Raw genomic sequence first — 108,923 nt, 5'->3', positions numbered from 1 at the left:
GGACCCTCTGAGAGGCTGCAGCCACCCCCAGACCTGTAAGCTGCTGCTGCTGTTGCTGAGGACTGAGCTCGTGTCCTCTGCCAACAGTTCCCGAGATCTTTCCCTATTACCTAGCATGGACCTGCGTGTGAGGGGTCTGGGGACCCCGTCTGCACAATGGGTTTGAAGGGTCTGAGCCCTAGCTCTGACAATATAAATGGAAGCTTAGTATAACTAAAATAATGAAACATCTTGGCTTTAGTTATGATTTGCCTTACTTGATAACTGGCGTAGTCGTGTAGCTTTACAAGTACTATTCACAATAGCCAAGATATGGAATCAACATAAGTGTCCAGATGAGTGGATAAAGAAAGTATGGTATATACACACAATAAAATACTATTCGGCCTTAAAAATGAAGGAAACCCTTCATTTGCAACAACATAAGTGAACCTGGGGACATTATGTTAAGTGAAATAACCCAGGCACAGAAAGACAAATATTACATGATCTCACTCAAATGTGCAAGCCAAAATAATTGATCTCATAAAAATAGAAAGTAAAATTGTGGTTACGAGAAGCTGGAGTGGTTAGGAGGGACTGGTCAAAAGATACGTATTTTCAGTTAGATAGGAGAAATAAATTCAAGAGCTCTGTTGCACACCATGGTGACTATAGTTGATGATTTATTGTATTCTTGGAAAATGTAAGAGTGGATGTTAAGTGCTGTCACCACAAAAATGATAACTATGTGTGATATTGCATTTCTTAATTAGCTAGACTTAACCATTGCACAGTATATCTATACTTCTTGTACAATTATATTGTACAAGATAAATACATACAATGTTATCTATCTAGTTAAAAAAGTAAAGGGGGCTGGCTGGTTAGCTCAGCTGGTTAGAGCACAGCCTTGTAACACTGAGGTCAAGGGTTCAGATCCCCATACTGGCCAGCTACTAAAAACAGAGACAACAGACCAAAAAAAGAGGAAAAATTAACAACCCCCCCCCGACCCCCCACCTAAACTAGAGGAATGAGGCCCAGCCTAGGAGCAGCTGATCACATAGGGACTTGTCTTTTAAGTAGACATGTGCAAGGCTCAGAGTAATTCTTTTTTTATTTTTATTTTTATTTTTATTTTTTAATTTAATTTTTGGCCATAAAACAAGTCTTAATACATTTAAAAAAAACCCTTAAGTTCATAGAAAATGTTCTTTGACCACAATAACAGCAGGAAATTTAGAAAATTCACAAAAGCATGGAAATTAAGCAACACTCTCTTAAACAATGTATAAAAAGAAAAATCGCAGGGAAATTAGAGAGTACTTTGAGATGAAGATAGACCTCCTCTTCTTTTTCTGGTCTCCATTGGTGGCTCTCCTTGCATCAATGCAGTTGAGTGTCTGACGGGCCATCTGCACAGAGGCAGTGGCTACTGCTGTGGCGTCGAGCTGCTTTTGCAGCAGCCGTGGCTATGGTGGTGGCTGTTGTGGGCCACCCACTCAGAAGTGGTGTTTTCGGTGGGCTCTTTGCCTGGTTGCTGATGGAGGGGGTGGCCCTCAGACCCCTGGCATGCCCTGTGCTTCTGGCTCAGAGTAATTTTAACCACAAACCCTCACAACCAACATCCGCTTCCTTTCCAAAACTGAGAAACCTCAAGTACCACAGACACTGACTCACAAATCATTACAATCCTCACCTACTTTTTTTGAAGGCTTTGAGGTGGCTCACAAACCTAGCTATAACCTGAAGAGAGATGAAGGATGATAAAATCTGTCTGAAAAAACCACAGAAACCCAGAGAGGAGACTGTGGCCAAGCAATAAGCAGCCTGAGCAACCAAACATGAAAAGATGCTTCAGGTGGTGAGCTCATCACAAAAAGGAACTGAAGTCAATGTCAAACACCTCATACTGCTGCTTGGAGCTTGGGAATTCTGTCCTCATGCCTTGCTTGGGCTGCCAGTGGCAGGAAATGCTCAAAGTGTGTCAGCTGGGCTGATATTTGTACTGGCATAGCTTCACCAGTTGTAAAAATATTAGACTGTTAAACCCTGAGCCCCCCAAGTGTCCTCCTTACCTGGGTCCTCCCCCAGGTCTCCCTGGACCCCTCCATGATCCAGCAACTAAAGGGTTAATGCCTGGCATATCAGCGACCCTCTGGTAAGATGGTCTAGTCCTTTGACCATCATCTCTTCTGACTGGTCAGGGTCCATCTCCTATGGATTGTTAAATATTGAATATCATCCCAGGCTTAAGCAAGAAGGAACATTAATACATCCAGAGATAAGGCAGTCATTGGGTTCTGTGACATCTTCAAGATTCTTTCTGTCTGTCTGATCATTACGAGGGTCCACTTCATCCCAAGCTTGGGTCTCTATAGTGGGTTAAATGGTGGCCCCCTGTATGTTCAAGTCCTAGTATCTGTGGATGTGACCAAATTTGGATAGGGGTTCTTTACAGATGTGATTAAGTTAAAGACCTTGAGATGAGCTCATCCTGGATTATATGGGCAGCCCCATGACAAGTGTCCTTAAGTATAGTTAGAAGAGGAGAAGACACAGAAAGAGCAGAGGAGAAGGCCACGTGAAGACAGAGGCAGAGATTGGAGTGACGCAGCCCCAAGCCAAGGAACTCCTGGATCCCCGAGATGCTGCAAAAGGCAAGAAGCATATTTTCCCCTAGAAATTCTGGAGGGAATGTGATTTTTATGACACTTTGATTTCAGACTTCTGGCCTCCAGAATTGAGAGAGAATAAATTTGTTGGTTTAAGCCACCAAGTTGTTGGTAATTTGTTATGGCAGCCAATGGAAACAAATACAATCTTTTTGGGGTCACAAAGATGGCTGCCAGGGCCAATTTGGGTCACTTGCTTTCTTGTTTTCATCCAGTGGGAGAGAGAGGAGCACTTGTCTTCCATTTCAGTCTGCTTGGGTCATCTCAGGTCATGTGCTCGTCCTAAATCTCATAAGAGTTCCCTAGGGATTGCCAAGAGGTAGTGACTTAAAGCAGGGTTGCCCAACACCAGCATTACTGACTTTCAAGGCCAGGCAATTCTCCGCTGTGGGGCTGTCCTGTGCAGCGTGTGATTTTGGCGGCATCTTTGACATACCTGGTCTCTATATTCTAGATACCGGGAGCAACTCCCCTCCCAAGTGTGACAACCAGAATTGTCTCCAGACATTGCCAATTGTCCCCTGGGAGGTAAAATCACCTTCAGTTGAGAACCACTGACATAGACAGATCTGGGTTTGTTTCTGGGGGTGTAAACATTAGGGTCTGTGATGCTGATGGTTGATGAGGTGAACACAGTGGCGTCACAATTACTGAAGTTTTCACTTGTGGTTAATTGGGATGGAGTGCAGGTGGAAAGCAAGATGTTGGGAGATTAAGTGGCTTTAGCTTTAGACACATCGTTATGGAAACACTGCTAAAGATAAGGATGACAGAGTAGGCTGTTTGCTTCTGATGGCAACATGAATCTTACAAAAGAGAGTGACTGGCTCAGAGAGGCCAATTTCCAATTAATGATATGGTGCAAAATCCAGAGTTCCTCCATAGCAGATACAAAAGAGACCGTTATCTCCTGCAGTTGCAGGGCAGACGCTGCCGAAAAGAGAAAAAAATAAGGACACACAATCTCTTCCCCTATTCCTCCTCCCCCAACAAGCAGCCATCTAGTAAAAAACTGTACTTCCATACCTTGACAGAAGAGGGCACTCTTGAACTAGAAATCTTTACAATAGTAACCAAGAGCATGAGATATGTAGGAATCAACAAGAAATGTGCCAATCACCCAAAACCACCAGCCCAGTTTAGTGGAAATACAGAGGTGAAACAAAACAAAACAAAACACAGAGGTGCAAACAGTCTTTACCTATCAAAGACTGCCACAAAAATAACACAGAAAATGAGAATCCAAAAATTTAGTTGATAACATACTTAAGAGTGGAATTGCAAGGTCATGTGGTAATAGGGAGAGGTTAGTTAATGAATACAAACCTACAGCTAGAGAGGAAGAATAAGTTCTAGTAATCTATAGTGCTCGGAAACTATAATCCATAATATATTTTATATTTTGAAATGGTTAGAAGAGAGGAGTGTGAATGTTCTCAATAGAAAGAAATGCTAAATGTTTGCAGTGACCCCATAAATATGTACAATTATTGTGGGTCAGTTAAAAAATAATCAAAACCATTTTAAGGGACTGGCAGACTGTTTTCCAAAGCAATTACACCATGTACATTCCCACCAGCAATGCATGAGGTCTTTAATTCCTCCATGTCCTTGTCAGTATTTGTTATTTTCCAATTTTTTAAAATTATGGCCATCGCAGTGGGTGTGAAGTGGTATCTCATTGTGGTTTGGATTTACATTTCTCTGATGACTAATGACACTGAGAATCTTTTCGTGTGCTTGTGTGCCATTTGTGTATATTTTTTGGCGAAATGTCTGCTAAGCGTTTTCCATTCATTGTCTCCCTGACTCTTCACAATGGCCCTATTAGCAAGGTACTATTATTAACCCCATTTCAGAGATAGGGGAACTGAGACCCAGAAGTAACAAGAAAAATTTTTTGGTTATAGTATACATTAGATTGGTGGTGGAGCTGGGATTCAAACCCATTGAGAATTTCTCTAAAGTCCATGCTTCCACCTCACTCCTTACCGTCTTTTTCTGAGTCTTGCCATGGTTGTGACTCTGTCTGTGTAGGTCTCACTTACCATCTCCCCATCATTATCCATTGGTCAGTTTCAAGATCTCTCCCGGCATCTCTCTTGCTAGGACCCGATCTCCCCTGTTCCACGAAAAACAGCAATCCAGAAAGAAAGTGTTCGATGTCCTCCCACGAGGACGATGTTCTGTGTTACTGTGATGACACATACAGACTACTCTGCTATTGCCTCATCATTTTTTGAGTCCTTTCTCCAGTCGTGACCAGTTTCCTGCAAGATAATTCCTTCTAGAATCTCTCTATGAGATACAATATCTAAGAAAGTAATTTCCTCCTGAATCAACCTGCCCAACCCATTACCCAAGGCACGCTGGAGTCACTGTTGGTTGATCAACACAAGTATAGCTACAGCGAATACTCTTGGCATGAATGCAGTTCAGATACATTTGGGTGCTCCCCGTAGTACTACATGACCCAACAATTGTGAACTGGGTGTGTTTTACTGTGAACGTCGCTCCTTCTTGCCTTTTCACAAGCAGCCCTTCCAGACTTCCAGAGAGTCATCAACGTCAGTTGCCCATTATATCACCCTCTGTCTATCTCTTGGGAGCTTTTTGGACTTTGCTTCTATACATCGTCAAAGTGTTCTGTCCTCATTCACACTGAGTTAAGTCAAAGGAGAAATTCTAGAAGATGGCAGAGTCTTCCTACCTCTAAACCCAGGTAACTGTTGAAGCAGAGAGTCACCTTGATTTCCAGCTATACAGTACACAGTTTCACCCTGTCTGGCCTGATTCAAAGGCAACATATTTCCTAAGCTCTCAATTGTGTTCTTTTATTTCATTGAATGAATCTTTTTATTTCATTGAATGAATCAGTTCCAGGAGTTCTGCAACATTCTTTTTTAAGGTATTAATCTCTGTAAATTTCCTTCTTTGTATCCTGTATAGTTTTTCTCATTTCATTGTGTCATGAGTCTTCTTATATCTTATTGAGTTTTCTTAAGATTGCTTCTCAGAATTCTTTTTTAGTCATTTCAAAGATTTCCTGATATATGGGGTCTGGTACTTGAGGATTACTGTATTCCTTTGGTGGTGTCATGTCTTATCATTGTTTGTTTGTTTGTTTTTTCATATTTCTAGTATCTCTGTGTTGATGTCTGGTCATCTGGTAGAGCAGTTGCTTCTATTACTGTGGAGTGGACTTTGAGAAGACTTCCTCTTATAGATGTGTTTTATATCGACTGTTCAGTAGGGTGTTTTAGTATTGGTTCTGGGAGAAGTGCCCGGGTGTCATGTCGCTCTTTGGCTGGGGTGGGTGACCCTAGGTGGGCTTGTTGGCACCCTGGCTAGTGTCCCATGACCCTGATGGATGCTCTGGAGTGACGTGAAGCTCTCCAACTTGAATGGATGATCCTGGGGCTTGAGATTAGGACCTTAGGTTCTGAGGGAGAGAGGAGGGGATCTCAGCAGCCCCTAAGCTAGAGTGTGTGACTCAGTGGTGTGCTTGGGGCTCTGGGCGTGCCCTGTACTTTCAGGGGAGGCATTGAGGTACTCTGTAGCTTCACTGTTGAATTGGACAATGCTCAGTGGGGTCACTGAACTTGTGTGTGGGGCCTGTATTCTCAAGAAGGACACCAGGATGGTCTGCAGCATCACGGTTGAAGTGGGGCGCTCTGCGAGGTGTTGGCAGTTTGGGATGGGATCATTCACCCCCAAGAGGGATGGTGGGGCCCCCTAATAGCTATTCAGCTGGAGTGGCCACTCTGGGCAAGACTGCTGTGGTTGTGGGCAGGCTCCTGTGATCCTAAGAGCATTACTAGGACAATCTGGATCTCCTCCGTTGGGATGGGCTGTTCCGTACAGAGTTGCTGGGGCTGTGGGTGGTTTGCTGTGCCCCCAAGAGAGATGCTGGATCCTTCTGAAGCCCCTGTGTTTGGGTGGGCAGCCTGGGCAGGCTCACTGCTGCTGCAGGCATGTCTGTGCCTGAGAGAGGTGCACGAGTCCTCCACTACCTCTTTGTGGCTGCACAAAATGCAAGGATGCCTCACCAGCAAAGATGGGGTTGCCAGTAGTGGCTAGACACTTCAGTTCGTTTTCTGACTCTAGAAAGTGTGCGCACCATCCCGATGGTGGCACCCTCGCTGCACTGGACCACCTGTTCCCAGGGCACAGGAGCTGCATGTCCTTGGGTGTGGTCAACCCAGTGCAATGATGTGGCCACAGAGGAGTGACACCTCTGTGGGGGATAGATTGATAGGGTCTTGAGTGTTAGGGATGATCTCAAATCTGTGACTGCTGCAAAAGTCTGGGGCCTACGGGGTAAGGGCAGTTTAACATGTGGCCCTCCCTGGGTTAGTTCAGATGCATGTGCTGCCAGGAGTTCCCTGCACCAGGTGTCTGGCCACAGAGGCCACACCGAGGTAAGCGTGTTAGTTCTCCTCCCCTTGTCGTGGTTGTAAGTATTATATGTGTGTCCCGCCAGTGTAGGCAGGGTCATTGGATGTGGCACCAGGCCTGAATAAGGTGCCTTCTGGGTCAGCAGGGAGCATGCACTGACTTTCTTTGTCCTGATGGTGGCACCCTTGCTGCACTGAACCATCTTATGAGACCAAAACCAAGGGCAAATCCAGGTCCCAAGCTCGTGCTGCAGCAGTCTGAGACCCGGGGAGTGGAGACGTGTGTCTCTCCCCAAGCCAATGCAGCCAGTCATGGCCACAGTAGTTCCTGACACTGAGTGCACGGACACAGGGGCACAGCAGACTTCCCCTGGGATGAGTCGCAGGTCCGCTCACCTTCTCGTGGTCAGAAACTCCCCGTGGGTCCCCACCACTCCAGCGGGGGGATGGGGCGGTGTTGGCTGAGGAGAGTTTTTTTAGTTCTCTTTGTGACTAGTTCACTTTGAGTCTGTGCACTCATCAAAGTCTCTGCTGGGGTACCCCAATGTATTTCTTCTTCCTTCTTTTATTTTTCTCGTCCGAGTGTAGCTGCACGTTCGATGTATTCTCCATCTGAGTGGGAGAGACAAATAATGTCTCTTCATAGTTGCCCATCTTGCCTCTTCCCTAGACATAAACATTATATAAATAAACATGCTCATTTCCTATCTTCCCCTTTTCTCATTCTTCCATCTTCAGCATTGATATACATTTTAAAAAACTAGGTTCTAATATATGCATTCAGGTTTTCTTTTTGTACTCTAAGGAAATATGTACCTTCTTATTTTTTGCTATTCCTTACGTAACTCAGCAGATATTTTGTTCCTGGATTTACGTCTAGCAGTTTGCATTAAACATTCTATCTAGAGAGACTCACTCCATGTCTCTAAATAGAGATCTTCCTCATTTTTTTTCCCCTGCTGATTACCAAACCTTTATATTAGTTATAGCAGTAGGGGCTATTGCTTTCCTTCCAGTCTTCCTATGGTAAATCACTTTTAAAGTATACATTCAGCCATCACCTTGCAGAGACAAAAACAGGGTGGGTCAGTCTGGGTTTGGTCAGGAACTACTACAAAGAATTTAAGAATTAGGGATCAAAAAAAAAAAAAATTAGCGATCACTGTCAAAAAAAAAAGACATTGGAGTGAAGTTCTTAAATGTACCATCTTAGCATGGGAGTAGCAGTCATTAATATCTTCAGCCTGAACTCTGGAGTGAGTGGAGAGCTTATGAAAAAGCCCAGGAAGCTTCTGGTTTAGCCACAAATTGGTACCATAATCAGGGAGCTCATGGTGAGATTGTGGGGGCAAATACTCATACAAATTAAAAATAGGAGGGTTAATTCTCCTCGAAAATAAGGGAAGAGATTCTCCTACTTCCTTCTCTTAGAGTATTTACTTTAGAAGACCTGAAATTGAAAGCTCTTTCTCTGTCTCTTTGAAAAGTGTATAAAAAAAAAAAAAGAAAAGTGTATAAATATTTCTAGAAGTGAAATAAACCTCTTGCCAGCCTTATAATCCAGAAATGTCTTTCTCAGGGACTTGGGAGCCATCTCTTTGAGATGTAATCATCAGAGAGGTAGCACCCCTATTTCCACGTTTCGGGGGGAGGGGAGGACCCTAACCGTGGTGGGAAAAATCACCACAGTTGCAAAACTGCCTCCTGTCATAAAGATATGAGAAGTTTGTTTTTCCTTTGAATAAAGCCAATTAGCAAACACAGATGACCAATTACCAGATAAATTTAAGGTGAGCTATGTAGGACAGATGATGTTTTCAAGTCCTCTTACTTGAAGACTAGTTGTTGTCTGTCTTGACAGCATGTATGTAATGGGTTTTATCTATCTGGCCATATACAAGGGTAACAGTTTTTTCTGTCTTTGCAATCTCTTTAGTGGATGTGATGCACTTCACATTCTGCCTTAATGCTTACTCAATAGTAAAACTGTCTTCTTTTTATTCTAGCTTTGTGGAGAGGTTTACTGGGTTGGGAGGAAATTTTGTTTTCAATTATATGTCATCAACATATAGAGTCAGCACTTGACTGAGTTCCCCAGAGGGGACATAAGGGTTCCATTTCCCATGTATTACATAACAGGCTCAGGAAATTTCAATCCTTTCTCTCTCTCTGTATCTGTCTCTCTCTCACATGCATCCTCCACTCTTTGCACCTTTAATGCTGGAGACACGTCCACGTTGACCTCCACACTGCAGCCCACAATGTGGGGTGAAGCTGGAGACCTGTGACCAGACTCAGGGGCAATGATATCCACTGATTACTCCCCTTGCACACACCATCAGGGACCTCCTCAGGGAAGAATTTCCCAATTGTCTATTCTGTTTGAAAATGCAGACTCTTTTGTCCCAGAAATTTCTCTCTGAATGTAGCCTATGAATATATATGTTCATGTGCAACATAATTTGTGAAAGAATGTTGATTGCATTTATTTTTAATACAGAAAAAGTAGAAACACTTTAAAAGTCAGTGATATGGGTCATAAGCTAATGATGACATACCCCCCAAAAGAAACTTTTCCAGCTGTTAGTAAGCATAAATGTCGTTTTGCTGTTATTACATTTAAACACATTGTCTGGGGGAGATTGTCAATAAAGACATGTATATATAAAATTATATGCACACAATTATATACAAATTTTACATGTTATGTATTCAATTATATATACAATTACATATGCAATGATGTATATGCAACTACATACTATATACATGCATATAAATAAACACAAATACAGTCAATTCTTGCTTTTTTAATTTTTAGAAATTTATTTTTGATTATACATATTTATGGGTTTCAGAGTTGACTATCAGTATTTGTGTACAGTATGTGGTGATAAATCAATATTATTAGCATGTTCATCATTACAAATTATAATTATTCTTTGTGTCCCTTAATAATTTGCTCCCTAACCTCCCATCCCCTCCTTTCTCACCTCTAGTAATTATAGGTGTGTTCTCTTTTGAAAGTTCGATGTTTTATTGTGGTCTTTCCTTTTTTCTCATTTTCTTTCTTAGCTCCTGCTTATGAATGAGGACATGTAATATTTCTCTTTCTTTGTCTGGCTAATTTCACTCAACATAATTTTCTCCAAGCTCATCCATGTTGATGCAAATGGCAGAATTTCATGCTTTTTTTATGACTGAATAGTATATCATGGTGTAAATATACCACATATTTCTTCTCCAGTCATCTGTTGAAGACATTTAGGTTGGTTCCATATCTTGGCTATTGTAAGTAGAGCTGCGATGAACATGGGAGTGCAGGGATCCCTTCGACATGATGATTTCCATTCCTTTGAGTATATACCCAGAAGTGGGATTACTGGATCATATGGTAGTTCTATTTGTAGTTGTTTGAAAAAACTCCACACTGTTTTCCATAATGGCTATATTAACTTACAGTCCCATCAACAGTGTAGAAAAGTTATGCTTTCTCCACATTCTTGCCAGCATTTGTTATTCCCAGTCTTTTTGATAATAGCCAGTCTAAGTGGGATGAGGTGATATCTCAAAGCGGTCTTGATTTGTACTTCCCTGATACTGAGTGATGTTGAGCATTTTTTCATGTACCTGTTGGCCATTTGTATGTCTTCCTTTGAAAAGTGTCTATTCACCTCCTTTGACCATTTTTTAATTGGATTTTTTTTTTTACTGTGAAGCTGAGGTCCTTGTATGTTCTGGATATTAATCCTTTGTCAGATGTATGGTTTGCAAATATTTTCTCCATTCAGTAGGTTCTTTTTTCATTCTGTTGATTGTTTCCTTTGCCATGCAGAAGCTTTTTAGTTTGATATAAACCCATTTGTTTATTTTTTTCTTTTGTTGTTGTGCTTTTGGGGTCTTAATCATAAAGTCTGTGCCCAGTCCTACTTCCTGAAGCGTTTCCCCTATGTTTTCTTGTGGAAGTTTTATAGTTTCATGTCTTATACTTAAGTCTTTAATCTATTTTGAGTTGATTTTGGTATATAGTGAGAGGTAGGTCTAGTTTCATTCTTCTATACATGGATATACAGTTTTCCCAGCACCATTTACTGAAGAGGTTGTCCTTTCCCCTATGTATGCTCTTGGTACCTTTGTCAAAGATCAGTTGGCTGTAAGTACCTGGGTTGACTTCTGTGTTCTCTATTCTGTTCCATTGGTCCATGTGTCTGTTTTTATCCCAGTGCCATGTTGTTTTGGTTAGTATAGCTTTGTAGTATAATTTGAAGTCAGGCAGTGTAATACTTCTGGTTTCATTTATTTATTTATTTTCTCAGGATTGCTTTGGCTATTTGGGGTTTCTTGTTGTTCCATATGAATGTTAGGATTGTGTTTTCTGTTTCTGTGAAGAATGCCATTGGTATTTTGATGGGGATTGCATTGAATGTGTAGATTGCTTTGGGTAGTATGGACGTTTTCCCGTTAATTCTTCCAATCTATGATCATGGAATGTCTTTCCATCTTCTGGTGCCCTCTTTAATTTCTTTAAGCAGAATTTTGTAGTTCTCATTGTAGAGGTCTTCCACCTCTTTGGTTAAATTTATTCCTAGGTATTTTATTCTTTTGGTAGCTATTATAAATGGGCTTGCTTTCTTCTTGGTCATTGTTGGTATATAAGAACACCACTGACTTTTGTGTACTGATTTTGTATCCTGCAACTTTACTGAATTTATTTATGAGCTCTAGGAGCTTTTTGGTAGAGGTTATGGGTTTTTCTATAGATAGGATCATGTCATCTGCAAACAGTGACAATTTGACTTCCTCTTTTCTGATTTCGATGCCCTTTATTTCTTTCTCTTGCCTGGTTGCTCTGGCTAGTACTTCCAATATGATGTTGAATAGGAGTGGTGAGAGTGGGCATCTTTGTCTTGTTCTGAAATGAAAAGCTTTCAGTTTTTCCCCATTCGGGATGATGTTGGCAGTGGGTTTGTCATATATGGCTTTTATTGTGTTGAGATACTTTCCTTCTATACCTAATTTGTTGAGGGTCTTTATTATGAAGGGAGGCTGAATTTTGTCGAATGCTTTTTCTGCATGTATTGAGGTTATCATAGGGTGTTTGTCTTTGCTATTGTTGATGTGATGTATCACATTTATTGATTTGTGAATGCTGAACCTTCCTTGCATCCCTGGGATGAATGGCATCGATCGTGGTGTATACTCTTTTTGATGTGCTGTTGTATTGTTTGCTAATATCTTGTTGAGGATTTTCAAGTCTATGTTCATCAAGGACGTTGGCCTGTAGCTTTCTTTTTCTGTGTCTTTGTCCGATTTTGGTATCAGGGCGATATATTATTGCATATATGTAATTATATGTTATATATATATACACACATATATAAACATATAAATAAATATAAATACAGTCAATTCTTGTTATTCATAGTAGTTCTGTTCTATAAAGTTATTGCAAACACCAAATTAGGAATAATGAACCATTTCTCCTAGGAGAAATATAGGGTTAGATTCCTGTAAAGCTCTAGTCACAATATTTCCATCAACTGATCAATACATTTCAGTATGTTTCTGTTTAAAGATACTTTATTTAATGTATATTGTTAATTCATTCACATTGAGCTCATAGCCAACAGCATTATAACTCACACCTGAATGAAGCTTATCTAACACATGTATTTTCCTCTGTAAGACATATCACAACCTTCTTGCACTCAGAAATACTAGACAGCACTTCAGAACTATACTTGGGGGACATTTTCAACCACAAAATCACCAAGAAAAAGCACAAAAATGCAAAAAACAAGGCACTAAATAGACCTTGAGAAGGACACTTGTTTTCAGTATGAGAATTGAGACAAGAAAGCAGAGTGTTGTCTCATTCACCTGGGAACATGCATATTGGGCAATTCAAATTTTTCGCCCCTCTGCGTGTATCAGTGAATTACTATAAAAGCATTGCAAGTATTATTTTCAGAGTTACAAATAAATTGTATTAAGTAGGCAAATATGCAAATACAAGATCTGCAAATAACGAGGATCAACTGTGGTGTGTGTGTGTGTGTGTGTGTGATTTTAAACCAGGGGCAATTCTGCCCCCATGTGACATTTCATTGGAAGTGTCTGGAGACATTTGTGGTTGTCATGACTGGGGCAGGGTTAGTACTGTCATCTAGTTGGTAGAGGCAAGGGATTTAACTTAATCCTGAGTATTGTGTTCTTGCATTCTGAGTTTCCCAAGGGGGTGCGATGGATTAGAAGATAATATGCTAGTTAATATCAAGGTATCAGGATCAGGATTTTGTTGATTGAAAATGAGGATAAGGGTGTGTATTAAATGAAAGATAATCATCCATCCATTCTGTGCACTTTAAGTTCTCAATGAATAACAGAATGTACTCCTGGATTAGTTGTGGGTCATAAAAAGAGAGCAGTTTTGAAGGTGAATACTGCGTTTGTGACTTGATCAGTTGGCTGATGCAGGTATCACCTACTGAGATGGGAAATACTAGGGGAGGAGGAGATTGGTGAGTTAATTTTGGTCAAGTTAAATTTGAGACACCTAGATGTTCATATGAATAAATCAAGTAGGCAGAAACAAATATAATTGTGATAGAAATGTGAATAAAACAGCCCATCAGAAGGATATGAAATTCTGGTCTGGAGATAAAAAATAGCAGCTAAGAGTACACATGGAAAGCTTAAATAAGTTTTCTTTTATATTCCTTTTTATATTCACAGGCAATTTAAGTCACCTATACTTCTTCATTTCGCCATCTCTTTTTTCCTGCTCAAGTTCTACTATCTTTTGCATCAGTCCTCCTCTGTGGCAAGCAGCTTCTGCAATGGCTTCCAAGGATCCCCACCTCTAATATTCACGCTCTATGTAATGCCTTCCTCTTGCATATGGCTTGGACCTAGTGACCTGCTCTTAATAAACAGAATAGGACAAAAGTGATGGATGTCCCTCCAAGATTAGGTTTTTATAAAAGACTGATTTCTATCTTGTTTGCATTCTCTCTATGACTCTTCTTACTTGCTCAACCTGATGAAGCCAGCTGTTGTGCTGTGAGCTGTCCTAGGGAAGATCCTATGTGGCAAGGAATTGAGGGTGGCCTCTGGCCACAGCCCACAAGGAACTGAACTCTACCAACAACCATGTGAGTGAGCTTGGAAGGAGATCCTTCGCCAGTCAGTCTTTCAGATGAGACCTCAGCCCTGGCTGACATGTTGACTGTAGCTTCATGAGAATCTCTAAAGCAGAGGGATCCTGACCCACAGAAACTGTGAGATAATAAATGTGTGTTGTTCTAAGCTGCAAAGATTTGGGGTAATTTCTTGTGCAGCAATAGGTAACTAATACACACTCTGGCTCCAATAACATTCTCAGGATCCACATCATTGCCTCACTCCTCTGTAATTTCTTGTGTGTTGTTCCTTTAACTTGCAACACCATCCCAGGCCTTGTACATCTAACAAGTTTCTGCTTATTCTTCACAAAAAACTGCTCAGCTAGAAAGCATTTCGTGACTCTCTTTTCACACCCCCCACCATACTCTAAAAATGGTCTCTCTCTTCTACATTCCCCCATATGATTTTTTTGTCTGTAATTTTTTATTCAGATAAAATTCCCATAACATAAAACTAACCATTTAATTTAATTTATTATTTTTATTTATACATATTTATGGGGTCCAGAGTTGACTATCAGTATTTGTGTATAGCATGTGATGGTCAAATCAACATTATCAGCATGTTCATCATTACAAATCGTAATTACATTTTGTGTCCCTTACCCAGTTACTCGCTCTGCCCCTCCCTCCTTCCCACCTCTAGTAACTATAGGTTTGTTCTCTCCCTCTGAAAGCTCAATGTTTGGTTGTGGTCTTTCTTTCTTTGTTTCTTAAGTCCCACTTATGAGTGAGGACAGGTGGTATTTCTCTTTCTGTGCCCTCTTGGTTTTTAACTTCCTCTCATGCCTGTGCTTCAAGGGGCAATATGAGGTTTAAAAGGAGAAAGGAATCATTTTTATTTTGACACTGTGACAGTTTCGGTAAATAGTATCACAAAGAGAGGAATGTTTGCCTCTTTTACTTATTTCCATTATGTGAGGATTTAGCTAGGTCATTAAGATGATTGTTACACAGCTTCAATTGCAATATGCCAAGTATTAATGGTTTCATTACAGAAGTCTACAGTCCAGATGTTTTTAGTAATAAAAGAATTTTCGAACCTCTAAGGACAATCAGCTTGATTGGCATAATCTACAATTTGAAAAATAAAATCCTATCTTGCTGCACTAAAAAAAAAAAAAGTTTATTAAAAAGGTTTATTTCACTTAACATATTTTTCTCCAAGCTCATCCATGTTGCTGCAAATGGCAGAATTTCATTCTTTTGAATGGTGAGTAGTATTTCATTGTGTATATACCACATTTTCCTTATTCAGTCATCCACTGATGAACATTTAGTTGGCTCCATATCTTGGCTATTGTAAATAGTGCTGTGATGAACATGAGAGTGCAGGTAACCCTTCGACATGATGATTTCCATTCCTTTGGGTGTATACCCAGAAGTGGGATTGATGGATCATATGGTAGTTCTATCTGTAGTTGTTTGAGAAACTTCCACACTGTTTTCCATAATGGCTGTACTGACTTCAAATTACACTATAAAGCTATAGTAACTCAAACAGCATGTTACTGGCATAAAACAGACACATGGACCAATGGAACAGAATAGAGAACACAGAAGTCAACCCAGGTACTTATAGCCAACTGATCTTTGACAACGGTGCCAAGAACATACATTGGGGAAAAGACTGCCTCTTCAGTGAATAGTGCTGGGAAAACTGTATATCCACGTGCAGGAGAATGAAACTAGACCCATACCTCTCACCATTTACCAAAATCAACTCAAAATAGATTAAAGACTTAAGTATAAGACCTGAGACTATAACACTCCTGGAGGAAAACAGGGGAAACACTTCAGGAAGTAGGACTGGGCACAGTCTTAGTGAATAAAACCCCAGAAGCACAAGCGACAAAATAAAAAATAAACAATAGGTTTATATCAAACTAAAAAGCTTCTGCACAGCAAAGGAAACAATCAACAGAATGAAAAGACAACCTACTCAACGGAGAAAATATTTGCAAACCATACATCTGACAAATGATTAATATCCAGAACATACAAGGAACTCAACTTCACGGTAAAAAGCAAGTAATAATCCAATTAAAAAATGGTCAAAGGAGGTGAATAGACACTTTTCAAAGGAAGACATACAAATGGCCAACAGGTATGTCAAAAAATGCTCAACATCACTCAGTATCAGGGAAATGCAAATCAAAACCACATCGAGATATCATCTCACCCCACTTAGACTGGCTGTTATCAAAGAGACTGAGAATAACAAACGCTGGCAAGGATGTGGAGAAAAGGGAATTCTTCTACATTGTTGGTGGGACTGTAAACTAACCATTTTAAAATATACAATTCAGTGGCATTTAGTATATACACAATGCTGTGCAACCAACAACTTCATCTAGTTCCAAAACATTTTTTTCACCCCTAAAGGAAACCCTGTACCCATTAAGCAATTACTCTCCATTCCCTTTTCCAGATTCTGGCAATGAGTAATCTGCTTTCTTTCTCTGTAGACTTGCCTCTCCTCGATATTCCATAAATGGAATCACATAATGTGTTGCGTTTTGTGTCTGGATTCTTTTAATTAGCATAACGTTTCAGGGTTTATTCATGTGTTTGAATGTATCAGTACTTCATGCCTTTTCATGACTGAATAATATTCCACTGCATGAATATACCAAATTTTGTTTATCCATTCATTCATTAGTGGATACTGGGTTATTTCCACCTTTTGGCTATTGTGAATTGTGTGTTACGAAGAGTTGTGTAGAAGTTTTTTTTGAATACCTATTTTCAATTCTCCTGGATATACCTAGGAGTGAAATTGCTATGTCCTATAGGTAATTCTATGTTTAGCATTTTGTCCCTATATAATTTTTAAGAATGACTCTTATTTTTATGTAAAATTTTATGTTTTTAAAGTTGTAGGATTATTAAGTATCTTCGTTTCAAAACAATCTACATGTGATTGCTGTATTGCTGTAGATTGGATGCCCTCCCAACCTCATTGAAGCTTAAATCCCCACTGTAACTACTGAGGGTGGGAAATCCTATTATGGTAATTGAAAGGTGGGGCCTTGAAGAGGTGATTAGATTGTAGGGCCATGCTGTAGTGGGTGGATTAAAAATGGTGGTAATGGATGTGATTCTGAGGGCTTCAAAAGAAGGGCACATGAGAGATTAGTCTCTCTGCTCCACCATTTCAAAATGTGATACCCTGAATTGCTGTAGTCACCACCAAAACAGAGTCCTCACCAGATATGTTCCCTGAACTCTGGACTTCTCAGACTCCCAAACTGTAAGCGATAAATTTTGTTTTCTTATAAATCACAGTTCTGTGTATTTTGTTATAAGAAACAGAGATGGACGAATACAAGAAAACAGGTACCAGAAATGTGGGGTGTTGCTTATAACAAATACTTGAAAATGTGGAAGTGGCTTTGGAACTGGGTGTTGAGGAGAGGCTAAAAGAATTTGGAGGAACAGTCTAGAAAAAGCCTAGATGCTGGTGAAATTTAGGAAACAAGAAAACCAGGGAAAGTTTGGAATGTTTTAAGAGACTGTTTAAATGGTGGTGATCAGAATACTTACGGAAACATGGACTGTAAAGACCATTCTATGGAGGTCTTAGATAAAAATAAGAAGGAGTTTATTGGAAAGTGGGACAAAGATCACCCTTGCTGTGAACTGGCGAGGAACTTGGCTGCATTCTGTTCATGCCCCAAAACCTTATGGAATATGGAACTTCTAGGTCCTGACCCAGGGTATTTGGCAAAAGAAATTTCTAAGCAGCAAAGCATTAAGGAAGCTGCATGGCTACTTGTAACAGCCTGTACTGAATTATGGCAGCAAAGGCATGACATAAAGCCAGAATTTAAAAGGGAAGCAGAAAGTAAATTTCTATTCTTCTGCACGCCCCTCTCACATCATCAACTGGGCATTCCTTGAGCGAGGGGCTGAGAATGTCAGTTTAGGGACCCAGGGAGTTCATGAGGTTGGAGAGTGGGTCTGAGCTATGGATTCCTTACCTGCAATTATGAGCCTCAATGGCATGTTAGAGTCTGTCCACTTGTAGGGGAGGATCCTGTATGAGACATACCATCCGTAGATACCACCATGGGCTGCTGTCACAGAGGAGACAAGGAATTTCTTAATAGCTCTGCCAGATATAGCCTGTGAAGAAGCTTTGTTTTGTTGTTTGGACAGAATAAAAATGTCATACACATATTCTAAATTACAGGATCACATTTTCTCCTAAAGTCACTGTGGGGTCTGGCTGGGGGAAGAGTGATATCACACCTTTGTAAACATTTGAAAATGAAGAGAAACTGTCATTTACCACAAGCTGTTAACATCTATTAAACTGTCAAGACACAATAATTCTGTTTCCTGAGATCAGTTCCTAAAGCACACTGCCACAAATGCCAGGGCACTTCAAAAAGTTCATAGAAAGATGCGTATTATCTTTCAATTCTATTTTTCCACAAACTTTTTGTTCCACAAACGCTCTCTAGCTCACTAAGCAACTTATTTCAGCATTATATGTGATAACAATAATATGCCCCTAGTATAACTTCCCGAAAAATGAAAATTACGTGTTTTATGGAAGATGATAACCTGGTCATGAATGCTAAAACTTTCATATACCGTGTCCAAGAATCAATAAAATTACCTGCTATGCTAGGTGTAAGAAAAGATGTTCTCCAAAACAGAGGAAAAAAAAATACAATGAACCTTTTGGATATTATGAATAATGTTACTACAAACATTGGTGTACAAATAACTGTTTGAGTCACTGCTTTTAATTCTTTTGTGTGTATACTCAGATGTGAAATTGCTGGATCACATGGTAATTCCATGTTTAATTTTTTGACGAACTGCCATACTGTTTTCCACAGCGGCTACACCTTTGTACATTACCACCAGCAGTGCACAAGGGTTTTTAACTCTCCAGATCCTTGCCAACACTTTTTTTTTAAATATATATTTTTAAACAGTAGCCATCCTAATGGTTGTGAATGCTTGGACTTTCCTTTTTGTGTGTGTGGCTATCTGGTACGGGGACACTTGACCATGGTGTTATAACACCATGCTTGCTTGAACTTTTAAAACACCCAATCATTCTCCTTGATATTCTCTCAAAGATACTATCTTTAGTACCCCTTGTGGGTGTGGCTCTGCATTTCCACCTGTGGACACTGGAGGGCAGTAAAGACCATTGGTCAGCTCTCATTAACGGTGAAAGCAGCAGGCTCACTGCACAGCCACAGGAATGCCCTCATGTTGCCCCTGCTGCCAACATTGTTGTTGCTTCCGTGACACTTGCACGCTACTCAGATTCCTGGTGTGGTCGCAGACTCTCATAAATGGGGCTCTGGAGATTCCCTTAAAGTTTTCCCGCTGTAGCCCTCAGATCCTGCTAGACTGCCAGTGACGTAAACACAGCTGCTTTGGATATCAGGCCATTAGGTAACCTACAATGGCTCAGCCACCAGCTATGTGGAAGACTATTTTACAAACAACTTGATGGAGTTGTAATTTACATACCATAAAATTCAATCTTTTTTTTTTTTTTTAAAGATGACCGGTAAGGGGATCTTAACCCTTGACTTGGTGTTGTCAGCACCACACTCTCCCAGTGAGCTAACTGGCCATTCCTATATGGGATCTGAACCCGTGGCCTTGGTGTTATCAGCACCGCACTGTCCCGAGTGAGCCACGGGCCGGCCCCAAATTCATTCATTTTAAGTGTACAATTCCACAACTTCTAGCACATTGACAGAGTTGCACAACTGTAACTACAATCCAATTTTAGAACATTTTCATCACCTTGAAAAGAACCCTCCTGCCCATTTGCTCTGTGATCACCACCATATAAATAACACCACACTCGCTTGTTGGATGATGATGGACCCATGAGCCAGCCAAGATTTCTTCCTTGGGCTCCAGCTTTGTATAAACAATTACTACCTGATATCTCCAATAGGATAATATTTCCAATAGTTTCCCCAAACTTCACTTGTCTAAAGAAAGTGCCTGATATGGCCTGAAAAAATTCCTTCACCTGGATTCTTTTCCATCTTCATTAACAGCCACTTCCTAGTTCAGTTACTCAAGTGAAAAACATACTTGGGTTTTTTTAAGTTCTCATTTTTTTCTGTTACAACGGAAACCTAACCTCTTAGGAAATTCTGCCATATCTATTTCTACGTCTAAATATATCCGGAATTCAATCTCTTACAACCCCCTTCACTGCTGCAACACTGGTGCAAACAGCCATCGTGTCACCACAGCATTATCGCAGATGCATCTAACTCAACTTCTCTGCTCTTGAATCCTGCTTTTCTCAGCCCTGGAATGTAACAAGTACAGGGGTGGGGGTGGGGCAATGTGAGTGGTTCACCCAGTGGACAAGGGATTCATTTTTTTTTTTTTTTTTTTTTTTTGGCAGCTGACTGATACAGGGGTCAAACCCTGGACCTTGATGTTATCAGCACCACCGTCTAACCAACCGAGGTAATTGCCCAGCCCCGACAGGGATTCTTATCTTTGACATTGTTTAGAATTGCTGGAGCAGAGTGCTATTAGAAAGCACACTGTTTTTTTTTTTTTTTTTTTTTTTTAAAGATGACAGGTAAGGGGATCTCAAACCTTGGCTTGGTGTTGTCAGCACCACGCTCAGCCAGTGAGCCAACCGGCCATCCCTATATAGGGATCCGAACCTGTGGCCTTGGTGTTATCAGCACCGCACTCTCCTGAGCCACGGGCTGGCCCTTGTTTTTGTTTTTTAATTTATCAATATCAATGTAGTTGATTTTCTTGTCCCTTTACCAATTCCTCCTATTCCTCTCCTATTCCCCACCCCAATCATATCTGTTCACTTGTCTTAACAAGTTCAAAGAATTGTTGTGATTGTTGGAAAGCACACTGTTTTTGATCTTTAAAGTATTGTTTTAAAGTTTCAACACACAATGCATCGCCCAGTTGCCTGCCCTTTACATCAGGGCCTCAGGCTGTCTCAGTGTGACAGGCTGAGTGATCCTATTACTCCATAAATCACACTGTTTTCTTCTGTATAAATCCTTCCACTGGCTTCCATCCAGTCTGTGGTAGGCAGCTTTCTCAGATGACCCCACGATTCCTAGACCTGGTGTACAGATCCTGTATAATCCTGCCCTCAAGGGGAGGGTATGATAGATTTCACTTTTCTGATTTATCACCTTATGGGAGAAAAGGGAATTTGCTGTTGCAATCAAGAGCCCAGATCAGTTGACTATGAGTTCATCAAAAGGGAGATTATCCAGGTGGGCCTGACGTAGGCAGGTGGGAGCCCTTAAAAAGGGAAGAGATTCAAAGGGTGAGAGCAATTCTGCTGCTGGCCTTGCAGACACAAACTACCATATTTTGGAGTGGGTCACATGGCAGAGAATGTTGGGCCGCCTCTAGGAGCTGAGAGCAACCCCTGGCCAACAGACAGCAGGGAAACAGGGACCTTAGTCTACAATCTCAAGGAACTGCTTTTCGAAGAGGACCCCGAATTCCAGATAAGAACCTTGACTGCACCCTTGTGAGACCCTGAGCAGAGAACCTGTACCATCCCTGCACTTATGACCTACAGAACTGTGAGCTCATAAATGTAGGAGGTTTTAAACCACCAAATTTGGGATAGTTTGTTATGTAGCAATAGAAAACTGATACACAGTCTCATCAAAAGGAAATGTAAAGCCAAAGGTATTATAATGGCCTCCAAGTTCCAACAAACGTCACTCCCCTCCCCTCACCAATCCTTTAGTGATATCATCTCCTCATTCCGGTCCAGTGATTCTCAATTCTCAACCTGCATTGTTCTGTCATTCACACTCTTCACTTTATTTTTAATATTATTTTAATCTTCACCATTGTACTGGTCATTGGGGGGAAATCTTGGTGCCCAATGCTGAAAGAAAACACCTCTGAATTGACATTGGAAGTGCAGACACAGAGGACTGGAGACATTTGCACAGGACTCGTGTCCCCCCGTGCATATGGAACAACCACTTTTTGTGTGTGTTGTCTGTCCTTTTTCTTTTGCTGTCACCTTGGCTGCTTCCAGCTGTCTTATCTTTGGGGAAGCCACACTTGCTCAGGAGACAAATTAAAAAAAAATCTAGGCCTCAACATTTGCTTTTTTGGTGACTTTCTGCAGGATGTCTCTTTCACAGTTGAACCCCAAGTTCCTCCTTTCTACACTGATATAATGACAGGGTCTTACATCAGTTAAGGTACAATGCAGGTAAAGTTCAGAAAACAGCACTTTGCTCATGCAGATATCAGCATAATAAGTTTACAATTGCTTGATAATAATTAGTGTGACTTTCACTTTTTCTGGCACTATTCTTGGCTCATTATACATCTAATAATCATTTTTTTTTTCTTATAGCTCCTCAAAGAGGGTAGTTTCTTCCTTCTTTATTTCTAAATATCGAGCCCTTGTTTGATCCTAACATTGGTCTGTGTGCTGGGGATAGGACTTTGAATGCCCAGAAATGTGCTTGCCTCTAGTTGAAGAGAATAATGACAAGGTGGATAATTAAAATTTGTTCTGTGTTGAAGGTGGTTAATGATAAAGAGAAATATAAAGGTTGACAGGGCATGGAGCTGTGTATTCGGGGAGATTTGCAGCTTTAACAGTTGTAGTAGAGGAAGGTGTTACAGTCATGTTGACATGAGAGGAAAGTCCTGAAAGGGGAGGGATGCTGGAGCCATCAGGAGGAATACCATCTTGTAGGGAAACAAACACGAGTTGTGGTGAAATGGAATTACTCCTGGTCATCTTGACAGAGGCCAGTGTGTTGGGAGGAATGTTAATGAGTGAATAAACAGCATGGCACGAGGTGAGAGGGGTAACAGTCAGGTCAAAAAGAGCCTTGTGGACCACGGACAGTGCTAACACTTTACTCTGCATGAGAGCAGGGCCATTGAAGGCTGACGGGACTTAAATCTGATCACAGGTCAGTGTGGAAAGGGGGTATGGGGAAGTGGCTGGAGACTTGTGCAAAGCAGACAAAGTAAGATCACAGTGCAACGACCCAAGGAGACATAACGGCCGCTTGGCACAGGGCCATAGTGTCAGGACAGGTGACAAGAGAGTAGACCCATAGGATTCCTTTCCAGGTGGACAAGAGAGGTGGAGAGAAAACCAGTCAGTATAATAACAAGAAATAATAGTTACTCTTTAATTGGCAGGGAAAACTAAAGTTGGGTTAGGTCTTTTTTAATATATTGGGAGCTCAATTTTATTTATTTATTTATTTATTATTAATGTTATTATTTTTTTACATTTGATGATGTTGTTGCAGTGCAATTGGGAGGGAGGGGGAGAGGGGAAAGGGAAAGGAAATGGGATGGAAGAAGGAGAAAGGAGGAGTGGGATTGAGGCCTGTGGCCCCTTCTCATTCCCACAGGGGAGACCGGGGGCTTCCAGTGGTGGCTTGGTCATTGCCGGGCTGGGTGCAGATGTCAGGGGGTGTGGCAAAAACCCTTGCCCCCCACCACCCCAGCTCAGGAAGCCGGGGCCCTTCCTGCTGCAGCTCAGTGGTCATTGATGGGCTGGTTGCAGGAATGGGGGGGCATGGCTGAGGCCCTCAGCCCTCACCCTTTGGACTGGTTGCGGGTGTCAGGGGGGCAGGTCTGAGGTGCCTGGCCCTCTCCCCTTTCTGGCTTGGTGGTCTAGGGAACGTCCAGTATTTCTAGGTGTTATAGGTGTTCTTTGGTGAAATGAGACCTTTACTAGTTAATATCAAACTTTGTCTCTGGTTGTGGGTACTTTGTTTTTTTCTTTCAGCTCTGTGTTGGATTATTTGCTGTTCCCACCACTTAAACTCTGCACTGGAACTAATTTGTTGTCCTTTGCTTACTTCTAAAATGGGGGAACTTCCTGTGGGGACCAGCACTTGAGCTCTGTGGTTGAGCTAAACTGCTGCTTTGCTGCGGTTCCCTAGGGAAGGCTTTTTGTGCAGCTCAGGTTTTAATGGTTGATTTTATAGGTACTTCTGGGTCTTGTGAGATCCAGTACACCTGGGTTGTGTAGAAACTCTGGTTTGGGCCTGAGTCTTTTTATCAAACTGCACCCCATGCGATTGTGCATTCCTGGCCAGTCTCCTCTGAGTGCACCTACACTGATTGGAGGGCAGATCAGCTGTTCTTTCTGTGTCCCAGTGATCCCCCAGTCAACCCATCTCCCCCACCACCCGTGCTCCAAACACTACCCATGGGACGGGCCGTGCTCTGGTCCCTTGCAATGACTCACTGGCCTCTTGAGTGGCTCCTTTTCTTCAGTTGTTGTGGCTCCTTGCTCATATGTGGGTCCACAGGAACCCTGTTAGTGGTCTTGCTGGCCTGGGGGCTGCCAAGGCCCTCTTCTCCCCTGCTGCCTCCGAGCAACTCTGTCTGAAGGGCACAGCTGCGGCTTCTGCCGGCTCCTGCTCTGTGCGCTCAGCAGCTCCAGCTTGGAAGTGGCTGGGATTCAAAACAGTCAGAGAGGTTTTTTCTTTCTCTCATTGTGGCTTCTCCTGCCTTCATGCTCTCCGTAGGTCTCTCCTCCTCTTCCCCTGAGCTCTAGTGGCCCCAGCTTGGCTGTCGTTGCTTTTTTATAGTTATAAATTAGTTGATTTGTGGGAGAGTGACGTGGGGGACCATCTATTCCCCCATCTTGAGGAGCTCAATTTTAGATATAATTAGTTGGAACTTTACATTGGAGGTGAGTAGTTCTCGGTTGGTAAACTAGTCTAGATTTCAGGTGAGGGGTTTTAGTGTGTGTGTATGAGTGTATACGTATGAATATATGCACACGGAGACGGATAGATACAAGATGATAGATATAGATAGATGATAGGTAGATGGATGATTGAAACGTAAATAGATTGATAGAAAGATGGTAGATAGGTGGCTGGTGGTATGGGATAGCCCAGCGGTGTGTATATACAGAGGAGGGAAATAGATTGAAGGACCAAGGCCAGGGGCACTCCAGTTTTAGTGGTTTAGAAATGATGGAAACCACAACAGAACCTGAGTCAGCATGTCCAGGAATAGAATTGAGAGTGTGGACTTTTAAGAGCCAAAGAGAGGTGATTATTTCCCAGCCCGAGTGATGTCACATACTGATGATATAGTAAGGTCTGATACATGAACCCGCCTTACATGTGAAGGAACTAAGTTCCCTCTATTGTCTAGGTCACAAGTTGAGAGGGCGTGGCCCAGATTCACACCCAAGGGTCACAGCTCAGGTCCTGGGCTCTAGTGCATCTCTCCATGGTGTGTTATTCTAGAGCCTCATGGGAATAAGGACAAGGGGTTTCCTGCCATCGGGATGATTTGAGTTCTTGTTCTGTTTCTCTCCCAGGGAAGTCACCTCAACTGTCCATCTGGGCAGTGCCAGGAGCTGTGGTCCCCCAAGGCAGTTCCGTGAGCATCTTCTGCAGGAACTCTTCAGGAGTGACTGATTTATGTCTGCAGAGGGCAGAACCTGGAGAGATGTGGTGTGACAAAAACCCACATGGAGCCCAGGAGGTGGCTGAGCTCTCCATCTGGAATGTGGCACTCATCAACGCAGGGACTTACTGCTGTGAATACTGGAAGCACAGATACTGGTCAGGATGCAGTGACCCACTGGAGCTGGTGGTGACAGGTGAGGGTCACCCCAAGGACACTGTCAGCCTTGCTCTCTGCTGCCCACCTCACTAGACCAGATGGCCTATCTATTGCAGACACTAGCCCTCTGTTGCTGCTCCCCCTCCCCAACCCGCCCAGGGTTCCCTCCTCCTTCTGTGCTGACTATGGTCCCACCTCCTCTCAGAGAGGTGGTTGAAGTCCCCAAGGAATTGCGTCTCATGGGGGCAGAAACCTTTTCCTACATCTGTTTGGCCACTCACTGGTCCTGGGTCGTGGAAGATGAGGGAAGAGGGCTTTTGTCTTCATCATCGCTTTGAATTTGCAGGGGGTAGATTTTCCTTTGACTTTGTCCGTCCTTCTCTCACGTCAGACTATGAGAAAGGTGGGGTTATTTTAATAACAGTTTTAATAACAGGCTCTACTCTCTCCCAGGCGTGTACAAGGAAAAACCCTCCTTGACCATTCATCCAGGTCCCTGGGTGACCTCAGGATGGAATGTAACCCTCATCTGTCACACACCTTATTCATGTGACATCTTCATTCTGTGCAAAGAAGGAAAAACTGCCTCCCCCCCAGGACTGTTTATGTCAGAGCCGTAACACATTCCTCATCTCCCATGTGACCTCAGTCCATGGGGGGACGTACAGATGCTATTGGTCTTCTAGACACAACCCTCCCCTGTGGTCACTTCCCAGTGACCCCCTTGAGCTTTTGGTAACAGGTAAGTAAATGTCTGATACGGGTGCCTTTATTTTATGCTCAAGAAAATTTCAAGTTGTTTTGGGTGGGGAATCTCAATTTCACTCTGTTTTGTTGCTGTACACTGTGTCATTCGTCCTGTCTAAAGTTACTCATTTGATTTATACACGCTGAAGGTTCACCTATGTATTATGACAATTTGGGGCAGACATGAGTAAATTGTTTTAGGGAAGAGATGTCTTTCCCCATCCATACAAAGGTGCTTTGTGACCTTCTGATAGCCCTCCCTGGGGGGAGGTGGGTGTGCTGCTTAGTTGCTAGATGTTTTATCCTTTACGCTCCTCCCGCAGGACTTTCCCCAGGCAGTACCTCTTACATGTGTGGGTGACAGCAAGTGCATTACTAGCTGGTGGTGACAGGAAAGTAAAAAGGGTGCCATGCTAGTTTCTTCATTCAAGTTGACTTTCTTGAGCCTCATGTCACTTATAGCCTTTTGTGGGTGACGCTGAGTCTACCATCATGCCTCTGATTGGCCACCAGAACAATGGGGAAAGCAGAAATAAATTTACAGAAGAACTTCCCAGATGGATTTGCTGTCAAGATCCTACAGGGTTATGCAGGGAGGGGACAACTCCGGCCTTCTTGGTGCATGGGGGCTGAGTTCTGTAAGACATGGCTTTCCAGGTTAGCTGGGACTTCTCAGGGTTTCAAGGAAGGGAATCCTGTTCCAGGCATGGGGAACCAAGTGTACAGAGGTGTGGGACAAGCCTTCCTGGTGCCTTCTGAGAACTATAGTGGTTGTGGGAGAGTGCATGGGTCAGGGGTGGAAAGATGAACAGAAGAAGGCAGGGACCTGAGGAGGAAAGGACAGGTACAGTGTAGAGAAGGGGACGGTGCATGACTGAAGTTTGTGTGTGACCAGCCCGCGGGCAGCAGTGCTGGGTGGTCTAAGGATGACCTGCTTTAGTTGTCCAGTATCTGCTGATGGCTCTTAACCTTATCACTCCAGTAAAAAATGTTCCTGTAAGTTTCAGAGTTAATGACAGTACTTCAAAAAGTTCGTGGAAAAATAGAATTAAAAGATAACGCAGATCTTTCTATGAATTTTCAAAAGATCCCTAGTGTATCCAACAGAGTATTTGACATATATTTAGACATCCCATAAGCATCTCAACAGAGCTCGGAATTGACAAACATGCAGCCTTCCTCCTCATCTGGGCTCTGCATCCCAGTAGTGCCATCTGTCCTCTCCAGTGATCAAGTCACATCCCGAGAGGGGTCTTTGATGATCCTCTTTGCACTCAGTGCTCACATATGCCATCACCGAATCTCAAGTCTCATCGTTTCTATCCTTAAAAAAATGCCCCTCAAATCTATTCCCTTCTTTGTTCTATCATTACCGCATTGTCGTACCGTGATCGCCTGTCACTCAGCTACATGCAGCATGTTTCTGAATTGTCTCTTCACGTCCCACCTGGACCCTTAAATCCATTTACCACACAGAAAAATTCACTGATTTAAAAAAAAACCAAACAAACACACAGCTCATTACTTGTCAATCTTTTAATGGGTCATTATTGCATTTAGACTTACACTCAGACTCTTCTCAATAGCTTCCAATGCTCTTCAGTTTTTGACCTTTGCTGACCTCTCCCGACCTCCCCATCTTTATCAGGACTCCCTCCCTCCCTCATATGCCATTTGACATTTCTCTATGTGGGTCACACAAGGCTCCTTCTTACCTCTGAGCTTTGTGTATGTTGTTCCCGCTGCTTGGAAGGCAGTTCTCCCTGCACTTCAGAGATCTGGGCGTTTTTTATCCTTCAGGATTCATCTCCCCAAAGAAACCTCTGGTAGCGCACATAAATAGTTTTGTCATAGAATTTACCTTGATGTGTCATAGCACCACCGTTTATTGCCTTGACTCTATTGTTGGGCAGGTTCACTAGAATTTCCCATACATCTGATAACTTGCCTCATATATGGTAGGCACTTAATAAATGTTTTATTGCGTGGATGAATTGATCCCACGGGAGTTCAATAACAGAGCTGTCCTGCTTTCTAATTCCTAGATCCACCTGGTCCCATTGGGATTGGCATCTCAGCCACCGTTGTCTTCCTTCTCTTCCTCTTCCTCCTTCTCCTTTGCCAGCGTCGGCATCAAGCTAAATGCAGTATGTCCCGGAGGTGGAAGGATTAGCCTGGGAGGAGGGAGTGCAGAGAGGGGGCTCAGTGGATCCCCCCCAGGACTTTGATCATTGACTCTCTGTAGGAGCCATAGATGATGAGACCAAGAGCCAAGTGAAGTGTAAGAGGTAGGAAAATTTGGGCTCCTCCAATAAAATTATATAAAAAAAAAAATCCTGTTTTCCTATCATTTCTCAGACCTACCTTAACGCTCCTGTTTCCTTTCCCTCAGCTCCAGCCCAGCCGTGGACTTCCAGGAAGAAAATCAACGTAAGGGGGATGAGGAGGAGGGCAGCCTGGATGGGTGGATGGGACGCTCAGGCGGGAGATAGAAGGCATCGAGGAGGGAGCAGAAAAGGTGGGGGTGCCACCCTGCTGTGTGATGTCGCTGCCCTTCCCTGGGCTTTGGTCAGCCATCCCCCAAATATTGAAGGCAAAACTGGATAAGTTGAAGGCTCTCTCCAACGAGGCCCACCCTCAGCTATCCTTGCAGGTGATGACTCGGAGGATATCCAGCGTGAGAAGGGAAGACGGATGGACATGCCGGTGAGCCTTTCGTCACCCACGTCCTCTCCTTCCCCAGTCTCCTCCCCAGGTACTCTCTCCTCACTTTGCATCTCCCTGCTGGCGGGTCCCTGCACTGGAAGACCCACAAGAGGTGGCCTATGCCCAAGTATACCGGGAAGCCCCTCGGGGGAGTGTGGATCCACTTCCTTCCTGCACCCTCAAGTATTCCTCTACACAGCCCTGTGTGTATGCCACCCTTGCCTTGTCCTGAGAGCAGAGTTGGAGCTGGCTGTGTGGACGCCAGCGTGCAGGTGCTCCTTCAGCAGGGTGCGGCTCCATGAACTGTCCTCTCACGTCCGTCAACATCAGCCGTCAGCTTGGAGCTCCTCAAAGACTCAAGTGGAGAGAAGCCTTGTAATCTGTCAAGTAATTCTGGGAACCCGTCGAATTTCACTCAGCAGATTCCTGGTTCCTTGTATATTACCTCACTCTACAGCTTATCCGTCAGGTGTTTACAGAAGTTGACTCTTTCCTTGGATCTGTGCTGGGGCTATGCAGAGTAGTAAGACATGATTTCTAGTCTCAATGAACTCACGGCCTACTGGAAGAGGCAAGTCACATGATCTGGCGCTTAGAAAGCAAAGAAGTAGTGACCTGCAAGAGCAGGTATAAGGAGGCTTTTGGGTCACTGAGCAGGCACAGCCATCTAGTCATATTTAAGGAGTGCCCACTGGCATCAGACACAAGGCAAAGTCAAGAAGGCATGAGAGTTGTGCCCACAGCTTGGCTATTGTGAATATGAATAATGCTGCAATGCACGTGGAGTGTAGATATATTTATGAGGTGGTGACTTCATCTTCTTTGGGTATATATGTACCATATGGCTGGTCATATGGTAGTCCTATTTTAATTTTGGGGGGAGCCTCCATATTGTTTTCCATAATAGCTGGATCAATTTACAGTCCCACCAACAGTGTACAAGGGACTTCCGTTTTCTCCATGTCCTCACCACCACTTGTTATCTCTGGTCTTTTTTATCATAGCCACCCAACAGGTGCAAAGTGATAGCTCATAGAGGTTTTAATTTGCATTTCCCCGATGATTAGTGATGTTGAACACCTTTTCATATACCTGTTGGCCTTTTTATGTCTTCTTTGGAGAAATGTCTGTTCAGGTCCTTTCCCTATTTTTAAAACCAGGTTATTTGTTTTTCTGCTATTAAGTTGTGTGAGTTCTTTTGGATATTAATCCCTTATCCGATTGATGAATGGATAAAGAAACTGTAGTGTACACAAACATGAGGGTACTTTGAAAAGTTTGTGGAAAGATTCGCATTATCTTTTAATTCTATTTTTCCATGAATATTTTTAAGTACCTTTGCATACACAATGGGGTATTATTCAGCCTTTAGAAAGAAGGAAATTCTGCCATTTGTCATAACATGGATAAACGTAGAGAACATTATGATAAGTGAATAGCCAGACACAGAAAGAAAAATTTTGTGTGATTTCACTTACATACAGAGACAGAGAATAAAACAGTGGTTATCAGAGGTGGGGGCAGAGAAGAAATGGGGAGACATAAGCCAAAGGATACAAAGTCGCAGATATGAGGGTACTTCTAAAAGTTCATGGAAGGACTCATATTATCTTTTAATTCTATTTTTCCACAAACATTTTGAAATACTCTCATACATAGGATAAACAAATCTAGAGATCTAATGTGCAACATGAGGACCACAGTTAATGTTGTATTATATTTGGGGTTCTTGCTAAATGAGTAGATTTTTACCTGCTCTTGTCATACACACAAAAATGGGTAACTTTGTGAGATGATGGACATAATTTACTTCACTATAGTAACCATTTTACTGTCTATATGTATTTCATGACATCATGTTTCAAGCCAATTTGACCACAGGAGGAGTTACTCTTGGACAGAGGGGTGGTGCAGAGGGTGTTTGATAGGGAATTCATGGTTCTCCCCCTGTTTTGACAATTTTGTCTGTTCAATTTTACAATTCAAATAAATAGAACATCATAAAAAAGGACATAAGAGTGAGAAGAAAGGAATTGGTATTAAAAATGACATTTTTTTTCCTTTAAAAAAACACTCGCAATCGGTTTTGATAAAAGGAAGTAGAGAAGAAAACTCATGGTAGGTACAGTGAGATACAGTGAAGTGGTTTTGAGTGGGCAGTAGAAGAAATAGAAGGGAATTGAGCATGTGTGTTGCTTGATGGAAATAAACCAGAGGAGAAAATAATGTGGTTGATATTATGGAGGGAGAGATGATTGACACTTGGGATAGTTCAGATTCTGGAAGAAATGGGCTAACCTGAGTTCAAATTCTGCTTCTGCACCTGCCAGCTGCATGATTGTGTACACGTTATTTTCTAAGACAGGACACTGGTAGTTTACAGTGGGGAAAATTGACAATGTCACCACCAGAGGGGACTCATGAGACATGGCAGACACACTACTGTGGCTGTGGCTCTGGGTCTTGTCCTAAGTGTGCAAGATTCAAGAAATGGGCACCAAGGCTGTCTAGATAATTCCCTCTATCTGTGAAGGAGGCTTCAGGGGACTTGTATCTCTACATCATATCATATGGTATTTTCATTTGCTTATTTTATTACCGTGGTGGACAGATCCTACGGTGGCCCCCCTGATCCTACCACCTGATCAGCTCTTGTATAATTCCCTCCCCATGAGTGTGGGTAGGAGCTGGGCCTTGCTTCTCACTAATAGAATATGGCAAAAGTGAAGGGATTTTTAAAAGATGTAATTAAAATTCCCTAATCAGTTGCTTTTGAGTTATTCAAAAAGGAGATTACTTTGAGTAAGCTGACTTAACCAGGTGCAAGCTCATAAAAAAGGAACTGGGCCATTCTTGAGGTAAGAGACCCTCCGGTCTGGATGAATTGAGTGGCCCTGTTTGAGAAGCTGGTGTGGCAAAGAACTGCAGGCAGCCTCAGAAAATGAAGTCAGCCTCTAGGAGCTGAGGGTGGGCTCCAGCTAACAGTCTGCAAAAGCCTGAGACCCTCAGTCCTACAACCGCAAGGAAACAAATTCCTCCAACAACCTCAGTGAGCTCAGAAGCAGATTCTTCCCCATTTGGGCCCTACATGAGAATGCAGCCAAGCTAACACCTTGATGGAAGTTGATGCGACCCTGAGTAGAGAGGACTCGCAGGAACTGTAAGCTGGACTCACAGAAACTGTGAGATAACAAAAGTGTATTTTGTTCAATTGCTAAATTTATGGCAATTTGTTACATGGCCACAGAAAGCTAATACACTTTTTATCTTGCCCTCTATAATGTGAGCTGTATAGGTGGGAATTTTTTCTGTTTTTATGGCTGTATGCTTAGTGCCTAGAACAATATCTTACACATGATAGATGCTCAATAAATAGCTGCTGAATGTTAGATGAATAAAATTCTGAGAGTACACGAGTGGCTCAGTTGTCAAAAGGTCATCCTTGTGCAACCTCACCTGCCCCCCCCAAATCCTTTGCAGATGCTTTCACATGAGGGGTGATGGATATGGATCCCACGTAGATGCTGCACTGGCCTATGCTGGTTGACGCGGAGCCTCCAGACATTGATGAGACTGAGTCCTGGACTGTGAAGGAACACAGTCTTGCTGTCCATTCATCTAACATGTACTTAGTGTGTGCTCACTGTGTGCAGACATTGTCTAAAGGGCTGGAAACATATTATGGAGCAAACCCTAGCACAGTCTCGGCTCCAGTGGGGTTCACAATCTTGTGGGGGACACACAGACATGTGTCATACCATCACAACACTAAACATAAAACTTCAACTGTGGTATATCCTATGAAGGAGAGGTTTTGTGTTTCTGAGAGACCATGATGCAGGTCCTGACTTAAGGAGTCTGGAGACTGAGAAGCTAATGATGATGAAGAAATTCTAAGTGCCACAGCCCTCACCCCCTTTATGGTCTGTACTGTGTTGTATCAAACAGTCCAAGCTCAGCTTCCCCACTGAGGACCACACAAACCAGCAGCTCTTGCTTATTCAAGCCTTTTGTTTATCACCCTCCTCTCACAAATCCAGAGAGAAGAATCAGTGTAGCTACTATTCATTCCCATCATGACACCTCAAAGAGAAGTCCTTCATAAGGACACCGTTTGACATTAATGCTTTACACAATTAATTTTTCTCCTTTAAAAAACTTTATTTTTTAATTGATACATAATAATTTTACATATTTATAGGGTACGCATGATAATTTGACACATGTATACAAACGTGTAATGATCAAATATTTGACCATCACCTTACACATTGATCATTTCTTTGTGTTGAGAACATTCCAAATCTTTCCTCCTAGCTATTCTGAAATATGCAATAAATTATTGTTAAGTACAGTGATCCGATTGTGCTATTGAGCTCCAGGATTTATTATTCCTATCTGTTTTGCTCACTGTTAATCATCTCTTCAGGATCCTGCCCTTCCCCTTCTTTTTTGCCAATGGAATGTGCACCAGCTCAGGGCAAGCAGTGTGCTGTGTTCATCCTGAGCCAGTCAACAATCCCAGAATTCCTTGCAGCTGAGTTTGGCCACGAGGACTGGCTTTGCCAATGAGTTCTAAGCAGTCACCTATTGGGCAGATCCTAGGAAAGAGTTTGTTTTTATAATGAAAGGGACGGATGTGGCTGGTACGAGCCTTTGCCCCCTTCTTTCTGCCTTGCACATGGACACAGTGCTTGAGTGTGACACGTCCATCTTTTGACATGAAAGAGAAAGCCAAGACAGAGAATCCAGTTCTGCCACCATCGGGCCACTTCACCCATGCTTTTGTTGCAAAGACTTTACGTTGTAAGAAAAATAAACTATTTGTCAAGCCATTGTTAATTATGCCTTATGAATTCTACACAGCTGAAAACATTTGTAATTGATAAAACTGCTGGTGCTGAGTGGCTCTTCCATAATATTTGAAAGGAAGCAGGCGTTCAAACATGTCTGTTAAATTAATCAGTGACTTAGGGAAGGTGATGTCAGCGAGTTTCTTTTTTTAAAAGAATTCTGCTAAAAGACACATAACATGATATTTACGATTTTAACCATTTGTAAGTGCACATACAATTCGGTGGCATCAAACACATTTACAATGTTGCGTAACCATCACCATCATCTATACCCCAAGCTGCTTCATCATCCCCACACAAACTCTGTACTCATTAAACATTAACTCCCCTACCCTTCTGCCCCCAGCCCCTGGCATTCTACTTTCTGTTTCTAGAATTTAACTATTCTAGGTCCCTTATATAAATGGAATCATACAATACCTGTCCTTCTGTGTCTGTATAATTTCATTTATCATAATGTCCTTAAGGTTCATCCACGTTGTAGCATGTATTAAAATTCCATTTTTTAAGACTGAATAATATTCCATTGCACATATATATCACATTTTGTTTATCTGTTCTTCTGTTGGTGGACACTTGGGTTGCTTCCACGTTTTGACCATTGTGAATAAAGCTGCTATGCACCTTGGTGTACAAGCATCTGTTTGACACCCTGCTTTCAACTATTTTAGGTACGTAACCAGAAGTGAACTTGCAGTATTATATGGTAATCCCATGCTTAACTTTTTAAAGAACCACCAAACTGTCACTGCACCATGTTACCTTCCCACCAGCAATACATGAAGGTTCTAATTTCTCCACATCCTCACAACATTTGTTATTTTCCATTTTTTAAAATTATAGCCGTCCTGTCCTAGTAGGTGTGAAGAGATATCTCACTGTTGTTTTGATTGACATTTCCCTAGTGACTGTTGGGGCTTTATGGGAGCGTGGGAACACAGACCATGCCCCAGTAGGCAGACAGATAGTCCCTCACCAGGCTGGCCAAGGCAGATAAGTGAGACTCCTTGGAGCTTGTGTGCAAGTCATTCTCCTGAGGAGACAGCACCAGCTCGATGAGTCTCAATTAGGAAAAGCTGGGGCTGATGGAGGAAGGGAGGAGAGTGTTCTTCATCCTCATCACATCCTGTGTCTGTGCTCCAGGCTCCCACGACTTCCCTCCTTGGCCACAGAGCTCAGGACAAGGCTGAGGAACCATGTCTCCATCCTTATCTGCCCTCTTCTGTCTTGGTGAGTCCTGAGGGTTGATCTGGGAAATGCTGAAAGACAGACACTGTTCTGCCAAAGAATATGCTTTTAAAAATTGTATCAGTAGGTCAAGGGTTTGGATCTCCTTACCAACCAGCCATTAAAAAAAAAAAAAAAAAAATTGCATCAGCAATGAATTTCAGGCAAGAGGGGACCTACAAGAGCCCCTTCATTTGTTCTGTGGGAAAACTGGGGCCCAGGGAGATGGTATGTTTTGTCTGAGTTATTCCAGTTTAGTCATGCCTGGGCCAGGAAATAAACACAGGTCTGCTAGTGTTGGTCCCAACTTTTTCCTTCTTTGCCATAGTTGCTTTTTTTTTTTTTTTTTTAAATGTGGACTTGATGATATCAGGACTAGGTTATAGATTTAATTTGTGAATATACCCTACAGTAGTGGAGCAAATGAGATTTTTCCCTCAAAGGATAGGTGGTGGGATTTGTCTTGCCTGATCTTCATCAGTTTTGTGCGAGGCACGTCATATGCATTATTTCCTTGTTTCTTCAGAAGAACTTCACCACTAAAGGGACAGAGGCTCCAAGAGACTAAGCAGGAAGGAACCTGTTGTGTTATTGGTGCTAAGAAGGCAGACTGTGAATAGAAGCAAACTCTCACTCATTTTTTCATTCATTCTTTAACACACTCTTAGGTAGCACATACTATGGGCTAGATATATTTTTTTCCTTTTTATCAGACATTAACTCACTTAATCCTGAACAGCCTGATGAGGTAGGACCTATAATTATCCTTATTTTATAGATGAGAAAACAGACCCAGAGGGGTTAAGTAACATGTTCAGGGTCATACAGCCTGGGCTTGAATACAAACTAAGGAATTTTGGCAACAAGTCCATGTTCCTTTTTTTAAAAATTTTATCTTTTTTCTTTTTGGGAAGAGGGAACTGGCTGTTTCTACTTATTTTTTTAATTGACAAAATTATACATATTCCTAGTGTACAGCATGATGTATTGATATATGTGTATATTGTGGAATGGCTAAATCAAGCTAATTAACCTATCCATTACCTCACTTATCTTTTTCTTTTTGCACTGAGAACATCTGTTTTGTTTTGTTTTTATTCATTCCTTTCTTTTCTTATTTTTATTGTGGTAAAATGTATATAACATAAGAATTATTTTATTTATTTTAAAAATTTATTTATTAATATTATTTTTTTGCATTCTAAGATGTGTTGCAGAGCAGTTGGGGGATGGGGAGAAGGGAAAAGTGAGGGAAATAGGGTTGGAGGAGGAAGGAGGGGAGCGTTGTTGAGGCCCGTGGCACCCCCTCATTCCGGCAGGGGACACCAGGAGGCTTCCAGAGGGGGCTCAGTCGTTGCTGGGCTAGATGCAGATGTTAGGGGGCACGGCTGAAGCCCTCGGCCCCCCCACCGCCCCAGCTTGGGAACCCTGGGGTGTTTCTGGTGGCAGCTCAGTGGTCGTCACTGGGCTGGTTGCAGATGTCAGGGGTTGTGGCTGAGGTCCTCGGCCCTCTCCCACCCTGACTCAGGAGCTCTGGACACTTCTGGTGGCAGCTCAGTGATTGTTGCTGGGATGGTTGCAGATGTCGGGGGGGGGGGTGGTTTGAAGAATTACCACTTCAAAACATACAATTGCACAGAATTAATTACATTCTCGATGCTGTATGACCACCACCTCTATTTCCAAAACTTTTTCATCATCCTAAACATGCTCTATACCCATTAAGCCATGACTTCTCATTATTCCTTTCCCCCAGATGCTTGTGGTGAGACATTTAAAACCCTCTCTTCTAATTTTGATAATTTCAAGTATACAATACATTGTTATTAACTGTAGTCGCCATGCTATACAATAGATCTCCAGAACTAATTCCTCCTGTCTCTGAAATTTTGTATTCTTTGACCAACATCCCTCCAATTCTACTCCCCTCCCCAGCCTTCAGCCCCTGATAACCACCATTCTACTCTCTGCTTCTATGAGTTTGAAAGTCCATGGTCTTTACCACTGAACTATGCTGCTAGTGTTTGAATCTACCACCTACCTGCTGTAGGACTGCAGAGCAAATACTGCCTCAACAGCCCGATGTATAAAATGGAACGAATAATGGTACTTAATCAGTAGAATTATGGCAACTCAAAGTCCATACACAGACAGCGCTTAGCATGACTGTAATATTTCCAGCCATGTTAGAGGGTCCCATGGAAACCTATGAAGGAACTGAGGTGGGGCTGTGTTGGCCATGGTGGGCAGAGATGTGGGTGGTGCTTGGGTACAGGGTGCAAAGGGAGCCTGGGGTGGACAAGGGGTGGGACTCAGAGTGGGCTGGTGACAAGTGTGTCACTCTCTAAGTTCTGGAGTCGGAGACGATCTGGGCTCAGCCACTTGCTAGCTGTGTGAGTGAAAGGAAATTGCTTAGCCTCTCTGTTCAGTTTCCTTGCTTATAAAGGGAACAATAGTAGTCTCTTTTTCTATTGTGTGTGTGTGTGTTTGTGTGTGTATGTGTTAAGGATAAGGGTTACCAGATAAAACATAGTGTGTCCAGTTAAATTTGAATTTTAGATAAACAAACAAAAAGAAGTCCTTTTATTAAGCATAAGTATATCCTATATATCTCATGAGATATACTTATACTAAAAAAAATGATTTGTTGCTTACCTGAAATTCAGACTTAGCTGTGAGTCTTGTATTTTTATTTGCTAAGTATGGCAACTCCAGTAAGATTAGAACAGATAATTTTACCAACTTAAGAGAAAAACAAAAAAGTCTTAGTTTGAGAGAAAAAGAGCAATTAATTAGTCCAGTTGGAAGGAAAAAGGGGAGGGGAGAACCTCCAAGGGAAAAAGCAAAATTTACAGATTATGCAGTTTCATAGATGTTGTGTAAAATTACATGGAGAAGCTATTAAAAATTGTGGAAAGATTAGTAATAGGTTCCAATAAAACCCTGAAGATGGAAATTAATCAGGCATTTATTACCACTTTGGAAAACAACCAGAAAACACAGATAGGTACAACATGATAATCTTCAGGTGTGAATAGAATTTGCAGTCATATTAATGAAATCACTGAATATTGATTTCACCAAAAAGTGTAAAATAGTGGAAAACCTGTGAGTAACACACCCTGAGACATCTTAACTTATAATGCAACAGACCCCGCCTTGCACACAGCCCCTTCTCAGAGGGTCATTCGCTTTCCAGTTGTGCAGTAGGGTTGGAGTTGAGATGGCTTCTTGTGGTCACTGGGGTTTTTCTCATTTATAGTCAGTTGAGTCGAGAGTAGCTTTCACTGCCTTTATTACTGTGCTTTTTGTGATCATATAGACAACTGGATAGTATTAACTTTCTGATGACCCAATCATATATTTTATTTGATAATTTTTGGGGGCCTAATGTATCCCGTTAGGGTAGGGTTTTATTGTCTATATAGTAGTCCCCCCTTATCCTCAGAAGATAAGTTCCAAGACCCCCAGGGGATGCCAGAAACCTCGGATAGTACCACATCCTGTATATATACACACTTACTTCAAAAAGTTGGTGGAAAAATAGAATTAAAAGATAATATGAATCTTTCCATGAACTTTCTGAAGTACGCTTGTACTATGTTTTTTTCCTGTATATACATACCTGTGATAAAGTTTGATTTGTAAATTAGGCACAGTAAGAGATGACCAACGATAACTAATAATAAGAATTATAACAATATGCTGTAATAGAAGTTATGTGAATCACTCTCTCTTTCAAAATGTCTTATCGAACTGTACTCACCATTCTGGTTGTGATGATGTGAGATGATAAAATCCTGTCGAGGTTCACCGCATGTAACTGAAATGGTGGATAAGGAAGGACTACGGTATTGCATATAGGATAAAATGCAATAATATATGACATGCAACAGTATATACAACACTTGCCAATACGATAATGGTATGTTATTGCTTGTACCCTTGGATATTATTGTATATTGAGAGATTGAAGAGAGGAAAAGAGGGGACGGCAATGTCAGATACTGGAATCCTCACCTCTGCTAAGGAAGTCAACGTGCAATGTCTAAAATTAATGAGTCAACAGAGAGCGGTGTGCATGCCTTTTTTTTCTTTTTTTTTAGAATTACGTAGATATAAAAATGTCAGAAGGAACAGCAAAAATAGTTAAAAGTGTGTGCATGGGAGAGGGGCAACGGCGGGAGCTGGACAGGGTCAGGGAAGGAATCCCTGTTTAACTTTTAAACAACTTTTATTGTGATTAACTACAGATAACATAAAATTTACCACTGATGACATTTAGTAATTAATAATGTTGTACGACCATTATCTCCATCTATTTCCGAGATACTTTTATTACCCCCAAAGGAAACCCCATACCCACTAAGCAGTCCCTCCCCAGGCCCTCTCCCCAGCCATGACCACCAGTCATCTGCTTTCTTTCTCCATGGGTTTGCCATTCTGAGCGTTTCATATAAATGGCATCGTGCGTGGCCTTTTGTGACTGGCTTCTTTCACTTAAAGTATGTGCATGTGAGTGTCTTCAGAAAAAATAAAATAATGATGACGAAGAAAGTGAATGCATGCAAATGTCCTGTCCTCATGCCAAGCTGGCAGAAAGTGTCGATTAAATGGAGTTCTGAGCATCTGGTCCTTTTCTTCTTTCCTCAGGGCTGTGTCTAGGGCAGGTGATCCAAGCGCAGGATGGTGAGTCCTCCCAGAGTCCCCAGAACCCTCCTCTGGGTCCAGCCAGCCAGAGGCGGGAGGGGGTGTCAGGGACCCAGGAAGGGGTCTGGTTGGAGACTGACCTCTGGGCTCTGCTTCTCTTCCAGGCCCACTCCCCAAGCCCTCTCTTCAGGCTCTGCCCAGCTCCCTGGTGCCCCTGGAGAAGCCGGTGACCATCCGGTGTCAGGGGCCTCCAGGCGTGGACTTGTACCGCCTGGAGAAACTGAGATCCAAGAAGTATGAGGATCATGCAGTCCTCTTCATCCCGGCCATGAAAAGGGACTTGGCCGGACTCTACCGCTGCTCCTATCAGAATGGGTCCCGCTGGTCTCCCCCCAGTGACCAGCTGGAGCTGGTTGCTACTGGTAACCCAAGGGGAAGGGGTGGAGTGAGGCTGGACTTGTAGCCTCAAGGCTGCGTGGTCCTCAGCTCTGGACTCCACGGGGGTGAAAATGAGGGATGTCAAGGACACTAAATCCAAAAATCCAACAGGGCCAGAATTAAGGTGAGGCACCTGAGGCATTGGCCTTGAGTGCTAAATTTAGGGGAGGTAGTACCACAAAACTCATTAATCAATGCAAATAACATTTTCATGAAATTAAAAAAAAAATCAAAATCAATTCCAAAAACATCAACGATGAACAAAATATCACAATTTGAAATTGAGTCAAGATCTAGCAGTGCCTGTGCCAAGCCATCCCTGAGCCTGAGACAGGAGGAAAAATGGACAAACTCTATTTGTGTTTCAATGCATTTTTAAATGGTTAATTATTTTCCAAAAGTAGACTTTGGAAATATCATTGGTGAGTTTACTTCCATGAACGCCTGGAATGTAAAATTATAATAAATTCTGGGGTATTTTTTTTTTAAAGGGGGGGAGGTAAAAGTAAAATATTTGAACAAAATAATTTAAAATTTAATAACCTACTTTTCAACTTTTCAGTACTTAATTATGTTATTTGGAAAAAATTAAATTTTGCCTCCCGTTATTCCGGAGCGGCTGTACAGCAGTCAGCCAGGCACTTGAGCTGGTGTCTCCCTTCCCTTCCCTCCCTCACTCCACTGTAGCATCGCTGGCCTCTCTTCTGCTCCTGGAACATGCCAGCCTTCCTGCTTCACTATTGCTTTTGGGGTCTGACTCACATGCTATCTTGTTATTAATTATTTCCCTCACCCCCCTAGTTAAAATTGCACTCCAATTTAAAATGACATTCATTTGTTTATCTTAGTTATTGTCTATTTTTTCCTCTTGATAGGATTATTATTTGTTAGAACAGAGACAGACACATAATAGTTGCTTAATGAAAAAAAAAATTGTTGAGTGAATGAATGAGCCATAACTACCAGGCAACTTCTGTGACTATGGTGTGCCAGGCACGCTTCAACACCCTCAACGATGATAAGGATCTCAAATTACAGTAGTGGATTCATGTTTAGGAGTGGAAACCTTAGAGACAAAACTTGTGATTTTAAATTTCATCTCTGCCAGTTACTATTTTATGGTCGTGAACAGATTTTTTATTTTTATTTTAAAAATTTTATTGGTTATGCATATTCATGGGGTACAAAGCTGACCGTCACCACTTGTGACCGAGATGTGAGGGCCAGACCAATACTATCAGCATGGCCATTACTACAAATTGCAATTAGTCCCCGTGTCCCCCACCCAATTAATCCCTGACCTCCCTCTATCCCACTCCACAACCCTAGGTCTGCTCTCTCTCTCTGCACGTCCAACACTCCACTGTGGTCTTTCTTTCCTTCCTTCTTTCTCTCTTAGCTCCCACTTATGAGTGAGGACGTGGTATTTTTTCGTCTGTGCCTGGCTTATTTCACACAACATAATTTTCTACAAGCTCATCCATTCATCCATGTTGCTGCAAATGGCAGAATTTCATTCTTTTTTATGGCAGAGTAGTATTCCATGGTGTATATATACCACATTTTCCTTATCGGGTCATCCATTGATGGACCCTTAGGTTGGTTCCATATCTTGGCTATTGTAAGTAGAGCTACGATGAACGTAAGAATCTCAAATTATAGTAGTAGATTCATGTTTAGGCGTGGAAACCTTAGAGATGAAACTAACAATTTAAATTTCATTCTGCCACTTGTTATCTTATGATTGTGAACAAATTACTTTTAAACAATTTTTAAAAATTGTTTTCAGCTTTATTGAGGTATAACTGATAAATTAAAGTTGTGTACATGGCAGTTTATAAGTTGATATTTTGATATTCATATACATTGTGAAATAATCACCACAATCAAGCTAATTAACACCATCACCTCATGTAGTTACTTTTCTGTGTGTGTATAGTGAGAACATTTAGGATATATCCTCTTAGCAAATTTCAAGAATACACTGTAGTATTTCTACCTATAGTTGGACAAATTATTTAACATCACGTGCTTAGTTTCGTTTCTAAAATAGAGACATTAATAGTGATAAATTCATAGGTCCTTGTGAGGATTCAATGAATTTGGAAGGCACCTGGAAGCTGGTACTTTAATACAAGTTTAAAATATAACTACTGTATACTATATTACAAGCTTACAATGTAGTATAAGCTTAAGCTATTTTGTTACTATGATCATACGTTGAATGCTTGCTATGTGTTAGACACTCTGCTAAGTGCTTAATATGAGGGTACTTCGAAAATTTCATGGATTGTCCATGTAGGGCTGGAAAAAAAAAGTTCTTGGAAAGATTTGTATTGTATTTTTTTTAAAAGATGACCGGTAAGGGGATCTTAACCCTTGGCTTGGTGTTGTCAGCACCACACTCAGCCAGTGAGCTAACCGGCCATCCGTATATCGGATCCGAACCCGTGGCCTTGGTGTTATCAGCACCACACTCTCCCAAGTGAGCCACGGGCCGGCCCGAGATTTGTATTATATTTTAATTCCATTTTTCCTTGAACTTTTTGAGGTACCCTTGTCCATTGTCTCATTCGATGATTCCCAGTTTACAGTAGAGGACACTGATGCACAGATACGGAGGGGGATTTGTCTCCAGGGCCACGTGGCCACTAACTGGCAGAATCAAGATTTAAGCCCAGGCACTGTGATGTGACCACAGCCATACCCTGCTAACCACTTTGTGACCCTGCCTCTCCGTGAGGCATGGGCTCTGCAGAAAGGATACAGCCAGAAAGTCCCTTAGCCCTGAAAGAAGTGGTGGGACATACCCACTCTCCACAGCCGAGACGCTGGCCGTCGTCTTTAACACCAGAGTTTTCTTTTCTCCCAGGAGTTTTCACCAAGCCCACTCTCTCAGCTCATCCCAGCCCGGCCGTTTCCCCAGGAGGGGACGTGACCTTACAGTGTCAGACCCCATACAGCTTTGACCAATTTGCTCTACAAAGAGAGGGGGACCCTGAGCCCTACAAGAGACCCGAGAGGTGGTACCGGGCCAGTTTCTCCATCATCACAGTGACTGCTGCTCACAGCGGGACCTACCGGTGCTACAGCTTTTCTAGCAGATTCCCTTACTTGTGGTCAGCTCCCAGCGACCCCCTGCAGCTCGTGGTCACAGGTAAGGTGGGTGAATTCATGATCTTTCTTCCTTGGCCTTTATAGGCCCTGATGGCAGTTCCAAGGGGAGGGACAGGTAGAAGTGAGGAAAGTGGAAGAGCAGGGGAAGCCCCAGGCTCCAAGCAGCTTTGAAGGAGGTATTAGTTTTCCTCTTGATGCTGTAACAAGTTACCACAAACTCACTGGCTTACAACACGGATTTATTATCTTAATGTTCTGGAGGTCAGAAGTCCAAAAGGGGGTTCTCATTGAGATTAAGCAAAGGTGTTAACAGGGCTATATTCTTTCTGGAGGCTCCAGAGTTGAATTCGTTCCTGTGACTTTTCCAGCTTCTGGAGGCCACCTGCATTCCTTGGCTTGTGGCCCTTTCTTCCATCTTTGAGGCCAGCTGTTACCCTTCTTTAAATCTCCTGTTCTCTAACTCTTTTGCCTCCCTCTTCCATTTATAAGGGTCCTTGTAATCACACTGGGCCCACCTGGGTGATCCAGGCTAATTTCTTTATCTCAGGATGCTTGACATCTGCAAAGTCCCTTCTGCCATGTAAAGCAACAAATTGAGATGTTTTGGTGATTAGTACTCAGAAGTGATATATATATATGAAGAAAAAAAATTTGTAATACCATAAATAACATCCTTGTCTGGTCTGGGTTTCAAAAATAAACAAGCAGACAACAAGAAACTTGCAGAAATTACTGAAAAATGCCACTATTGTAAGGAAAAAAAACTTACAATGCCTTTCCTTACACTACAATCATACATTCAGATTTTCTTATTTTTAATTGGTACAATGTATCTGAAAAGCTTGCTGCTAAATCTTTTACATCAATGGGTACAATTTAAACATCAGTACCGATGTTTCATGCCCACTGTTGCTTTAGGAGCATGTGCTTTCTCAAGTATTTGAAGCTAATCAGCTTATTTAAAATGTCTTACTATTGCGAGGACTAATGATTCTACCAACACTGGGAGAATTTTTCTCTTCCTGGTAGTGGATTAAAAAAGTTAGTACAGGGTAAAATGAAAATGTTCTTGTTTCAGACTTATTTTCATTCAAAGGTAGCTATTGGGGTCATTACTGGCTAAAAGTTGTCTTCCATTCTTTTCATTTTTTTAATTTATTTTTTAATTTTTGTGGCTGGCAAGAACAGGGCATTCTTTTCTTTTTTTCTTTAAAAAAAACAGCTTTATTGAGGTATAATTTATATACCTTAAAGTTCACCCATTTTTGAGTGTCTAATTTGTAAACTTTAGGAAGCTTATGGAGTTGTACAATCATCACAATCCAATTTTAGCATCTTCCCATCACCCTGAAAAGATCTTGTGCGCATTTGCGGTCCAGCTCCAGGCAACCACAGATTCACTTTCTCTTTGAAGAAATTTGCCTTTTCTGTACATTTTATATAAATGAAGTCATACACCATGTAGTCTTTCATGACTGGTTTCTTTCAAACAGGATAATGTTTTTGAGGTTCATTCATATTGTAGCACGTATCAATCTTCCATTCTTTTTAAATTTTTATTTTAAATTGAAAAGTAGTAATTGTATGCTTATGGGGTACAACATGATGTTTCGATATATGTATACACGGTGAAACGATTTTATCAAGCTAATTAAGACATCCATCCCCTTACATACTTATCATTTCTTTGTAGTGAGAACATTTATAATCTAATCTTTTAGCAATTTTGATATATATGGTATACTATTGCTAATCATAGTCATATTCTTAAAGGGGGTTACTTTCAAAAGAGGACAGCATACCTCATAAAGAAAATGTGGCACATACGTTCAATGGAATGTTGGGCAGCTTTAAACAGGAAGGAAATTCTGACACATGCTACAACATGGATGTACCTTGAGGACGTTATGCTAAATGAAATAAGCTAGTCACAAAAGCACAACTGCTTTATGATTCCACTAATATGAGGTATCTAATGTAGTCTAAATCATAGAAACAGACAGGGAAATGGTGGTTGCCAAGGGTTGGGGGAAGTGGAGTGAGGGAATTAGCATTTAATGGGCACAGAGTTTCAGTTTCACAGGATGAGTAATTTCTGGAGTTCTGTTGCGTAATCATGTAAATATACTTAACACTACTGAATCGTATACTTAAAAATGTTGTATTAAATCAAACAAAATACATCATTGAATTTTGTTAGAAAAAACCTGATTTATTCACAATTTTTTTTTCTTACAGAAGTAATGCTTCTGTAAGAAAGCATTACTCTATATTATTTATAAAATTTATCTATAAAAACTTAATAATATAGAAGTGTGGAAAGTAAAATGTGAAAGTCTCTGTTCTCCAGTCTCACAACCCATGGTTAATAATTGGATTTGTATCCTTTAACATTTTTTTTCTATGTAACTCTAGGAAAGTAACACTATCTGAATAAAAATTTATTATCTATACTGTTAAAAATAAATACATCAAATTGTAACAATTGCTTTGGGTACATGGAATGAAGGGTCATTACTTTTGATTCTATTTTTTGGTATTTTCAGACTTTTCACTTTTGATTGCTGATATAATAGGAGCAAATAAAATAAACATTATTGAGGAAGTAAAAAATGGTTAAGGTGGTACATTTAATGTTATGTGTTGTAACTACAATTAAAAATAAAAATTAAAAGAAAAGAGGGCAGTACATACTTTTCATTTTTTTCATTTTTAAAATTTATTTTTAATTGACATATAATAATTGTGTATATTTATGGGGTACAAAGTGATGTTTTGATCAATGTATACACTGTGGAAGGATTCAGTCAATCTAATTAACATATCCATCACCCCACCAATATCATTTTTTTGTGGTGAGGAGGTTAAAAATCTATTCTTTGAGCAATTTTGAAAAATACAATGCATTATTAACTGTGGCCACCATGCGGTGCAACAGATCACTGAAACTTATTCCTCCAGTCGGACTGAAGTTCTGTGTCCTTTGATCAACGTCTGCCCATTCTTCCTCCCACCCCAGTCGCTGGTAACCACTCTCTACTCTCTGTTTCTATGAGATCAACTTTTTTAGATTCCAGGTATAAGTGAGATCATGTGGTATTTGTTTTTCTGTCTGGCTTATTTCACTTAACATAATGTCCTCCAGATTTATACATATTGTTGCAAATGAGAGAATTTCTTTCTTTCTTTCTTTCCTTTTTTAAGGCTGTACAGCATTCCATTGTATTTTCTTTAACTGTTCAGCCATAGGTGGACACGTGCTTTTCTACTGTAATACTCAGAGGTTTTTTCTTTGTTTTGTTTTTGAATCTTGATCTTTCCCATCCCACTCTCTATCACAGATTCAAAACCTACCCATGATCTGACAGCTTCTCAGCATCTCCTTTGCTCCAGCCTCCATAGTCTGTAACTGGATTATTCCAGCAGCCTCCAAACTGGTCTTCTTGCTGCCACTTTTACCTCCTTTAGACTATTCTCAAATCGACAGCAAGAAGAATGCTTTTAATCTAATTTAATCAGCACACATTATATTAAAAAAACTATAACACCACTCTGTACTCCATAAATATATACAGCTATAATTGGTTGAGATATAATGTAAAAAAGAGATAAATAAAAAAGTTTTTAAATTAGGTGATTTTGTGGTTTGGCTCAAAGTCAGCCAGCAGCTCTCATCTTACTCCTCTCCAAAGCCCCCAAGTTTCTGATGGCTTATGTCACCTCACTCCGCCTTGTTCGCCCTGCTGGAGATGCACTGGGCGTCTTGCTCTGCACCACCACACAGGCTCACTACTTCCTCGGGGACTCGGCACTTACGGGGATGCTTCCCTCCAGGTCCTCATTGTTCATTCAATTACCTCCTTCAGATCTTGGATCGAAAGTCACCTTCTCACCACTGCCATGCACTCTAGTCACCTTCTTTACTAATTTTTCTGCACAGCATCTCCACCATCTGTTATGCATACCTTGTACTGATTTATGATGTTTGTCATCTGTCTTCTTCCACTCCCTCTAGAATGTGAACAGCAGAAAGTTAGACATTTTGGTCTGACTTCTTTTTTGCTGTATGCCCAGCACCAATAACAGTTCCTGACACATAGTAGGTGCTTAACAAATGCTTGATAAATGTATGAATTATTCTACTCAGGCACCCTTATTTTTTTTTTTAACAGCTTTATAGAGGTATAACTTACATACCATAAAATTCACCCAATGACTTTTCATAAATGCACAGAGTTGAGCAACCATCATCATGATTCAGTTTTAGAACACTTCCATCACCCTGAAAAGATCCCTCATTCTCATTTGCAGTTACTCAGCATTCCCACTTCTAACTCCAGGCAACCACTAATCTTTCTTCTGTCTCTATAGATTTGCCTTTTTTTTTTTTTGGTTCCTATTCATTTATAGATTGAACATATTTAAAGAGGCCTTTGCTGTGGCTGGTGCTCTGTTGAAAGCTGATTGAAGCTTCCTCTTAATATATGATATCTTTTTCCTTACACACACACATCTCTGTGTGTGCACACACACAGCCACACGCTTATTAGTAAAGCAAACAGTATTTAGCCAAAGTTGCATCCAACATCTGTATAACTGTTCCTGTGATCAACACTATGGATTGGAAGTACACAGTGCTGTTAGAACCTAGGAGGAGAGGCAGTCCAGGAAGGCTTTTCCGAGGAAGCAGCGTTTGATCTAGATCTTAGGGCAGAGTAAGAGTTAATGAGATAGGTGGAGTAGGTGGGATAGGCTGCAGGTGGATGGAATGGTATGAGAAAATGCCCTGTGGTAGGATGGAGATTGGCAGATTGGTGTAGTGTGGCTGGAGGGTCAGGAAATGGAAATGGACCGTGCTTTGTTTCTTAGATACCCTCTCTCCCCCCACATTGTGATGACTGCCCTTTCCCCAAACTGTCTCATGGTTCCTGTCTCTACATTTACTTCCCTGGAGACAAGAGACAGTTTTGCTCTCAGGGACAAAGTGAGGGTGTTGGTCAGAGTGAAAGAGTGAAAGAAAATGAGCCGAAACACCAGGTACTGATCAAGCTTTATTAAAGGAAGAAAATCTGCCGGGCTGCACTCAAAATGGAGAGCAGCATCAGGCCTGGGGGTGGGAGAGCTTATATAGGCTGAAGGGAAGGCTGATGTAGTCAGGGAGGGGTTTGGTGCTGGAGTGGAAGATAAGGCTGGTGGATGCAATCAGGTGGAAGGTTGCACCCATGTGGAAGTAGAGGAGTTTCTATTTCTCAGAAACCACGAGATTTCTCTTAAGGGAAAGGCTGGAGGCTATTTTGTGCTTATTGTGTGCAAAATGGCACCGGTCATGTCCAAGAGCCATCATTCCTGCCTTTTAAGTATAAGGAGAAGGGAAAAGGGGTGAAGGTCTCATTCTTCTGAAGCTACTTCCTGCCGGAGATGGGTGAAGATATGAAAAAATAAGATTTATGTTGGTGGGTAAAACAATTAGGTGGCGGGGTATTGGTTTCATGTGGGGAGGCTGTATTCTTCCGGGTAAGAGTCGCTGATTCTGAGGGGCTTGTATCCTCCTCCCATGAAGAATTCAGTGACTTTTTGATTGGTGAAGGCCTGCATACGTTCCTGTAAGAAACTAGAGAAACACTAAAAGAGGCAGGGACCAAGAAGAAAGATATGTCCCATCATAGTTAGGGGTCCGACATGCTTTGTCCTGAAGTCCTCGCCCATCGCTATAGCCTAGGTGAGTGGTTTGGGTGAAGCAGAAATGTTTTTATCAGGGGTGGGGCACTGGATTCCAGCAGAATCCCCTTTGGAAAGAGCTATCTGGTAGTTTTTACCCCCATAAGAACATGATGTGGCAGTTGTCTGGTCATAGCGGGAACGTATGTCACAGATGTGAATGTGTCCTGTAGGGTTCCCCCAAAGATTCTGGGTGGCAGACCTGGGAGGTTGGAAAGTGTCCTTCCACCCACCAACACCTTGGTTATACATTGTGAACAGGGTGTGGCATATGTCTCTGTTAGGAAAAGAAGCAAGAAGAAGAGAAAAGGCAAGCGTTCAAGTGCTGAGTGGTTGAGAGGGGGCATAGTAGGTAAAATGAGTAGAGGGTAACCTCGTCAGGGGTGTAATTGCAGAGGGCGCCCTGCCAGGCTGATTCAGTTACCCACTCAAGGCTGTCTTCAACACCAGGGGCGGTGCATCGGGACCCGTCTTGGAGCAGCTCCTGTGTGAAGGACGTGAAGTGGGCCTACAGGAGTGAGAGGATAATCGCTGGGGGAAAGATCATCCTTCTTCTGGGATTGGGGGAAGAGTGCAGGTCCTGGAGATTTTCAATTTTGTGGGTCCTCAAGTGGACAAAGTGTAAGGAGATGTTGGGTTAAGGGTTAAGCAGAGGGACCCCTCTGGCTTGGTGTTAACAGATTCTTTGGGTAAAGTCTCAGGTGCTAGTTTTACCAAGGATAAGTGATACCAAGGGGCCTTTCCTAGTACCTTTACTGCTGTGGGGGTGGTGAGAAGTACTGTATAAGGCCCTTCCCAATATGGTGAGAGGGGCTTTGGGATTCGGGTTTTAATATACACTTGCTGTCCCGGGCTCAGTTTAAAGTCTGAGGCGGTGGTGGGGAAGGGATGAGGTAATAGAAGGTTGGCCTGTTCCCTAAGAAGATTCCTAATGAGTGAAAGAGTAGGGAGATACTGGCCTAAGGTGATGAGCTGGAAGGGAGAGGTGTAAGAGTGAAGGGTCTACCATACATAAGCTCAGAGGGGCTGAGGCCTGTGGGTTTGTGGGAGGCAGCTTGTAGGCAAATGAGTACTAAAGGGAGAAGTTGGGTCCAAGGGAGGTGAAGCTCCACGGACAGCTTGGTGAGGTGTTTTTATGAGGTGATTGGCTTTTTCTACTTTGCCTGATGACTGAGGCTGGTGTAGGTTAGGCCGCTTGATAGGGTGCGGGGAGATGTGTGGAAAGAGATTGAGAAAGAGGTCTAAAGCCTCCATGCAATGATGTTCTAAGGGTCATGAGTGTTTTGGGATGAGAGTGGCTGGATTTAGGGGAGGGCAAGGTTTGAAGGAAAACTGGGAATTCTCAATGAAAGTAAGGTGAATAAGTAGTAGGTGGGAAGGGGAGAGAATTGACTTGGTCTTATGGCTGAGAAGGTCTTGAAGATGAGGGGAGGAACAGATGACTGTTGTCCAAAAGTTAGTTTAGAGCTTTCTTGTGCTAAAAGGGTGGCTGCTGCCAAGGTCCATAAACGGGCCTATCCTTGGGCTGTGGTGTCTAGTTGTTTAGAGAGGTATGCAACTGGGGAGAAAACATCTCCTGCCTCTTGTCCCAAGACCCAACTGCCAGTCCTTGGGTCTTGGTGATGTATAAAACAAAGGATAATATAAATTTGGAGAGAAAGAGCTGGGGCTGTGAGAAAAGCAGTTTTTAATCACTGGAAGGGAGAACGAATGAGCTTTGTGGGATCTAAGAGAACAGCAGGATCCCCTCTGGCTGCCTCATAAAGTGATTTTGCTAGCACGCCAAAGTTAGGAATCCGTAGGCGCAGATACCCTGCAAGCCCCAAGAAAGAAAGGATTTCACCCTCTGTGGTAGGAGTAGGGAGTTCGGAAATTAGACTCTTGTGATCCACCATTATTTCTCTGGTGTTGGGGTGAAGTGGGCTCCCAAATAGGTGACAGAAGGAGAAGAAATTTGGGCCTTGCTGGGGGACACTTGATAACCCCTGGAGGCCAGGAAATTGAGGAGAGCAACAGTGTGGGCCTGCGAATCCTCATAGGAGGGGCTACAAAGGAGGTCATCCACATATTGTATTAAAGTGCTAGAGGTTGGAGGAAGTTCAGATAAGTCTTGAGCTAAGGTCTGGCCAAAGAAGTGGGGGCTATCTCCAAACCCCTGAGGTAGTACTGTCCAGGTGAGTTGTTGAGAATGACATGTATCAGGATTGATTCAAGTGAAGGTGAACAGGTTTGGATAGGATGGGTGTAAAGGGATAGGAAAAAGGCATCTTTGAGGTCAATTACAGAGAAGAAATGAGTTGCTGTTGGGATTGTGGGTAGAAGAGTATATTGGTTAGAAAGGTTTGGGGTTATGGGTAAAATGGCTGCATTAATAGCCCTGAGGTCTTGAACTAAATGGTATGATCCATTAGGCCTTATAAGGATGGGTGTATTAAAAGGTGAGTGGGTAGGCCATAAGAGATGAGAAGAAAGGAGTTTGTGTATGATGGGTTTTATGCCTATTACGTGTTTGTTAGCAATGGGGTATTGTGGGACATTAGGGAACAAAGAGGGGTTCTGCAACTTAACAAGGATAGGGGAATGGTGCATAGCAATGGAGAGAGAAGAAGTGTCCCATACTACGGGATTAACCTTGTCCGAGGGGAAGGGGAAGGTGGAAGCCTCAGGGGCCAGGTCTGGGGCAGCCTGTAACAGGAGTATTATAGTTGGAGTTAAAAGTGTTTAGGGAAAGAGTAGCTTTGAATTTGAAAAGAATGTCCCATCCCAGTAAGGGAACTGGGCATTGAGGCATTATTAAAAATTTGTGTGTGAATTGGGTGTGATATAGGGTGTAGGAAAGGGGTTGAGTGATCTGTGGGTGGTATTATGATCCCATAACCCCTACTATTGTGATAGAGGATGGGGTTGTTGGTCCTGCATAATCAGGAAGGGTAGAGTAAGTGGCCCCTGTATTGATGACAAAAGAGATCAGCTTACCCGCTGTGAAGAGAGTTACCCTGGGCTCACTCCTGGGCAAATCCAAGAAGTTCCGGTAAGGATGGCCATGAAGCCAAAGGCTGTGGGTTGGGGACTGGGCCACTCCCTCCCTGACAAGTGAAACAGTCAATCTCCCACTGACCTGGCTGTTTGCAGTGAGGACAGGGCCCAGAGAGGGCCTGGGGTCAGGAGAGGCCCATACCCAGTGGTCTGGTTGACTGCATTTGAAGCAGTTTCCAGGTGGCTTGACCAAAAGTTGTCTAGGTCTCTGAGAGTATCCAAATTGAGAGTGCCATCTTCTGGCTGCTGGGATCCATTGTCTAGTTTGTATTTAGGCCAAACCTGATTGTAGTAGAAAATGAAGCATTCGGGCTTTAATGTCTCCCTGAAGGCCAAGAGGTTGGCCAGGAGACGGCCTGGAGGCGTAGAGCATGGAGGTTTGGATTGTGAGGATCCCATTGAAGGGTGAGAAAGGAAACAGGCAGTCCTAGTTAAAGAAGAGTGACAACAAGGTGCGTGCTTGTTGTGTACACCTTCTTTTGCAATCGCAGTAGCGAGAGGAGCCACTGACCAGCTAGAGGAGCATCCTCCAATACCTGGGGCGACTGAGAGGGGTTCCCTTGGCCAGGTGCCTGGGCTTCATAGCAAGTAGACAGTAGTCATAGAGAGTAGTCGGGGGAACCCATAGAAGTAGGACAGACCCACTGACACACCCTGAATTGAGGCCGCTGTTGGATGCGTTGGTCTGAAATGGCAAAAGGAGAGAGTCCTGGAGACACCCAGTTTGGCAGGTCCGGGAAGGGCGGCCAGGAGGGCCCATCAACCCAAGAGAGGGGATCATCCGAGGGTCCAGGCCAGGACCCTTCCCAGGTTTCAGCACCATAATGAAAGAAAGTGAGCAGAAAAGCTGGGTACTGATCAAGCTTTATTAAAGGAAGAAAATCTGCTGGGCTGAGCTCAAAATGGAGGGTGGTACCAGGCCTGGGGGTGGGAGAGCTTATATAGGCTGAAGGGAAGGCTGATGTAGTCAGAGATGGGCTGGTGCTGGTGTGGAAGATAAGGCTGGCGGATGCAGTCAGGTGGAAGGTTGCACCCATGTGGAAGTAGAGGAGTTTCTATTTCTCAGAAACCATGAGGTTTCTCCTAAGGAAAAGGCTGGCAGCTATTTTGTGCTTATTGTGTGTAAAATGGCTCCAGTCATGTCCAAGATCCATCACATAGGAATTCAGAAGAAGGAACAGAACTGAGGTTCAAAAGGGAGGGAAGGTAGGTACAGAGTGTGTTATTATTGATTAACCCCGGAATGTGCCAGGTGTGCTTTTCATATGCTATTTAACACGCACAACAGTCCAGTATGTAAGCTTCTTTATACTCATTTTCCAGCTGAGGGAACTGGGTTGTAGAAATGTTTCATCATTTGCTCAGGACCCACAGTGAAGAAAGCACAGATTTCTCTTCTTTTCAGATTTCTCAGGAACCTCTGCTATCCCCAGCCAGCTACCCACAGAGACAACTTCCTCTGCAACAGGTAAGTGCTGGAAGATTCATGCTGGTGTCTGGGATATGAGGCACATGGATCCCTCTTACTCTTTCTCCTCGCTGCCTAGATTTCTTGATTTAATTCACTTGTCTCACAAATTTGCTTTGTTTTAAAAATCCTTTATTTCTGCCTGTAAAGAGGGTAGATATCATAAGTAAATAGATATTGATATGCTGCCCCACAACCCCACTTCTATCCTGCACTGGGTGGATGCTTTATAATGTCTAATATGCAGAACAATAATATGAGTGGCTTGTTAAATAGATTCCTAGACACTGTGTCTAAGCCTCTGATTCCACCAGTGAGTGGTTCTCAAACTTCCGTGGGCATAAGAACCACCTGGAGGGCTTCTTAAAGGACAGACTTCTGAACTCCCAGAGTTTCTGATTTAATAGGTCTGGGGGTGGGGGGAGGCGAGATTCAGTGATTTTCATTTCTAAGAAGTTCCCAGGTGATGTTTCTGCTCCTGATCACGTTGAGAACCACTGTGCTAAATTTTGTGTAAGGCACAGTATTCTCCCATTTTCAAAAGCATCTCATCAGATTCATCTCAGGTGTACTGGAATACAGCCTGTGCTTGAAGAAATAACGTGCTAGGCTGTGGCATCTCTAATATTTCCTGTGTCTCAGGGATAGACCTGAGGACTAAGGAACAAGAAACATGTTGAGAAGAGCCAAAGTTGGTAAATAATGAGATAAATGAAGATGAGGGAAGTATGGAGCTGTTAACGCCAAATGATGCAGGACATGCATAAAAAAGGTCAATACACTGTGTGTGTTTCTGATCAGCCTTTTTTTTTTTTTTTTTGGTGGCTGGCCAGTACGGCGATTTGAACCCTTTACCTTGGTATTATGACACCACACTCTAGCCAACTGAGCTAACTGGCCAGACTGCATTTTTTAAACTTTATATTTTGAAATAATTATAGAGTCATAGGAACTTTGCAAAAATAAAACAGATTAATCCCATGTCCCCTTTACCCATTTTCCCCCAATGGTTACACCTTAAATAATTAGAGTACAACATAAAAACCAGGAATTTGATATTGGCATAAATATGTGTACAGTTCTGTGTCAATTGGTCACATGTGTACATTCCCATAACCATCACCGCATTCACAATATATAACTGTTCCTTCCCCCACAGAGATCTTCCTTGAGCTAAATTCTTTATATTCATATCCGTCCCCTTCTCCTTCCTCTACTATCCCTAACTCCTGGCATCTACTAATTTGTCCTCTTTCTTTGTAATTTTGCATTTCCAGAATATTGTATAAATGGAATCATCCAGTATGTAACCTTTTGAGATTGACTTTTTTTTTTTTTTTTTCATTCAGTGTCATGCCCTTGAGGCCCATTCAAGGTGTTGCGTGTGTCAGTAGCGTGTTCTTTCTGGTGGCTGAGAAGTGTGGTATGCATGTATCACATGCTGTGTTTAAATTGAAATTAAAACAAAGTTTATTAATGAATCTCACAGGAAGAGAAGTAACTGAGAACAAATAATACCCAAGCTCTCATACCACAGGTAGTTGAGCACAAGCTAGGTTTTGCTGAGCTGGTTCCAACATAAAAAGACCTCCAGAGATGGTCCCTACACTCAGCAAGAGCTACATATTTATAGGCTGAGGGGGTTTCAGGAAATATTTTAGTGGGGATAAGGGATGTCCCTTTGAAAAAACAAGGGGAGGTCCCTGGTTAAGAAAATGATCTTAGTAGGAAGTGGGGCCTCCTGTGCTCAGAGGCTGACATCAACTTGTTCTTCTGTTGAACCCCCAAAGACCGGCTGACCCATTTCTTATTTTTTACATTGAAATATAATTCACATATCATAAAATTCATCATGCCCATTATAATGGCTATAATTATTAAAAAACAAAAGAAAACAAAACAGACAACAACAAGGATTGGTGAAGATTTGGAAAAATTGGAACCTTCATAAATTATTGGTGGGGACGTAAAATGGTACAGCTTCTTTGAAAAACAGTCTGGCAGTTCCTCAAAAAGTTGTGTGATTCCACTCTTGGGTATGCACCCAAGAAAATAGAAAACTTATGTCTGCAGAAAAAATTGTACATGACTATTCATAGCAGCATTATTCACAATAGCCAAAAAAGGGGCCGGCCCGTGGCTCACTCGGGAGAGTGCGGTGCTGATAACACCAAGGCCCTGGGTTCGGATCCCATATACGGGTGGCCGGTTCGCTCACTGGCTGAGCGTGGTGCTGACAACACCAAGTCAAGGGTTAAGATCCCCTTACCGGTCATCTTTAAAAAAAAAAAAAAAAAAAAAATAGCCAAAAAAGTAGAAACAACCCAAATGTCCATTAACTGATGAATGGATCCACTTCTTATTAATCCACTGAGAGATGGAAGATAAGTCTTAGGGCCTTTTGAATTCGTCTGTGCAGTGTCTGTCAGAGAAAGGGGTGTCAGGGAGCCCTGAAGGGATATGGAAAGTAGGGACCCATTGGGAAAACCTGATATTATTTCACTTCCTTATAACTTTCCTGCTTTGAATTCCCAGAAACCTCCAGGAAACTGACCATCTCACCCACGAACAAAGCCTCCACAACTGGTAAGTAACCAGGCACTTAAAGCTCAGCAGAAAGGGCTGTGAAGATAGGGCTCTCTCTTCCATCATCTAAGCCTATAGGCTTTTAATCTGTTTCACTAAAACATCTGACTCTTCCCAAGAAAGTCCTTGGTTTGAGGACAGAGGATAGGGTGGAGGTAGGCTCTGAGGTTGGGGACAGAGGAGCATTTTGGGTGATGTAGCTGTTTCAAAGATGGCGGAGCCAAGGCTGTGATGGGAAGACCATCGCCCATCCCTGCGCACTGCTCTCGGGGTAAAGTCAAGCTCTGTCGAGTCGGCTCTGATCCAAGTATTTAACCTTGTTTCCCATTGTTTTCATGTACAGCCTGTGCTTCAGCCCCTCAAACCATAGGTGCCTGGATACAATACATCTTACTCCTCCAGGCCCCTGAAAATACGCTTCCTTCGCACTGCAATCTCCTTTCCCCTTGCTTTCTCTGGAATGTCTCCAGACAGAACACCTTAACAGATCCTCTGAGACTAGATTAGATATCTCCACTGGGACTCACACCACTGGCTTTCTTTTCTTTTCTTTTTTGACAATTTTTTTATTGAAAGATAATTGATTATATATATTTGTGGGGTACAGAATTGAATATCAATAGCTGTGTGCACTATGTGATCAAATCAGAATAATGAGTATACTCATGTTTACAAAATGTAATCCATCTTTGTGACCCTTAACTAATTTCTTGCTCTTTCTTGCTAACACCTCTCTCCCTCCTTTCCCACCTCTAATAACCATACTCTGGCTTTCTTTAGACTCCTGATTCCAGAAGGTTCTAACACTATGCTGGAATTTCTCCCCATCCTCAGCTCAATACCCTTCTAGTCACCCTTGGGATGCAGCCCGGATTCCTCAGCTTGCTGTTCAGTGAGCACAGATATTCAGCCACTATCGATCCTTCCACTCTTGTTTGCATTCCTCACGCTAATCTCATCCATACTCTTCTGGATGTTTCATATCCTTCCTGACTCTGCACCCAAGCCACTTGCTCTGCCATTTACCCATGCCTTCAATTCCATTTCCCAATGGCTTAAAAAAGTCTTTTTTGACTCTCCAGGCTGGAATGGTAGTTTCCTCTGTCTTTTCTCAGTGTCCCATGGGCTACCTATTATAGCAATTTTCACAGTCTATTAAAATTATCACTTTACTTCTTGGTCTCCTCCAATAGTCTGGGAACCTCACATGGACTATATCTGATTAATCTTTGGATCCCCATATCCCAGCATATGGCTGAGAGTACCTGGCAAGTCTCAGGAAATACTTGTGAAATAATAAGAGAGCTAGAATGTATGTGCTTATAATATGCCAAGCACTGTGTTTTATAGTACTACTATCATTTTTTCATATCAACCTGTAAGTGATAGCATTACTTTTATTGAACAGTTGGGAAAATTGGCTCATAGATGTTGAGTCACTTGCCAGACGACTTGGGGTTTGAATCTGGACAGCCTGACTCCACAGTTCATGCTCTTTTTAAGTGCCGTGGAATTCTGCCTCCCAAGTGTGGGTGTTCAGAGTAGGGACTGGGATGGGGTAGGGAGGATAGTTCCATTTATTCACACAGCCTTTTTTGATTCCTAGAGACTTCTAGGAATATCAACATCTTTCCAAAGAGGTCAGGCCCTCCAGTTGGTAAGTTGTTCTCTCCAGACCCACTTGCTTCTCATTCCTGTCTCTTCGCCCAGAGCTGATACCTTTCCCTGAACAGAAGCTACATCTCTGTGATCTTGGGTTCCACTGTATGAAATATTAAGGGGAGGAGGGCAGAATATCAGCACATGGAGTTCAGAATAGATTGATAAAATCAGGTGGGAAGGTTGAGATTTTCCAAAGGGTCAAAGAAAGAAAAATTCCGTCTCTCCCCACCACCTTTATAAATGTCTTCTCTTCCACAATTAGGTAACCAGGTAGTGTCTGTGTCAGCGGTTGTATCAGAGGCCTGTGAGGGGACGTATGGGAGAGGTGCTATTTAGAGAACTGGGCTTATCTAACCCTTGATCCTTTCTAGGAAGGAGATTGGCATCCCAGCTAGTAGGACATAATAGGATCTCAGATCAGGAATATGGCTATGAGAAAGAAACCCAGGATGTGGCTTGAAGTGGGTCCTAGAGATGGGCATTTATCACTTGCTCCTGTCTCTCTTTATTCTTCCAGGTCTTGCCCGCCAGTATTACACCAAGGGCAATCTGGTCCGGATATGCATTGGCATCGTGATTCTAATACTCCTGGCGGGGCTTCTGGCAGAGGATTGGCACAGCCGGAAAACCCCCCCGACGCACAGGGTCAGACCTGTGCAAAGGCCACTCCCACCCCTCCCGCAGACCCCAAAATCACATGGCCATCAGGATAGGGGTCGACTAGATGGTCATAACCATGCATGCCACCACTAGAACCCCAGGCATGGTTGTATCCAAGAGGTAGATCATGGCAGTGGGGAGGTGAGTTAAAGAATGTGCGTGGAATGTGTGGAGCATGAGAACCAGAGGGTAGAGCCTACAGCTGTGGAAAAGAGCGTCATGGGGCCTCTTCTTGGTGCTCCATCCAGGAGTTGTTGAGTCAGTCCTCTGTCCGAGGACTCCATCCATTTGGAAAGGAAGGAATCTAGTGGAGGCCTCAGTCTCCTCCCTGATAACTTGCACATTGTGGATCTTACGATACCATGACTGGACCCCCATCATGGTCACTCTCTTCACCTCTCTCTAATATGGGTTCCAGATTGATCTCTAATATTCTCAGTTCTCAGAGATCTCTGTTCCATCCTCTCTGCAAAATGCTCCCATGTTTCCACTTTGGCTCTCTGTGCTCTTCTCTGGTTATTCCCAAACCTAACTCTCACCCTGACTCCATCTTAAGTTGCTGTCCGATAAATCTCCTTTTGTTTCTTGAAATGAGGCTAGTTCTCTCAGGCAGCTGGGCATGCTATTCCTTTTTCTTGGTATATGATGATAATTATAGGGCTGGCTGCTTAGCTCAGTTGGTTAGAGTGTGGTGCTGATAACACCAAGGTCCGGGGTTTGATCCCTGTACTGGCCAGCCCCCCCCCCCAAAAAAAATGTTATAACTAACATGTCAATGGCTTTCCTTCATATTAGAAAAAGAGTCCAAAGTCCTAATCTTGTCCTAAAGGCCAAAATAGATAAATCCATAGAGATGGAAAGCAGATTGGCAAATTCCAGGGACTGGAGGGAGGGGGTAGAAAGGAATGGGCATAAATGCTTAATGGGTCCAGGGTTTTATTTTAGGGTAATGAAGATGTTTGGGAACTGGATAGAGATAATGGTTGGCTGCGTAACACTGTGAATGTACCAAATGTCACCAAATGGCTCACTCTATAATGGTTAATTTTATGTTATGTGAATTTCACCTCAATAAAAATTAAAAACAAAAAAACCCTGCTCCCTAACACCCATCCAGCTCTGTGTCCTATGGAACTATGTCAGATTATACAAGAAATACTTCCTCTTCACTGTCACCAGGTTCTGACATCCTGTTGGGGGCTGTCCCCTCCTGAGACGCTGAAGCCTCTCTGCTGTTAACAGTCCTCAGGTAGAATTCAGTCTGAGTCCTCCATGGATATGACTCATATACACATGGGGTTCCAGCTCCCATCAGAATGAAACTTAAACCCTGAGGTGACCCCTGACCTTGGAAGGTAACTTGCCCCCCAGGGGCCATCATAAGGATGCACTAAGATGATGTTCTGGGCTTGGCCATGGGATCTGCTAGAGAAAAAGAAATACCCAAGGTTGAAATGGTATTTCCACTTTTCACCACCGAAACTCTATGTCTGGACCTGATGCTTGGGGGAGAGGAATCCTACCCCAATCTTAAAACCTGGGTAACCCAAGAAAATACACTCAAGCATGGATAACGTGGCCAACTCTGCACCACCCAGCCCACCCACAACCATTTTTCTCCCTGGGAGTCTTACAAGTTGCTTCATGGGGCAGAAAGCACCTCACTGGGAAAGTGGAGAGCTGGCTTCTAGAACACCTTGGCTACAGCTGCCCACATGGATTTAGGAGTCGCTTATGTTCTATGTGCCTGTGGTTTCTTATTTGTACAGTGAGCAAGCCATACCATGGGGAATTAGAAACTTCAAATTTCATCTATTTATGGGTGAGGAAACTCATATCCAGGGAGTTTAATTAACATCCCATGTTCACTCAGAGAACTGCATTTGCAGATTAAAGACTAAAGTGTATGTTTCTGGATTCGCTGTAGATTCAGAATCATGTTGAGTCCAGAAAAGCATCATCTTGCTTCGGTTGGCTTTTTCGACCCAGTTGTGCAGGTGGCCACCATGTTCTGAGCTGTTTTAGCCTGTTTGCATGTGTTACCTTTTCATTATGTCCACAGACATTTCCCCTCAATGCCTCCTTCCTCTCCCACTCCTGCACCCCTTCTATCTCATGATTGCACTGCCCTGTAACCTACTTTCTTCCTTAATTATATAATTGGATTTTCCAAAGCCGGAAGCCATTTTCTGTGCTCATTCATTCACTCATTATATTCAGAAATTCTTCAAGTTCTTTTTTAGGCTGAGGGGAACATAATCTTGATCAATTACAGACCACGTCCTGCTCTAATAAAACCCATGATGTAGTGATAGAGAAATAAAAACCTGGGTAAGTAACACATATTCAGGTGATGATTAGCACTTTGAGGAAAATTAAACAGGGTGAAGAGATGAGTCACTTTAGTGGACAGAAGTTATTCTACATTGGGTCATTGGAAAGTTTTAGGATGAGGCATCATTTTACATCCAGCCAGGTGAGGATCTGCAAGTAGAGGGGATTCCAGGTAGAGGGGGCAACGGGGGTAATCACCCTGTGTTAGAGAGCACGTCAAGGTGGAGGAATAAAAATGAACCAGTGGATCTGCAGTAGAATACTCAGAGGAATTGGTTAATACCCTTTCTGGACAGATAGGGTGGACTCTTGAAGGACTACAAGGCAGGACAGGGAGTGTTAATTTTGTTTCAAGAGTTAATAAAAAAACATTAATGTGTGTTAGGCAGGGATCGGCATCTGATTCTTTTGTTTAAAATCAATCACTGCTACTGCTATGTGAAGTGACCATAACTTCAGTGACCTCCCAGCAGCATTTTAAATTGTATTTGAGGAAAGGGGGACAAAAAAGGGGAGGTGAGGTAAAGTGCCTGTTACACACAAACACCATGAATGCCAAATACCGAGACACTCAGCATTTTTCCTACTAATGTTAGGAAAGGTACAGCCAGACCCTTACTCTCTAGGACAACTAGATGAATTCACTGTATTAAAACTGACCAGTCAAGGCTGGCCAGTGGCTCAGTTGGTTAGAACATGGTGTTATAACACTAAGGCCAAGGGTTCACATCCCCATACTGGCCAGCCACCAAAAAACAAAGAAATAACTAAAGATACCGAGAGTAGGGTCTACCTGCAATGAGCTCACCCAGATTCCTGACAGGAACTGTCAATGCGAAGAAGCCTCCCCAACTCTCAACCCCCATGACTGGCAGGGCAGCAGAAATCATGCAATCAAACACTTGTCACTTCCTTTTTCCCTGGGCTAAATTCTCCCCAAATAAGGAATCTTCTCTCTAACTTTTGTCAGAACCCATTAATAAGTACAACTTCATTCATTCATGCTTTCACCTTTATTTCTCGATATATCCGTGACATTTCATACACAGGGTTAAGTGGTTTGTGCGTGTTTCATGTAACCAGAGGCAGAACCAAGATGAAAACAACATCTAGCCCAGGAGCCAGCTTATCCCCGAGGAGGCTCATAGGATGTTCACCAACACCTTGAAGACCCATGACTTTATGGGAGAAGGAATGACCCCAAGGGGTTCAGAAAATGAAGTCATGAGAAGAAGGTCTTTTTTTCCTGGGATCTTGATTGTCACTTTCAATGGTCAGTTGTGGGTGGCTTTCTTTCATTTCTTTCAGCAGCTCCTGGATTTCAGCATCATATTCATCTATTTTCAACCTGGGATGCGGGGAACAGAGGGAAAGGATTCTTGTTGCTTCAAGGAGATTCATTTCAAATCCCCAAGTGCCTGAAAGTCTCATGCCTTAGGAATTCACAGAGCATGGGCCACCTTTCTTGACTATTCTATGACACAAAGGAGAGTTTCATATTGATCTGATGGGGGAAAAATATCAGGTTAACACCATAAATAGTATAAAGCCACTGTGTCGCTCTGGATGCTTGGATGCTTATCTTGTATTGTACTTGGAGTGAGATTTGGAATTGATGAATACATCTGTGATATAGCTCTAATACCTACCTTCTCTATAATCCACTTTGACAACTTCTACTTGGTGAACCCAGGATTACCAGTTAAGTAGATGAGGTGTATACCTCAAATCAAATTAGTTAGACCAGCTTTTGTCTACCCCCCTTGGCTAAAGATACTAGCTAACTATCACCATTTATTTGGCCCGTGATGAGGACAGCCTCATTTCTAGGACTTACCTTGTGGTAACCATATTCAGCCATGTGTATGTAGAATTGGGGATGTGGGGTAGAGAGGAAGAGGAGTGGAGAGGGAATTATTAAAGCAAACTATGTATAAAAATGATACCAGGGATATTAGTTGCTATGTTTCTTGTTAACAATGTAGTCTTGTTTTTGCTAGCACATTAATCAATTTTTGTTTTGCTGTTCAAGATTCAAAATACACTCATGACATCTTAGGCTACCTTTAGTTAGCAACTAAGATAACCAGGTAAAATAAGGGCTAACTAGCTTCAAAAAGTTTTAAACATGACCCTCTAAGGGTAAATGTAACTGCATTTAATCATAATTATTGGAGGTTGGTCAAGGTGTGTGGTAGTTCCAATTCAATGGCCAACCAACATCATGGAAGTAATCAGAAACAGGGCGTGAAGGACCACACCAGAATATAAGTATGAGGTGTGATGTTGGGGTTCTTTGGCTACAAGTAAGAGAAAATGACTTTAGTTAACTTAGAAGGGAATATTAGAAGGATAGGAGGTAGCTGATAGAATCAAAGAGCTAAAAACCAAATTCTGTAAGGGCAGGGCCCAGACATGATACGCTTTCAGGGATCTATGACCCAGGAAGAAGCCCCCACCTTGAATCACTCATCTCGAAACTCAAAGACCCAGGAAAAAATGTCTGACTGGCTGGTCCAAAGAAACAGCCCCCCTGTTGTCTTTGTGGAAGAGCTTTATACCTTGATTAAAACTTGCTGATATTATCTAAAGTGGGAGGGCTAACTCATAAGAAAAGGGCTAGGAAAAGAAATAAAACTAGTGTCCACATGTCCCTTCTTTTGACTTGCAAGTTACCTTAGGGCAGAGATTCGTGTTAAGAAAATATATAATCTATGTTTTGTTTACGTAATTGTGATTATTTGAAGCCATCGTGGTTCATGTTGCTTCTGAGAATTTCAAAAAGTCTCCACTCTACTAGGAAATGTCTCATGGTTCTTTGTTGCCATGGTAACAAGTAAAGAACAGAACCCAATGACTACTTGCTCCAACAAACAAGTAAACGATAGCCAAGTGGTGACACCTTCTACTAGCCCCAGACTACTCTCATTAGAGAGAAGAGTCACTCTAGAGAACATGCTTCCAAGGCTGATGCTGACACACCAGATCTTTTTTCAAAAGCACCATATGAAATCTGTAGTTTGAGTTCCCTAACAAGATGATGGCTGACCACCGTAGCTCTCCCTCCCTTAAATCAGCCATGAACCCAACTTCTTGTTTCAGATTGGGTGTTGCTCTCATTCTTTGACTTATCTTACCTGCCAAAGCAACAGAAGGAATCAATGGGAGAATTATCTGGTGACCAAACATCAGTGGATGAAAGCTGAATGCTCGTGACCGATGCCTACAACAAATTCCTGTAGTTTGAGCTTCCCCAAAACCTATTGTCATGGAGGAAACACGATGGGGAGAAGAAGGATCATACCTGAGTGTTTGGAGGGAGCAATTTTGAAGTTTTAAAGCTTTACACAGCATCTTTACTCCACCAGACCCCAAGGAATTCTGGCCCAGGTCCAGAGTGATCAGGCTCTGGTTGCTCCTGAGGGCAGAGGAGAGGTCTGCACAGCTGAAAGGAGTGATGGAACATCGCCACAACCTTGGTGAAACACAGAAATTAACTCATTAATTCGAATAATATTTATTGATACCAGCCTATATACCAGACAGTTGGAGATTCACAGTGAGCAATGAAAGTCTCTGTCCTTAGGGCTTGTCTACTAATAGGAAACAGAATAATGTATGCAGTATGCCACGTATTATAAAGGGTTGTGACAGATAAGGGATAAAGAGAGCAGCTGGGGGCACTAAATACAATGGTCAAAGAAGACCTGAGGGGGTAAAGAGAATGAACCATAGAGCAGGAGCTTTCCAGGCAGAGAAACAACATGTGCAAAGGCCCTGAGGTTGTATGTTATTATCATGCAAAACAGAATATCAAGCCAGCCAGCAGGAGAGTGAGCCAGCGGGGTTGTAAGATATGAGGTCAAGGTAAGAGGGGGCCAGCTCATGTAAGACCCTTAAGCCACTGTAAATTTAGGATTTTACTTAGATTGAGATGGGGGGAACCCATTGAGGGTTTTGAGTAGAGGAATGATATGAATTATCTTAGAAATTATTTTTACTGCTTCGTTGAAAAACTATAGGGGAACAAAGAAGGCAGAATACAGACTAAACTGAAGGCTATACAACCACTCAAGTGTTACCAGTTTGGGGGCTATCTAGACCAGATTGTAGATATCTGGAAGAGGGTAACAGGATTTCAAAGTGGATTGGACTTGAGATTTGAAAGGAAAAGGGAATAAAAGATAACACCAATTTACTTATCTTGAGTAAATAAAATCTGTTTTGAGGTGTAGTTCCTGCTACAGTCTTAGGCAGGGAAGAAATCAATTCTGCTTTGCACAAGCATCTGTATTCTGCCTATCTGGGTGGCTGGTTAGCTGACTTGGTTAGAGCATGGTGCTGATAACACCAAGGTCAAGGGTTTGAATCCCCTTACTGGCTAGCTGCCAAATTTTAAAAAAAGAGTTCCTCTTAGAAATAAAAAAAAAAAAAGGAAAAAATTCCGCCTATCATAATTCCAAGGGGAGGTGTGAAATTGGATGTTGGACGAGTGCTGTATGGAGGGGAAAGCTTTCTTCCGTATGAAGCTGTCGAATGGGCAGAAGACAGTGATAAACGAGGGGTTTGCATATAAGGTCATACACTGCTTAGTGATGGATATGTTCTGAGATATGTGTCATTAGACAATTCTGTCATGCAAACATTGAGTGTTCTTACACAAACCTATATGGTACAGCCTATTACACACCTAGGCTATATGGTATAGCCATTATAATCTTATGGGACCATTGTCACATATGCAGTCCATCACTGACCGAAATGTTACATGGTGCATGACTATATATACACACACACATAAATACATGCATACACATGCATATGCATGCACACACACTCACATAAATAAGGGAATAGGTCATGTATTTAAGTTTACTCCAGGATCTAGAAAGGCTAAATATAATACTTAACATAAGGCTTGGCACATACTTAAGTAACATACATACATATTTATCATAACTACCTTTTGCAATAGATGCAACTAACCCTATATCCCAGAATATAAAACAGATTATACTGCCAGGAAGTTACAGCTGACCAGATAAAAGGCAGCCATCATCCTTCCCTACATGAGCAGCGCCTGTGTGAGTCAGAGTGTCCACTATCACCACTTACATGATTGCGTTCCTGCAAGCGGGTACATACCACAAATTGTAGCAACTTGTGGTTCCCTACCTGCGATCTGACGATTTGCTCATTCAGCATCCTCACCAATGTAAATTGCAGTTATGCTGGAGCTGTGAAAATACTGATGCCTGATTGCAGCATTATTCACAATAGCCAAGATAAGTGGAACGAATCTAAGTGTCCTTCAACAGATGATTGAATAAAGAAAATGTGGTATTTAGACGCAATGGAATACTATTCAGCCATAAAAAAGGATGAAATCCTGTCATTTGCAATAACATGGATGAAGCTGGTGAGCATTATGTTAACTGAAATAACCTAGGCACAGAAAAACAAATACTGCATGATCTCATTTACAGTGGAATCTGATGATCTTTTTGAGAATCCTTCACAGGTAGATTCCATACTCAAGCACATCTGATTGATGGTACCTAGCTCATATGGGATTTGTAAAACAAAACTGCATTGATTCTATTTACCTGCTCATGGAGTCAGCATTTTCTGGTGCAATCTCTAATTCCCACCTTTCTGCCAGGGCTGGCCCGTGGCTCGCTCAGTAGAGTGCGGTGCTGATAATTCCCACCTTTCTGAATGTTGAGCGTTGGGGCAGCAGTGGCTGCTTCTCAATAGCTTGGGGCATTTTATCTATAATTTTTTTCATAAGCAGCCTTTGGATAGCAGCCCAGACTAGAGCCTATTCCTTCAACCATCCTGGTGATTTTTAGAATATTCAACTGACTTTATTCAAATCCTCTGAATTATATAGCTGGAGGCATATGCTACACTGATATTTCATTTCTGATACAGATTGAAGTTCAATAAAGTATAACTTACCACAAACACCTCAAGTTACACAGTGGTTGCTTCAAAGCCTCACACAGAAACCTCAGTCCGGCAATTCCTATGTGATTCAGCCCCAGATCCAGGTGTGTTAGGCTTGATTTTTGTTGGAGAATCTTTGAGAGGTGATTGCAGCCATCACCCATTATGTTGCAGCACCACAGCCTAGAAACCAACCACAAGAAGAGGAAAACGAAAAACAAAAACCAAAACTTGTTAGTCCTCACTGGTGTGATGCACTAAAACCATGATCTTTGACCTCAAGCCATGGGTTTTAGACAAACTTGGAGACATGGGAATGAAATCATGGGGTGATGGCACAGAATAATGCCCCACCACCCCCATGATGTCTAAGACCTAATCCCTGGTGCCTGTGAGAATGGTACCTTACATGGCAAGGGGGACGTTACAGATGTGATTAAGGATTTTGAGATAGAGAGTATCCTGGATTATTTGGGTGGGTTTAATGCAACCACAAGGATCCTTATAAAGAGGGAGCCAGGAGAGTCAATGTCAGCAGGAGAAGATGTGATAAAGGAGCCAGAGGGGCGTTTAAAGACACTACCTTGTTGGTCTGGAAGCCAAAGGGGCAACGATCCAATAGAAACTGGAAAAGTATGGAAATTGCTTCTCCCCTAGGGCCTCCAGAAGGAACACAGCCCTGTTGGAACTTTGATTTTAGCCCAGTGATACCCATTGCTAACTGCTGGCCTCCAAAACTGTAAGATGGTAAATTTGTGTTGTTTTAAAGCCATTAAATTTGTAGTAATTTGTTATAGCAGGATAGGAAACAAATACATTTCTACTTTAACTATAGAGCAGAGAATTTTGAGCTTGCATTGGCCTGCCACCTTCTATTAGGGAAGTGAGCAACTATATTTCCTAAATTCAGTTTCTAGAAAAGTAGTATCTTAGAGGAAGAGGGTACTAGTACTAATACCGACATATCTGGTACTAGATCCCAGATACCAATCAATACAGGATATAAATGATATTTCACCTTAGCCATTTTTGCTTTCTCTTGCCTTACTATTAAGTTCTATTAGTTCTGAAATTAATTATATTAGCAGGAAACCAAAGATGACCGAAGTTATTGTCTGCTGTCACAGGCAGAAAAATGGCCCTCCAAGATATTCATGTTGTCATCCCCAGAGCTTGTGAATTTGTTACTTCACATGGCAAATGGGACTTAGCAGATGTGATTGAGACTAACGACCTGCCAAGAGCTGTTGCTAACGAAGAAAGAAAGAAAGAAAAAAAGAAAGAAAGAAAAAGAGACTAAGGACTTTGACATGGCAAGATTGTCCCAGAGTCTACAGAGGGTCCGAATCTAATCATGAGTCCTTCCTGCTTGGAGTGAGAGAGATTTGATGTGAGGAGGACTTCAACCCACTGCTGTTGGCTTTGAAGATGGATAAGGGGCCCATGAGACAAGGAAGGCAGGGACTCTTACAAGTGGCCAAACCCCAGGGAATAACGATCATGTGATATTTCTAGGGAGGTGGGACCACAGGCAGCCTTAGCATCCCTGTGCCCCAAGCAAGGCACAACAGCAGCCAAGGGACATAGGAAATGGAGGGCTTCAAATGACAGATGTGAAGGTGACCCACATGGAGAGGAGCAGAGATATACTCCCATGGCTTGGCAATTTATAAATGTATAGAAACTTCCATGACTGTGGGGTCAGAGAGGAAGATCCAAGTGATACTAAAATTAAGTATTGACAACTTAGCAAAATGGGGGCATGAATCAAAAAAAAAAAAAAAGTTTAATTGAAGTTTAGAAAGACAAGGACTTGACCTCTCCCCAGGTCCCACCAGTTGTAACCAGTAACATTACACTTGGGGTATTTAGAGGAATTGAGTGTCTTTATAACTGTCCTACTTGAATCCAGAGGGCTGTGTGTGCACATATTCTCTCTCTCCCCTCCCCTGACCCCCACAGGCCGACAGTGGGGACTTACACCAGAGTCTGTAGTTTACATTCAGGGTAACTCAAGCCTTCACACAGAATTTTCACCCCATTATCCCCGAGGTCATTCTTGGCCAAGCACAGGTGTGTCAGCCTCTGGTTGACGATCAAAGCACAAGAGAGCTCCTTGCAAGAGGCTTCTGTTAGGTGACAGTTTTCCAACCTGCAAAAATGTCAGCAAATGGTAAGATGGTGAGACAATTTCTAAAGTCTAACCTTCTCAGCCATCTCTGAATGCTAAATTGCTAAAGCCCTTCTTGCTAATTCTCCACCCTGTCTCATGTGCTTAATGATCACATAAAGAAGTAGAAATGAGAGAAGAACAAGATGCACAAGCTATCTGCCTGGGTTGGTCTAAAAATGGGAGCCAGACATTTATGTTAGTAGGGGGTTCTATATGGGTTGTCCAGCAAGTCTCTCTACTTTTTCTCTTCTGTGGCCCTAGATTTAAACTGAGATGCTCAATGGGAGGAGAAAGACTTACGACAACTTCTGCAGGAAGCACTTTGGGTATATCAAAGTCCTATACAGAATCTTGACACCTTTGTCCAGGAGTTCATTGTCTGAGAGGTCCAGGCATGTCAGGGACTGGTTGCTTTTGAGGGCCAAGGAGAGATCATCCCATTGCTTAGTGGTGGCAGAACAAGATACCAACCTGTGGGAGAAATGGGAACAAGACATTCTTGAGAATCCAAACACTGTAGAATTGCCTCCAGTTTTATATCTTGCTTATTATGTTACACCCCAGCCTGAATTATCTGGAGCAGTGGTTATCAAAGTGTGATCTTTGGACCAGCTGTGTTAGCCTCATCTGGGAACCAGCTAGAAATGCAAATTTTCATTGTGACCCCAAAACTCTGGATCCAGACTCCAATAATCTATGTTTCAAGATGATCTGTGTTCACATGGAAGATGTGTTAAAACAAATATGTGGGCCATATCCCCAGAATTTGATTCAGAAGTTCTAAGGTAAGACCTAAGAATTTGCATTTTTAACAAGTTTTCAGATGATGCTTCTGCTTTTGATCTGGGGACCACGTGTTGAAAACTACTTATTCAGAAGTGCAGTCAATTAAGCATATCATACAACATGGCACCCATATTCTATTTATGGAGACATTTACAGGCAAAAAATACTTCATTGGAACATTATATATATCCTCATGGCCTCTGGAGTCTTTTTTTTTTTTTAAATCTTGGTTCTTCCATTTACTACATATGAAAACGTGTCTACTTACCTTTAGTAAGGAAATAAAAGCCATATCCTCATGTTGAATGTTTAAAGCTGATAATCCCCATGAAATGCCAAGTGAAATACCTGCCACATAGCCATAGCTAAAACTCACTAAAATTAAGCTAAAAACTACTTTTCCTTTACAGCCTAAACTATAATGGAGGAACCATATTTAACTAGGGAATTGGAACACAGCATAGACTATTAACTGCTTCCATGATATAAACTGAACTTATATGGAGTCTCCTCCTTCCATTTTAGGTAACAATTTATTCATTGAGAAACAAATTAGTGACCCGAATATTCAATCATTTCCTTTTTTTTTTTTCCTGGATAATCCTCACAGGAGAAGGAAAGGAGGGTCACTTGTAATGATTAGCAATGATAACAGCTACCATTGAATGCACATGTGCTTGGACTTGGGTTTCATTCAATCCTCAAATCCTTGTGAGATGTACATTATCCCATTTTACTGATGCGAAGACCTAATTAAATAGCCCAAGATCATAGCAGTCAAGGCAGAGTACAATTTGAGGCCAATGACCACCTTAAACTGTGTTTCTGCTACTGCTCAAATGTGGTCAAGTGAGGATCAATGGAACCCCATGACAAATGGCGATAATTATCATCAGGGAAACCATGTGTAGAACTTCCCATGGGGGAATCTCTCAGATCAGAGGACGACCAGAAAAGGGGCAACTTGATGCCCCTGATAGATGAAGCCCTTAGCTGGTATTCTAAATCGTGACATAGGAGAAATACCATACATTAAAAAATGATCTCTGATAGAGGATGATATCCAGATTCTGGGAGTTTCTTTGAGCTCAGAGCTGTTATGTGTGGTTATCCAGGTTGTTTAATGCTCAAGTCACATAGAAACTGAACTCCATGTTCTATATGTGGCCATGTGCCCTGAGTAGCATTGTTCCCAATTAGAATCAGGGACCTCTTTTTTTTTTTTTTTTTTCTTTCTAATTTACACAGATTTGCTATATAGGCTTGTGGCAGCTCTGTAAATTGAAGGCTGTTAGTGATGGAGAGATATACCTGAGATGCTGCAGGTTACATTTTGGATGTCTCAAGACCTCACACAAAGAGGGAAGCATATCATTCTGCTCATTGCCTTGAAGGGTCAGATGCGTTAGAGTCTTGTGACCACTAACAGAGAGGCAGAAGGTCCAATAAGCATCAGCTGGGGAAATATCTTTGAGGCTAAGGGAGAGAAAACCAAAGTGTTATCTTGATATAAAAAGAAACAAAGGGCTATGTTTCAATTTTAGAAACTATTTTTTCATATTTAATTTTTTTCCATCTTTATTGAGGTGTTATTGACAAAAGTTGTATATATCTAAGGTGTATGACAATGTTTTGATATATGCACACTTTGTAAAATAATTGCCACAATCAAGCTAATTAACATATCTATCACCTCACATAGTACCATTTTCTTTTTGTGTGTGTGTGGTGAGAACACTTAAAATCTACTCTCTTAGCAGCTTTCAATTATACAGTACTGTTAACTGTATTCACACTGCTGTATGTTAGGTTTCCAGAGCTTATTCATCTTGCATAATTGAAGCTTTGTACACTTGGCCAACATCTCCCTTTAGAAACTACTAGAAGCTCCAATTTCTTCAGTCACATCAAACTTCTGCAAAAGGGAAATAAGTCATAAACAGTTGTTTCAGACAAAAGCTGTTCTTTTATGGCTTCTTGAAAAAGGTAATGAACAGCAGCATCTCTTTTCTCTGAAGTGTTACCTTTTGTAAGCACTATTTCCTGTGGAGTACTTTGACTCCAGGGAATTTTTCTTGCATTTAGACTCAGGATTGCATGGCCAATGTAACCCTCAGTGGGCAAAAGGTCTTATACCTCCACATTGAGAAAGAAAAACACAAAAGAATACTTGCAACTTGAGGTTTCAGCTAAACTGAAAATTTCATTGATATCAACGCCAATTTAGCTGAGTAAATTGTGTTTAGACTTCCACCCCAAGCCCAACACCTGTCCAAATTTAAGCTTGTAGGACTTTCCAAGCACACTATCTATGCAGATGAATCTTAGATCCAGGAAGACTCTGAAATGATGTTTTATGTGGAAAAGAGCACACTCTGCTCTGAATATAAGTATTTAAATTATATAATTACCTTTTCTTGATGCTTCTTAGCCCCACCGTTTCTTTCCAACTTCATACATAACTACATATACTTTTTGTCATATGCAGACCAACATATATCCTGCCCAAGTAACTTGTAATGCTTAGTTCTCAGGCATGTCTCAGACTGTCACTCTCCATCTCTATCAGTGAGTCCCAGCCTGGCATAATTTTAACCCCTAAAAGACATTTGGCAACGTCTAGAGACATTTTTTATTTTCACAAATGGGGGAGGAGGAGGACGCTGGCATCTGGTATGTAGAGGCCAGGGATGCTGCTACACATCTTACAATGCATTGGACACTTTCTCTGCTGTGGATTGATTGAATTGTGTCCCCCAAAGTCCATATACTAGAAGCTTAATTCTCACTGTAACTGTTGAGGGTGGGAAATCCTATGATAGTAATTGAAAGGAGGGGCTATGAAGAGGTGATTAGATTGTATGACCGTGCCATAGTGAATGGATTAATGGTGGTGGTCAGGGACGTGATTCTAAGGGCTTTAAACAGAGAGCACATGAGAGTCTCTCTATATGCTCCACCATTTCCTGCCATGTGAGACCCCTGCAATGCTGTAAAGCCACCATCAAGAAGACCCTCTTCAGATGTGTTCCGTGGACTTTGGACTTTGCAGCCTCAGAAACTATAAGCAATAAATTTCATTTTCTTATAAATTAACCAGTTCCAGGTATTTTGTTACAAGCAATAGAAACAGACCAATACACCCTCCAACAAAGAAATATACACCCCCAGATGGCAGGAGTGCCGATGACCTCGGGAGCCGAAAGCAGCTCCCGCCAACAGACAGCAGGCATACACAGGACCTCTGGAGCTGAGGGCAGCTGCTGCCCCTGCTGCGAGCACTGCTTCTGTCTGGGTGGTCCACCACAGCCACTGCCACCACCACCACTGCACAAGGGCAGTTGGCTGCCACAGCAGCAACTCCCCTGCTACAGCAGCCATCTTGGCCATGCAGGTGGCCTGCTGATCACCTGACTGCATTGACACAAGGAGAGTCACCAGTGGATCTAGGGGAATGAGGTGAACCAGCTCAGACCTGTGACCCAGAGGCCCAACCCACAGGAGGAATTATGCTGCCACACGTAGGAGCACACTTGGGGGTAGGAGGTACATGTGCAGCCCATGTAACTGCCTTAATCCCAGGAGAGACACGTGGAGTCCTGAGAGAGCAAAAACCCAAGATACTCAAATAGAGTAAGGAAGAAAATTTCCAATGACCATCAACCCATCCCCCAACCAGGAGAAGCAAGGACCCAGGAGGAGCCTATGCCCACATGAAAGAGGAAAGAGAAACCCCCACCCATTCAGCTAAAGAGCTCCAGTATACCCCAGTGCACCCATTAGGGTCATAGTACACTAACCATGTTGCCAACAAGTCCACACAGGGACACTCTCCCTGGCCAAAGAACAATATGGCAGACAGGCCCTCCTCCCAAGAACTTGAGAATCTGCCCATGTCCTTGATGAACAAAACCTCTGGTCACTAACCTCAGAAAGGAATCACTAAATACCCTAGTGCCTAGGCCACAGAGGCACTTACTTTCAACTCCAACACTGAATACAGCTAAAGTCCCCACACAGGACTATACCATTGTCTCTATCCAGAATCAATACTAAAACATCCTATTCAACTGTCAATATAAAACACATTTATAGGAGGGAGTCACTTTCCTCAAAGCCCACTTCACAGTGATAGAAGAAGCAACTGCTCTACCAGATGACCAGACATCAAAGTAGAGATACTAGAAATATGAAAAAACAAAATGTGACATCACCAAAGGAATACAATAATTCTCATGTACCAGACCCCATAGAGCATGAAATCCTTGAAATGTCTGAAAGGAAATTCTGAGCAACAATCTTAAGGAAAGTCAATGCAATAGAAGAAGACTCAGTTAGACAACACAACAAAATGGGAAAAAATATCCAGGATATGAAGGAGAAAATCTACAGAGATTAATACCTTAAAAAAGAATGTAGTGGAACTCCTAGAATTCATTCAACAAAATAAAAAAGCACACCTGAGAGCTTAAGCAGCAGGATAGAGAAAGCAGAAGAACTTCTGATCTTGAAGACGGTCTTTTCAAAATAATCCAAGTAGACCCCCCCCCCAAAAAAAAAAGAAAAGAAAAAAGAAATTTAAAAAATGAAGAAAATCTAAGAGAGCTTTAAGGGCACAAACATCTGAATCATGGGTGTTTCAGAAGGGGAGAAAAAGAAAAAGGGACTGAAAGTCTATTCAATGAAATAATAGCAGAAAACTTCCCAGATATAGGTAGAGACACAGACCTTCAGATCCAGAAAGTTCAATGATCCCCAAACAGATTTAATCCAAAAAGGTACTCTCCAAGACACATTATAGTCAAACTGGGAAAGCTCAAGACAGAGAATCTAGAGAATCTTAAAAACAGCAAGAGAAAAGCATCAAGTCACCTATGAGAGAGTTCCCATTAGACTAATAGCAGACTTCTCAACAGAAACTCTACATGCCAAAAGAATGGGATGATATATTCAAAATAATAAAAGAAAAATCTGCCAACCAAGAACACTATACCCAGCAAGGCTATCCTTCAGAAATGAGGGAGAAATAGGGATTTCCCAGACAAACAAAAACTGCAGGAGTTCACCACTTGACCAGCCCTACATAACATCCCCAAGGGAGTCCTGCATCTGGAATCAAAAAAATAATCACTACTGTATTAGTCCAGGTTCTCTAGAGAGACAGAATCAATAGGATATGTTATAATTATATGAGAGGGATTTATTGGGGGAATCAGCTCATATGGCTATGAAGAAAAGTCCCACGATAGGCCGTCTATAAACTGGATGCCAGTAGCGTGGCTCAGTCCAAGTCCAAAGGCCTCAAAACCAGGGAAGCTGATGGTGTCCTTGGTGTAAGTTCTGGAACCCAAAAGCTGAAGAGTCTCAAGCTCTGATGTCCACGGACAGGAGAGAAGAGTGTATCCCAGCTCCAGCAGATCGAGAGAGAACTTCACCTCTTTTCTCTGTCTTTTGTTCTCTCCAGACCCCCAGTGGACTGGACGGTTCCCACCCACACTGAGGGTGGGCCTTTCCCACCCAGGCCACTCAGACTCTCATACTAGTCTCTGCTGGAAACACCCTCATGGACACATCTAAAAAGATAGCTTTACCAGGTTTCTCAGCATTCCTTCATCTAACCAAGTTGACATCTAGAATTAACCTTCACAACTACCATGAATACACAACAAAGAACAAAACCCCCTGGTAGAAAAATGCAAATGACAAAGAGAAAGAAACTATATCTTACCATCCCCCAAAACAACAAACACTGAAGACTAACAATAAAAGGGGAAGAAAGGAACAAATGATATTTAAAACATACAAATGGAAAATGATAAAATGCCAGGAATAAGACAATACCTTTCAATAACAACCCTAAATATAAATGGATTAAACTCCCACTCAAAGGACAGACTGACTGATTGTATTAAAAACTAGGCCCAACTATATACTGTCTACAAGAGACTCACCTCACCTGTAAAGACACACACAGACTAATAGTGAAGGGAAGGAAAAAGATATACCACACAAATGGAAACCCAAACCAAGCAGCAGTAGCTATTTTTATATTGGATAAAATAGACTTTAAACAAAAAACCATAAAAAGAGACAAAGAAGGACATTACATAATGATAAAGGGACCTATCCAGCAAGACATAACAATCATGAATATATGTGCACTCAATACCAGAGCACCCAGATATATAAAGCAAACCCTATAAGACCTAAAGATAGAGACGGGCTCCAATATGATCATAGTTGTAAACCTGATCATTCCTTTCTCAGCACTGGACAAATCATCTAGGCAACAAGTCAGAGAAACACAGGATTTAAACTACATTTTAGACCAATAGGACCTGGCAGATATCCATAGTACATTTCATCCAACAACTACAAAATATACAATCTTCTCATGAGCACATGTAACATTCTCCAGGATAAACCACATGCTAGGTCACAAACCGAGTCTTAAATTTTAAAAAATTGAAATCATTTCAAGTATCTTTTCAGACCACAATGGATTAAAACTAGAAATCAATAAGAAGTGAAATTCAGGGAACTATACAAGCACGTGGAAATTAAACAACATGCTCCTCGACAACCTATGAGTCCAAGAAGAAATTAAACAGGTAATCAAAAAATGTCTTGAAACTAATGAAAATAAAGACACATCATACCAAAACCTTTGGGATACTGCAATAGCAGTACTAAGAGGAAAGCTTATGGCAATAAATTCTTATATCAAAAGAACAGAAAGATTTCAAATAAACAACCTAACACTACACTTCAAAGAACTACAAAAACAAGAACACTCCAATCCCCAAATTAGTAGATGGAAGGAAATAAGATAAGAATAGAAATAAATGAAATAGAGATCCAAAGAATGATATAAAAGACTTATGAAACAAAAAGTTGGTTTTCTGAGAAGATAAACAAAATAGACAATCCATTAGGTAGGCTAACTAAAAAAAGAAGAGAGAAGGCCCAAATAACGAAAATTAGAAATGAAAAAGGAGACATTACAAATGATACCACAGAGATACAAAGAATCATTAGAGACTATTATAAACAACTATACACCAACAAATTTGAAAACCTGGAGAAAATGGATAAACTAATGGACACATAAAAACTACTAAGACTGAACCAAGAAGAAATAGAAAACCTGAAGAGATGAATAACAAGCAGCGAGATTGAAACAGTAATCAGCAGTCTCCCCAAAAGAGCCCAGGACCAGATGGCTTTATGGCTGAATTCTACCAAACCTTTAAAGAGGAATTAACACCAATTCTCTTCAAACTATTTCAAAAAATTGAAACAGAGGCCACTCTCCCATACTTATTAAATGAAGCCAGCATCACACTGATACTGAAACCAAAGATACAACAAATAAAGAAAACTATAGGCCAACATCTTTGATGAACATACATGCAAAAATTCTCAACAGAATATTAGCAATCCAAATACAGCAACACATCAAAAAATTATACAGCATGCTCAAATGGGATTCATCCCAGGGATGCAAGGATGATTCAACATATAGAAATCAAGAAATGTGATACACCACATCAACAAAATCAAGGACAAAAACCATAGGATCATCTCAATAGATGCAGAGAAAGCATTTGACAAAATTCAACATCCCTTCACAATAGACTCTCAGCAAATTAGGTATAGAAGTAAAGTATCTCAACACAATAAAAGCTATATATGACAAACCCACTACCAATATCATCCTGAATGGGGAAAAGCTAAAAGCTTTTCCCTAGGAATAGAAACAAGACAAGGATGCCCTCTCTCACCACTCCCATTTAACATAGTATTGGAAGTACTAGCCAGAGTGATCAGGGAAGAGAAAGAAATATGCGCATTCAGACTGGAAAAGATGAAGTCAAAATGTCCCTGTTTGCAGATGACATGATCCTATATATAGAAAAACCTAAAGACTACCCAAAAACTTATAGCTGATAGATGATTTAGGTGCAGTATACAAAATTAACATGCAAAAATCAGTAGCATTTTAATACGCCAATAACAAACTAGCAAAAAAAAGAAATCAAGAAAGCAAGCCCATTTACAATAGTCACCAAAAAAACACCCCCCAAAAAACCAAAAAAAACCCCACCTAGGAATCAATTTAACCTAGGAGGTGAAAGATCACTACAATGAGAACTAGAAAGCACTGCTGAAAGAAATTAAAGAGGACACAAAAAGATAGAAAGACATCCCATGCTCTTGGATTGGAAGAATTAACATTGTGAAAATGTCCGTACTACCCAAAGTGATCTACAGATTCAATGCAATCCCTATCAAATGACATTCTTCACAGAAATAGAAGAAACATAGGGCTGGCCTGTGGCTCACTTGGGAGAGTGTGGTGCTGATAACACCAAGGCCATGGGTTCGGATCCCTATATAGGGAAGGCCAGTTAGCTCACTTGGGAGAGTGTGGTGCTGACAACACCAAGTCAAGGGTTAGGATCCCCTTACCCTTTAAAAAAAAAGAAAGAAAGAAAGAAAGAAAAATAGAAGAAACATCCTATCATTCATATGGAACAACAAAAGACCCCAAATAGCCAAACCAAAATAAATCCTGAGCAAAACATAAATAAATAAAACTGAAGTCATAACACTACATGACTTCAAATTGTACTACAAAGGTATAGTAATCAAAACAGCATGGTACTGGCACAAAACGAGACACTTGGACCAATGGAGCAGAACAGAGAACCCAGAAATCGCCCCGTATACTTACAACTAACTGATCTTTGATGAAGGCACCAAACACGTACATTGAGGAAAGGAGACCCTCTTCAATAAACAGTGCTGGGAAAACTGGACATCCATATGTAGAAGAATGAAACTAGACCCATACCTCTCACCATATATCAAAATCAACTCAAAATAGATTAAAGAGTTAAACGTAAGTCCTGAAACTATAAAACTCCTAAAAGAATACATATGGGAAACAATTCAGGAGGTAGCACTGGGCAAAGACTTTATGAATAGGACCCTAAAAGCATAGGCAACAACCACAACAACAAATAAACAAATGGGATTATATCAAACTAACAAGCTTCTTCACAGCAGAAGAAACAACTGACTAAGTGAAAAGATACCCTACAGAATGGGAGAAAATATCTGCAAACTATACATATAAGGGATTAATATCCAGAATATACAATGAACTTAAGCAACAGTAAAAAAATAAGTAACCCAATGAAAACATGGGTAAAGGAGCTGAAGAGGCATTTCTCAAAGGAAGATACACAAATGGCCAACTGACACATGAATAAATGCTCAACACCACTCAGCATCAGGGAAGTGCAAATCAAAAGCCCACTGAGGTATCTCATCCCAGTTAGACTGGCTATTATCAAAAAGGCAGAATAACAAAAGCTGGTGAGGATGCAAAGGAAGGGGAACCCTCCTACACTGTTAGTTGGACTGTAAATTAGTTCAGCTAGTATAGAGGTTCCTCAAACAACTTCAGGTAAAACTACCGTATGATCCAGCAATCCCACTGTTGGGTATATACCCAAAGAAATGGAAATCATCATGTCGAAGGGAAACCTGCACTCCCATGTTTATTGCAGCTCTATTTATAATAGCCAAGAATTGGAACCCACCTAAATGTCCATCAATGGACAACTGTATAAGGAAAATGTGGTATATGTACACAATGGAATACTACCACACCATGAAAAAGACCAAAATTCTGCTCTTTGCAGCAACATGGATGAACTTAGAGAAAATTACGTTCGGTGAAGGAAGACAGGCACAGGAAGAGAAATACCACATGTCCTCACTCATAAGTGGGAGCTAAAAAAAAAAAATAAAAAGAGAAAGAAATCACAATCACAATAACTCTTTGAACTTTCTACAGGAGAGAACAGAACTGAGGCCACTAGAGGTGGGAAAGGATTAAGGGTAGGAGGGGTTACAGCTATCCCACTATTGGGAATATACCCAGAAGAATGGAAATCATCAAGTCGAAGGTATACCTGTTTCCCAATGTTCATCGCAGCCCTCTTTACAATAGCCAAGAGTTGGAACCAGCCCAAATGCCCATCATCGGATGAGTGGATACGGAAAATGTGGTACATCTACACAATGGAATACTACTCAGCTATAAAAACGAATGAAATACTGCCATTTGCAACAACATGGATGGACCTTGAGAGAATTATATTAAGTGAAACAAGTCAGGCACAGAAAGAGAAATACCACATGTTCTCACTTATTGGTGGGAGCTAAAAATTAATATATAAATTCACACACACACACACACACACACAGACACACACACACACACACACACACACACACGCGCACACAAACCGGGGGGGGGGGGAGAAGATATAACAACCACAATTATTTGAAGTTGATATGACAAGCAAACAGAAAGGACATTGTTGGGGGGGATGGGGGGGGAGAAGGGAGGGAGGTTTTGGTGATGGGGAGCAATAATCAGCCACAATGTATATCGACAAAATAAAATTAAAAAAAAAAAATTAAAAAAAAATAAATAAATAAATGTCAATTAAAAAAAAAAAAAAAAAAGGGTAGGAGGGGTTAATGACAAGCTGGTAAAGGGCCACAAAAAATGATTACATTGTGTATTGTTGAATATACTAATTATCCTGATTTGAGCATCACATATTGCACATAGGTATTGATATTCAATGCTGTGACCCACAAATATGTACAATTATGTTTCAATAATAATTTTTTTTCAATAATAATTTTAAAAAATGTATATATACAGCCTCAAATGTCAACAGAGATTGAGAAATCCTGCTCTACATAATGTCCCTTGGTTTTCATAACAGAATGAAAACTCTCCCCAGAATCTTGAATGTTCTTCTTTTTGGTGTTTCGTGGATACCCGAACCATATTTCATCCTGCATTAAAATTACCATCATGTTTCTCCCACTAGACAAATTTAAAGACATGACCTTCTCAGTTCCTTGTGTCTCGAGCACCCTGTTGGGGTCCAGGACAGTAATAAAAAATATTGCTCCAATATTAAAAATGTAAAGAACTGGTAGTGTCCTAGGGATTTTAATCCAGGGATTAGCTTCTACTTACACTGCTTTCTGGAGATTACAGGTGTCAGAGGCAATTTGTTCACAAAGAATCTTCACTGATGAGGTACTCAGGAAGCTCTGACTGATGTCCAGAAATATCAGATTCTTATTTGAGCCAAACATGGAACAAAGGTCCATCCAGAAAGGAAGAATGTGTCGCTCATTCTGAGACCTACATGAAAGAGAAGAAGGGGGTTATTGACTCAATATTGCTGGAAAGAAAAATCAACATTTGTCCATCATGGCAAATGTATTTAGGATTGCTTTGAGCACACACCTCCAATAAACACGTATAACTTTAAAATTTGGATAATTTTGTCAGAACAACTCATCACCTAAGATATCATTGGTAAGAATAAGTTAAAATTCTAGCACATCATTGATAAAAGATTGAGAGCCATATACAGATCAATAATGGATATTTACATTGGAATAGTTTCTCCGTGTATAATTATGCTACTAAACTGAATATGTTTGGTTCCTTTGTTTATTTTTTATTTTTAGGAATTGGTTTTTCCTCCCAATTTTATTTTTGTCTTATAATTATGTAAAATATTGATATAGTTCCAAAGTTGACTGTCCATAATAAAAAATATTCGAAGAAAAAAAATAATGAATATTTGAATACTTGATGGTTTATCCGTATATATAATGATTGGCCATTTTTCAAGCTAATTTACAATGATGTTTGTTGACCTAAAGTTATGTCTGTAAAAACTTACGAAAATAAAATTTTTAAGTAGTTACATATTCATGAACTCAGATTTTTCAAATAATGCTTATTTTCTTCTGGTGGTTGCCTCTGGGTGGTAGGATTTTTGAGGGTGACATGGTTTCCTTGCATTTTTCAATCTTGCTTTAATTTCCTATTTACGTATGGTATCCTTGTAATCACAAAAAAGTATTTTGATTTCCGAGAAGATCATGAGGATAACTGAAACCATGACTGTCATAAAGTTAACAGAGATTTTAATTATTGCCTAGGAAATACTGCAGAACCTAGGGAGTAGTCTAATACCTGAAGGCTTTTATGGAAGAAAACAAAGTAAAGGTGTCAAAGGAATAAAAGTAACCCAGTAAGCTAAATATAATAACCAGCAAAACATAATTGAAAGAATCAGTTAATATTTAAGCTTTTTTATGCCAAGCATTTTGAACAATTTTAGAATGAGACACATTTAAAACATATTACTCTGAAGTAGGCACAATAGCGATGTGAAGATAATGAAATGAAGATGTGGAAAGTATTCTACTTGCCCCACGTCACCCAGCTAGTAACAGAGACAGTATGCAAAGTCAGACAATCTGATGTCAACATCTGCCTCACTTCCTACCACCTTCTCCCTCTCTGCTTGCAATTGAGCTAAGCTGATTTCAAATCAAGGCAGTCCGTTTTCAGTGATATCGAGGTTCCTCAAAAAACTAAAAATAGAATAACCTCATGACCCAGCCATCTCACTACTGGGTATATACCCAAAGGAAATGAAACCAATGTATCAAAGAGATACCTGCACTCCCAAGTTCATTGCAGCCCTGAGATGTAATCAGCCTAAATGTCCATCAGTGGATAAATGTATTTTAAAAATGTGAAATATATACACAACGGAGTACTATTCGGCTGTTAATAAAAAAAAAAATCCTGTCATTTGCAGCAACATGAATGGAACTGAAGACCATCATGTTGAATGAAGTAAGCCAGGCAAAGAAAGACAAACACCACATGGTCTTGCTCATATGTGGAATTAAAAAAAAAAAAAAAATTCTTATAGAAGTAGGGCACAATAATGGTTACCAGAGGTTCGGAAGGAAGGGGAAGCAGTGGGGAGGGGAACAGGTAGCTTCACTGGTACAAGGTTATAAGTAGATAGGAAGAATAAGTTTTGGTGTTCTAGGCTGACTATAGCTAATAAGTAATATAATATTGCATATTTCTAAATAGCTAGAAAAGATGTTCAACATAATCACCGCAAAGAAAAGATAAACGTTTTTAGGTGATGAATGCATTAGCTATCCTAAGTGAATCACTGTGCAAAATATGCATGTATTGAAATAATCCATTGTAGCCCACAAATACGTACAAATGAAAATAAAGTAAAAAAATAAGAGTCCAGGGCTGGCTGGTTAGCTCAGTTTGAGCACGGCGTTAAAATGCCAAGGTCAAGGGTTCAGATCCCCTTAACAGCCAACTGCCCACCCCCCAGCCCCACCAAAAGGGTCCACCTTCAAAGCCTGATATTTTATCTGATCTGACGGTCAACACGTTGCTTTCAACCTTGCCTCTAACCCTTTTTCCCCTTTCTATGTTGAATGTTGATCACTTAGTTACTGTGTGTTCTGAAGACCAACTGGCCTTCCTCCTGCAGAGAGGGAAGAAGATTATAAGAGACCATGTTTTGGGGATGCTCTTATCAAGGCACTAAATGGAAGAGGAATTTTATTTGAGTCAATGTGAATATCTTCCTAACGTTCAAAGGAGCCTGGAGAAGAAATGGAGGAAAAAACTTTATTAGTAGAGTTGGTTGAATAGCAATAGCAAGACTACACAAAGCAGACACTTTGTGATTTGAGATAGGAGAAAGAAAAAAGAAAAAAAGTCAGACAGAACTTAGATTTTCTCAGCTCTAGAGCCCCTTGTTAGGGTATACGTTCGGTTTTACTAGTGGTTCCAGGCTTGATAAACGTCATTCATTCAAAATAAATGACATGATCTTGTTGGGTGCATATAAAATAAATAAATAAATAAATAACTTCATTGTAAATCTCGAGGCAATATGAGGGGGAAAAGCTGTTATCGACCTGGAATTTGTTTTGAAGAGCATCATTTATAAGCTCTAGGAAGAAAATATTGAAGACTGTATAGAGTTAGTGTTAGCACCTGTCTCTTCACGATAAGGTAAGCCAGTCACTAGAACAGCCCCACTCCCTATAACCCTGCTACTGAAAGAGGTGAGGAGGAAATGTCTTGTGATTTGTCTTAGGAATTATAGACAAGAAATGTTGTGGCTCTGCTATGATGGGAAGAACTTACAAGAAGGGAAAGTGGCAGAAGGCATACAAATGGAGCTTTCGTGAAAAGCCTGAGCTTGCATTACAGATCAGAATCATCATAATCAAACCTAGAGACAGCCATTCCTTTTTCCTCTTCTGAGACAGGAGCTCCAAGAACCAGGCAACCAAACTACAGTTAATTAACGACCATTGAACACTGGCATCTTCACTGGTTTTAGCCTGCATGCCAAGGTTAGAAAGAAAACAAACAAAAAATGGACACTATTTCGACTTGGGATCTTGGATGGAAGAGAGAGAAGAGGTTTTTGGTGCAGTCTCTTTTTCAAAACATCTCCTAAAAAGTCCTACAGAGGAAAGATTTAGGTAAGTTAGTTGCATGCCTATCTAAATGTTCAGATGTGAGAAGAAAAAAATGTCAGGATATGGACGAAGGGACGAGGTCTGTGGACTGCTGGTTACTGGGAAGGTAGAAAAATGTATATGTCAAGCTCTGATGGTCCAAAAACTTTGAAGATGGGAGAACTAGTGAAATAAAAGAGAATTCTTCTTACCTTTCAACCTGAGCATCTGATTTCGATGTAATATCATTCATCGGGAATATCCCCTTGGCTACGTGCAGTGTAAGTTCCTGCAAGTTCTGGCAATGCTTGAGGCAGAACGAAGAGTGGATGACGTCTGTCTTATTTTCCAAGTGCAGAGACATTTCCCTGAAGTGGGCCATTGCACCCTTCACCAGCTCTTCGTCCTGAGATTCATAGAGACAGTACAGAACCTCCTCCGTGTCCATCAGTGAGACGACGGGTTTCTCCTCATTGGAGGTTGCTTTGCATTTCAGTAACTCCTGTTTGATCTCCACTGATATTCGGCAACCAAAAGTTGTCTCCAGCTCCTTGGCTCTCTTTTCATTCAAGAGACCAAAGAAGAAGTATCCCACTTGGGTCAGGTTGGGGTTGCTTAATCTTTCTTCCTTGGAGAACAGCTTCTGCACATCCCCAATGTCCCACCTACGGCTATCCCCGTCTTCCTCCTCGTTCTCCAGGACATAGAACATAGCTGCAAAAAACTGCTGGACACTGAGGTGGAGGAAGGAGTAGCAGCCCTCACAGTCTCTGTCCTTCTGGAGGACGTTCTTGTCCAGGAAAGGACAGAGGTCAGACTCCTTTACCCCAAGCCTCTCGAGGTCTTCTCTGTCAAACACGGATGTCTGTGTCCACGTGCCCTCGGCAGCCAGGAGACACAGAGCCTTCAGCGGGCCTCGGAGGGACTGACCCGGGCAGCTGCCAGGTGCCTGCATGAACTGGCTGCAGAGAAAACGCAGGAACAGCGACGTGGTGGTCTGGCAGGTCAGGCTGGGGTCTTCCCCCTTCTCCATCTGCTGCTTCAGACAAGTGCAGACGATCCAGCACACCGCGGGGGCCGAGCCCAGGTGGAACAAGGCTGCGTTGTTCCTCATCAAGCCAAAAGCTCTCAGTGCTCGATCCTCATCTCCAAAGTGTTTCAAGAAATATGCCTTCCTGTCCAGCTCCAACAAGCCCTCGATTTCTAGGAAGAGGGGCTGTTCGACCAAGAGCCGGAGCTCTCTCAGGGCCTCGGGTCGTGTGGTGATCAGTACAGTGGCCCTGGGGAAAATTTTTCTTATCAGCAAACTGCTCAAGAGGACAGGCACAGGCTGCTTCTCCTCCAAGCCACCACATATATCACTGATGAGTGCCCCAGGAGGTGCTCTCAGCTCATCAAAACCATCGATGATGAACAAGATTTTCTTTTCCTGGGCTAGGACCTCTGTAATGTCATCCTGCAATCCAGGCCAATCTTTGGAGATCAGCTCTGCAAATGTACATGCCCCCATGTGGTTGAGTTCCTTGCAGCTGAGATAGAAAACATACTTGAATGTCTGACTGAGGTCATCATTCATCCAGGCCAGCACCAACTTCTTTGCCAAGGTGGTTTTCCCAAAGCCCGCAGGGCCGTGCAGGACCACGGTGTATGGAAATGGCCCTGCAAGCATTCTAGGATTACAGAATGGGATCATCGTCTTGTATCTCTGGGCAACAGTATCATCACTTTCTCTGGCTTCAGACCAAAAGTTGCTTGTCCAGATTTGCAAGAACTTCTTCTGCAACATACTTCTATATTTATCTCCCTTAACTTCAGTGATATAAGGTAGGGGATAGACAGGGTATATTATTCAACAGGAAGACAAAAAATACAATTATTTTAAGTAGGAAAGGAAAAAAAAGAGAAATGAGGTTCACAAAGAGCAACTTGACACCATTCTCGCTCCAGGAGGATTTGATACAAACCTAGGTTTTCTCTTTCCAAGATTTTCTTAGCTTCTTCCAAGTTTGTCACATATTCTCCCTGCACTTCTGTAACCTCTGCAAGATAAAAACTAAAGTGAGCTTGACACATAAACAGATGTGCTTCCTTGATCAGAAGCATGATGATACAGGAGTCCAGAGTCTAATCTGAATTCTTCATCCAGATTGTGTGCTGGAAAGTGCAATAGCTGGTTTATAGACATGAATGGAGCAAATGACTCTCTAAACCAAGTACACGATTCTACTCTGTGGAGCCATAATGAGAAATACTAGTTCCATCAAAATTCAACGTGACTTATTTTAACTACTTGTCCTAGTTCAGTGGAAAAGATAGACAATTATAGATTTCACCATAATATCCTTAACTTATTATTGCTACTTTAATATTTGAGTAAATAAGTAATGGCATGTCTAAGATATCAGACAACCTCTAAATAGTATCTAAGTAGATACCCAGGAGAAATGAAAATTTGCACATGAATATTCTGTAGCAAACCAGAATATGCCACCTCAAAATATGCCTTTTTCGCATAAGGATTATTTGGAGCTAACGGCAATGGAGAAGAAACAGATATAAGAAAAGCTCTCTTCCCTTCCCTATTTGCCTAAAAAAGGAGTCTTCCCACCTCCTTACAAGGAAGGACAAAGTTAACCACCAGAGACAAATTTACAAAGGTATTTCAAAAGGTTCATGGAAAAATTTGTGGTAATGGGCATGCTGCCAGTATGGATCTGGCCATCACATCTTGGGCACGAGTGGTGACAGTCAGCTTTGCACTCCATGAATATTCATAACCAATTAAAAAAAAAAGAATTAAAAGATAATATGAATCTTTCCATGAACTTTTTCAAGTAAGCTTGTAGACTCTAATCAGCCTGGAGACAGCACCAGAGGAATCTACATAACAAACTTTACTAACTCCCATTTATCCGCCTTCCCATGATTTGTAACCCCGTAGAAGCTCAAAGTCCTTTTCCTTTGCCTTGTCACTTCTCTAAAATTCACTGTTGTTGAAGATGCTATATAAGCTGGAGTTTTAAGACACTTTGAGAATTAAACTTATCTGGGTATCTTAAACTTATCACAAACTCAGCTCAAGTGAGTCACCTACCTCATAATAGGTCTCAATTTCTCATCTGTGAGTTGATATTGCCTGAGCATTAAAAATGGCAAAATCTAAGAGAAACTCTATACAACACACTCCTAACTATCTATGAACTGAATGTTGATTCTCTCCAGTGTTCATTCTCCCTCTATTATTATGAAAGGGAAGGAGGCATTCTTCATGAGGCAATTAGTGTGTATATGAGAAACACGGTCGTCCCTTGGTATCTGTGGGGGACTGGTTCTAAGACCCCCCCCCCCCAAGGATACCAAAATCCTCAGATGCTTGAGTCCCTGATATAAAATGACACAGTACTTGCATATAACCTATGCAATCCTCCCATGTACTTTTTCTCTATCTCGATTACTTATAATACCTAATAAATGTAAATACAATGTAAATACTATGTAAATAGTTGTTATATTGCATTGTTTTAAAATTTGTGCTATTCTTTATTGTTGTATTGCTTTTTTTAAAATCATTTTTCTTTCAAATATATATGTATTTTTTTAAAATAGATAACCGGTAAGGGGATGGTAACCTTTGACTTGGTGTTGTCAGCACCACGCTCTCCCAAGTGAGCTAACCGACCATCCCTATATAGGATCCGAACCCGTGGCCTTGGTGTTATCAGCACCGCACTCTCCCAAGTGGGCCACGGGCCGGCCCTCTTTTTCAAGTATTTTCAATTGGTGGTAGGATGAATCTGCAGATGTGAAATGCACAGATACTGAGGGCTGACTGTAGTGGATAAAACGAGATTGGAGAGAGATGGAATTCTCTGGAGTGGGAAAAGGCAGCAAGGAGGATATTCTTCACTCAGAACATACAAGTTGGAGTAAACTGAGGCCAACCTAGCTTTCCTTCTTCAAAACGCTGTAGTATTTCTTCCAGGTCGTCATGTTTTGGTTTTTCAGTCCATGTCATCCCTGAAGAAAAGAAGAGACATTATGATCTTGTCACTCTGCTAGTACTGAAACTTCTGTTTGGGAGTCAGTGGGACTTCAAGATGGCTTAAGTTCAACTGTGGGGTCCCCATATTTAAGGCCAGATTATGTAAAGAGGATGTTAATGAGGTACTGGACATAACAAAGTGTCAGGCCATGATCTCATGTTTAGACACCTTTTCTGGTAAGGGAATTTAGATGCCTGGGTGAAAAATAGGCACATACACACAATCAATCATTCTTCAGGGCATCAGAAAGTTGTCATGGATTAACTCCCGGGTTTCTGATGAGGTAGAGAAAATTACATTGTTCTGGGAAGGAACATAAGAAGAGGGTGGAGTCATAATGAAAGAAAGATCTGAAGTTCAACACTGGAGAATAAAGAGATGAGGAATTTCTGAAAAGATACCCAGGAGGCAACTGGACATGAGCATCTGAACTTCAGGGTAAATGCTAATCTGAATATAAACTTTGGAAAGTCTTCAGGATAGAAACAGCTGGTAAGACTTCAAGGGATATCACCCAGGACCGGTATGCTGAGTGAGAAAACAGCAAGCCAGTCATCCGTTTTGAAGATTAAGATGGGGAACAATTATTCTATTTTATGAAGTGTTGCCTGATTCTAGAACTGCAATAAAGCCAATGGATATTTAAAAAAAAAAAAAAATTTAGGTGAAAGAACAGGAACTCTGAAAGAACTGAGGAAAAAAGTAATCACATACGAGTAATAAAATTAGGACAACAATGTCATAGAAACCGAGAGTAAGACTTTAAACAAATGCTAAGTGAGATAAGACAGACGCAGAAAGACAAATATTGTACAGTCTCACTTACATGTGGAATCTTATAAAGTCAAACTCATGGGTAGAAGCAGAGTAGTTATTGGGGGCTGGGGATGGGGGAAATGGGGAGGTATTGGTCAAAGGGTACAAATTTTCAGTTTTAAAATGAACAAGTTCATGTACCCACCAGTTGGTCCCTGCCCCCCAAAATTCCAGTGTACAGCACACGTGGTGATGGATGTTAATTAATTTGATTGTGATAATCATTACACAATGTGTGTGTGTGTGTGTATATATATATATCAAATTATCACACTGTACACCTTAAATATATTCAATCTTTATCAATTCAATATTTTAAATAAAGAAAAAGCTGGCTGGTTGCTCAATGGTTAGTGTGTGTTGCTGCTAACACCAAGGTCAAGAGTTCATTCAGATCTCCATACTGGCTAGCAGCCAAAAAAAAGTAATTGGATTACCTGAGGTTTAGGTGTGAATGACTGTGGAGGGACTTTTCAAACCACCCCCCCCAGTTTAGAATATGACTACAGCTCAAGGCAATAGTAAAGAAGTACAGTCATCCCTTGGTATCATGGGGGACTGGTTCCAGGACCCGACCCTGACCCCACCCCAACAGATACCAAAATCCACTGATGCTCGAGTCCCTTACATAAAATGGTGTCGTATTTTGCATATAATCTTTGCATACCCTTCCATGTACTTTTTATTTTTTATTTTCATTTTGTTTTGGTGACTGGCGGGTAAGGGGATCTGAACCTTTGACCTTGGTGTTACAACACCGTGCTGTAACCCATTGAGATAAGTGGCCAGCCCTCTGTATACCTTAAATCATCTCTAGATTTCTTATAATTAATATCAAATACAATATAAATGCTTTCAAGACTGGCCAGTTAGCTCAGTTGATTAGAGTGTAGCCTTGTACAAGCAAGGTCGTGGGTTCGGATCCACATACGGGCTAGCTACAAAAAAAAAGGGGGACAACCTGCACTCCCATGCTTATTGCAGCTCTATTTACAATAGCCAAGAGTTGGAACCAACCTAAATGTCCATTGTAGGATGACTGGATAGGGAAAATGTGGTATATTTATACAATGGAATACTACTCTGCCACAAAAAAAGAATGAAATACTGCCATTCACAGCAACATGGATTAACTTAGAGAAAATTATGTTAAGTGAAATAAGCCAGGCACAGAAAGAGAAATATTGCATGTCCTCACTTATATGTGGGAGCTAATAAAAATACACAAATAGATTAATAAGCAAATAAGTAAAAGAAGAAAGACACAACAATCACAATAAAACATTGAACTTTTAAGAGAAGAAAACAGAACTGAGGTTACCAGAGGAGGGAAAGGGGGAGTCGGAGAGGGAAAAGGGAGGAGTTGATAGAGGGCCACAAAACTGATTACATTGTATAATGAAGAATATACTAATTATCCTGATTTGATTGTCACATATTGCACACAGGTATTGATATTTAATGCTGTACCTCACAGATATATACAATCAACTATGTTCCAATAATAAATTTTTAAAAAGCAAAACAATTCTTTGTAAATAGTTGTTATACTCTACTGTTCAGATAATAATGACAAGAAATGATAATCTGTACATGTTCCGTACAGATGCAATCATCCAGTTTTTTCCCCCGAATATTTTTGATGTGCTGTTGGTTGAATTTATGGCTACAGAATCCATGGCTATGGAATGCTGACTGTATATCAGTGATGTCAAGAGAAGAGAATATTGCAGGGGGAAAAATTACTAACCCCCAAATCCTTTTGATTAGGGTTAGCAAAAATTTTTTTTTCCTGTAAAGGGCCAGATAATAAATATTTTCTGCTTTGCAGATCATATGGTCCTGTTTATACCTACCTGTCTCTACAAAAGCAGAACAGGTGATGTAGCAAATGGGCATGCTGTGTTCAAATAAAACTTTATTAACAGACACAGAAATGGATTTTTTTTTTTTTAACCATTTAAAAATGTAAAAACTATTCTCAGCTGTGGGCTATACAAAAACAAATGGGGGGTCTGGATTATGTTTTGGGCTGCTGTAGTTTGCCAATCCTTACTTTAGTTTAAAAATCTTGAGCTTGTTTAGATTCAGAGATAAAGCTCACTCTTTCCTGTATTTGTATGCATTTACTGATTTCTGGTACAGTTGTCTCATTTTAGCTTTCTGTATCTTCCTGTGACCCATCTGCCTGACAGATTCCTCCTTGGAAGCCCAGATGGGGTTGTGCATTTCTTTGCATTTGTAGTGCTCAGCACAGCATCTCATTAAAACAAATCCCTGAGTCCCCAAATCTCACATGAGAAAATTATAAATAAGGTAACTTACCTAATGATTGAGGCTTTCTTTCCAGAAATGATTTCAAAGCCACTTCTGAAAAAGGAGGAGGTGAAAGAAATTTGCATCTTACAGAGCTCAGACCCTGGTAAGCATACAACTCCTGGGGTTTCCTCTTGCTATTTTCAAATTTGTAATCTCCATAGGACAGGTTGAGGCTAAAACCCTTACCTGTCCATTAAAGACAAGGAATATTAAGCTAAGAACTGATTTCTGGCTAGAAAACTGGCTATTAAAAAATGATAGGATTTCCTTCTTTGAGGCTGTGTAGCATTTCACTGTATATATGCACCACATTTTTAAAAAAATCTATTCATACATTAATGGACACTTAGGTTGATCCTATATCTTCTTGGCTATCGTGAATAATGCTGCAGTAAACATGGGAGTGCAGACATCTCTTTGACATACTGATTTCATTATGCTAAGTGAAATAAGCTGGGCACAGAAAGACAAATACTTCATGAGCTCAGTTATATGTGGAATCTAAAAACATTGATGTCATAGAAACAGAGTAGAATGGTGGTTACAGAGGCTGGGGGTGGGGTTAGGGAAAGGGGAGATGTTGTTCAAAGTGTACAATGTTTCAGTTAGAAAAAAGAATAAGTTTTAGTGATCTACTGCACAATATGGTGACTACAGTTAATAATAATGTATTATATATTTCAAAATTACTAAAGTAGATTTTAGATATTCCTACTACTAAAAGTAGTAAGATGGTAGGTGGGGTGATGAATATGTTAATTACCTCGATTTAATCATTTCACAATGTAAACATGTATCAAAACATCACCTGGGGGCCGATCCCGTGGCCGAGGGTTCGGATCCTATATAGGGATGGCTGGTGCACTCGCTGGCTGAGCGCGGTGTGGGCGACACCAAGCCAAGGGTTACGATCCCCTTACCCTTACCGGTCACACAGACACACACAAAAAAACATCCCCTGGTACCCCATAAATATATACGATTCTTATTTGTCAATTAAAAATAAAATATAAAAAAGAAAAAAAAAGGAAAAAAGGATAAGAAGTATAGCTGTTTTAAATGTACTTGATATGGTGGCTAGCTGGTTAGCTCAGTTGGTTAGAGTGCAGCCTTATAACCAAGATCGTGGGTTCGGATCCCCATAGCGGCCAGACACCAATAAATAAATAAATGTACTTAATGAAGTGCAAGCGAGGGGAAATAATATATTCCCCACAGCAATGCTGTCTGAGATGAATGGAATGACAGCTGAAAAAGCAAACTACCTTTATGATTTTAGGAGAGAAGAAGGCCATGTGAAGACAGAGGCACAGATTGAAGTTATTTCTGCCAGGGAATGTCAGACACCATCAGAAGCTGGAAAAGGCAAAGAAGGATTGTCTCCTAGAGCCTTTAGAGCGAGTGTGGCCCCACTGTCACCTTGAATTTGAACATATGGCTTCCAGAACTGTGAGAAATAAATTTGTTTTTTAAAAAAAATAACTTAAAGTTCTTGTGTAGCCACATTATAAAAGGCAAAAAGGTGAAACTAATTTTCAGAATTTTTATTTAACTCTATCTAGAATGTGATCACTTCAACTTGTAATCAATGTAAAAGTTATTAAAGGGATAATACATAAAGCAATGCAGTTAAAAGCTGGTGCATGGGCTGGCCTGTGGCTCACTTGGGACAGTGCGGTGCTGATAACACCAAGGCCACGGGTTCGGATCCCTATATAGGGATGGCCGGCCCATGGCTCACTTGGGAGAGTGTGGTGCTGACAACACCAAGTCAAGGGTCAAGATCCCCTTGCCCGTAATCTTTTAAAAAAAAAAAAAAAAAAAAAAAGCTAGTGCATATTTTAGCCTTACACCACATCTGAATTCAAACCTGTCACATTTCAAGGGTTCAGTAGCCACAGGTGACTACTGTATTAATCACCCAGACCTAGGATATGTTTCCCACCCTTGGATGCACATTAGCACCACCTAGGAAGCTTTTTAAGAATCCCATTGCCTAGATGGAACCCTAGACCAATTTGTTAAATCAGTATCCCCAATGGTCCTGGATATCAGTATATTTAAAGCTCCCCAGGAGATTCCCACGAGCAGCAACTGACCTGAAACAATGGTTCTCTACCTAAGATTTTGGTCCCAAGGTGACATTTCTCAATGTCTAGAGACATTTTTGGTGGTTACATATTGAAGGAGAGTGCTACTAGCATCTAGTGGGGAGAGAGAGTGCAATGCTAGTACCTGGGAACCAGGGACGCTGCTAAATATCCTTCAACGCACAGGAAGACAGAGTCACCCAGTCCCAAATGCTATCTGTGCTGCAGACATAACAGAAGGTAGATGAGTGAGTGAGTGAGTGAGTGAGTGAGAGTGTGAGAGAGACAGAGAGAGAGACAGACAGACAGACAGATAGAGAGAGAGACAGGGTGGGGGAGAGGGAGGGAGAGGGAGGTGGTTGGGGGAGAGAATGTTTATAGACATGCCATGTGGGGAAGGAAACATAAGTGGGAACTGAAAACAAAACAGGGTATATAATTAACATCAGGAAGGACATGTGAAAGAACGGGATCATGAATACATTTCAGATAAACTGTCTTGAACAGGAGAAGGGAGGTATGGTGAAGAGGCCAGGGTAGATACACAATACCTGGGAAGGGTAGACACAGGTAGACTAGAGGAACCAGGAGAGATACCAACAGACTTAACGAAGCTCTAGCATTTGTGTTCAGGCCAGGTAGCACTTCAGAGGCTCAGTGTTATTTCTAAAACCCTGGAGACTATTCCTTCTTCCTCCTAGGGCACAGTGCGGACTGGTTCCTGCTTACCCTTGAGTTCATCCTTTGCTCTCTCAGAAAGATCCGTTCGGTTCATCTTCTCAAAGACCAGGAGGCTCAACATCTCCACCCAATAGCCGGGGCAGTGGGTGGTGAGAATTTGCACCAGTCGCTTTCCATCTGCCTCTTCTACCTCTGCCTGGGGGAGGTGCTGTAGCTCATTTCCTGGGGAAAGGGTCCTCCACAGAGACTTGAACTTGCTCAGCTCATCCTGGTCGAGCTGTTCCAGAAGAGCCTGCAGGTTGAAATCCAGCTGTGCAGAAGACACCATTTTGTCCCACGTGTGAAATTGGAGTTCTCGAATTATAAAAGAACTAGGGGAAGAAATGAAGAGAGAGAGCAAGCAAGTCAGCACAGCACTCCTATCTCAAATGCTGGTCACCTCTGTGCCACAAACAGGGCTATTCTCACCACCTATCCTGCTCCTTCAAGAACAAACTCCCTGACAGAGGTAAGATTTACATACAACTCTCCTACTCCTTGGCTTGACACGAGTGGTTCATCTTTTGAGAGTCTTGGACTCTGAGAACATGGAAATTCCCGAGGGTGTGAAGGAAGTCTGTACTACTGCGGCTCCTGTACTAGGAGATCGTCTGTTAGTTTTCAGTAAATTTGATGTACAAATGAGCTCGTGAAATCTATTGGCTTTAGTTCTCAATAACAACTTGACATATGGGCCGGCCCGTGGCTCACTCGGGAGAGTGCGGTGCTGATAACACCAAGGCCGCGGGTTGGATCCTATATAGGGATGGCCGGTTGACTCACTGGCTGAGCGTGGTGTTGACAACACCAAGCCAAGGGTTGAGATCCCCTTACCGGTCATCTTTTTTAAAAAAAAAACACAACTTGACATATACTTACCTTAGGAGGTTTATGAACACTAAACTAGGATATCAAGTTGAAAATATCTTTTTTTTGGGGGGCAGCTGGCTGGTACAGGGATCCAAGATCCAAACCTTGTGACCTTCGTGTTATAAGACTGTACTCTAACCAACTGAGCTAACTGGCCAGCCCTTTGAGTTGAAAATATCTTAACACCCACTATGCAGCTGAATGATATGCCTTCTCAATTTACCATTGACCCTGCCGAAGAGAAAAGTCTTATAGACAACATATCTCGATCTGAAGCCTTGTTCATTAAACACAGGGGATGAATATATTATGATGGAGATCGTGGTGATAGTTTCATGCGTATATACTTATCTCCAAACTTATTAAGTTGTATACATTAAATATGCACATCTTTTTTTCCAGTTATTTGTTTCCCCAGCTCCATTGAGGAATAACTGACAAATAAAAATGGTATATATTTATATTGTACAACATGATTTGATACATGTATAAATGGTGAAATGACTACCACAATCAAGCTAATTAACATGTCCCTCAACTCAGATATTTTTTCATAGTAAAAACATTTAACATCTACTCTTTCAGCAAATTTCAAGTATACAAAACAGTATTATTAACTATAGTCACCACGCTGTACAAAAGATCTCCAGAATTTATTCACTCTGCATTACACACTTTTTATCCTTTGACCAACATCTCTCCATCTATCCTATGTACAGCTTTTTGTATGTCAATAATACCTCAATAAAGTGGCTTAAAAAAAAAAATCAAAAAGCAAAACAAAAAAAAAAAACCAGTTGAGTGTTTAAACCTAAGCCTGAATTTCCCATTGTAAAACAAATACTCCATCGCCCATCGCATTAGGTGGACGTGAGTATTCATTTATTCAAATAAAATGTGCCATTGGATACAAGCAACAATTTTAGAACTGAAATTGCAGCTGCAAAAATGGGTAAAAAACCTGTCCACCTGGGGTTTATACTCAACTTGAGTACCTATATGGGGAGGGAAGAGATGCAGACATTTCATAAACTCAAAGAGTGACATAAAATCCTGAAAACAAGGTGATATAGAGAAGTAGGATGACTTTCACGTTGCATCATGTGACCATGGACATTTTATCAGATGAAATATCATCTCAACCGAGGAGAGAAGTCAGTCGTGGAAATCTGTGAGGCATTCTATTTTTTTTTTTTTTTTTTAAAAGATGACCGGTAAGGGGATCTTAACCCTTGACTTGGTGTTGTCAGCACCACGCTCAGCCAGTGAGCGAACCGGCCATCCGTATATGGGATCCGAACCCGGGGCCTTGGTGTTCTCAGCACCACACTCTCCCGAGTGAGCCACGGGCCGGCCCAATCTGTGAGGCAGTCTAATCAGTAGGTTAGAGCACGGTGCTGATAATACCGAGGACCACGGTTTGATCCCTGTACTGCCAAGCTGCCAAAAAAAAAAAAAAAAAAAAAAAAAAATTCAAAGCAGAGTGAGCAACCAGTGTCAAATCCCAGGGCTGTGTGTTTATAAGTTCTGTGTGTTTGCAGCAAAGAACGTAAGGTATGTATTGGATGAATACAGCATGCAACTGATACCCCAGGATTGTCAGACATCAGATCATGGAGGCAGTTGCAGGTTATTTTTTTATCTTTTATTTTTTTAATAAGTACAGAGAGAAGCTACTCCAAGCATTTGAGCAGGAATACCCCACAATCTGATACATATTCAGAAGCACTTTCACTGCTCAGTGAGAACAGAGTGTAGGGGAATCACATCAAGGAACCGTTAAAGAGAATTTTTTCATGACACTCATTAAGGATGGTAAGGAAGACTTCATTCAAGAGAGACAATTGCAATGGGGGTTTTGCAGTAGAGGAGGGAAACTGAGCTCAACTCTGAATACTACAAGGACAAGTGGAGATTTATAGCCAGGAGGGAGTAGGTGGATTATTAAGAGGAGACACAAGGCTAGGGGGATTCTTGCTAGACTGACTCAACAGGATTCTTGCTGATGGCAAGCCATGGTAATAAGATATTGAGGGTGGGAGATAAGGAATTTGATCATTATGGAGGTGATCAGATACCAAGGGTGGGGGATTTTTGCTTAACTGACCCAGCAAGATTCTTGATAAAACTGAATTAAGCAGGTCAAGGAGAGAGTCCGCATTTGTGACCTAGTCAAAAAAAAAAATTTAAAAAAAGACTAAGAGGAACCTGACTTAAATTTGGACAAAGAGGATGTCTTTGTCAGTGCCTGCTTAGGATTTTGACTTTGTCCAGGTGAGAGTAATGCCGGCTAACACCTTGGTAGTTTCTGCTGTATGTCAGCCACTGCAATTCAGCTCTTTAGATTTGGCTCACTTAATCCTTACAATATTCTCAAGTGCCCTATTCTCCCTATTTCAGATATTGATATTGAGGCACCAGAGTAGTGAGATAAATCATCCAAGGTTATTTGGCCAGAAAATGGCAGAACTAGGCTCTGAATCAGGCATGAAGGCCCCAGAGTCCATGATTTAATTAATCATTTCACCATGACAGCTGTTTGATCTTGGGTGTAGCTTGGAGAGGAATTGAATTCACATCATGTTTAGAGAGAAATCAAGGGTTTTTCTCTCCGGGGCTGGCTGGTTAGCTCAACTGGTTAGAGCACGGCCTTCTAACGCCAAGGTCAAGGGTTCAGTTCCCCATACCGGCCAACCATTGTATTAAAAAAAAAAAAAAAAAAATTAAAGAAAAAAAAAGTTTTTCCCTCAGAAATAAACCCAAGCATATAAGGTTTAATTCTTGACAAGGGCACCAAGAAAATACAACGGGGAAAGGATAGTCTCTTCAATAAATGGTCCTGGCAAAACTGGATGTCCACACCCAAAAGAATGAAACTGGACCATTATCTTATAGCACATGCAAAAATCAACTCAAAATGGATAAAAGACTTAAATGTAAGACCTAAAACCACACAACTCCTAGAAGAAAATATAGGAAAAAACAAGTTTTCATGCTGAATGCCCTTTGATCCTTGTCCCCTCACCTGGCTGGGCATGCAGAAGTGATAACTACCATCATGAAGGTAAAAGCTCCCTGGCTGAAGGCAGTAGAGCAGCACGAGAGAAACTGGACCCTGTGGGCGTTAGGCTGATGCACCCAGGTATAGTCCAGACTCTGATGTGAGGGGACAAAGTCAGCTGAAGCTTCCTCAGATCCCAGGTGTCAATATCCTACTCTGAAAAGAGAAGACGGCCATCCCAGCTTCCACTCACACCAAGGTGACTGTACTACATACCTAATGTAATACCTGCATTTTATTAATATTGGGGTTTTCAACAAATCTTCTTGACCACTTAATTTATTTTCCTACAAAAGCATTTTTTTTTTCATTTTTCTTATTAAGACAAAATTCGCATAAGATTAACCATTAAAAGAGTAGCTCGGGGGCTGGCCCATTAACTCACTGGGGAGAGTGTGGTGCCGATAACACCAAGGTCAAGGATTCAGATCCCCAATACAGGCCAGCCACCAAAAACCAAAAAAAAGTTTACCTCCAAGGTCCAGGGTTTGATCCTATACAAGCCAGCTGCCAAAAAAAAAAAAAAAAAAAAAAAAAAAATTGCAAATAAATAAAGTATGCCTGTACCCCCCATTTTTATTGCCCTATTATTCACAATAGCCAAAATATGGAATCAACCTAAGTGTTCATCAACTGATGACTGGATAAAGAAAATGTGGTATATACAAGATACTTCACAGAGTTCATGGAAAAATGGAATTAAAAGATAATACAGATCCTTCCACGACTTTTTGAAGACCCATTGTATGTGCAATGGAATACTATACAGCCAAAAAAGAATGAAATCTTGTCATTCACAGCAGCACGGATGAGCCTGGAGGACATTTAGTGCATTTACAAAAGGCTGTAAAACCATCACCTCTATCTAGTTCCAGAACATTTTCATCATCCAAAAAGGAAACCTCATGCTCATTTAAGTAGTCACTTTCCATATCTTCTCCCAGTGTCCTATATCTATGGATTTCCCTATTCTGGCAGTTTCACATAAATGTCATCTCACATTGTGTTACAAAGGTTAACTCAAAAATGAATCACAGATCTCAATAAAAGTAAAAACAACTTAACATTTTAAGGTATTCATGAGCTGCCTCAAGTTTTATGCAGGTTTAGGAGAAAGGACATGATTCCTCCTCAGATTAACAGAGGCAACTAAGACCTTCCACCTTCCTACCTTTCTTCCTCCCTCAGAAGACAAAGAACCGCTGCTTACGATCCTCAATGCCTTTTTTTGTTTTTTTTTTTAAGTTTTCAGAGTCTCTTTTGGCTCTTTGATCTACTTAAATTTGACCTCAGGTCACATATACCTGCATTCATCTTTGCTTCTTAATCTCGATTTCTTGACGTCCCCTCCAGAACATTCAGTGGTTCTGAACCCTAATTTATAAGAATCCCCTGTGAATTTTCAGAAATACTAATGCCCACACAGGGTGACCAGGTTCCACATTCAGGAAGCTCCTCAGTCTCAGGAAAACTGGGGCAACTGGTTACCCTACACCCAGATTAATTGTATTGAGATGCTTGGGGACAGATCCAGGCACCAGTATTCTAAGTACCACAGTTGATTCCAATGTGTGGCTAAACTGGAGAACTGAAAAAGTAAAAACAGCCTGCCAATTAGCTTAGTTGGTTGGAGTGCAGCCTTACAGCCACTAGGTCATGGGTTTTGATCCCTGTACCAGTAACTTGGAGAAACTCTGATTGCCTATTGTAGAAGCACTTAAAATAAATCTTTTAAAGATAAAGTCAGTCAAGGGGGGGTAGTCTGATTTTCAGAACTTAGTGTACTCTTTCCAAGAAAGATAGATTTAAAAAGGGGAATGCAGTAAATTGCATGGTGTCCCCTCCAAAAAGAGGTGTCTATGTCCTAATCCCCAGAAACGGAATGACCATCACCTTAAACTGCAAAAGATGCAATTAAGTTAAAGATCTTGAGAGGAGAAGGCTATTTCTGATAAGCCAGGTATGTTCTAATACAATCACATGAACCTTTATAAGAGGCAGAAGATTAGACAAAGGCCCACACAAAGAAGACAAAGAAAAGGGGGCAGTAACTAGGAAGGCAGAGATTGGAGTGATAAAACCACAAGCTAAGGAACTCCTGGGGCCATCAGAAGCAGGAAGAGACCAGGGACAGATTCTCGCTTAGAGCCCCTGAGGTGGGGAGTGGGGTATAGCCCCGCTTACATTTTGATGTCAGACTCCTAGCCTCCAGAACTGTGAGAATAAGTTTCTGTTGTCTTAATCTACCCAGTTTGATCAGATGGACATCTATAATAAGAAATGTAATGGTCAGGGCCGGCCCGTGGCTCACTTGGGAGAGTGCGGTGCTGATAACACCAAGGCCCCGGGTTCGGATCCCATATAGGGATGGCCGGTTAGCTCATTAGGTGAGCGTGGTGATGACAACACCAAGTCAAGGGTTAAGATCCCCTTACCGGTCATCTTTAAAAAAAAAAGAAAAAGAAATGTAATGGTCAAAAACAGTAGCAAAAACTTTTTGTTTAAAAAGTGACAAGTCAGAGGGCTGGCTGATTAGCTCGGTTGGTTAGAGGTGGTGTTATAATACTAAGGTCAAGGGTTCAGATCCCCTTACTGGCCAAAAAAACCCTGAAACAAAAATTGTGACAGGGTAAATTGATTTAGCTTATGCCATTTTTATTGCTCATTGAAAAGTGCTTATTGAAAAACCCCAGCACCCCTAGTAGAAATTAGAAGTTAGAAATTATCCTGTACCGAGATATGTAAGATGGAAAATTTTTAAAAATTTGCCTGCCTTTGCTGTTTCAGCGTATGCAGTTTTTGACTGATAAAACCAAGAACTGTATCCAGATGGAACCAGGCGACCTAGGGAGGGAACTACCCTGGGGAAGTTCTTGCTGTTCCTGGCTGATTAACTTGCTTATCTTGCTCCTGTAACCAGCTTACTTGCTTTGGGCTCTGCTTGTTACCGACAGGTCAGGCTCAGCTTGCCCTCTCGCCTTAAACAAATGACCTGAAAGTCCAAAAGTTGATGCAAGGACTGGAAGGTTTATTCATTTAGTTGACCAGTACTCAACTAAATGTCTAACCAAGCAAACAAAGAGAAAAGAGTGGGGTCCAGTTTAGCCTAGTTCTAATCAGCAGGGCCAACCTATTCCATTAACAGTAATTAATAAAAGCAGTCCTCCCTGCTGTTTTCAGCATAAAGAAGAAAAGGATCAACTAGATTTAAATCAGAAAAACAAAGCATAGCCAGGACCCCTCCAGGGTGCACCTACACAGACGGGGATACAATCCAACCAAACAGAAGAGGGCTCAGAAAATCAGAGAAAGGTAGAGAATGAAGCATTGCCTTGTCAGAATATAGGCCAGGGACTCCAGGAGAGATCTACCAGCAGCAGAGACATGGGAGCAAAATAGTCCCAGTGGCCACTTGCCTCTTGCAGCTAGAGTCTTTTCTGGTGCCCAAAGCTTTTCAATTTTTGCCAGTGATTAAATTACACTTTTGGATTCCAAAGTCATAGAAATGAACAATGTACCCAACAGTAAAGCAAGCAATGCTTTATTAAAAGAGGAAATAGGCTTACGCATAAGGTGGGTAAGCAAGAGTAAAGCTAGCCCCCCCCCCCAGGGGAGCTGTTCAGAGTCTTTTATAGGGAAAGGAGTTAAGGGGTATAGGCCAGCGTCACTGGAGGTGGTCTGTTCTGTTCTTTCTGGTTGCGTCATGGGTGCATGCTCAGTAGGCAGTGGTGTTCATCATTGTCACCCCAGGAGGGTCATTGTAGCAGTCACCTTGATGCTTTGTGCACAGGTGGGAATTCCTAAAAGGGTCTTAAAGGTTAATCTGTAACTTTTATAATTATAGTAAACAAGCCCTGGGGAGGGGTTTTGTAACTCAGTAAATACCTGTTTCCTCTCTTCTCTCAGTCTGTTTTGTCAGGGCAGCCCCTGGGGTAATCATTTGCCCTCTGGGGGTCTCATGACTGACAGTGTCCTCTGCAGGGAAAATGGAGTCAGTTTGGTTCACAGCCCTAGCCTTACTCTGTTTCATGCTCGCCAAGAAGCGTGTGACTTTTACTGTGTGACTTTTGCTGTATGATTTCGGTTACATGATGATATGATTTTTTCTGCCCTTAAAAAGACCCCTAAAACGGGCTCACTGCTGCTCTCACCAGAATATCTGGAGAGACAGTCGCCGGCCGGCTAATAAAGTCCCCTTTTCAAATTCTCAATTGGGTGTTCTGGTTCCTCTCCCAGCAGCAGCCTCACAACAAAATGTATACTTTTTAATCATCAATTATACTTCAAAGTTGGAAAAAAAAAAAAAAAAACATGCATAAGATGTCTGGCTTTGGAGGTGAGTGTAGACACTACTTCTAGAAACGTGATTAAGAGAAAAATGAGAGATAAGATACACATGAGCTGTACATGGCCAATACCTTAGACCACTGACTATCAAGGTCGCACCCCTAACACTTTGTGGATAGCATGAGATATTTACATACGAAGCCTGTTATTCTATGTTGTTCTCATCTGGGCAAATTAATTCAATTTACATTTATATTCCAGGAACTTTAGAAGATCAATCTCTGAATATCAGTGTCCTGTGGTACAAACTGAGGCTAATATCACATGGGGTGGTGCGGGGCAAGGTAGAGAAAATAAAGGAGTGTGGGGATGGAACAGGGAGTGTTATTGGAGAAAAAGATGGACATGGAGCTAAGAGAAACATACAAAAAAAATGGAATATTTTTATAAATTAGCAGATAAGAACATAATTGCAAAAAGAAGGAAAAAAAATAAAAAGGACAAGCACAGTGAGACATACAGTAGTGATATCAGACTGATATAGGACAGAAAGTGAATACCTGAATCCTTACACAGATTTGATGATAGGGCTGGCTGGTTAGCTCACTAGGGAGAGCTGGTGCTGGTAACACCAAGGTCATGGGTTTGGATCCCGGTACCGGCCAGCAGTCAAAAAAAAAAAAAAAAGATAATAATAGATAATATGGTTTAACTGCAAAATAAATAGCTAGGAAGGGGTGCTCAGATCCTAAAAGGAAGCCTATAATGCCAAAACATCATCCCTGCTACAACAATGTGGTAAAACAAAGACGAATGTACAAGTATTGGAGGTCGAAGTGGGTAGCTGTGTGGATCACCGAGCAGATAAATACTTGGTGATACCAGAACTACCTTCCCCTCTGCAATGACCATGTGTTTGATGAACTGTTGATATAGGTTTGGGGTGGGACAGAGAGGTGGTGGAGGCCACCGTGCAGCTGTCCTGAGGAATTGTCCTGGGGCAGTGGTGATCATCACCGCGTACAGTCAGCTCTTGGGATCTGCAAGTTCCACATCCCCGGATGGAAAACATTGGGAAAACCCAACAACAATGAAAAACAATACAAATAAAAAAAGACAATAAAACCTAACTATTTACATAGCATTTACACTGTATGAAGTATTTAATTAATCAAAAGATGATTTCAAGTATACGGAAGGATGAAAGGATGAGTGTAGGTTATATGCAAATACTACGCTATTTTTTAAATAAGGGACTTGGGCATTCAAAATGGGTTGGGGGTCATGGCATCAATCCCCCATGGACACCAAAGGATGAATGTATTACTTAGATCACTCTTTGGCTCTGGCCACTGCCCAGGTGGGTTGGATCTGCACAAAATAAGCCGAAAACATGAAAGGAGTTAGTGGATTGAGGTTGCTTACATGGAGGTAAAACAGCAAATTTAAAAGAGGCTTGAAAATGAGTGATTGATGGATCCTCGTGTCTATCAGAACACAGGTGAATAGCTTTAATTTCTCAGAGGATGTGAAACAGGTGAATAATATGAGAATGACAATTGGTGCAGATAAGTGTATAAGATTTAGGTCCAGAAGCTGAACTAGAGTACTTCTATGAGGTTCTATCATCTGAATGAATAAAAGACAATACCTTCTGTTAAAAGGAGTTACATTAGACACAAAACCATAGCATCCCCCAAGACTCTACCCACAGCTGCGGCACCTGGTCTATTTATGTATTCTAAATTCCCCCGAGGGAATAGAAATAAAACTACACAAATGCCAGCACCTTCTATCTAGGGCCAACATTAACTATACTTGAGTCTCTAGATCTAAATATCTGGCACCTTCTCCCCAGCCACAGAACCACAGACCTTCTTACAGATGAAAAGACTTGAAATTCCAGCAAAAGAAAAGCTGGTCAAAGTAACAGGAGTCATCGACAGAGGCTCCTGCTAAGCCTGCTTCAATCTTTGCACAAAGAGGAGTTTGACTTGAAACCCCAGCAATCCTTCAAGGTTTGACATCCAAACATTCAAAGAAAGGGAGGAGGAATTTTATGGTAGAGACAACTAAGAGTGGAGTGAAGAAACAGAGAAATGAAGTAAGGAAGCAAGACGGTTACTCACCTCCCCAATGCCTGCGCCTACTCCCGGGCTCTGAGTGCTGCAGGTGCAGAAAGCACTGATGGGTTTCTCTTTCCTCCCACACACTGTGATTGGCCCTCTGGACCTAATCCCATGCCGAAATCTTCCTGTATCCACTATGATTACCGATAGACGGAGAGTATTTTCTCAGCCCGAGCTTTGTGTTCCCCTACACCAGTGGTTCTTGACCCTGGCTGCATGTTAAACTCACCTCTTTGGGGCATCATTTCAAGTATTAATGCCCAGAGATTCTGGTTTACAGGTCAGATCGAGACTGCCCAGATATTGGGGTTCTTTAAAGAGTCCCAGATGAATGTAATTGCCCCTGAGTATGTAGACTACTGCTTAGAACTTTCAGCTGTGATTAGCTGTCTTCTGTCATAACAGATATACTCAAAATCATCCACATTTCATGTTAAATATACATAGCACATTAAATACAGGATACACATCAAAAGAGCCAAGTTCATCAATTTTACACTGGCAGTATTTTGTACATGTATAAATGAAACTGCAAAATTTCGGATTTTGCAGCTTTTTATGTTTTAGAACCAATATATCTATATCTACATCTCTATCAGCTCAAAATTAGTCTCTAGATCAATATCATATACAATAAGTTTAATATAATAAAATAGTTTAATACAATAAAATGATTTAATACAGCAAACATATGTCACATATGTGATTTTACATTTCCTAATAGCCACATTAAACACAGTAAAAAGAACCAGGCAAAACTAATTTTTAAAATATATTTAATCTGATATATTCAAAATATTATTTCAAGATGCAGTCAATATAAGAATAACTGAGGTATCTTACATTCAACTTTTGCATTAAGGCTTCAAAATTCAGTATTTCTCACTGATAGCACATCTCAGGTTAAATTAGCCACATTCCCAATATTCGACAGCCATACGTGGCTATCATATGAGTCAGGTCTAGACCCCAGGGGAAAGTGGCTTCAACAGGGAAGAAGGTCAAGGGGTCCTGACTTGGGGTTATTTCTCTGAGACTCTTAATTTTCACTATGATGATGAATCTCAAGGAAGACAGAGGAAGAGGAAGGGGAAAGTGGGCAGATACCTTAAAGATAACAATAATTTAGTGCTTAATATGTGTCAGACACATTCTAAACATGTTTCTTATATTTACTTATTAAATCCTCCAAACATTCCTACCAAGGAGGGATTGTTATGATCATACCCATTTTTCAGGTGAGAAAATAAAGTCAAGAGACATTTAGAAAACCTGTAGGAGGCCTTGAAGATAACAAACAGCTGTCAGCTTCTTGAAGCCCAGCTCTCAACTGTTGTGTTCAGTTGCCTATTCTAGAAAGAGGGAGGGAGAGAACGGGGAAGGAAGAATAAAAATGTCAGGAGCAGTTTTAGACTGCCCTTTTCAATAGGTTTTTTTTTTTTTTGGGGGGGGTTGTGGTAAGAACGTTTAACATGACATCTACGTTCTGAACAATTTTTTAAGTGCACAACACAGTACTGTTAACTATAGGCATAACGTTGTAGAGATTTCTAGAATTTATTTATCTTGTACATGTAGCTAAAACTTTATACCTGTTGAATAGCAACTCCCCACATCTGCCTCCCCCCAGCCCCTGGCAGCCACCATTCTACTTTCTGTCTCTATGAGACTATTTTTGGATACCTCATATAAGTGGAATTATGCAGTATTTATCCTTCAGTGACTGCCTTATTCACTTAGCATAATGTCCTCTAGGTTCGTTCACATGGTCCTTCCTTATGCGGGTTTCTTTCTTTTTTTGGCAGCTGGCTGGTACAGGGATCGAACCCTGGACCTTGGTGTTATCAGCACCACGCTCTAACAAATCTTTTTTAAGGCTGAATAATATCCCACACCTAGGAGTTCTCCAATTCTCTATGGACACCAATAGGTGTCCTACAATTCAATTCTTTTTTTTTTTTTATTTGAAACATTTGATTGTACATATCTGGTGGGTACAGAGCTGAATGTCAATACCTGTGTGCAATATGTGATGCTAAAATCAGGATAGTTAGTATATTCAACATTATACAATCTAGTCATTTTGGGGGGCCCTTTACCAATTTCTTGCTAACCCCCTCGCCCACTCGTCCTTTCCCACACAATTCAATTCTGACACTACCTAGAGTTGGCGCAGACCCCGCAGGTTAAGAGCTCAGTCCCACAAGACTGCCTCTACTTCAGATGCTGTTGGGAAAATACAGGAAGAATGGTCAGGGCCCCTCAGATGTTCAGAATCTTGCAGAGCATTTGATGTAAACAGGCATATGTGCTCAGGTGTTCCTTGGTTATCATCTAGTGTAATTGCGCATGAGCACCCAGGTGTGCTGGGTTATGGACTTAAGTATAAGGATGAGTGGCTCTGACCCATGGCACCTCCCAACCCCAGGATGCTCCCCCTCGTGGAGGGGGGGAGGGTATAGGGAGGCCGCTATTGCTGCTGGAGGCTGCTAGTGCCCCCGGGCCCCTCTGCAAGGCTACTGCCAGACCTGTAAGCTACTGGACCTGTAAGCTTTTGCTGCTGCTGAGGGAGCTGAGGACTGCTCATGTCATCTGCCAACAGCTCCTGGAATCTTTCCTATTACCTAGCATGGACATGCGTGTGAGGGGTCTGGTGATCCAGTCTGTACAGTGGGTTTGGAGGGTCTGAGCCCTACCTCTGACAATGTAAAAGGAAACTTAGTATACTAACTAAAATAATGAAACATTTTGGCTTTAGTTATGACTTGCCTTACTAAAACAGAGTAAGGCTAGGCCTGTGAACCAAACTGACTCCATTTTCCCTGCAGAGGACATTTTGTTACTTTTCTACTCCTCAGTCATGAGACCCCCTCAGGGCAAATGATTACCCCATGGGCTGCCCTGACAAAATAGACTGAGATACGAAGGAAACAGATATTTACTGAGTTGCAAAACCCCTCCCCAGGGCTTGTTTACTATGATTGTAAAAGTTAGGGATTAACTTTTAAGACCCCTTTAGGAATTCCCACCTGTGCACAAAGCATCAAGGTGACTGCTACAATGACCCTCCTGGGGTGACAATGATGAACACCACTGCCTACTGAGCATGCACCCATGACTCAACCAGAAAGAACAGAACAGACCACCTCCAGTGACACTGGCCTATACCCCTCAACTCCTTTCCCTATAAAAGACTCTGAACAGCTCCCCTCAGGGGGCTAGTTTTACTCTTGCTACCCCACTTATGCATAAGTCTACCTCCTCTTTTAACAAAGCGTTGCTTGCTTAACTATTTGGGTACATTGTTCATTTCTATGACTCTGGAATCTGGGAGCCTAATTTAATCACTGGCAAAAATTGGAAAGCTGTGGACACCAGAAAAGACTCTAGCTGCAAGAGGCAAGTGGCCACTGGGACTATTTTGCTCCCATGTCTCTGCTGCTGGTAGATCTCTCCTGGAGTCCCTGGCCTATATTCTGACAAGGCAATGCTTCATTCTCTACCTTTCTCTGATTTTCTGAGCCCTCTTCTGTTTGGTTGGATTGTATCCACGTCTATATAGGTGCACCCTGGAGGGGTCTTGACTATGCTTTGTTTTTCTGATTTAAATCTAGTTGATACTTTTCTTTATGCTGAAAACAGTGGGGAGGACTGCTTTTATCAATTACTGTTAATGGAATAGGTTGGCCCTGCCAATTAGCACTAGGCTAAACTGGACCCCACTGCTCCTCTTTTCTCTTGGTTGGCTTGGTTAGACATTTAGTTGAGTACCGGTAATCCGAATAAACCTTCCAGTCCTTGCATCAACTTTTGGACTTTCGGGTCATTTGTTTAAGGTGAGAGGGCAAGCCGAGCCTGACCTGTCGGTAACATTACTTTACAGATGCCAATCACAAGTGGTGGGTGCCCAGGTTACCTGCAATTTCTGAACAATTTGGCTACAAATCAGAGGTCCCCACGACCCCGTCCTTGGATTCAATTAATTTGCTAGAACAGCTCACAAAACTCAGGGGAACCCTCACATTTACCAGTTTATTATAAAGGATTTAATAAAAGATACAGATGAACAGCTGAAAGGGACCTTAGCCAGAGAATGGCCATCTTTGGGGTAACTAAGACCAAGCAAAAATTTCAGTTAGCGGTTAACTTTGGAACTGATAACCATCAATTCCTTGAGGTTAGCAGAGGAATTGAGAAACTGACGATATGGCTAAAACTGCCTGGGATGAAATC

At 41.5% G+C, this 108,923-nt stretch overlaps 2 protein-coding genes across 2 annotated transcripts; one reads left to right on the top strand and one right to left on the bottom strand.

The window, feature by feature from the left end:
- The first annotated feature begins 35,326 nt into the window (after window positions 1-35,326).
- GP6 (glycoprotein VI platelet) lies at window positions 35,327-58,785 on the top strand. Its single transcript, XM_063089917.1, has 8 exons — window positions 35,327-35,360; window positions 40,011-40,046; window positions 40,172-40,429; window positions 43,318-43,602; window positions 53,731-53,782; window positions 56,309-56,370; window positions 57,977-58,027; window positions 58,550-58,785. Exons 1-8 carry the CDS (start codon window positions 35,327-35,329, stop codon window positions 58,783-58,785), a joined length of 1,014 nt encoding a protein of 337 aa, XP_062945987.1.
- Window positions 58,786-62,235: 3,450 nt separating this feature from the next.
- Window positions 62,236-94,632, bottom strand: NLRP2 (NLR family pyrin domain containing 2). Its single transcript, XM_063089916.1, has 11 exons — window positions 94,353-94,632; window positions 91,540-91,584; window positions 88,298-88,372; window positions 84,568-86,164; window positions 81,009-81,179; window positions 71,246-71,410; window positions 69,449-69,619; window positions 68,957-69,127; window positions 66,988-67,158; window positions 64,331-64,501; window positions 62,236-62,374 (listed from the first exon to the last, which is right to left on the bottom strand). Exons 1-11 carry the CDS (start codon window positions 94,630-94,632, stop codon window positions 62,236-62,238), a joined length of 3,156 nt encoding a protein of 1,051 aa, XP_062945986.1.
- Window positions 94,633-108,923: the final 14,291 nt, after the last annotated feature.

The sequence above is a fragment of the Cynocephalus volans genome, chromosome 3 (assembly GCF_027409185.1).
Source record: "Cynocephalus volans isolate mCynVol1 chromosome 3, mCynVol1.pri, whole genome shotgun sequence".
In the NCBI taxonomy this organism is placed as follows: Eukaryota; Metazoa; Chordata; class Mammalia; order Dermoptera; family Cynocephalidae; genus Cynocephalus; species Cynocephalus volans.
This window is presented reverse-complemented; position numbering and strand designations above follow the sequence as displayed.

Bases quoted from the DNA above. Each gene is read 5' to 3' on its own strand.
- GP6 (XM_063089917.1), top strand. From the start codon at position 35,327: ATGTCTCCATCCTTATCTGCCCTCTTCTGTCTTG. The intron at 56,371-57,976 runs GTAAGTAACCAG...TTTGATTCCTAG, and splicing joins GAACAAAGCCTCCACAACTG to AGACTTCTAGGAATATCAAC. The intron at 58,028-58,549 runs GTAAGTTGTTCT...TTATTCTTCCAG, and splicing joins GAGGTCAGGCCCTCCAGTTG to GTCTTGCCCGCCAGTATTAC.
- NLRP2 (XM_063089916.1), bottom strand. From the start codon at position 94,632: ATGGTGTCTTCTGCACAGCTGGATTTCAACCTGCAGGCTCTTCTGGAA. The intron at 91,585-94,352 runs GTAAGCAGGAAC...CTCCTTTTTCAG, and splicing joins AGCAAAGGATGAACTCAAGG to AAGTGGCTTTGAAATCATTT. The intron at 69,128-69,448 runs GTAAGTCTTTCT...ACATTTTTGCAG, and splicing joins TGCTTCCTGCAGAAGTTGTC to GTTGGAAAACTGTCACCTAA.